Genomic DNA, 144,179 nt, shown 5'->3' on the forward strand with positions numbered 1-144,179 from the left:
TGGGCCGAGTGCTGAAAAGCTGGAGACCCCGGGGAGCGGATTAGACGGACTCCGCGGAGTGTGGAAGCTTCCTGGCCGGCGCCCTTGTGGCAAGAACCATCGCTGGACGACAGACCCCAGCCCGGCGACGGCGATCCACCCCCCTGCCTCCGGTGTCGGTGTGTGACGCTTTGCGGACCCCGAGCTTGGAAGTGAAGGACGACGGAGTCTGAGCGGGGCCCGGCCCGGGCATACTGGCCGGTGTTCATGGGAGGCATTGGTTTCGCTCCTTCCCGACCCATTGCTGTTTGAGGGTCGCCCATGGACTTGCTGGCCTAGGCTGCCCTCCCGGGTTCCGCCCTCCCGCCATCTTGTCTTTGCGGAGCTGAAACTGGTGGCCCTCGCCCGCGCCCTTATCACACGGGCGCCTTGGTTCCTCCTGGTGCCTACACGCCTGCTGTCCTCCCTGGGAGCACACAGCTGGAAGCCTCCGTTTTGAAAATTGCTGACCACCCTAACTGGCTCGATGGTCGTCTCGCTCTGACCCGGGCCGCCATTTTGTCGCCTGTGACGCACCACCCTCGTCCTCGGTGAGGCCTTCACATCTGGTGCCCTCGAGTGGTTGGGCACATTCACAGCGGCTGGCTCTGGGCCTCATCCACTGCGGAGGCCAAGATGACTGGGAGACGAGGCGCGGCACGGGGAGATCGCACTCTGCCGGAAATGCTTGGCAGGTCCCAGCAACTACGCGACAGGACGCAGCCGTCCCCGGGGTCCTCCCGGGCCTCAACGGACGCCACCGGAGGCGAACCGCCAGTCACGAGGTTCTTTATGGAGGACTTATTCAGCTCCCTCAAGGAGGAATTCCAGACTCTCAAGACCGAGGTGGCCGGAGAGGTACGTGAAGTGCGTAGGGAGGTCGAAGGCCTGGGCGAGCGGGTCGACACTGTGGAAACGGCGGCCCAGCGTCGCGACGACGAGATAGTCCACCTCCAGCAGGACGTCCTCCGCCTACGGGAGCAGTGTGTCGAGCTCCAGGCCCACTCGGAGGACCTCGAGAACAGGTCCAGGCGGAATAACATCCGGGTGCGAGGCGTTCCGTCCGCGGATGAGGGTGCGGACCTAGTGGCCTATCTGCAGGACCTGTTCCGCGACATCTTGGAAGAGGGAGCGGACTTCCAGATCCGCATCGACAGGGCGCATAGGGTGGGCCGCCAGCGCCAGTCATCGGCGCCCCCGCCTGATATCCTGGCATTCCTGCCGGATTTCCCCTTAAAGGAGCGCATCATGACGGAGGCCCGCAGGAAGCAACCGCTGTCCTTCCGAGAACGACCCGTGGTGCTCTATCAAGACTTGTCCGCCATCACACTGCAGAAGCGCAGGTCTTTCCGCATCGCCACGGACTTTCTGCGGGAGCATGAGACGGCCTATTCCTGGGGTCACCCCTTCCGTCTTATCTTTCGATGGAATGGGGTGCTACATCAGCTGCGCTCCCTACAGGATGTCTGTGGGGTGCTGGGACTTACAGCTACGGAGGAAGAAGGAGCTACGCCCGCATGGAGGCGCCCCGAGCGGCGAGGTCGACGGAGATCGAGGAGGCGCCAATCGTCGGCGACAGTGAGTCGTCCTGACTCCCCTACCATCAGGGCGGATATGGCGGAGGCCCTGAGGACTGCGGCCAGGAACTTGCCTGAATCTGACGGCGTGGCCCTGACGGCCTAACTTTACTCCGGGGGGAGAGATTCTTAGCTTCTATGATGCTGGGCTGGGGCTGGGGGTTGGGGGGGAGCGGTTGGAGGTGTGTGGCTGGACGTCCACTTGCCTTTTTTTCTGCAGACTCGCCCTCTTGGGCTGGACTGAGACAATGGGGTGTTTTTTCTTGTTTTTGGTTTTGGCTGGTTGCCACGGGTTGGTTTTGGGGGGGTTTAAGAACTGGTTTGGTGCTGGGGGGGGTCCCGTCCGATACTGTCCGAACACTTGCGAAGTCGATCCTGGCCTTCCCTGCTCCCCTGCCCCGCGTGCCCCTCCCGCTGATCCCTCGCTTGCTGCATAGCGCTTTGCTTCCCCGTGAGCGATGCCGCCCCTGAAAGTAGTGACCCTTAATGTTAAGGGTCTGAATAACCCTGTAAAGCGTAGGGCGATCCTTTCCCTGCTAGAGGGGTCGCAGGCGGATATTTGCCTCCTGCAGGAAACCCATTTACTCTCTAAGGACTGCCATAGGTTGCGCTCTGCCAAGTTCCCCACGCAACTCTTTTCCTCGGCTGCGACTAAGACTGCGGGGGTGGCCATTCTTCTAGCTAGCTCCTTCAGGGGTGAGGTGTTATATAAACATGCCGAGCAGAAGGGGAGGCTTCTAGTGTATCGCATGCGTCTGGGAGGTGTTGCCTTTACGGTTGGTTCCGTTTACAGCCCGAATGACCACCAGGATCGCTTCCTGGACTCTGTGTTAGTGGACGTTACTGCCTCGCCCGACCGCCATATTATCTTGGGGGGGGACCTGAACATGGTCTTCGACTCCACCCTGGATAGGTCTGCCCAGCGCTTTCCGCAGACGGGGGAGCTCTCTAGAGCGGTGCAAGACCAGATTGCTGAGATGGATCTACATGACCTCTGGCGAACCATGCATCCCACCGACAGGGACTACTCATATTTTTCCCACGCACACCGCACTTATTCGCGGTTAGATTATCTCCTGGTGAGCGGCCCGCTTCGCTCGGCCGCCACGGCGGCGGACATCGGGGTCTTGTCCTTGTCCGATCATGCGCCGGTTTCCGGAGTTTTTGCTTGGCCGGCGGCCCCCCCCTCCAGAGGGATGTGGCGGCTTCGGGACACGCTTCTCCATAAGAAACTAGTGGTGAAGCGAATAGAGGAGGTCATCCGAGAGTACCTGACCCACAATGACAACTCCGATACGTCCCTGGCGACGCAATGGGCGGCTTTGAAAGCTGTCATCAGGGGGGAGTTTATCTCCATTTCCTCGGCGGAGAATAAGGAGCGCCAACGCAAGAGGGAGGAACTAACGGCGCAGGTCAGGGAACTTGAACAGGTTCACCGCCGGACGGGGGCTCCTCGTGTTTGGAGGCAGCTGAAGGCGGCGCGGAAACTCCTCTCTGCGTTGGACCTAGACCGGGCGGAGTATGCGGCGTTACGCTTGAAGCATGCCTATTACACCGGCGGAGATAGGTGCGGTAAGCTCCTGGCCCATCGGCTCAGAGCTGCGCAGCAACGCAACGTGGTAAAAGAGCTAGTGGGAGTAGATGGGGTCCCGGTTTCCGGTGACGCGGAGGTGGCGGATTCCTTTCGTGCCTTTTACGAGGCGCTGTACGCTGCAGAGCCCTCCCCACCGGGAGAGGCTGAAGCCTATCTGGACTCCGTAACCCTCCCGACCCTGGATTCCGCCCAGGCGGACCACCTGGAGAGGGATATTCACGTGGAGGAAGTCATCTCCGCTATTGCTCGGCTCAAGCACGGCAAGGCTCCGGGCCCGGATGGCTATACGGCCTTGTTCTACAAGACCTTCTGTCCCACTGTCGCGCCTCTCCTGGCTCGCTTATTCAATTCCTTCTCCGACTCAGGAGCTTTTCTCGGCGACTGTGTCGGTTATCCCGAAACCGGGAAAGGATCGGACTCTGTGCGGCTCGTACCGGCCCATCTCGCTTTTGAATGTGGACCTCAAGCTTTACACGGGGATCTTGGCGGCCAGGCTGGGTCTATACCTGCCAGGTTTGGTGGAGGCGGACCAGGCCGGTTTTGTACCCGGTAGGCAGACGGTCGACAACACCAAGAGGGTGACGCGCGTGCTAGAAAAGGCCTCACGCGTCCCGGGGGAGCGGATGCTGCTATCGGTCGACGCGGAGAAGGCCTTTGATAGGGTTCATTGGCCGTACCTCGAGCTGGTCCTTGGGAAACTGGGGATCGGCGAGAAGTTCCGCACTATGGTCTTCAATTGTTATAGGGGACCGTCAGCATCTGTGCGTGTCAACGGACACAGCTCCGGCAGCTTCGCCATTGAACGCGGCACGAGACAGGGTTGCCCCCTTTCGCCGCTCCTGTTTGCCCTCTATATGGAGCCGTTTGCCCAGAGGATTCGCGATAACCCGGACGCTATTGGGTTGAAGATGGGGCAATACACGCATACTGTCAGCTTATATGCGGATGATGTCTTGCTGACCCTGGATGACCCCAAACGGTCGCTCCCTGCCTGCGTCCAGGAGCTGGACTCCTTTGCCCGCGTGGCGGGCTTTAAAATGAATATGACTAAGTCGGCTGCCCTGGACGTGTCGCTCTCTGTCGACACCAGGCGGGACCTCCAGCGTCTTTTTCCTCTGGAGTGGTCCTCCTCCACGGTGCCTTACCTGGGTATTTTGCTTGCTCCCTCCCTGCCTGCTATGGTCGCCGCTAACTATTCCTCTCTGGGCAAAAAAGTCAAAGATGAACTCGGCCGATGGAACAAAGGCCTGCTCTCGTGGCTGGGCCGTATCGCAGCGGTGAAGATGACGATACTGCCTCAGATCCTGTATCTTTTTCGCGCTCTGCCTCTCCAGCCTCCTGTAGGTTGGATACGGCAGACGCAGGCAGACATCTCCCGCTTTGTGTGGCAGGGTCGTAAGCCGCGGATGAAGCGGGTCCTCTCCATGCTTGCCCCGGAGGCGGGGGGTCTCGGGGTCCCGGACCTCCGGAAGTACTTTCAGGCGGCGCAACTTCGGTACTTGGTGGAATGGAGCCGGTGGGAATCGGACAAGCATTGGCTCTTTCAAGATCAGGCAGTTGCGGGCCGTACCCTCCAGGAAGTCCCGTTCCTGCGGCGCACTCACCGCCCGCCTAATCTCTACGCCTCTTTTATCACTCGGGTTCCGCTGAGAGTGTGGGACGCGGTGTGTGAGCTTCGTGAACTCACCACCTTTCCATCGCCATTCACTCCCATTGCTGGCAATCCAGACTTCACTCCGGGTCTGGAACCGGGAGCCTTTTCTCACTGGGTGAGTGCGGGTTGCAGGGTGCTTTTCCAGATTTACGGGCCGGAGGGTGTGCTCCCCTTCCAGCAGCTCCGACAGGAGTTTGGCCTGACGGAGGGGGACAGACTGCATTATATGCAAGTCCGCCACTGGGCTCTTCAACCCTCAGTACGCGACGTCGCTGCCCGTCCGATTACGCCCTATGAGCGATGGCTGGTAACCCGGGCTTCGGATGCCAAGCTTATCACCGACTTGTACAAGTTTCTCCAACCCCCGCCGTTTCATTACCATAACCCAGGGAGGGAGCGTTGGCACAGGGAATTGGGCAGGACCTTGAGCCACAAGGAGTGGGACAGGATTGCGTATCGGGCGAGGCACTCTGCGTACCACACTGGGCTGACGGAGACCTTTACTAAGGTGTCCACCTATTGGTATTACACCCCGGAGAGGCTTTACGAGATGCGCAAAATCGGTGATAAAGGTTGCTGGCGCGGCTGCGGACAGGAGGGCACCCTCACGCATATTCTCTGGGAGTGCCCGGTGCTGTCGGCCTATTGGAAGGAGGTCCTGGATGAGGTAGATAAACATTTTGAGATCGAGCTCCCGCGCTTCCCCGCGTATGTTTTGCTAGGCCTCCCCAATGACCTGATGTACCCGCTGAAGTCTCGTAGGGGTAGGCAGATTGCGATTGCGCTAGGTTCCGCGGTCCAAAACATCCTTGTACTCTGGCGCACCCCTACTGCCCCCTCCATCACTGGTTGGCTACATAGGCTCTGGCAGGTACTGGGCATGGAGAAGATGTCGCTCACGGTGGCTGGGAATGTTGACCAGTTTGAAGAGCTCTGGCACCCCTTTCTGGCACTGCTATCCACGGAGTTTTGCGAACTCACATGTCCACGGTACCTGCGACTCCTTAGGCTGACACCGCCGGCAGCTACAGCGGAGTGATGTGCGGGCTCGGGGGTCTGGGGCTGGGGGTGGGGCGCGGGGTCATATGCTTTTAATGCTGATTTTCGGACGGGGATGTTGGGGTATTGTTTTCTTCTTTTTCCTCCTTTGCTTCTCTTTTTTCTCCTTTTCTGGGGACGGGGGGTTGGAGGGATGGTGTGCTTTCTTTTTACTGTAATGCGGGACGTTATTCCAGCTCTGCCTTGCTTAGGGAGTGGGGGTCTCCTGGGGGGTCACTCACAATACTTTATTGCTTTATGACTTCTGCCTTGTTACCCTCTGGGGCTTCCTGCCTCCCTCCTTCTCTTCTGAATCGCTGCAACGTTCCGCTTCTTGTACTGTGTATTCGCTTGACCTCCTATTCCCTTCCCCATGCTCTTTTTGTACTTTAATAAAATACTTTAAACCTAAATACAGTAAAACAAGTAATCCGTTTAATAATCCGTATAACCATCCCCCCCACCACCACCACCCTGACCATAGGACTGATAGTCGTCGTAACTAATCCCTAGGTGTCTAAAATGTTGTTTTTCTGACACTGTTCCTAATGGATTCAGCACAACTTCATCTGCTAGGCAGCAGATGTAATGCTCACCCTCTAATGTAAATGGCCCAAAGAAACGCATGTTTATATCGATTACCCTGTCCTTTACAGCACTTCATAAAACACTCTTAACTTTGAGTCTTATCACCACGACCTCTCCCACACTTATAACCGACCACAAATACAGTATAATATACACACATGGGAGAGAAGCAAAGACACTGGCTGTGTGGGGTTGTACAAGTTCTTCCGGAAGCTGCATTCACATCCATGAAGTAAAGGTAACATGGTATTTCTCCTTACAAAAGAATCTATTCCCACCAGCCAGCAGCCTCTTCTTATCACCCTCACTCTACCACTCTACCGCCCTCACTCTACCACTCTACCGCCCTCACTCTACCGCCCTCACTCTACCGCCCTCACTCTACCGCTCTCACTCTACCGCCCTCACTCTACCACTCTATCGCCCTCACTCTACCACTCTACCGCCCTCACCCTACCGCCCTCACTCTACCACTCTACCGCCCTCACTCTACCACTCTACCGCTCTCACTCTACCGCCCTCACTCTACCACTCTACCGCCCTCACCCTACCACCCTCACTCTACCACCCTCACTCTACCACTCTACCTCCCTCACTCTACCACTCTACCACCCTCACTCTATCACTCTACCGCCCTCATTCTACCGCCCTCACTCTACCACTCTACCGCCCTCACGCCCTCATTCTACCACCCTACCACTCTACCGCCCTCACTCTACCACTCTACCGCCCTCACTCTACCACTCTACCTCCCTCACTTTACCGCCCTCACTCTACCACTCTACCGCCCTCAGTCTACCGCCCTCACGCTACCACCCTCACTCTACCACTCTGCCGCCCTCACTCTACCACTCTACCGCCCTCACTCTACCGCCCTCACTCTACCACACTACCGCCCTCACTCTACCAAACTACCGCCCTCACTCTACCACCCTCACTCTACTGCTCTACTGCCCTCACTCTACCGCTCTACCGCCCTCACTCTACCACTCTACCGCCCTCACGCTACCACCCTCACGCTACCGCCCTCACTCTACCGCCCTCACTCTACCACTCTACCGCCTTCACTCCACCACTCTACCCCCCTCACTCTACAACTCTACCACCCTCACTCTACTGCTCTACTGCCCTCACTCTACCGCCGTCATTCTACCGCCCTCACTCTACCGCTCTACCGCCCTCACTCTACCACTCTACCGCCCTCACTCTACCATCCTCACTCACTCTATCGCCCTCACTCACTCTATCGCCCTCACTCTATCTATCTATCTATCTATCTATCTATCTATCTATCTATCTATCTATCTATCTATCTATCTATCTATCTATCTATCTATCTATCTATCTATCTATCTATCTATCTATCTATCTTTCTATCGCCCTCCCTCACTCTATCTATCGCCCTCACTCACTCTATGGCCCTCCCTCACTCTATCTATCGCCCTCCCTCACTTTATCTATCGCCCTCCCTCACTCTATCGCTCTCCCTCTATCTATCTATCACCCTCACTCTATTTCCCTCCCTCACTCTATCTATCGCCCTCCCTCCCTCTATTTATCGCCCTCCCTCTATCAATCGCCCTTCCTCTATCTATCTATTGCACTCATGCTATCTATCGCATCACCACAGCATCACTCTGCACCACCACAGCATCACTCAGGGGCACAACGACATCACTATGCGCTACCACAGCATCACTGAACGCCACAGCATCACTCGTCGCCACCACAACATCACTCAGCGCCACCACAGCACCAATCTGTGCAACCATTCAACAACAACTGGTTCAAATATGTTCTCTCAAAGTTTCAAGCTTTATTACAAATGTCACAAAAAGTTGTTAATATTTCACATCTTTTCTTGGATTTTCGTCACAATAAAATACACTGAACATAATCTTCACAGAATTTATTTACTAAAGTTTAAGCTATTGCCATTATAAATTTTAATAACTTGTATTTAAGTATTAATTATTTAAAAAAATTAAAAGCCATTGTTATTTGTAATATCAATACATCTAAGTCACGTAAATACAACACATATTGCATTACAAATGCTATAGGTGTCACATTTGCGAAAGTTAAAACTATTGGAATTGTAAATGACAAAGCTATTAATGTAGCTATTTTCAAAACCAACACATAAATACAAAATTTGTCATTTACAATACCAATAGCTCAAACTTTCCTAATGCGAGACCTATTGCATTGCAAATGCTTGTCATGATTCCCAGGACATTGTGTTGCCTGCTTCCTACTCCAATCATCAGTCACCTGCAGAAATGGGCAGCAGGTGCCAAGGCCCCATGGCAACCCTACCCTCAGACCTTTCTCCCACCCACAATACCCCTTCAGATAATGGCAAGATGACAGAAAAAGGCACATTGGGTTAGGGGTCGAAAGACCTCCTGCTGTATTTATTTACACATATATACACAACAGAACTTTAAATCAGTTATTATGCACTGTAAACCACAGTTTTACATCGTTGCTTAAAGAGATCAAGTCCTAACCTTAACAAAGTTATAAAACATGGAAGTTTCCTATCCATAGCTAAGATTGTTTCTGCGTGTTCTTCAAGATCCTATTTTGACGAGTGAGATCATGACTGGTAGCAGAGTCCCTTCTCCTAGACCCATTTATCCAGTAAATCTGGACCTGAGTGGCTCCCTTCTTATGGGCAGGTCCCACCCACCGACCTTCCCTACCGGGGTGTTCCTGCGCAGGGGAGCCATCTGTCTGCTAGGATACCTACCTCGGCACTCCTTACTCCCAACTCCCCCTGAACCTCCCCGGGCCCTGTGCTAGCTTGTGCGCACTGCACCTGCGTGTCTGATTGCATGGTAAGGACCGCGTGTGAGTGACCGCCTCCAACCCCCATGCAACTGAAATCTCTGCTTTTGGAGCCAGCCCCCCCCTGAAGGACCCTTTATACAGCTGTCACTTTGGTCTAAAGTGATGCCTTGCATGTACCTAAACTATCCCACCAATCATGACCTCACCCGCCACACAACCATAAATACGACATATCAGCCAAACCCGCAAGCAAGGGTCCGAAGCGGCATCTGCCTTGCGGGGCAGCGAGCAGGCAAAGAGACCAGCTCATCACCTGGTGCTACCTTTTAAGTCCGACCTCCACCTGCCAATCCTTTGCACTGCGGGCCCAACCAGCCCCATACCTGCTGCAGTAGTAGCGGCCCCAATTCTAAAGGAATGAGACCCCTGCCCTTCGTATCGAAACCCACTGCCCTCAGGGCCAACACCCTAGAGAACCGAAACCTAGTGAGTGGTGTACCGTCTGCATGTACCAACTGAGGACACTCGAGCCCCCCGAGTATGGTGAGACAAAAAAAAACCTCTAGATTGCAAACAAGATGCAAAACAAGAAACACTATGGCACCTTAATCCTATAGTAAAATTGCTAGCAGACCATAGAAGATACCAGATGTCCAATTCCTCGGTATCGGAATGATAAAAATCACTGCTGGAAAATGCATCTCCTGAAAACAATAACAGCAATCCCCCTGACCACCGTTTGAGACCCCACTCAACTTTCCAATTCTCTTTTGTTTATAGAGCTCCCTCTGTGTATCTTGACCGTATGGTGGCCTTTCCTAAATCGGAGGACTTATTTATCATCTAGGCCTCCTCTAGCGATGAATATCACTTTGTTGCAGGCGTGTGTTGCCCAGTGTGGTTTCTTTTTTTGACCATGCGCATTAGTATTGTGATAAAACTATGACAGGTTTCTGAAAATAATTATGCTTTAGTGCATTCGAACTGTGGCAAGAAAGGTCAGGCTCGGATTAATAAAGATTATTGGTAGCAATGCAAACATTTTCTGTGATTAGTTGTTTCTCACTTCAGGCTCAGTGCAAGACTTACTTATATTTTTCTATGAATAATAACATAGCCAAGAAAAAAGGTTTTGTGAGGTAGACAGCTTTTTTCTTTAAGCCTGTCCTGTTCCTGTACATAAATGTGTAAGTCGTACCTAAAACTGGAGTAATATGCTGCTGTGCACGAAACTGCTTTGTGAAACATGCAGGGATATTCAAGTATTATTCACATCTGAGACGTGAAAAAGACACAACCACTCATGCATTGTGAATCATGTCCACTGAATGTTATATGTCAACAATCTTGCTTCATGGTTATTCCAAGTGGCTGGCAATTGGTAGCTTGTTTGAAAGGATGAAGCTATTCCCTCTTGATATTATCCCAGGCCAGTTCTATTGTAAGAACTTGTTATCTAACATAATGTCTGTTCTCCTTGTAAAACAAAAACAGGCTTCCTCTGCAGTGCATATTGAACGGGATCTTTTACATTTGAGTGTGCAGACTGACATGAGACAGTGCCTTTTTGGCAGCCTCAGTCCAACTCTGGCAGGCACAAGGGCTGGTAGGGGGCGTTATGCAGGGAGCTGACAACTCTTCCTTTGTCTGTCTTACCTTAGGTAGCTTGAGGCTCGCAGCTAGCTTTATTGAGGGTTCTGCAGTTCGTGTTTTGTCTCTCATTCCCTATGGGGGCAAGGTGTAGTAAAGAGCTTTAGTTAGGGTATCTGTGGCTCTTGCTGAGTCTGTACTTCACGTAGGAACTCTGCCTTGGAATAGTGCTTTAACCTGAGGTTTTGCTCTGCATGTTTTTATTCTAAGCAGTAAGAGGCTGGTGTTATTCAGGGGCCTAGGGCTGGCATGCCAACCCTGCCCTAAATGAGCCTTGGGAAGGTATACAATGATTTGTGGCAACAGTTGCCTTTGTTGTGTTTGCTATACCTTAATTGCTTATGGTTGTTAGAGATATTTGGTATGGTGTTAGCAAGGCTTGTGCTGTCTAGCCTAGAATAAGGGCCCTTTGGCTGGAAGAGAACTTTATAAAGGGTTCACCAGTCCTTGTCTCTTTTTCTGGGAGACAGGGACTCGTAGAGCGCATGATTTAGGGGGATCTTTTCGCTCTTTGTCTCTCCTACAGTGGGCTCAGTGGTACAGCAGTTCCCTCTTTGCCTTTCCCTTTTGAGTGACAAGGGACTGGAAGAGAGCATTATTAATGGGATTATGAGCTCAAGCTATGCCTCTCCTGCCTGCCTATGGGTTGTAGCATCAGGTAAAGTACCTCAGTTAAGTCTAGCAGCTTTTGCTGTGTCTGTTCTGTTTTAGCTAGTGGATCCACTATTTTCGATGCTGACCTACACCAGTGAAAAGAGGCTGGTAGAGAGATTTATTTAGCTTTATTTTGCATGTTAGCGTCCCTTAATGTGTCATGCTCACTAGGTGGCCTGGATCCTATGGAGCGTTTTTGGGGGTGTGCAGAATTTACTGTGTCTCACCTACCTAAAGGGGCGGAAGGTTTGCTGAAGGCATTATTGAGGGATCAGTATGTCTTCCTGTGCTTGCTGTACTCTAGGAAGCAGATAGCTGTATTCGGGGCCAACACGCTCTTGATGTGTCTGCCCTGGGTTATGGGAAGCCTGCGACTAGTATAGAGATTTATTCAGGGCCTTATCAGCTCTATCTGTGTCTGTCCTGTGCTATTGGTCCAGAAAATAACTTTATTCAGGTTCCAGTTGTTCTTTACATGGATTTCAGAAACAAGAAGCAAGCTTTAGGCAAGGTGCCACCTGCTCTTCCTCACATTATTTTGAGATGCAGCTTGTGCCCGTTTTATTTGGGGATCCAGCACCTCGTGCCATGTCTGTTTTCCCCCTATCAGTAGAGGGTGATAGAGATCCTTAATCAAGGGGCAGCAGCTGTTGCTGCATCTTTTCTGAACTTTGCGGTCTTTACAGGCCTCATTAGGAGTCAAGAGCTCTTGCTTTGACTGTAATAACGTAATGGGAAGTTCCTGATGGAGAGCCTTAGTAAGTGGCCCAGAAACTCCTGCCAATTTGGATTTACTCCAAGAGCAAAGGCTGGTTGGAAGTTTATTCATAGGTCTGTATCTCTTGCTGTGCGTGCCCTGCCCTAGGAGATAGGGACTCGCAGGGGTCTCTTTTCAGGAGGGTAGCAGCTTTTGCTATTCTCAATTGACCCACGGGACTGTGAAGTGTTCTGAATGCTTAAATCAAAAATCCACAGCACTTGCTGATTGTGCATTGACCTAGAAAGGAATAGATGGACGAAAACTTTTTCAGGGGTCTATAGCTGGAGCTTATGTGTGTTTCTCTCTAATTTTGAGGCAAGGGCCAGTAGTGAGTTATTTTCATTGGTATAGAAGCTCTTGCATAGCCTCACCTTTCTTAGGAGGTCTGGAGCTGACCAAATTTATTCAAAGAGCAGCTGGTCTTGCTGTGTCTGTAGTACCCTATGAGCCTAAGGCTGCCATTGTTTGAGCTTTATCAGGGGGTACCACAACTCTTGCTGTGTCTATTCCCACCTAAAGTGCAGAAGCCAGTACAGAGCTGCAGTCAGGGACTTTGCAGTTCTTGCTATTTTTGACTTACACTGCAGTGTCTGGGCTCAAAGAGAGCTTCATTCAGGGTCAGCAGACTTGCCCCTCTGATCTGATCAAAAGAGTAGTGACCGAAAGATAGCTTTATTCACTAGGTCATGAGTTCTCACTGTGGCTGTACTACTTTGGGAACTGAAGTGAGAAGGAGGTGAGGGTAAGAGCTGGATTCAGGGGTAACAAACCTTTCTATGTTTGTTGGGTGTAGCATGCCTGGGGATGATCTGGAGAGTTGGACTGGACTACAGGGCAATCAAACAGTGCCCGAAGGCTGGTTATTGTGCTAGTCGTTTTTTTGGTTGGTTGTTGGCCTGTTTTATGGTCTGATGGCTGGTTTTCACAGTTGATTTCCCGGATATTGAAACGAGCATTGCCTACAGCAAGCTCAAATCCATGAAGTTTTCCATAAATAGAAAAACACTTATAACACATCTTTACAAGTTCATAACTGCGCCAATTTGCAAACATAAGACACTTTTCTCATTCATTAATGGGGTCCCCTTTTATTTTGGTGCCCGGGCCTATTTTTCTATCCCAGTGTGACCCTAAATTGGTAGAGAGCCTTAGTCGGGGTGAGCAAAGGTTGCAGTATCTTCCCTAGAAATGGAGGCCTGTGGGTGGTAGGCAGCTTTAAGCTTTTACAGTCATATCCAGCCCGGGGGCGCGGAGTCTGGTAGCTTGGTTTATAAAGAGCCCAGCAGCTTGTCAAGTCCATCCGATCGCTTGATAGCATGGAACTTTATTATGAGGCCAGCAGCAGCTCATGTCGTGGGTGTTTCGATCAGCTGTAAAATCAAATATGGGATTTTCTGACAAACTATCCACGGAAAGCTTCATGTTTTATTTTTATTACTACCACTGTTAGTGATTTAATCATTATTGTTAACATTTAAAAGATTCGCGTCACATTATCGACAAATATTCCAAGTACAAATTGATGAATTATGCATAAAGAGTGTTGTGATAGGGGCTGACAACAAAGGGCAGCTATTGCGTTCCCGAAATGGTGTGATTTCCCAGCACACGCCGCGTGCCTGTCAGGCCCTGGCCTGACGCTGGTAGCTTGGGTATTAAAACAATCGAGGTTAGCTTCCCTCCGCCTCCTCAGACGGTAATGAGCGCCCTCCCCGTGGGAGCAGCAGGGTGCGGGGCCCCAGCGTCAGCACCAGGGCCTCACTCGGCTCTGTAGGCCCCGGCAGATGTTGACGTGTGTTTTGATTCTTGACTTGCATTGTGGGTTTATTAGGCTCACGAGAGCCACTCAGCGCGTGGCCACTTGGTAGAAGCACCATCTGGAGGAGCAGAAAGGAAGCCGTGTCACAGCGCCCTGCACGCGCCTCTTGCCTCTTCACAGAGCAATGTATTCTCAGGTGGAAATTTGAGTTCACCAGGTACGACGACTGGGTCCTACTCTGTCCATTATACGATGCAAAAAGTTCCAGTTTATTGCGATTGCATCTGGTACCGCCATTGGTGTTAGTTGTTGCATAAAGTTAGTATTTTTCTGAGCCAGTGGAACCTTTTTGTCTTATGCTCATCTATAGTCTAAAGACCCCTCAAAAACAAAACAACATGGCAAAGCTCATTCCAATAGTAAACAATTTGCAACTAGTCAACTGGAATTTCCCAAGGTTTATGATATATATGCTGCAGGTGAAGTGGTGTATTCTTCGGAGAACAATGGACAAGGACAGGTTTTTAACACTTTAGACTTCTAGCCATGCCTATTTCTTCATGGCTCACATCTCCTAACGGAATCTGTTGCACCTTTTAACACACCTTTGTCAACTCTTATCACATATCTTTCAAAACAAGGCGGGTTTTGAGTTAAAAGAACATTATTTTGCCTTTCTTCTTTACCAATTTCCGCAGGGAATATGTTTTCCCGGACGTAGCTGGCAACGAAACATGTGTAGGGCTCCCTGTCAAGCACTAATTGACTATAAAGCAATAGCTTAGGTACATAATACAGCACCTGCAGCAAGCTGACCATAAAAGCGCCAATAAAATGTTGAGTTATCATGGCAGTGAACATCTGGGAGCTGGGTACACGAGGCTGCTGGGTCCAATCCGAGAACAGTGACCCTCACGTGTTTGCTCTTCATGCAAACATTGACAGGGCTTTTGAAAAAACGTATCAACCTTTGGATGATTATAATTTTCAATATTTGTCTTTCTAAATGTGTAAATGAAGGGGAGTTTCTTCCCCTTTGTTTTTATTGGCACTCAGATGCTTTACCTGTTGTACCTCGGTTGTACGGCTGACGCTAGTGTGTTGGCGCAAAACACTCTGAGAGAGCATTAAAAAGCGTGCACCGTTCTGGAAATGACAGTGGCAAAAGCAAAGATGGATAATTTAGATAATGGTTATGTATAACTGCTAACAATCACCCGAATTGGCATGAGCATGACGCACCCCAAGATGATCTGGGGTGTTCTGAGGTCTGGCAGGGCCACTACAGCTTTAGCTTCATGGAGGACCTCGTGTCATCAGCTCTTCAGAAATGTACAATAAGAAGTACAGAGCGAGTGACTGAAGGTTAAGCCCCCTTTAATCAAACGCTTTCATGTGTATTTCATGGTTTACCATTGCTTGGATGGGTGATAGAGCATCACGTAGTCCTTTGTTAGACTGCAGATACGACATGGCACAATGTTGTAATTGAGACCTTTGTATGTGTTATTTGATGTATTTATTTGCTGACACCACAACATTTTAATTGTTTTTTTGTTTAGGAAGTGCATGCTGTTTGTGTGTCTTTGCATGTCTTAAAGACACAGTGTTACTCACTAATTGCCTTTGTGCATTCATTTATTTTAATTTGCCATCATGATAACATGTAACAGAGATGCCCCCCCCCCCTCCCTTGGGAGAGCCGACAATATGGCCGGGAGCCGGGGGCCATGCACGGGACTGGGGCATGTTCGGTCCCAATGGTAGGGGCAGCAGTGATTGGGCCCGGTCGGGCGCTGACCGAAAGCATTAAAGTGCTTCTGGTGTACGACAGCTCAAACCCCGCCCCTATTTAAAGGGCCACACAGCCGCAAGCAGGTCTCTTGGTTCCTGGTCGCAGCCAAGGAGGTCGCTGTCGCTTCTCTCCCCCAACACACACCCCCACAATAATCATGCTCTGCTGGTGGGCCCCTTCCCATCTTCTTGCCCTACCGGAAGCCGCATTGGCTGGAGAGTTTTCTCGCCTAACCCAAGAGCCCAGGTAATGATAGTGGACTCTCGGTGGCTGCTCCACAGGGTGCGCCAAGGATAAACAGGAGTGCGGTTTGGGGGGGCGATATGAATGCTGGTGGTGTGGTTGCTCCCCGTATGGGAAGTGTTGTTTTGGTTGCGCCGGTCATAGATTACTTCAAGTAAATGAGAACATAGAAGCACAGGAGGGCTTTTATTTGATTGATGCACATTTGCGTGCTTTGTGGGGACAAGATCAGGCCAACTTCTCACAGTGTGCTTTGTGGGGACAAGTTAATTTGGTGAGGAACAGGTCTACAGACAGAGGATCACCCTGTTCATGCTCACAGAGGCAGAGATCCTACAGAGGTACAGGCTGGACTCAGACACCATTCTAGAGCTCATCAGGGACCTCAAACCACTGTTGGACCACCCCACCCCAAGGGCACACGCCATCCCAGCGCACGTGCAGGTGCTATGCAGCCTACACCTGCTTGCGTCTGGCAGCTATCAAAGTGGAGTAGCTGCGGTAGGAGGGGTGACCCAGAGCAGCCTGTCAAGGTTTTTCCACAAATTCCTTGACGCCATGATACAGAGGATGGACCAATACATATCTTTCCCTGCAACCCATGCGGAACTGGTACAAACAAAAGCAGACTTTTACCAGATGGCACAATTTCCCTAAATCATCGGCTGTATAGATGGCACGCACATTCCGATTTCCCCCCTGCTGATACAGAATACATATACCGCAATAGGAAGTCTACGCACACCATCAATGTGCAGGTGATCTGCAATGCGAAGTGCACCATCACAGACCTGGTAGCAAAATTCCCAGGGAGTACCCACGACTCCTACATTTTTCAACACAGCGGCATCTATGCACGGCTGACGGCTGGCGAATTTGGTGAAGGATACCTCCTAGGTGAGACACATCATCAGACCCCCATAACACAAAGTAGCTAAGTAAAATACATGTATGCATGTGAGTAATGTTACCCCTTTTCCTTCTAGGCGACAGTGCATATGCCCTCCGCTCATTCATACTCACCCCCTACCTCAACCCCTCTACACCCAGCCAAAGGAGGTATAACCGGGCCCACAAAAGCACAAGGAATGTAGTTGAACGGACCTTTGGCATCTGGAAAAGCAGATTCAGATGCTTGCACAAGAGTGGAGGTGCAAGGCAGTATACCCCCATCACCTGCTGCAAGATCATAGCTGTCTGTGCAATGTTGCACTACCTTGCGGTGAAGAAGGGCACTGAGGTGGAGTTGTCAGACTACGAGGACCATGACGACGACGTTGTTGTGCCACAAGCACAACCTGCTGGGGTGTCTACGCCAAGTGATGGCAGATACAGACGTGATGAGATTACAGAAAACTATTTCTGAGTGAGTACAGATGCACAGACAGGTCAATGGATGTTAGAACAAAAAAAGATTTAATAATGTTGCAACAACGTTACTGCACTGATGTGCAACAAAAGAAAAGTTTAACAATATGTGGGTAAATGTCCATTGTCCGGGTTGCCTCACCCGCCCTGGCAGTCTTATTTCTTGCTGCGCTTAGCAGCCCTACTAGGATGTGGCTCACCCACTTCTGTATGTCCAGTAGCCTCAGATGAGCGCCTGCTGCTGCGGCGCGGCTCAGACACTGCGCTGGCCGGGCTGCTGCGGCTGCTGCTGTCCCCAGCCTCGCCCAGGTCCAGGGCTGGATTAACAACTGTGTTCGATATAATCAGTGCCTCCATGGCGGTGGTAATGCGGGCCATGCCCCTAGTCACCTCTGCCGTGTTCTGGGTGAGGCAGTCCTCCATGTTTGCCCCACGGCGGCATAGCTGGGCGGTAGCAGCAGCAAGGCAGTTGATAGCCCTATTCTGCACGCGGGCATCCCTGCGGCGAGAGTGCTCGTGTTCATCCATTTTATTACAGAGCTGGGTGATGGCAGTGGTCATTCGCCCAAGACCTGTTGCAATGTCCTTGTTGCTATCAACAAATGTCTTGAATCCCTGTGCCATCTCCCCCATCTGCAGGTTATGCACCCGCAACTGGCGCTGGCAGGCCAAGATTGATTTTGCCTGCATCCTCTGGATCTTGACCATATTGCCCTCCAGCCCCTGGAACACGCTGCCCTCCCGTGCTGGAAGAGCACTGCTGGATGTTCGTGGCCTCCGGGGATTGCTGCTGCCCTGCTGTGTGGGCTGGGGTGCCACAGGTGTTACTGGGTTGTTTGCTGGAGCCTGACCCGCTGCTCCCTCCATGAGGTTTAATGGAGCAACAATTACCCTCCTGGCAGGAGATGTGGCAGGTGCAGGGTGGCTCTGTGGTGGTGAGTTCTCCGGGGAGAACTGCATTGGGGGCGTTAGAGACAGTCGGGGGGAGTGTGGAAATGTGAGGGTATGTCCAGTGTCTTCCTCATTGCCCAGGGCACTGCTGTTGTCCTCCTCCTCCTCCTGTGCTGGTAGACTGGTGCTTGGCCCTGCCACCGCACTGGTGGATGGTGCTGGAGCTGGTGCTTGAGTAGCTGCTGCTCCCCCGCCTGATGGTGCCCCTAGGAATAAAGAAGCATTTGTGAACTGAGTGCTAATGTATTACAGTCACTACAATTAAAGCATTGCACATCTCATTTCAAAAACTTTGATTCAGTTTTACAGTTCATTTTATTATGCTTCTGCACTGCCATTTTTGGCTACTTCTGCTGACTACATTTACCATGATGCATTGCTCATGTCTGTTGCTAGCAGTACTGGGCTGGGGTTTGGCTTTGCATTGGGCCTGAAGGGGAGGTGTCTGGTAGGGTGTGTCAAGATGCGCATGCTTCTTACCTTGATCTGTAGCTCTGGATGAGCTATCCAGGTCCCCAACTCCCACCACACTCTCGCTCTCAATGGTAGTCGCCACAAGTTCCTCCAGGTCAGTGAGGGGTGGCGCCGGGTTCCTGCCTCCACCAGTTACTCCTGCCTGCTTGTGCAGCTCAGCCAGTTTCCTCTTTGTGAGGCTGCGGATGTCGTAAAACCTCTTCTTGAGGCTCCTGGGGGTGACACCAACAGCGTTCACTCTTTCCCCTATTTCACTCCACAGCTTCCTCTTAGTGTTCTCTGGGACAGTGAGGGACAGCCTCCCCAACAGCTGCCTGTGTACCCTCACTACCTCCTCCACCAGCACTTGCAGCTCCATGGTGCTGAATTTGGCCTTCCGCTTGCGCTCTGCCTTCAGGCTCTCAGAGCTGCTTGCCATGTTTCACAGAGTTCTGGATACTGCTACCACTGCTGCTCACTGTGAATGCTCAGCTCAGGCTGCCTCTCCAGAAAGTTCTAATGGGTTGCACCTGCCTGGGTAGCCACTCCCTGCTAGGGTGGGGGAGGGTGGTTCCACCTCATTGGCTGATGTCTTTGGTTTCAGTTTTACTTGCTCGCCGAATCGGCATTTACCGAATCGGTATTTACCGATTCGGCTAATACCGAATCGGCTACTACCGAATCGGTATTTACAATGCGTTCCTATGGGCCTTTTGGCCCATGGGGGTGTATTGCTATTACCGATTCGGTATTTGCCGAATCGGTAGTAGCCGATTCTGTAAATTTCGATTCGGTAAATGCCGATTCGGTACGTATCGAATCACAATACCGATTACTACCGAATCGGTATTTTTCCGATTTTTTTTTATCTACATATCATTTTCCGATTTCAAAATACCGATTCGGTACGAGTCGGTATTTTTAAATCGGTAAATACGTTTTACCTACATCGGGCCCAAAGTCCTTATAACACCTCGCATCCAGAAAGCGCTGGAGTGGTGGGCTCACCCTCCAAACATATCTATGGGCCATTCATTCCAAGACGAACTTCCGACTCTGACGCTTACAACAGACGCGTCTCTCGAGGGATGGGGAGCGCATCTCGACGGCATGTCTGTAAAAGGAAAGTGGACGGCGACTCAACGTACTTGGCATATCAATCGCCTGGAACTCTTGGTGATTTTCTTGGCCCTAAAGTCCTTCCAGAGGTTAGTGCAGAGACACACTCTGCTGGTGAGGACAGACAACACCACCAGCATACACTACCTCAACAAGCAGGGCGGCACGAGGTCTCTCCTACTTTCACAACTGGCACAAGAAATATGGGATTGGGCGATTCAACATCAAATTCATCTCACAGCCATCCATGTGAGGAGTGAGCTACAGAGTTGATGCTTCGTTTGATTCACTCGTTCTCAAACTATCTTGGATCCTGAGACTCACGCTACAGGCTCCTTCAACATAAAGAATCTTATGCTGACCTGGACTTTTGGATATAATCTAAGGGCAGACTTGAAGCTTCCCTAAGGCAATGAACTTTTAAATTCTATGCAAGTTCACCAATAGCTTGGTCTCATACACTGTATAAGGGTCCTCCTTATTGCATTATCTCCCTGTCCTGATGATGGTCTCTGGATTACACCACTGAGACCGAAACGTCGACAATTGAATCCAAGTCTCCTCTCCAACCTTTGGCTTTCTATTCATAATCTTTTAAAGAAGTCAATTTTATTTAATTTTTCCTAGACTGGATTGTTTTCTTCTGTATTTATGGCTTGTTTCATCAGCTCCATTTACATAAGAAATATATGCATTTGTCAATACCTGTACACCCTTGATTTTCTTTTGATGATTTATTTCTGGATGAATATAAATAATAATAATTTTTTCAAAGAACAAACTTTCCTCGTGTTGCTTCACCTTTATTCTTGTGTTCAATTTTTCATTTACTGTTTGACACCACAAGATTTTCACAGAATCTGTTCTGATTATTGTAGTTCTATGGGGCTAGTGTGGTAGTTACCATAGATCTGGGTTAACAGGTTCATAACAAGTTGAACAGTTGCTGTTTCATTCAGCTGTCAAGTCTAATTAATATTGACTGTACTACACTGTTAAATTCCAAGCGCCAAATAAATCCCTTGCTGGCAACCTCCTTTACAATACTTTCACTGCCCAAGCCCGCAAGGGTATACTGGGTTACCCACCGCTATTACTAACCAACAGGAAATGCCAACGCTTTGCAAGTCGGCATCCCCACAGAGAGTCGAGCGGAAATGCATTTTCGATCAATTGGTCGAACGACTTTATCTACGCTTTTCCTCCACTTCCTCTAATTCCTCGCCTGTTACACAGGATGAGGTTTCAACCTTGCCACATCATCCTGATTGCACCCAAATGGCCGAGGCGTCCATGGTTCACGGACCTGCTCCTATTTTCACAGTCCAACCCGATACCGCTTCATCCTCTACCTCACCTCCTCACGATGAAGCAGGGACAAATCTGTCACCCGGATCCGGCATACCTCCAACTCCATGCCTGGAACCTGAATACAATGAATTTGCACGTCTGAATATCGACGAGGACTGCATAGAGGTGTTAGCGCGCGCACGCGCTCCATCCACCATTAAAACCTATCAATTTAAGTGGCAGCGTTTCTGTGTCTGGTGCCGCACTAAAGATTTGGACCCCATGACGGCAAAACCTGAACAGATCTTGCCTTTCTTTTTATCCCTGGCGAGATCAGGACTTTCACACTCAACTCTTAAAGTGTTTCTGGCGACGATTTCCCGCTTCCGTCATGATGGTTCTACATCTCTATGTTCCTCAAGAATCATTAAGTAATTTTACAAGGGCCTCTTTAGGATGTTTCCACCTATCCGTCGCCCTCCACCTGCTTGGCGCTTAAATTTGGTCTTGTCTCAACTGCTTCTACCTCCATTTGAGCCTATCCACTCTGCAAGTCTAAAATTTCTCACATGGAAAGTTGCTCTCTTGCTCGCCTTGACATCCTCGAGGCGTGTCAGTGACATCCAGGCATTTACCATACAGCTTCCTTTTCTACAATCCTCCAATGAGGCTGTGACATTGTGAACTAATCCTAAATTCATCCTGAAGGTTCCCAGTGACTTTCATCTCAACGAACCTGTAATCCTGAAGACTTTCTTTCCTGCTCCGCAAACTCCAGCTGAGCGGTCATTGCACGCATTGGATGTGAAACGTTGTCTCAAATTTTACATTCAGCGAACTGCGACTGTCAGAAAGTCGGATCAATTGTTTGTGGCGTATGGCCCAATTTGCAAAGGACAACCTGTTACCAAACAGACCATAACCAGGTGGATATCCTCTACCATATCCTTTTGCCACCAACGGGCTGGGAAGCCCCTTCCTGCTCCAGTTCGTGCTCACTAAACTAGAGCGGTGTCTACTTCTGCTGCCCTTTTTGCGGGGGTACCCCTGAGGCAGATCTACAGAGCTGCTACTTGGTCGAGCAGCCATACTTTTACAAAATACTACTGCCTGCAATCAACAGACGCCGCGGATGCGGCAGTAGGTCAAGCGGTGCTGTGGAATCTTTTCCAATAAAGGTGAGCCTCTGTTGCTACCCGCCTCCAGTCATAAAGGTTTCTTTCTAATAATATTTTGGTATTTATTGCATATTGACTGATATGTTTACCTTACGTGCTTTGGTATATCACCTTTATGACTTATGTAATGATTTACTGCTTTCTACTCTTATTCAAGCATGTGAATCTATGAAAGACACCCCTAATACTGGAGAAGAACAAAAGTTACTTACCTGTAAACTGTGGTTCTCCAGTATTGGTGTCTTTCATAGATTCACATGCGACCCTCCCATCCTCCCCTCAGAGGCTCTCTTCTCCTCAGGCACTTTTACTTACTTTGTGCTACGAAAATCTGAGGACTTAGGCTTCTGAGGAGAAGGTTCTAGAGGAGGCTACAGCCTGATTGGCTGGAATGTGAAACAACACATAATGACACTAATATGCTACTAAAGTGAGTTCTCCCTTAGACTTTTCAATGGGCCTATTATGTTCTATGGTACTTTTAAAATTTACATTTTTATTACATTATATGTATGTATATTTTTATTTATGATATTTTTCATGTATACATGCATATGTTACTGCTATTTTATGTACCGTGGGACTCCCACTTCGACGACGGGGAATATTCAAGCATGTGAATCTATGAAAGACACCAATACTGGAGAACCACAGTTTACAGGTAAGTAACTTTTGTTCTTAATAGTTGTTTTGGCAGCGATGACAGGGGGGATGGGTGGTGCACGCTGCAGTGGCCTCCTGGTCAGGGCCCTGACACTTATTATTTTACAAATTAAGCACTGCTGCATTATTTTGATGACTTCTTATTTCTGGGCACACCTGGAACAGGGGAGTGTGGGAGGGCTTTGCAGTGCTTCCAGAAATTGATGGGTGTATTCGGAGCACCCCTTGTGCAAGCAAAGACCTGTGGGCCACCGACCACAAATACATTCCTGGGGATATAATTGGATTCCAGGGCAGGTGTATCCAAGCTCCCTCGGGTACCTTAGAGGGGAAGGGAGACCTGTGTCCTATGCCAAACAACATATTGTGACAATTTCATTTTTTGCAGAGATGCTGGGCTACATGGATGGGACAAAAGCATTCCTGGTGCAAAGGGCACTGAAGGGCTGGCAGCACTTAGAGGTGTAGGCAAGACTCCAAATGCCCATAGACACAGCGAAACTGTCACATATCATGGGCAGTTTTTACAGGAGATGTAGATCATCAGATGAAGTTTGCCTTTTTAGGGCAGTGTTCTCCCTGGCATTTTAAGGGGCATTGAGGGTGGGCGAACCAGTAGTGAAGAACAAAAAAGACATGTGGGCTGGTCTGCAGCGAACAGCTATTCAATGGAAAAATAGCTCCCTGGCAGTCACTATTACCTATTCTAATACCGCCCCAATGGGTAGGAGGGATCACATACTGCTGCACCGAACCGCAGGAAATGATTGCTGCCCGCTAGGAAAACTGGAAGCCTTTAAGGTCCACCAGGTACAAGGGGCGCCTTTAGGTACATGAGGTGGGGACGCCACTCACAAGGTTCCAATTTGCCAGGGTGTTCAGCAGAGCACTGGTGTCAGCAGGTTTGGATCCGGCAGGCTATATTTCCCATTCATTTCGGATTGGTGCGACAACCGATGCAGCAAGTATGGGCTTGGCTGGACGGTCAGTACAAAGGATAGGCAGATGGAAGTCTAATTGCTAGAAGCACTATGTGAGATTGAGCATGTGAATATCCATTTGCTTCTTGTGTGACTTTCCCATTCCATACCATATTTTCCTGTCAACACAGGTGGAGAAGATGTTAAAGTGATGCAGCCTCTGGATACTAAGTTGCCTCTGGTCTACACTAGAGCAAGATGTGCTGGTGTTGGGCCACTCCTATGTGAGGGGCGCAAATAATTTTTATTCTACAGGTGACTACGCATCACGAGCGAAGAAAGACGGCTCTCAGCTTCTGCGGACAAGGGGACTGCTCTTGGCCCATTGGAGAACTGCATTTGTCAGAATGTTGCCCCGGAGGCTGAAGCTTCCAGGTGTGATAATTGTGCATCTGGGAGGAAATGATTTGACAGAGCTAGATTGGAAAGACTTGTTTGAGTTGAGATGGTAAGTCAGTTAGAGCTATCAATGAGTCAGTGAAACGATTGAAGTGAGAGTTGGGTAAGTTGTTCAGGACAGCTCGTTTGTCAGCCATACCTCATGGGTGCGTCAAGGGTGAGCGTTTTTTATTACAGATGGAGTGCACCTGGCAAAAATGCAATATGTCTTGTAAATATGCTGGCCTGGCTAGGCCAACGTACACTGTGCACAGGGTGGGTGGCGGGCGGTGGGCAGATAGTCAGTAAACTATGCTGACCTGTGGCAGGTGAAGTCAAGATTGGAAGGGGACACTTTGGGTCCCTTTATAGCATCCTTTTAATACCAAATTTAACATCAGCATCCCTGGATCCTCCAAGGGGTGCTGCCACCAAAGAGCTCACAAGGGAGTGGGGTTTCTGGGCGGTCGTTGACATGCAGTCCTTACCTATCAACCACCCGCGCATTAGGGCACAACCCTTGGATTGGCCATTGGGGGACAAGGAACCTGGGTGTAGGGGGTGCCTGCTGTAGGTATCCTAATGGAAGCTGGGCCCCCTGCACAAGAACCTGTGAGGCAGGAGAGCTCCCAGTACAGGAGAGGGAAGGCGGGCCCTTCTATAAGGAGGGCTCCCATCATTTAGGATGGAGGAGTTGGAAAAGGAAGGGGCACAGAGCCAGTCTTGATCTCACTCGGAACAGTTATGGAGTTTCTTTTGGTTGCACAGGAACAGACTCATTATTGTTAGCTGATTCCCATGTACTAGAGTCTGTGTTAAGGCTAGGTCTCACTTGTAAACAAGATGTAAATAACGTGTTTATTGAGCAAATTGTTATGAAAAATGATTTTTAAGTGAAAAATCATAAACACAGCTACTGGTCTGACGACCTCTAACCCAAAGAAATAAGAAATGGGCTCATGACATTGTGTTTGACATTGATGTTGGTTAGATTAGGGTTAAGTACTGATGGGACATCGGTGGCTCCCTGGCCATAAAGTTAGGGTTTTGTTTTTTCTGTTACTAAAGGAAAGCTGCATGCGCCCCTAGACTTTCTTAAAGATAAAAGGAAAATATAGCCCCTTGTCAAAAGTATTCACTATGCACTTTGAGGTTTGCATTGTCACCACTACAATGCAGACCTCATACTCTGTCTTCTTATCATATGCTCCTTCCCTGACGATATAGCTTAACTCAGATAAATCATGCTTGTTCTTCCAAACTGCTGTAGTTCAACATATGGCTTCATTATGGAATCTTCTGTCCAGAACAGTCAAGGGCAACACTCACAAATCTGCAAAACTATTACCAAGCACTTATTCTTTACAATGCTTGTTTTGCAGAGGGCGAGCATACTATATCAAACGTTAGTATAATTTTGAAATACAATCAAGATTTGGTTCTCAAAGACCTGTTTAATAGTTTATTTAAATACACATATTTTATCTTTTCAATTGTGCTAAAGAAACTCTAATATTAGCTATACATTTTATGTATTTAAACTCAATTCCCCAAAACACATGTTTGTTGTTATCTCTAATTAGCTTTTTTAAAAATCCCAAACCCAGGCTTTCATTTTTTGTAAATACATGATTGGTCTGCAGATATCAAACTGCCTTTTGAAATCTAATACTTATATGGAAAAATTTAAAGTGTCCTTAAAACTATTGTATACACTGGTAATTTTTTGCCTTCCATGTATTGTTATATTTGTGTACATTATGTATTGATTTATGATGATGTTGCTTTTATGATTTTTAACTTTACAAAAATCGAATAAAGCTTTTTTACTACTACTTATATGTCACAAAAGTGATGTAAGTGTCCAGAGTCCTCTCAGTGCAAACTCAAACTCCGAGTAGTCGGTATCTATGGAAGTCTTAAAGATGGTTAAATAGGAGGGGAACATGCACACCAGTATGCCACCAAAGCTCAGGGACTTCCTCAGTGCTATAAAATGAACAAAGATTCCCATGTAAAGCTTAAAGTTACCCTCAAGATGATATTCCATCAGGGTGAAGACACCTTAAAAACATACAAATGAGAAATGTTCCAGTGCTCAGTCCAAGGCTACTAAATCGGTCCTTTACTGGGAAGTTGTTGAAATAAGCTTAAAAATAGAGCTCCCAACTTAAAGTGTTTGAGTGCAAATGTAACTCGAATCAGATTTCCTTAAAAAACAGAAGACAAGAGGCGTTTGGCAAAACAGGAACGGTCTGTTGAATTAAACAGTTCGGCCAGGGGAACAGTTACAGGCACTTGGTCTAAGAACTGTCTCAATTCACATCTATTTTGAGGTTTCTTCAAATACAATATTACACCAGCCATTAAATGTTCCTGGCTTACCATATATGGTGAAGAATGTTGAATGCTGCCTTTAGGGGTCATAAATTGATGGTCAGTGGTTACTACCGGTGGGTCTTGATGTACGTGGACACAGTGTGGCCAGTGGTGAATGTGTCCAGATTACTGGCATGGGGAGCATGTGATCACTATGTGTGCCTGGCCCTGATTGGCTATGTGTTCCGAACTGATGTGGCATCTGACTGTATGGTGTTTTAAGAAGCGCATACCCGCACTGGCCATGTATGTTTTATTGAGGCAATCTCCCCTGATCATTGTAAAGTTGCTGCGCCTATCTGTGGAACAGACCAAGAGTTTCCTGCCCGAGTGTTTGCCTGCCATCTATGCACCCTTCCACCTATGACCCATCAAGCAGTAATCCTGGGCCTAGGTTGTAGGGCCTGTCTGACCACGTACTTGTGTGTCAACGTAGATGTGGAGTTCAGTTGGGTGATTCTTTTAAAATGTACGATAGTTCATTTTTGTTGACAAACGCATCGATATCCATAATAACATTCTCTCCTCTAGTTGATTCTTCAACTACACTATCTAATTCATGCGTTTGTATCATTATTTTATTTGAGTCCTGTTGCTCGCTTTTGACTACAACAACCTTCCTAATGACCTGTCTTTTACCTAGTTTGAAGACTGTGTTTTTACAGCAGGTAATCCCAATTCTATAACTCCGCAAACTAATGGGAACAACCGGCAACAGTGACTTAAACAGACTGGATGTCCACTAGGGGTGGGCGGAACTGCGTAGTCGCGTTAAGCAAAGCTCAGCAAAACGGTAAAAAATCTCAGCGAGCATGCGGAATTACTCGTTCCGCCTGTTTGCGATGCTTTTTTCCTGTTCGCGAATGCTGTTTGCATGCTCGGGGAAACATATCTTGCGAACACGCATTTTGAAAGCGAAAAATTCAGCGAAGATGCGGATCGCGGAATTTTTGGCAATTCCGCGTTCTACGCAGAATGCGAAATTACCCAAATTCTGCAAATTCCGCGAGCGGAACGGAATTTACTGCCCAGACCTAATATCCACCAAGGGAGCTAAGACAAACCAATTAGAGAACCACTCGTGCTCAGGGGCACCTCCTTCACATATGCTTCTCTGGAGGTTATGAGGTGCTTGGATGGTGTTCCTTGTCCATATCTTTTCCTGGAATAAATATGCAACAGGAAGCGCCTATCTTGGCTTAGACCCTTCCCTCCATTGCAGTCATTATTTCCAGCACATATTGGTGCTGCATTGCCATGAGGCGGATGGCTCACATTTTTTCCTTGTTCGAATTAAGGCCAAGCCCAGTGGTGTTCATCATCTTGAGCATTTACCACTGGGTAATATGGAGCCTTAGGGCGTTTGCTTTTGCCTGTAGGGTGAAATAAGTATCGATCCCCACCCTCAGGTGTGCTTCCCTGAACAGTCTGAATTCTTCTGGAATGTCTTTGAACTGAGCCCAGCCAAAATAGTCTGACGCTCTCTTTTCGCAAGCTTATTGCAGCAAGGTGGTCTTTTTCTTTAACTGGCGCTGGAACAACTCTTTTAGTTCTTCTCCGTAAATGACCAGACTCGGTGTGTACAAAGTCACAGAGGATCACAGTCCTCTCCAACCGGGAACCAGTTGGATGTAGGCGTGTTCACCGCACTGCCAGTAGAATCCATCAGTGTGGCGATTCCTCATTGTAAATCTGGAATGTGCAAAATCACTCTGCCGTTGCATGTGTGCCTACTGGAAGCGTTCCTCTTCCTACTGGAAAGGTGGCTTAGCAAATATACCACAAATTGCAGGGACAGACAATGACATATACTAAAAAGTCAGTACTGCATGTAATGAATTTGGGAATTTTTTCCTATTCTTTCAAGGGTTACCTCAGTAGTGTTCTTACTGTATTTGCATGCTTTACAGTTTCTGCATTTGCGAAACCCCTCGAATTCTTTTAGCCAATTGGTTTCTTTTGCTGGAAGATGACTCTGAACTAGGAGATCCCTAAGAGAGGAATTCTACTGGTAGGTTAAAGATGGATTGGGACCCACCTTCCTTAAAGTAGGGTCTTGTTGTAAAATCCCCCATCTGTTCTTTTTTTTTTCCTGAAAATTCTTTTTTATTGATAACAAAGAAGACAACAGCACTGTTGGAAAATGAAATACAACATTGCACTTCATCAATATACACATTATGAATCAATAAGGTTAAATTTGAAGACAGTTTCCCTGCTTGAACTTAGGGAGATAGGTCCTCGTCCTCGATAGGTACCAAAGGCACTTCACAGATTTCTCCTCTGTACTTATTCCAGGCGCACCAAACTGAGGACCACTATTTTGGATATCCCCGTGCAATGTAGACTGTCTTCTCTTTAAAAATGCACCAGTCCAAATTATGTGTCCATTGTGTCAGTGTGGGTGGTGTGTCCGAGCCCCAGTGTTGCGTGATGTCCCTTTTTGCCGCTGTAAGACCCAATGTAACCCATGTTCTCTCGGGGGAGGTTAAATCAGTAGGCTCCCATATGTTGAGAAGGCAATGTTTCGCCTCAGGGTGTATGTGTTTGTTCAGGACTGCTCGGAAGGTTTGATGTATCTCTTGCCAGAACCTCTGAACACGGTCACATTCCCAAAGGATGTGTATAAATGTACCCACCTGTCCACACTCCGTCTATGGCATTCACCGCCGCCCTCCCTCCCCATATGTATCGATTGTGGTCCAGTGATGTAGGCCCTATGGAGGATCTTGAATTGGACCAGCCGCAGTCGAACAGATATACCCACCTCCCGGGGAGACGGGACTGCCTCCCTCCATTCATCGTCTTCAATTTCCAGGCCGTCGGCCACCCAGTATCTCCGCAGTTGTTCAATGGTGTCGGGGGTGTGGTGTAGGAGCTTCTTATATGTAAGGGAGATTGCCTTTTCAGGCAAGTATCCGTCTAGAAGCCTGTCCTCCAGGGAGGAGGAGTCCAGGAGTGTTGTGCCCTTTGGTGTACCCACACAGAGGGCATGGCGGATCTGCAGGCATCGGAAAAATTCAGAGTTTGCCATTTCGTATCGCTGTTGTAACATTGAAAACAGTACCACTTCTCGTGATATGCCAATTAGATCCCATCTGTCAAAACCCTTGGAGGTCCTCAGTTGTCCTAGTTGCTCAGAGTCCCATAGTGGGGTGGTAAGTGTTAGTCTACTATTCCAACCCATACTTTTTTTGATGTCTTGCCAAATCCTCAAAGCATGCCTTGTAGGGCGTGTGCGCGGTAGTTTCTTCCAAGGGGAGTACAACGCAGCACTAAAGGTTCCGCCCGGAAGGAGCCATCTATCCATTGCATATCTGGTATCATAGGGGCCACGATAGGTGGCATGGTTATCGGCTGCTACTTGTGCAGCCCAGTAATACTTTTTGATATCTGGGAGGCTTATGCCTCCATCATACCAATTGAGGACCAGTTTTCGATATGCTGTTCGGGGTCTCCCATTCCAGATCAGCTCCCTTTGAAGACTCTCAATTTCTCTAAAATAACTGGCTGGCACCGGGTTGGGGGCATTTTGTAGTGCATACAAAAAATGGGGCAGGGTCATCATTTTAAATAAGACTGCCCGTCCCAAGAGTGAAAGAGGCAGCATCTTCCAAGTGGTGATGTCACGCCGTAGTCTCTGCAGGGGTGGGCGCAGATTTCTCCCAAAATGTAATTTAGGATCAGGAGTAATAAAAATCCCCAAATAGCGAAGCCCATCTTGCGCAGTTTGTATGGGGCAATCAGCAAAGAGACGAGGAGGGATACCCTTGAGTACATACATTATGGATTTGTCCCAATTGATCGAGAAGCCGGCGTGCCGCCCAAACACCGCAAAGATGTCCAGGATACTCCTGACTGATGTACGGGGGGAAGAAAAAAAAAGGGGAATGTCATCTGCATATAGCGACATGCGATCCTCCCAGTCCGTAGACCATTTCAACCCTCGAATAACGGGATCCTGTCGGATCCATGCCGCCAGGGGCTCCACGGATAAAGCAAATAATAATGGTGACAGAGGACACCCCTGGCGGGTACCCCGGCTGAGTTCAAATGCTGCAGAGCATTTGTTGTTTACTACTACCTGTACCCGCGGTGCCGAATATAGTAGCCTGATCCAGGATATGAAAATAGTACCAAAGCCCAGCTTTGCAAGCACTGCCATGAGATATGGCCACTCTACGGTGTCAAAGGCCATTGATGCGTCTAAGGATAAGATGATGGCGTCCTCCTGTATCGTGTCAACCCTTCCCAATTTACCATGCACTCGCCGTAGGTTAAGGGCCGTATACCGCTGGGGCATAAAGCCCAACTGATCGGCGTGCACTAAACCAGGTATGCCCTTGATTAACCTAGTTGCCAAAAGCTTGGTGAGGATTTTGGGTTCTGCGTTAAGAAGGGAGATGGCCCCCATCTGTTCTTGAGTATTCGGGGGAATTGTCTAGATTGGTGGTTACATTTGGTAATAAAACGGATGGTTTCAGATTTATCTTTTGGGGGGTGGGAGGTACTGGAATTGGGTACTTAGAACAAAACATCTTCCCAACACAGTTTTTCTACTGTTTTCTGCCTGTCTCAGCGCTTTATGTGAATACCCTTTCTCCTTGAAACATTCACACATCGCTTGTTTAGTGAGTCGATGACTATCAGTGGAGCTACAATTACGTTTAGCTCTTAAAAACTCACAATGCAGTATGCCCCATCGGAAGCTCTGCGGGTGACAACTCGAAGTGTGTAAAATCAGCTCCCTGCTGTTTCCTCCCTGTATAATACTGACTGAATGGTATTGTTTTCTACCATAAGTTTAAAATCTAGAAAGTCTAAACAGTTCTTATTTTGGTTCATGGTAAATTTAAAATTCTTATCATTTTCATTCAATGTCTTTATAAACAGTTTCAGGTCTGATTCAGTACCTTGCCACACATAGAAAATGTTTGTCTATGTACCTTAGCAACATATTTACATTGTAAATTCAGTGCTCGTTTTTTAAATTCTAGTGCACCTGCTTCTCCCACTAGCCCACCACAAATTTGGCAGAGCTTTGAGCGAAGCAGGAGCCCATAGAAGTGCCCTGCAGTTGTCTAAAGTATTCGTTTTCAAACATAAAACATTCTCTTTCTGGTATATTTTGTGCATATCAATAATTATTTGTTTGTCTTCCAAGTATGGTAGACTACTAGATTTGAAGAAATATTTGCATACCATTAGACCAGCTGAATGCCTAATGCTCGTATAAAGGCTTTCAGCAGCGAGATACACTAACCAATGATTCTCGTTGACAGTTACATTCTGAATTTTTTGCACACAATCTTTGGTGTTTCTTATGCAAGACTTCAGGTCCTTTACTGAGGGGAACAAAAAGTTATCAACAAAAATCTAAGCATTTTCAAAATGCCTATTCTTAGGTGAGACGATGGGCCTGCCGGGTGGATAGATGCGCTCCTATGTATCTTGGGCAATAAATACAATGTGGGTGTTGTATTTCTCTGATATGTGAGAAATAATTTTTCATCCCAACTCTACAATTTTTTGTCTTGCCACCCTTGTACTAATGTGTGGTATCTTAGGTGTAAGCTAGCGAGATATGACCTGTCGACTTCACAGTAGCAAGCCTTGTCATTCGGTTGGCGATATACTTCCTGTACATACATCTTTCTGGTCATGAGTACCACGTTTCCCCCTAAGTCTGAGGGTTTATTAATCAGGTCAGCGTCAGCCTGTAGGCTTTTCACTACTTCCCACTATTCTCTGGTCATATTTTTATTATGTGGTGCCTTGCCAATCAGACCTTAAAGGTCTTGTACCAACACATCACAAAAAAATATCAATGTTGTCCCTAGCAGAAGAGGGTATATATTTGGAAGGAGCGCTGAGTTCTAAACCACATAACTGTGGGATCTCTACTCGGTGTGTGGGATCAAAGAGATCACCATGTTCATAACTAATGCCAGGTTGACTCTGATGACTGAGTTCTCCCATTACTCGTAAGGTAGGAATATCTGCTATTGATAGGGCAGAGTCCACAACTACAGACATTGCATGGTCTGCTGTGGTGGACATCCCTTCATCACGTAGTGTATGCATTTTAAACAATTTCAATTTATGCTTAAATTTATATAAGTCAACTCTGGTTTGTGCATAATCAAATCCTATTTCTGGTCAAAAGGATAGGTCTAGTTCTAATGTTTTCTCTCCCTCCCTGGTTACAACCCTATCAGAGATGTTAATTACCGTGGGTTTCTGTGGTGTCTGCCATTATTTTTTCTTTGTTGCCTGGCCACGTGTTCCCATAACAGTTGTCTTACGATTTCCTTCTTCTGTCTCGTCGTTTCCTGTTTTTCCTCTTCCTCACCCTCTTTCCTTGGGCCTGCCTCTCTGCGACTGTTCGTTGGTTCTCTGAAAGAGGCGCCGTTCCTCGGAAAAAGATAATTGTTTTTTTTAGAACATCTTTTTTATTTTATTATACCCGCTCAGTACATTGTTCACAAATCAGAAGTACAATGGATTCAACACATTTTTGGTAAAAGAGAAAAGTAAATGGAAAAAGAACGCAAACATAACTTTATGTTTGTATATGCACTCTCAATATCTCATGATGTTGTTACCCACTCACCGAATAACTATCTTCCCTTTATTTATACATTCAACCCCCAGGGTACTTCCTCCATACATTTATCTCTTCATTTATATTCCTCTGTATGAATTCCATTGTCCCCATATCTTTTCCCACTTCCGCGGGCAACCTCTGGCCTCGTATATTACCTTTCCTGCCCCTGAACACCAGTCTAACTCTTCCTCCCATTCCCAGAGGTCTGGCGGTCTGGCTGCTCCCCACCCCCTGGCTATATATTTTTTTGCCACTATTGCTGCGATTTTAAGCCATATCACTATATATTTGCACCACCTTATTTCACCTGTCACACATAGTATTAGCCAACGAGGTTCCAGTGGGATCTCCTCTTCAGAGACCTTCGCCATAATTTGTGTTACTTCCTTCCAGTAATTATAATTGTACCTGCACTCCCACAGAATGTGAAAGGAGCCAATTTCTCCACTCCCTCTTGCACAGAATGGAGAGACACCTGCGTACTTATGTTCTGGCAGCATAGGACCTATGGAGGATTCGCAACTGAATAAGACGGAACCTGGCTCACAGCCACTTCACGCTGACTCTGCACTGCCTCCTCCCAGTCGTCATCCTCCAACAGTCCCAAGTCTAGTTCCCAGACCTGTCTCAGCGATTCAATCTGATTTGGTGAGTTATATACAAGTTTCTTATATTTTAACGAGGTGGCTTTGGTTACCATATGGTCTACCAACAAACTGTCTTCCAGTGGGAAAAAGATAATTGTTCCGCTGCTCCTGATAAAACATTATCCACTGATTCCTGATCTGAGCTGTGGTCTGTAGTTGATCCTCTATTGTGTGTTTCGGCTACACCCAATGCCTTGTCCCTCACCAGTTCCGACCTCGCCCTGTCAAACTTCCTTGCAAATGTTATGATTTTGCCAGCAGCATAGTCTTGTTCATCTCTCAAGAATTATCGTTGCTTACATGCAGTTATTTCTTTCTCGTATACTTTAATTGTATCATCCACTTGTTTGACTATTTTCATGGATTCCGCTTGGTCTTCATCATTCTTAAATTCGTCCATCACCTGCTGTATCTGCATCATCAAATCTTTGTGCTCATGCCATGCATTTGCAATCAAGATTTCTAGCATCTTTGTTGAGCAAGAGTTTGTATTTTCCATCCAGTCCCTCAATGCCTGCGGTTTAGTGACGGCTAGTGTAGGTATTATAAAAATTCTCAACCCTCTGGGAACACGATTCACCTTTATGTAGTTTTGAAGCAAGGTGGCTTCCCACCACCTGCTGATTTCTTTCTCAGTTGTTCAAGAGTGTTGCCTCTCTGTTTGATCCCCATTACGCTTGTATTGGGCCTAATACTTGCCATTTCATTGGTGATTGTTGTTTCTTGAACACCAATTTCGCCAAGGCTTCTCTGCCCCTTAAGAACTCTTCTGCCATATTTCGTCTACGAGTAGGTTCCTTTCACTGTTCCTGATCACATGTAAATGAGCTGTCAATTGCTCACACGAACTCTAGCTGCACCCAAACCCCAGCGAGACACTGCTCTCAATGAAACTGCCACTTTGCGTATACATGGAAGCCGGTTTGATGAGTTGATCGTCTTCCCAGCGTTTAACTCCATACCTAACTACCGGGTTGGGTGATTAGCAGGCGGGCATCCTCCATTACAAGAAATCCAGACGACAGGTGGACGGTAGGACAATAGACTCCCTTCCTGGCGAGTCGGGGCTCAGAAGGTGGACGCCGCCCCAATATTCCAACGAGAGAATCCCAACAATAAACATTTCCAGAGCCACAATGATCTTTGGAGGTAGATGTTAATAAGCAGGAAAAAGACACATTTTGACCACAGCCGTGGTCTTGATCACATGACTCCCAGCCAGGGGCATAGAGTTGTTAAAGTTGCAGTAGTTGGCATCATGCACAACGCTTGTATCGGTGAAACATTTTTACAGCATACATCATAAACATCAAATGGCAATATTACATCAAGAGCCAATCTCACAAATAATTATCTTGGCAAATCTTGTGGCAGTAAATCATTGACAGAATAAATTCATTTGTGCAAACACGCGCCCCATCTCAACAAAGAATGATTCAAATTGACATAACTTCACTGTTACCAAAATGTGCAGACAGAGTGACAGTATGTTGTAAGTAACCCAGGTATAGTACCCAACATGTGCTCTCATCTCTATCTCTGTGTATATCACCTACGATGATATATATATATATATATATATATATATATATATATATATATATATATATATATATATATATATATATATATATGTATATATATATATATATATATATATATGTTTTCCTATATAAACATGCATTAATATATATATACCTCTCTGAAAAGCTCTAATGAGAGCGAAACACGTATCAGGGGTTGCTATTATTCATTTCAGGTTGGCTTGGATGGTACTTTAGCAATTCAAAGCTGTAATACTGTGCCTGGAGTGGTAAAAGGCTTTGGCCATTTTACAGCTTGGCATGGATAGCACTGTGCTAATGCTATGTTTAAAGACTTTGCTGTGGTAATGGTAAAAGACTTTGCCCCTTTATATCTCGGCGTGGATGGCACTTTGCTAATCCTATGCTTAAAGACTTTAATAGAAAAGCAGCCATTTGAGGTGAGCAAATTTAGAGTGTCGCTGGTGTTGAGAGTGCTTTATACTGGAGCTGCTTTCCACCTAAACTTAAGAAGTACCCAGAGTTCTCTACTACTTTTTTTGCATAATTTAGGCATCACTTTATGCCTGAAAGTGTATTCTGTTGACTTATACTGGGCGCTCCCTTGTGTCTGGACAAAGCTATACCTCTCTGAAGAGCTCTAATGAGAGCGAAACACATGTCAGGGGTTGCTTTTATTCATTTCAGGTTGGCTTGGATGGCACTTTACCAATTCAAAGCTGTAATACTGTGCCTGGAGTGGTAAAAGGCTTTGGCCATTTTATAGCTCGGCATGGATAGCACTGTGCTAATCCTATGCTTAAAGACTTTGCTGTGGAAATGGTAAAATACTTTGTCCCTTTCTATCTCTGCGTGGATGGCACTGTGCTAATCTTCTGCTTAAAGACTTTGATGAAAAGCAGACATTTGAGGTGAGCAAATTTAGAGTGTCGCTGGTGTTGAGAGTGCTCTATACTGGAGCTGCTTTCCACCTAAACTTGAGAACTACCCAGAGTTCTCTACTTCTTTTTTTGAATAATTTAGGCATCACTCTATGCCTGAAAGGGTATTCTGTTGACTTATACTGGGTGCTCCCTTCTGTCTAGACAAAGCTATACCTCTCTGAAGAGCTCTAATGAGAGCGAAACACATATCAGGGGTTGCTTTTATTCATTTCAGGTTGGCTTGGATGGTACTTTACCAATTCAAAGCTGTAATACTGTGCCTGGAGTGGTAAAAGGCTTTGATAACTTTACAGCTCAGAGTGGATAGTACTGTGCTAATTATATGCTTAAAGACTTTGCTGTGGAAATGGTAAAAGACTTTGTCCCTTTCTATCTCGGCGTGGATGACACTGTGCTAATCCTCTGCTTAAAGACTTTGATGAAAAGCAGACATTTGAGGTGAGCAAATTTAGAGTATCGCTGGTGTTGAGTACTTGATACTGGAGCTGCTTTCCACCTAAACTTGAGAACTACCCAGAGTTCACTGATTCTTTTTTTGTATATATATATATATATATATATATATATATATATATATATATATATATATATATATATATATCTATATATATATATATAAACACAATTCACCCCAAACAGGGTGAAAAATGGGACGAACTCTCGTGCAGAGTTGGTTTTGCTAATTTTTCTTTATTTTCCACTTTCAGATAGATGTTTGTGGCAAAGTTTCAACAACACAGATCAACGTGTTTCGGGAGCCTTCTCCCTTGCTCACGATCACCTGATCACAGGGTGAGTTCACATTTAAAGGGACCTTGTATATCTTCCCGCTCAATGTTCGTGTTGCCTCTAAGCCTTCTGGAACTTGTGGTTTTTTGTTTTTTTTCTCTCTTTTTTTATTTATTTTCAATAACTAAAATGTAATGTTCCAACAGTCTCTCGCTTTTTGCATTATGTTTTATTTTGTCTCTTAAGGAATTATATTGCTATTTTGTTGTTGTTTATTCTCTACAGTTGCTTCAACTTTTTGGTAACTATTGCTCCGCACATTTAGTGAGTAATGAAATTTCATTTCGCCATGTAGACGTGTCCATCATCTTTATTCTGATGTATATTTCAAATTTCTAATTGTTTCAGAGTGCATTTGCTTTTCCAATATTTTTCCGTCCCCCCAGTGGGTAAACCCAGTTTAAGTCTCCTTTTTCTCCTATGTTGTTTTTTTATACATTTTTCTTCTTTTGACTTCCTGACCTCCAGTGGTCATTCTTTCAGATGGTATTTCTTTTTCACTTTACTCTTCTTATTTTTTCTTTTGGACACGGATTCTGATAATTCCTAGTATTTATTTTTCTTTTTGACATTTTCTTATTCTTAATTCTTTAATTTCTTTCATTTATAATTTTGTTTTATGCTGTTACTTCCTTATATTTTCTTTTTTATTTTGAAACCCTTACTAGAGTTTATTGCTGGTACTTTCCTTCTTAAAGATGGATGTAAAGTTCTTCCGATTGGTTAAGGCCAAACGGATGCATTATTCTTAATTTCAGGATATAACGCGATTCCTTTTGTCACAATTCCTTTTCACGGTCTCCACCCCTTTCCTTTTTTGGACTGTATATATTCCATAAAATCTGAGTTGTTTCCAGTCTCCTTGATGATACTGCTCCATATGCTTTGCCACAGCATTGGCACAATCTTTATGTACTGTGGCTCTCACGTGTTCCAAGATCCATTTTTTAAGCTCACAAATAGTACTTCCCACATACTTTAATGGGCACGGACATTCGACTATGTACACTCTGTATTGTGTTTTACATGTTATCAGTTGACGAATCTCCCAGACTTTATTGTTGTTCAATTTGATCTCCTTCGTCTGTTTGGCAATCTGGCACACCTTGCACATGTGGCATTTCACGAATCCTTTCGTATTGAGCCATGTTCCATCTTTCTTTTTCGGTTTGAAGTGACTGTGTATTAGGTGATCCTTCAGATTTCTTGATCTTCTGTATGTGACGATGGGGTGTTTAACTACTACTTGTTTTACTGTATTGTGCAGTTGTAGGATTTTCCAATTCTTCCTCAATATGCCCACCACTTGCTTACTTTCCACCGAGAAGTCTGTTATGAAACGGATTGGTTCGTCCTCCGTTTTATTTTATTTTTGTTTCGGCATTAGGCATTCTTCTCTAGGTTTCAAGTTTGTTTTCTCCCAACTTTTCAGAACTATTTTCTTGTTGTATTTCCTCTTTTTGAATCGTTCTACTGTGTGGGTTCCATGTTTCTTCCACTCCTCATCTTCACTACATATTCGTCTGATTCTTAAGAATTCCCCGTAGGGGATACTTGCTTTTAGGGATTCCTGATGAAAACTGGTTGCTTGCAGTGTTGAGTTGGTGGCTGTACTCTTCCTATGTAGGGTAGTGTGGATTTGGTTGTTTCTTATGTAGATTTCTGTATCCAAAAATACCACTCGTTCTTTGCTTGTTTCGAACGTGAATTTTAGTTGGGTTGTGCTGTTGTTCAGTACCTCAAAGTATTCTCCGAACTCCTCTGCTGTTCCGTCCTATATGATCAAAAGATCATCAATGAATCTTTTCCAACCTATGATCTTGCTTGGAAATCTGTCATTTTCTGGTCTCCACGCCACCTCTTTTTCCTAGTATCCCATGGTCAAGCAGGCGTAACTTGGGCTAAAAGAAAACCCCATAGCTGTGCCATTCCGCTGTCGATATACTTCTTCACCGAAAAGAAAAATGTTTTTGTTCAGGCAAACCTCAATCATTTGTCTGAGCATGTTGTTATGATCTTGATATTCCATGTTACGCTCTTGGAGGAAAAAGGTGCATGCCTCCATGCCAAGGTATATAGGGATATGACATCCATGGTTACCAACAAGTAGGTCTCCTGCCATGGAGTATTTTGTAACATTCTCAGAATGTCCGTTCTATCTCGTATGTAGGAGCTCAATTGTGTCATGTAAGGTTGCAAAAAATAATCTATGAAGTTTGCCATAGGTTCTAGGAATGATCCCTTGGCAGAAAGGATAGGTCTCCCTGGGGGTCTTTTTTGTCTTTGTGCAGCTTAGGAAGGAAATAAATTGTTGCCATTACAAGATGAGTCACCGTTAGGTATTTCCGTTCTTCCTCATTTATTTGTCCATTTTTCGCCCATTCTTCAAGTTTTGAATCCACTGATTCTTTTATTTCCAGGGTGGGTTCTTTTTCAATCTTTCATAGTAGGCATTGTTCCACAATTGGCGATGAGCTTCCAGAACATATGCCCCCTTCTCCTGGATGACGATGTTCCCGCCCTTATCTGCGATTTTGATCTCTATTTGTCAGATTTATTAGGGCTTCTCTCTCCTATTTGGTCAAATTGTTACTACGGTCACGTCCTTTCAGTTTATAAAGGTCCTCGATGACAGCTTCCTGGAACAGGTAAATTGTATTTCCCAACAACAATTGTGGGTAAAATTTAGATTTTGGCTTTAGACCACTTAAGCTCCCACCTTTTTGTTCACATGGTACTTCTAATGGGATTTCCTCCCCTTCCAGTGTATCCAGGTTTAGTAATGTCAGAAAATTTTCAGAGTCTTTCACTGGTAAGCCCCCAATGTTTTCAATTGGTTTCATTCGTATTGTCGTATTTTGTTTCTCCCAAAAATATTTTGCCAATCTGATTTTGCGCAGATAAAGATACAGGTCTATTCTCACTTGGGCTATAACCATTGTTTTTGTTGGGCAAAATTGTATGCCCTTCTTTAGCAATGTGATTTCATTGTCTGTTATAATACAATTAGATAAGTATATATATATATATATATATATATATATATATATATATATATATCGATTCCGTCTGGCCCAGATGCGGAGGCTCTCGGGCGCTCTTGGGCGGTGCACGCGAGGCGCAGCAGGACCCGCTGCGATCAAATTATTCGGATTTTCCCGAAAGGGAAGGTTTTTTCCTCATGCACTCCCGTGTGTTGAAGTCAGGAAACCACACCGGGTTTGAAATAAATTCGCAATTTCCTTTATTATTCAAACAGCATCCAGCAAAACCTAACGCGTTTCGGTCTCTACGGAGACCTTGCTCACAGGTTAGTATCTTGTGGCAACAATTAGTGTTAAATAAACAAAAGTGAAAAGGGGTAAACACTAAGTAATTACATCACTTCCTGTTTTGAATATAGTGTTTCTGGGACATGTAGTTTTTTGTAAATAACCAAAAATTAACAAATTCAGAATTTGAACAAAAGACAGCACCGATAATTGACCTTATCAATCTTAATCAAAAATACATTTTAGTCATGTCAAGTTGTAACACGTTAACCAATAACATATTGCAGCCCTCTAGTGGGCATTACATTATTTCATGTGTGCCACCTAAGGACGATTTTAAACCAATTTTGTTTAAATGGAAATTAAATCTGCATATTCAATCAGAATTGAGCCCTCCAGTGGGCAAAGAGCTGTTATGTATATTAGTGCATGCATATACGCTAACTTAAGCATTTTCAACTACACATGTTCATGTCCAGAGTAAACCTTAGAATTAATTGTGAATTCAATAAGTTAAAAAGGTTTGAGATAGCATCACTTCCTGTCTAATAGATGAATCAAAACTGTTTTACAAGTGGCAATGCAGTTCTTCATCCTGATTGTGCCCAAACGGGCTCAGAGTCCGAAAGTTCATGATGTGTTTGGACTCTTTTTGCCTCAAAACCAGTTCACGATCTCCACCTCTCCGATTCGGTCCAACACTTTCAATTCCATAGAAAACTAGGGATTTCCAATCACCCTTGTGTTCTTTTTCCATGTGTCTGGCCATGGCATTACTGCGATCACAGTTGACAGTCGCACGGACATGTTCCAAAATTCGGAGTTTTAGTTCTTTTTTGGTGCTCCCAATATATTTTAGGGAGCATGGGCATTCCAGGGCATATATCACAAATTGAGTTTTACAGTTAATTAATTGTTCAATTTGCCATGTTTTCTTGTTGGCCATTTTTATTTCTTTGGTCGTTTTTGCGATGCAGCATACTTTGCATCCTGAACATTTAAAGAATCCTTTCGGTCTTCGCCAGGCTTCTGGTTTTTTTTGCTCTTGAAAATGGCTATGAATTAATTTGTCCTTTAGATTCTTTGCCCTTCGGTAAGTTATATTAGGATGATCACCAACAATTTGAGACACTGTGGGGTCCATGTGAAGAATATGCCAGTTTTTTTTAAGAACCTTTGTGATAGATTGGTTGGCTGTTGAATGAGTGGTGATAAATCGTATCTTTTCTGGTTCTACCTCTGTTGGTTTTTGTTTGTCCTTTAGTAGCTCAGTTCTGTTGATCATAGTGGAGCGATTAGAGGCAATTTGTATCCATGTTGGATTGTATTTTCTCTTTAAGAATCTAGTTTTTGCTGATTCTTGGTGTTTTTGGCAATCATTGTCATTTGAGCATATTCTTTTAATCCGGAGGAACTCTCCATACGGGATGTTTTGTAACAGACTTGGCTGATGAAAACTTTGCGCATGTAACACCGCGTTTGTCGCTGTACTTTTGCGGTGTAACGTAGTATGTAATGTATTGTCTTTGACAAAAATTTCTGTGTCTAAAAAGACGACCCTGGAATCACTGATCGTGTAAGTGAAATGTAAACCAAAATTAGAATTGTTCAAAATTTTAAAATAACTTTCAAATTCCTCATTTGTTCCTTCCCATATTAATAGCAAATCGTCGATATATCTCAACCATGCTATGGTCTTTTGAACAGCTTGGTCATTTTCCGATCTCCATGCCCATGTCTTTTCCCATTGTCCCATTGTTAAACAGGCATACGAAGGGCTAAAGGAAAAGCCCATCGCAGTGCCTTTTGCTTGTCGGAAGATCTCATTTCCAAATAAAAAGATATTTTGCTCCAGGCACATAGAAATCATTTCTAGCAACATATTGTTGTGATCAGCGAGTTGTATGCTTCTGTCCTTAAGGAAGGCTTTACATGCCTCCATACCGATTTTGTTTTCAATGTTTGAATATAATGATATTACATCCATTGTTATTAATTTGTACGTAGGTTGCCATGGAGTGTCCTGAAGTCTTCTGAGCATGTCGCCCGTGTCTTTTATGTATGATGTTAAACTTTTTACGTACGGTAATAGGAATACATCAATGTAGTTGGCAATGGGTTCCAATAATGCCCCTTTGGCAGAGATTATGGGTCTGCCTGGTGGTCTAGTGGCATGTTTGTGGATTTTAGGCAGAAAATAAATTGTTGCCATTGTGGGATGTTTGGTTTGTAAATATTTATGTTCATCAGGGTCTAGTAGTTTTTGTGAGAGCCATAGGTCTAGTTTAGTATCCAATTCCTGTTTCAGTTGCGGCAGAGGATTGGTTGTTAGTCGTTGATAATATTCTTTGTTTTGAAGTTGTGAGTAGGCTTCCCGCATGTAAGCCTCCTTGTCCTGAATGACGACGTTGCCACCCTTATCAGCAATTTTGATTTCAATTGTATTGTCCTGTTGTAGCGAGTTAAGGGCCTGGCGTTCTTGTCTGGTTAAGTTATCTTTTGTGAAAGGTGTGTTGAGTTGGTAAAGATCCTTAACAACACATTCGTGAAAAAAGTCAATTTTGTTACCAGGTGGTAGCTGTGGATAAAATCTGGACTTAGGTTTCATATTGGAGATTCCAGCTCCTAGTTGTACACAATATGCCTGTACGTGTCCACCTCCTTCCTGGGGTGTCTGGCTCAATTCCATGAGATTGACAAAATGTTCAGCGTCTTCAATGGGAGTTTGAAAAGTTGGTTGTATGGTTGCTCTCCTATAGGCAGCCATATTTGGTTTGTCAATGAATAGTTTGGCAAGTTTAATTTTTCTAACGAATTTGTAAAGGTCTATTCTTGTTTCAGCTAAATTCATACTGCTGGTGGGACAAAAATTCATGCCCCGTTTGAGGACTTGTAGTTCAATGTCATTTAGTTGTTTCGATGACAAATTAATTACTTGTAATTCCTGATTGTGAAGAGTGTCTTGTTCAATAGTGTCGATGTTCATTGTATTTGTATCCGTTTTCAAACATTCCATTTTTTTCTCATGTTGCGGGTCATTGTACCTACGCGGTCTGGGCCAGAAGCTTGTGCCGTATTTTCGTTTGCCTCTCCTTGTTTGCTTTGGAGTGTATTTCCTCGTCCTCTTCCCTTCCCTCTTCCTCTGGAGTTTGTATATCTGGGGGGACCCACTGATTTTTCCCAAGTCTTTTGGTTGAAGGCCAGTTTTAGATCGCCTAAAAAAGAATTCCTTGCTCTGGCTTCTCTTTGTTCTTCTTCCCCCCCACTGAGGCTTGGTTCTGTTGAAACAATGGAAGAGACAGAGGACATACTTCCGAATTCACTATTCCTGAACTTTTCATATTTTTTGGCGTAAGTGAAAATACGTCCATCCTCATAATCTTCCTTATCTCTTTGGAATTTGGTCTGTTTACGGATTCTAACACTTTCCTCGTGTTTATCAATGAATTTTTCAAGGTCCTCCTTGAATTTCTTCATTTCTGGATTTAAGTCTATTTTAGCCAAATCATTTTCCAGATCTTTTAATTGTTTGGTGATTTTTTCCAAAGCTATTTCTACATGTTTTACCAGGATCTCCATTAATCCTAGTGAAGATTTCAAAATATATTCTCCCCATTCAGTTAGTAGTTCATTGCTAGTATCTTGGTGGCTGGGCATAAGATTGATACGTAGTCCACGCGGAATGCGTTTTACATCCAAATATTTTTTCAGGGCGGCAACTTCCCACCATTTGTTAATTTCTTTTTTTTTTTTTTTTTTTTTTTTTTGCTGGATGCTGTTTGAATAATAAAGGAAATTGCGAATTTATTTCAAACCCGGTGTGGTTTCCTGACTTCAACACACGGGAGTGCATGAGGAAAAAACCTTCCCTTTCGGGAAAATCCGAATAATTTGATCGCAGCGGGTCCTGCTGCGCCTCGCGTGCACCGCCCAAGAGCGCCCGAGAGCCTCCGCATCTGGGCCAGACGGAATCGATTTGACAAGAAGGCTCGGGTGAACGCCGACGTTTGACTAACCTGGAGAAAGACGCGAAGCAACACGGAAAGGGAACCTGCTGGCGCAGGCTGGAAACGGGAGACGGCGATCTCGGAGGGGAGCGAGTCTATCCGAAGTACCCTGCTGCCGGTAAGCGACCTGGGCGTGTTTCCGCTTAAACAAATAACAATATTGCTTTGCACTACCATAGAACTGTCGGTTGGTCTCCTAAACAGTCAACCTTACTGCTTTTATGACATACGAGTGACACGAGACTCGGGGAACAAAATCCTTTGAAATCGCAGTGAAATGAAACTGACATCAGTTTTACAGTGACTGTTGGAGCCGTGTGTATATGCGCAACGTGTTTAAATTCTTCTGAAAACACTGCAGAAAAAATCAATCCCAGCAAAACATGGATAAAAGAGAGGCATCACGCACAACCCTGATACAAACCTGCTTTGAGGATGATGTAGCTACTACCAGCAATGGAGCCGGCGCACGTAAATCAGATGTAAAAAATATGCTACGTGCATGGGAAAAATTATCTAAAAAAGAAATTAACAAATGGTGGGAAGTTGCCGCCCTGAAAAAATATTTGGATGTAAAACGCATTCCGCGTGGACTACGTATCAATCTTATGCCCAGCCACCAAGATACTAGCAATGAACTACTAACTGAATGGGGAGAATATATTTTGAAATCTTCACTAGGATTAATGGAGATCCTGGTAAAACATGTAGAAATAGCTTTGGAAAAAATCACCAAACAATTAAAAGATCTGGAAAATGATTTGGCTAAAATAGACTTAAATCCAGAAATGAAGAAATTCAAGGAGGACCTTGAAAAATTCATTGATAAACACGAGGAAAGTGTTAGAATCCGTAAACAGACCAAATTCCAAAGAGATAAGGAAGATTATGAGGATGGACGTATTTTCACTTACGCCAAAAAATATGAAAAGTTCAGGAATAGTGAATTCGGAAGTATGTCCTCTGTCTCTTCCATTGTTTCAACAGAACCAAGCCTCAGTGGGGGGAAGAAGAACAAAGAGAAGCCAGAGCAAGGAATTCTTTTTTAGGCGATCTAAAACTGGCCTTCAACCAAAAGACTTGGGAAAAATCAGTGGGTCCCCCCAGATATACAAACTCCAGAGGAAGAGGGAAGGGAAGAGGACGAGGAAATACACTCCAAAGCAAACAAGGAGAGGCAAACGAAAATACGGCACAAGCTTCTGGCCCAGACCGCGTAGGTACAATGACCCGCAACATGAGAAAAAAATGGAATGTTTGAAAACGGATACAAATACAATGAACATCGACACTATTGAACAAGACACTCTTCACAATCAGGAATTACAAGTAATTAATTTGTCATCGAAACAACTAAATGACATTGAACTACAAGTCCTCAAACGGGGCATGAATTTTTGTCCCACCAGCAGTATGAATTTAGCTGAAACAAGAATAGACCTTTACAAATTCGTTAGAAAAATTAAACTTGCCAAACTATTCATTGACAAACCAAATATGGCTGCCTATAGGAGAGCAACCATACAACCAACTTTTCAAACTCCCATTGAAGACGCTGAACATTTTGTCAATCTCATGGAATTGAGCCAGACACCCCAGGAAGGAGGTGGACACGTACAGGCATATTGTGTACAACTAGGAGCTGGAATCTCCAATATGAAACCTAAGTCCAGATTTTATCCACAGCTACCACCTGGTAACAAAATTGACTTTTTTCACGAATGTGTTGTTAAGGATCTTTACCAACTCAACACACCTTTCACAAAAGATAACTTAACCAGACAAGAACGCCAGGCCCTTAACTCGCTACAACAGGACAATACAATTGAAATCAAAATTGCTGATAAGGGTGGCAACGTCGTCATTCAGGACAAGGAGGCTTACATGCGGGAAGCCTACTCACAACTTCAAAACAAAGAATATTATCAACGACTAACAACCAATCCTCTGCCGCAACTGAAACAGGAATTGGATACTAAACTAGACCTATGGCTCTCACAAAAACTACTAGACCCTGATGAACATAAATATTTACAAACCAAACATCCCACAATGGCAACAATTTATTTTCTGCCTAAAATCCACAAACATGCCACTAGACCACCAGGCAGACCCATAATCTCTGCCAAAGGGGCATTATTGGAACCCATTGCCAACTACATTGATGTATTCCTATTACCGTACGTAAAAAGTTTAACATCATACATAAAAGACACGGGCGACATGCTCAGAAGACTTCAGGACACTCCATGGCAACCTACGTACAAATTAATAACAATGGATGTAATATCATTATATTCAAACATTGAAAACAAAATCGGTATGGAGGCATGTAAAGCCTTCCTTAAGGACAGAAGCATACAACTCGCTGATCACAACAATATGTTGCTAGAAATGATTTCTATGTGCCTGGAGCAAAATATCTTTTTATTTGGAAATGAGATCTTCCGACAAGCAAAAGGCACTGCGATGGGCTTTTCCTTTAGCCCTTCGTATGCCTGTTTAACAATGGGACAATGGGAAAAGACATGGGCATGGAGATCGGAAAATGACCAAGCTGTTCAAAAGACCATAGCATGGTTGAGATATATCGACGATTTGCTATTAATATGGGAAGGAACAAATGAGGAATTTGAAAGTTATTTTAAAATTTTGAACAATTCTAATTTTGGTTTACATTTCACTTACACGATCAGTGATTCCAGGGTCGTCTTTTTAGACACAGAAATTTTTGTCAAAGACAATACATTACATACTACGTTACACCGCAAAAGTACAGCGACAAACGCGGTGTTACATGCGCAAAGTTTTCATCAGCCAAGTCTGTTACAAAACATCCCGTATGGAGAGTTCCTCCGGATTAAAAGAATATGCTCAAATGACAATGATTGCCAAAAACACCAAGAATCAGCAAAAACTAGATTCTTAAAGAGAAAATACAATCCAACATGGATACAAATTGCCTCTAATCGCTCCACTATGATCAACAGAACTGAGCTACTAAAGGACAAACAAAAACCAACAGAGGTAGAACCAGAAAAGATACGATTTATCACCACTCATTCAACGGCCAACCAATCTATCACAAAGGTTCTTAAAAAAAACTGGCATATTCTTCACATGGACCCCACAGTGTCTCAAATTGTTGGTGATCATCCTAATATAACTTACCGAAGGGCAAAGAATCTAAAGGACAAATTAATTCATAGCCATTTTCAAGAGCAAAAAAAACCAGAAGCCTGGCGAAGACCGAAAGGATTCTTTAAATGTTCAGGATGCAAAGTATGCTGCATCGCAAAAACGACCAAAGAAATAAAAATGGCGAACAAGAAAACATGGCAAATTGAACAATTAATTAACTGTAAAACTCAATTTGTGATATATGCCCTGGAATGCCCATGCTCCCTAAAATATATTGGGAGCACCAAAAAAGAACTAAAACTCCGAATTTTGGAACATGTCCGTGCGACTGTCAACTGTGATCACAGTAATGCCATGGCCAGACACATGGAAAAAGAACACAAGGGTGATTGGAAATCCCTAGTTTTCTATGGAATTGAAAGTGTTGGACCGAATCGGAGAGGTGGAGATCGTGAACTGGTTTTGAGGCAAAAAGAGTCCAAACACATCATGAACTTTCGGACTCTGAGCCCGTTTGGGCACAATCAGGATGAAGAACTGCATTGCCACTTGTAAAACAGTTTTGATTCATCTATTAGACAGGAAGTGATGCTATCTCAAACCTTTTTAACTTATTGAATTCACAATTAATTCTAAGGTTTACTCTGGACATGAACATGTGTAGTTGAAAATGCTTAAGTTAGCGTATATGCATGCACTAATATACATAACAGCTCTTTGCCCACTGGAGGGCTCAATTCTGATTGAATATGCAGATTTAATTTCCATTTAAACAAAATTGGTTTAAAATCGTCCTTAGGTGGCACACATGAAATAATGTAATGCCCACTAGAGGGCTGCAATATGTTATTGGTTAACGTGTTACAACTTGACATGACTAAAATGTATTTTTGATTAAGATTGATAAGGTCAATTATCGGTGCTGTCTTTTGTTCAAATTCTGAATTTGTTAATTTTTGGTTATTTACAAAAAACTACATGTCCCAGAAACACTATATTCAAAACAGGAAGTGATGTAATTACTTAGTGTTTACCCCTTTTCACTTTTGTTTATTTAACACTAATTGTTGCCACAAGATACTAACCTGTGAGCAAGGTCTCCGTAGAGACCGAAACGCGTTAGGTTTTGCTGGATGCTGTTTGAATAATAAAGGAAATTGCGAATTTATTTCAAACCCGGTGTGGTTTCCTGACTTCAACACACGGGAGTGCATGAGGAAAAAACCTTCCCTTTCGGGAAAATCCGAATAATATATATATATATATATATATATATATATTTTGTAAATGCTCCGGTGGGCGGGACTATTTAGTGCTTATGACTATATGACTATTGACTAGTATCCCTTTGAAGAGAACCAGATAACCCATTCAAACGTCATGCTGAACACACAGGTACTGAGCCTCCCAAAAGGTGGTAATAAAGAGTTTGGAAGCAACATTGATGTTTGTCATCAGCAAATGCTGACTGAACCAGGTACGAATAACGGGATTGTGTCTGTGCAACATGGTAGTGTTGCTCAGAGTATGCCAGAGGCCGAGACGGTTAACAAAACAGTTTTGGAGAAATAGCTTGTCATCCACAAATGTTGATTGAACCAACTATAAATAAAGGGAAACAACCTTTTACAACACAGTCATTACATTGCACTACCTTTACAAAGCAGTCATTACAATGCAACATCCTTTACATCGCATGCCATTACAACGCAGCCATTACATCACATGTGATTACAACGCATGTCATTACAACCCGTGCCATTACAAAACAATATAAGGTAAGTAATGGGGAATCATAATTTTTACCCCTCCCCTTTCTAACACTTACCCTACTGTTGCACTCACTGGAGTGGGTAATGTTTAGAAAGGGAAGCACAGCACCGGGTTTTGTGCATACATTTAAAAACTGCCCATACGTTAAACACTTCTAATCAAAACATAGAAACTTTCTATGGAAAAAATATTCTCTTTATTAATCTTTATATAGATTTGTTCTCTTATGTTCTTTTTTTCTTTTCTTTAAAAATTATTATTTTACACAGTTTATCAAAGGTTTTCAAAAATACTCACTGGAGTGGGAACAGTAATTTTGACCCCTACACTATCCAATACTTTTTTTTTTTTTTAAACTGTTTATTTGCAGGATAGTAAAATTGCACAATCGTTACAGTACATGCAGTCACTTGTCTTACATCCCATTGAAATACATCAGTTGTACCGTACTCGCTCATATTGCCTTTTCCTATTTTCAACCTGTTACACTATTCCCAACTCAACCCCCCAACCCCCCCCCCTCCCAATATCCCTCCCCAGGCACTCCTATTCAGGCATAGTATGGGTTCAGACATGACGGTACAGTATGTACCCTATTCCTTGTTAATCCACCCCTTTGTCGCTATGCCATGAAGGTCCATATAAAGGGCATCACAGCCCAATTTGAGTTCTTCCTGTGCAGTGCACCTGTGTCCTTGTGTGGGTCACTGTCACTTGACATTCGGGTACTCAGGGGAATCCAATGAAGCGGTGACCCCCAAAGCAATCAGCTCCTTTCAATCACTGAAGGACGACCCCACAGAGGTAGCATCCTCATCCAACAGTTCAAAAGATAACATAATAGTGTTCCATTCGAGGGATATAGGAATCCTTCTCAAGCCTTTACGCTCCTCGGTCTGTATTGCCATTCCCTCCGCCTTGCCCCACCTCACCACCTCCGCCTTCCACCTGCTCGACTTCCACCTCATAGTAATGGTACGTTTTGCCAGTAGCATTGCTAGGTCAACAAACCTTGTGGCCACACTTTTCTTGCGTTCTGCAGGTCCCAGTCCCAGTAAGCTAGAGGATATAGTGTTGTGTTGTCTGTTGGGGGACACCCTGTGTAAGGCGGTGTGTACCGTTGCCCAAAAATAACCTAATTTCGGGCACTCCCATAACATGTGTATTATCCTCGCATCTTCCATGCCGCACCGGGGGCATGAATCCAGTGTGTTGGGGAACATTACGTGCAATCGGTGGGGTGTGAGGTATGCGCGGTGTAGGATCATGAGTTGGATGAATTAAAATTTTGGGTTCCGCGAGACTTTCCTGGGGAATGCAAGGGCCCGCTCCCACTCTTTATCTCGAAACACTCGACCTGCATCCCTCTCCCACGCCTCGCGCAGTGGCTGCAACGACACCGCCCTCCCTTCACGTATACCACTTGTGATCCATTTTGTTAAATGGCTCCCTGTACCCATCAGGTATTGCATCGTGTGTAGTGGATTTGTATTTGGTTCTATGCCGTCCGGTGCCCAGTGCCGTGTGATGTAGTTGCGCACCCCTGCATGTAGTAAGAACATTCCCCCAGGCGTATGGTGCACCGTGCAAAAGTCCTCACAGGACATCATATGTCCCTCACTAAATAGGTCGCCCACCTGTGCTACCCCGGCATCAGTCCACGTAGCGAGTGCCCTGGTAGACAATACACTTGTCCCCAGCGGGATCCCCAGCAGTGGTATCGTTGGGGCATAGGAAGAGGCCGGGGACGAGTATCGTACGGCCCGCCTCCAGCAGGTAATGGCCAACTTGAGCAGGGGGGGAGATTGCCCAGGGATCGCAGCGTTAGGCAGCAACAGGGTGTGTATGACTCCTCTCTCCCTATCCGCTTCGGACATGCCTATTTCGTGCAGGTTGCGACCCGCTAGCCAATAGGCCAGCCATTGTAATTGGCATGCATAGTAATATGCCAGGAAGTCCGGGACTCCCATCCCGCCAGCCGTTGTAGGCAGCTGTAGTTTCGCCAGGCTTATGCGCCGTCTGCCCCGTCCCCAGACCAGCTCCGTTAGCATGGTGTTCAAGGTTCGGAATACAGCAGCTGTCGCCAAGAAGGGCAAGTTCGTAAAGTAGTAAAGAAGTCTTGGGAGCACTACCATCTTAGAGATGGCCACCCTGCCCGCAACCGATAATGGCAGCGTGGTCCAGAATTGTACCTGCGACCTCAGAGCTGCCACAGCGCGGCCCAGATTACCGTCAAGCATATCTGCCGCCGTCCTATAGATCTGTATCCCCAGGTAGCGAAAGGTTGTTTCCGCCATTTCAAAACTGTGGGGCGGAAATGGTAAGGGGGCGCTCGTGTCAAGGGCATTAAAGCAGTACCCATACGACTTAGATTCGCTTATCTTGAGGCCGGAGAGTGCACTGAAGTCTTCAAAGAGCCCAGGAATGGGGTCCAGATCACCGTGCAGGTCTCTTAAATAAAGGATGATGTCGTCGGCGTAGGCCGACACCACATGAGTTACGCCTCCCCTCGTGATGCCCCTGTGTTGCGCTCGAAGCCGAAGCTTGGACAGCAGTGGCTCTAGCGCCAGTATAAACAATTGCGGGGATAGAGGGCAACCCTGCCTCGTACCCCTCGCTATGTCCAACTGTGGCGATATGCATCTGTTCGTGCGGACCCTAGCAGTGGGATGAGTGTACAGTAATCGGATCCAATCAATAAAGCCAGCCGGGAGCCCAAACCGTGCCAGTGCTGCAAACATATAATCCCACTGGAGTGAGTCAAATGCCTCACGCAAGTCCAATGAGATACAGCCCTCAGCTGACGTAGGTAAACGCTCGTGTAACATGAGCTGACTGAGCCTCCTCAGATTCATTGCAGTGCTTCGACCGGGCACGAAACCGCACTGGTCCGGGTGGACCAGGCTCGGAATATGTTGTGCCAGTCTCAGTGCCAACACCTTGCTCAGCACCTTGTGATCGGTGTTTAATAGGGATAGCGGTCTATAATTAGCTGGCCGTAAACAGTCCCTGCCCGGCTTAGGCAGCGAGACAATCAGGGCCTGCAGCGCGGACTGCGGTAACCCTTTGGTTTTCTTTGCTTCGTTAAACACCTCATAAAGCCGCGGGGCCAACAGGTCATTAAACGCCCCGTAAAATTCTGCCGGTAGGCCATCGGTACCCGGGGTTTTGTTTCTCGGGAGTGCCCGTATTGCCTGCCTGATTTCCGCCACCGTTATGGGCCGCGCTAAGTCCTCACTCTGGGCCTGTTCCAGTCGCGGTAGTTCCAGTCCTGTCATGAACTCTTCGAATGCCTCGTCCGACATGTGTCGATGTGGACCATACAGTGACTCGTAATAGTCACGAAAGGCGGTATTTATACCGATCTGTGTCACAGCCAGCCTCCCAGTTTGGTCCAGAACCTCCAGTATTGGAGTGGGGGCAGGGCTATCCCGCAGCAATCGGGCCAGCAAGGGCCCAGATTTGTCAGCGTGGGCATGTTGCCTACATGTATATTCCTTGTAGTCCAGGACACGCTTTTCCTCCAACAGCTCGGCGTGTTGAATGTGCGCCTCCTGCAAAGGTGTAAAAGGTAAGTTTGTGCCCGCAGCCTCCCTCTCCAGCATGGCCAGGCTGCCCTCCACTTTATTAAGCTTCTCTAAGACCAGGCGTCTCATGCCCGAGCGTGTGTTCATTGCATCCCCCCTTATGGTCACCTTAAAGGCATCCCATTCGATCTGACGCGTACTAGCCGTGCCGCCATTAAAATGGAAATGTTGCGTGATTGCCTCTGCTATAGTTGCCTTAAAAACAGTGTCTTCGAGCAGTTCCGGGGACATACGCCATGTCGGTATCGGTGTGGGTATCGTGCCCCATCTCAGCGTGACTTCCACTGGGTTGTGGTCCGAAAGGGTCTTGCCCATGTGTTCTGAGGCCACTACCCCCCCAGCAATGTTGTGCTACAGAACATGTGATCTATTCTCCTGTGTAGACCATGGGGAGGGGAGAAGTAGGTGTACTCTCTATCCGTCAAGTGCGTGCATCGCCAAGTATCCGCCAGCCCCCAGCCCATTGCCCACTGCGAGAGTGCTTCAGCCTGCCTTCTACTTTCAGTAGCCTGCAGTGGTGGGTGCGATCTGTCCAGTGATACGTCTAGAACTGCATTAAAGTCCCCTCCAATAATCCACACACTCTCCGACCATTCAGTTAATACTCTGTTAAGCGCGGTCAGGAAAACCGGCTGACCCGTATTTGGCGCATACACGCTACCAAGCACAACAGGGGAACCATCCAACAACCCCCTTATAAGCACATACCTTCCCTCTGGGTCGATCCTTTCTTCCAGTATCTTAAAAGGGACAGAGTTCCTGATCCATATCGCCGCCCCCCGGGAGAACACTGAGTAAGTAGTAGCAAACAGCTGCCCCTTCCATTTCTTTAGCAGTTTCACACCTTCATCTCTATTCAAATGCGTCTCCTGTAAGTATGCCACAGCAACACGCCTCCTATTGAGCTGTGCCAGCACCCTATGCCTTTTTTGGATTGAGCCCATGCCTCTTACATTCCAGGTGCACATTTTGTATTCACTAAGGGACCCCATGACTGTTAGCGACAATTATATTCAGCGTGTCCCACCCTATTCCAATTAGTCTTGTGAAAGTTTCCATGAGTGCCCTAATTACAAACAATCCCAAAACATCAAGGTCCCCATTCAAAGAACTGTGAGGTCCAAACACTTGCACCCAACTGGGGTGCCAATTGAACAGAACCATTGCTGCGCCCTGGGGGGTGTGGGCCCGCTCTCCCTTGTCTGAGCCCCGCCGGAATCCCTGCGGCGTGCCCTGACAGGTGTTCGTACCCCCGGCCCCAGTTGACCCGCCCAGAGTCTCACATGCAGTCTGTACATTACCAGTCGGAGTCTTCCGAAGTCCCTTTAAAGATCGTTAGCTTCTTGTGCGGTTATTTTCGGAAACAGTTGCAGGCTGTCCGCAGAACCAGACACCTCTGTCCGGGAATCGGAGGCGCTATCCAGCACCGTCTCACCATCCGCGTTGTGTGCAGCCAAAGCGGCCTCTGTCAGCAGGGACCTCTCCTGTGACACCCGCATCCCTCCCAGCCAAGGGATCCGGACCACTCGTGCCCGCCTCCTTCTCGTGTGTGGCACTCGCTCCGGGCTGCCGCTCCTCGCCCTTCGAGCGTCCTTCCCTCTGTCTACCCTCCTCAAATGGATCTTGCGAGTTGGGCGGCGTCAGCGTCACTTCCATCCATTCCGCCGCCTTCTCAGCCGTGTCAAAGAAGAGTGATTTGTTGTTATGAATTATTTTCAAGCGGGCTGGAAACAGCCGGGCATATTTAAGATTCCTGTCGCGCAGGCGTCTCTTCACACCCATAAACGTTGACCTGGCCCTTTGCACCGTCGGGGTGAAGTCTGGGTAGATCGAGATAGTTTTGTCCTCAAAGCGTATCGGCGCGTTCTCTCGTGCCACTCTCAAGACTATGTCCCTGTCTTTGTAGTTAAGCAGGCGGGCTATTAAGGGGCGAGGTGGTGCTCCCGGCTTTGGTGGTCTAGACGGTATCCTATGCGCCCTCTCCACACTGTAGAGTGGCGTAAGTTCCTGTGGCCCCGCAAGTTTCTTCAGCCAATCCTCAACACACTGGGTTGGGTTCCTCCCCTCGCTGCGCTCCGGAATTCCTAGGATGCGCACGTTGTTGCGGCGAGCCCGCCCTTCCGCTTCGTCCATCCTCTCCCATACCAGCTTCATCTGCTTCTCCATGTTTTCCATTTTCGTGGATTGCTCCGTTTGCTGCGGTATCAGGTCGTCCAGAGCCAGTTTGTGTTCCGTGACCTTCTCCGCCAGCTTGTTATGGTCGGCGCGTAGTAGAGACATACCCGTCGCCATACTGTCCATGCGCATTTCAAGCGCTTCTCTTGAAGCCCTTATCTCAGACAGAATAAGGTCCAGTTTGGCCTCCTGTGAAGTCTTGCCCGTCGGAGGCACCATCTCGATGTTTGAGGAGGCCAGTGGGTCTTCCGAGCCTGTAGACTGCAGAGTCCGGTCGGCGCCCCTCTCAGGAATCTTGGTCCTGTTCCTGCCCATGTTTCTGGACGACAGTGCGGCGGTGGTTGTGTCCCCAGGGGGTCCCCTTCCCTGCGTACAGTAGGTCAGCCTCAGGTATCCAACGTGCACTGGGCTCGACTCTGCAATCACCAGTGACTCCGTGCGGAAGCGAAGTGGCGTATTCCCTCCTTGTCGCACCTGGCCCCCCGAAGGTATCGCCTATCCCTGCTCGGGGGGGGGGGGTGCACCCCAGGCCACTGTTATTCAGCTGCTCGGCGTCCAGTGAGGTATGCTAAGCAAGGTCCGTTCCCTTATCAGGGTACTGCTCAGAAGAGGGTCGGCGGGCCCAGTGTGTCCTCGTTAGCGCTTCCTCAGGCGTGTCCGTGCAGACTGACTGCACCCCTGCGGTGTCCACCCCCTGCCAGAGTCTCTCCGTTAGGCGCTCAGGGGAACTTACGCCAGTGTGTGTGGGTCCTCCGCCCGCAGATCCTGCAGCTCCCCACAGCCGTAACGAACGGCTCCCTTGTTCCAGTGACCCCTGCAATGTGCAGTACTCCCAGCGTCAGTGGTGTGAGCTGCGCTGCCGCCAGAGTCACCAGGGTAGTGCTCCAGGTGCTGCGTCGCAGTGAAGGTCCCCCGCCGGTAGGCAATATGGCCGCCTTACCGCCGGATGCCTCCGCAGTGGCTGGGCCCCCTCTCCGACAGTGTGACGTTCCCAGCAAGTTCGAGGCTCTGCTCGTCTGCGGCGGCGTCCCTATTCCTCCAGTGTGGGCCGTGCACAGCACCGGGCCGTCTCCTGCACCTCGGGGCCCACAGCGTGTGACAGCTGTACTGCAGGATGCCCCAGCCTTCTTCGTCCAGGCCGTCGCAAGTCGGGTATGGCGCGGGCCTCAGTTGGGGCCGCCGGGCCTCAGTTTGGCCGCCGGGCCTCCCCGCCTTCCCGCTGCACTTCGTCCCCGGTCAGGCCGCCTCCCTCCGCTGCGTGTCTGGCAGGTCCGCGGTTTCCCTTCCTCCAGTGGGCCCTAAGCGGCAGAGGAGCTCCCGGCGTCTCTCCGGCTAGTTGCACCAGGGGGGCTCATCAAGTGTGCCAACAGGGTCCCGGGGGGCCGGTGTTGGCACTGCTCGTCCTCCGTAGGCGGTCCCTTGCCCACTCCACTTTCCTCCAGCTCGGCGCCCCCAGGCTGGTCGCACTCCGTACGGGCACACTCACCACTGGAGGCCGCGGCTCCGGTCTTCCCAGCAGGCCTCCCCCGCGTCGGATGTGTCGGCGACGTGCGAAGTGTCACCTCGGTCACCAGACTCCGACCGGTCCGCTCAGCAGTGCCTCCGCAGTTTTTCGGACCCGGGCGGGTCATCAGGGCCGTCAGGGTATCAGGATGTTATGCTTGTTTTACCGGGCAGAGGACGGAGCTAACTCAGCAAGCGTCCGCCATGCTCGGCTCTCGGCCACGCCCCCCTACACTATCCAATACTTACCCTGCTGGTACACTCACTGGAGTGGTAATAGTAATTTTTACCCCTACACTATCCAACACTTACCCTACTGTTGCGCTCACTGGAGTGGGAATAGTAATGTTTTCCCCTATACTATCCAACACTCACCATACTGTTGCCCTAAAAGTAATATGTGTTGTAATGGTTTGCGTTGTAATGGTATGCGTTGTAATGGAATGCGTTGTGAATGTAGTTTCTAAAAATGCGTTGTGATGGCACGCAATGTAAAATACTGCGCTGTAATGGATGCTGCGATGTAAAAACTGCATTATAAAGGCATGCGTTGTAAATGTTTGCGTTGTATTGTCATACATATATGAATAATGAGGCTATGTCTGTGCCACAGTGTTGTTTGATCCAGAGAACGCCTATGCATATGTTAGCTAATGAAAATAGGTCTGGAGATACTAAGAGATCATTATCTTCAAAAGAATATCAGAATAGCTTTTTAGGCAGCGGTATTGAACCAGGTCTACTTATATCATGGCGGAAAATCAATCTCCTAATGCCTTGACACTAGTAATCCATCCCTTATATGAATCTAAGGGCATATGTGATCATTTGAATCAGAGTTCAGTTCTAAAACTCATCTCAACAATTTCTGAATTAACATTTATCAAGTCTATGGATCTTTTATCCATTCAATTTAAACAAATTCACCCAAACATACTATGTGAATCCACCATTACAACTTGGGCTCCTAATGAAATAGTAAACAAAATTATTGATTCAAGTTTATATTTGTTGAATGGGGCATTGAGATCAAGAAATGCACCCCTTCAAAATATCCCTCTATATTGGAAGTAGTCCCAATTTAAAAAAAAAAAAAGCTGATTGTAAAATGTCAATTCCATTACTTAGAGGTGCGATTGGGCCACTGAATAACCCAGTTAACAACACAGGCCTTTTAGTCAACCACTTTAAGGAGTACGTACCTGTGAATTGTTAACTAAAAATAAAATGACGTGATGATTGGGCATAGCTACCAGCGACCCTTACAAATGTGTCTTCTGCTGATGTAGACTGAACTCTGCTTGCTGCTATTGTAAATGATATGCTCTTGGAATGTCCACGGTTTAGCTCACTTGCTGTCTGACCCTGACACACTTTTGTTTTTAAATGCTTTTGAAATTTTGATGTTTCAGAAAACATGGAGAGAGCAAGATACTCCATTGCTTGGTTTTAATGAATATGCGTACCAATAATCAAGGACGAGCAAAGGGGCGGTCTTTCATTTTATATCACAACTGAGTTAAGAGTAAAAGTAGAAGCAATTGATTTGCAGTTGGCATGGATACAAGGTGTTTTATTACAGCATGATTTTTATATGATAATATTGAATGTATATTTAAGCACGAGGAAAAATAATGAGATGACTCCGTTATTTACCTTGAGGGATATTATAAGGACATTAATACTCCGGTATCCAATTGCCGGCTTGATTATTTCTGGAGATTTTTATATACATCTGGTCACATTTAACTCTTTCAATGAGCCGAGTAATGGTACTGCTAAGATGTGCCGTGACTATCTGCAGTAGCTTGGGCCAACTATTATAAATGAATCATCTTTGTGTATATCAAGGGTAGTTCCAACTTTTAAACAGTCTAAGTATGGTTCAATTATAGATTTCACTTTTGTTTCAGATAAACTGGGTTAAAAAATTGTTGAATATAAGGTGACTCCTAGAGTCGAAAGTGATCATAATCCTCAGTTATGAACTCTGCATTTGCCCATAAGCTGCAATCCTAAAACCAATGTGCTTCAAAATATTGCCCATTCTTCATATCATTTAAAAAAGGCTGGTATGGTACTTATAAAAACAAGTTGAAATAATGAAGGTTGCTAAACTTCTAATCAAAGACAGTGATCAAGGCGTAGTGGGAGTCGGATCGATGATGGATACGTGGAACTTTATCACTTCATTATTTGTTGGAAAAGTTATAGCACGAAACCCAACAAAAGCGGATCCACTACTATCAATCACTAAAAATTGTATTTATCTAAGTTACTTACATTAAAACAGTCACTTAATAGGGCTTCAAGGGACATTTTTAACCATCTATATTGGCAATTGTATCGTGTTTTTAGGGATAAACTGAGGTCATTAAGAAGGTCACATAGTCAAGACGAGTGGCTGGCGAAATCACGTTATCAAACAGGGCTATTTATTTATAAAGTTTTATATAGCGCAAACTAGATCCCGAAGGATGTCAGAGCGCTTTACAAGAGAGGCCAAGAGTGTAAAGACAACAACAAATTTGTAAAAGACAGGGATCATACAATACACAGAAGTAAGCGGGCCACAAGGGTGGCAATAATATGCATAGTAAAAAACTCAGATCATATAATAAACAGAAGTAAGTGGGCCATGAGGGGGGGCAGTAATATGCATAGTAGAAGATCCGTGGCAAATGAAGGTACCATCGTAATAATAACAAAAGTCACCGGATCCCGTGAGTCTAACGGTCTAGGGTAAGAATTTGCTAATTAGGAATCTTTTGGTTTCCAGTTTGAACGCCGTCGTCGAAGTGAGTTTACGTACTTCCGGTGATAGAGAGTTCCAAATCTTAGGAACAGCACCTGAGAATGCTCAGAGATAAGTTCTCTTATTGCTAAGGATGCAAGGTTTCAAGAGGAAAGTGGCATGGCACAGATTAATAAATGCTACTAAGCTTAATAATGAGAAATTGTTTTGGGATGTCATTAAGGAATTGGAAAGGGGAGGTAATAGGGCCATAGTGTTAATATTATGAAGCAGGAATGGGTAAGATGTATTACCAACCTGTATGGCCCTGGTGCCTCTGATTTAAATAGCCACATCTGAGTCTCTACTATGTTAAATCTAGCAAGCCATTCACAGAGAAAGGGAGTAACTCCCATTTCAGTGCCAGACTTGGCATTTATAACCAATATAGAAACAGCCAATCTTTTTCGTCGGATTAGATCAAATAGGGCCCTGGCGCAAATGGGCTCCCTAATGCTACTTCCCGTGCTAATATAGATATGTGGGCCAAAGTGTAGACTCCTGTGTTTAATGAGATATTAGCATGTCTCTAAGTCATGGCAAAGAAGCATTATACAGCCAATTGTAAAAGTGGCCCAGTGGACTGATGTAGAAGCTAAGGTCTTTGCTTTCATATTATTGATTGAGTTGGAAGATTGTGCAGCATGCCAGGGAATAATCCCAATGAACGAGACAGGATTTTGTAACGGACAATCTACAATTACTTATGTGCTGACCCTCACTTTGTTAGCCGAGCAGGCTTTAAAAGAAAAACCGAAATCTATATATTTGTTCTATAGGATTAAAAGCTGCTTTCGATTCAGTGTCACGATTACTATTATGGCAAAAACCTGCATGATAGGGTATTCCCTAAAAGTTGCTGGATGCTATAATACTCTTGTATACGAATACCTGGGTTCAGGTTAAGTTAGGTGATTGTTTTACTTTGTCTCAAAAAATCAAAACTTGTAATGGTCTTAAACAAGGTTGTGTACTTGCCCCATGTCTTTTTAATCTTTTTATGTCAGACCCGCTACAGCACTTTGAGTCTGTCACTGCCTACCCTCCGAAACTTGCTGATGTCCATCTTAATTATCTACAATATGCTGACGATACGATTTTGTTGAGTCAAACTCTGATAGGTTTACAAAAAGTAATTACTGCATTTGATGATTATATTTTAGATAATGGTCTGGAGTTGAATGTTAACAAAACTAACGTGAGTTTAAGACAAGATCGTGGTGAGCTAGAGGTGGGCCAATTGAAGTGGTGAAGACATATACATATCTGGGCATTCTATTTGATAATAAAGTCTCGTTTAAAAGCCATTTTAATTTAAGGGTAGAAACATCTTTAATTTATACTTTTAAATCTTTATGTATATCATCGAGATATCAATCGTATGAACATATTTTTAAAGTTTTGGGAGCCATGATACAGTCAACCATTGTATATAGCTTGTCTATCACCAAGGGAAAAGATTGTGAACTATTGGATCTACTAGTAATTAACAGCCTGATTCATCAAGCCGAAATCGGCTCATGCGAGTGCGATTTTTGCATTTGGGATTCATCATCCCAAATGCAAAAATCGCTATTTAGAAACTCGCAAATTTGCGAGGAATAGCATTTAAGGAATCTCTATTAGAGATTTCTTAAATGCTATTCTTGAAACATTTTAAAATTGCGAAACCGCAAATTTCGGCCGCTATTTACCGCGAGGTCAAACCTCGTGGTAAATAGCGAAAACGTAGAAAAATGCTTTTAAAAGCATTTTTCTAAGTTGCGTGTTACACACACACATGTCCTTAGGACATGTGTGTGCGCAACACCTGTTGAAATGTGCATTTAAGGGGTGCTACAGGGTGTCCTTTGGACACCCCTGGCACTCTTCAAATCGCTATCTTATTTGCGATTAGCAAATAGCTAATCGCAAATAAGGAATACTCCCCATTCATTCCTATGGGCCTTTTGGCCCATAGGAATGAATGGGGAGTTATTCCTTATTTGCGATTAGCAATTTGCTAATCGCAAATAAGGAATCTGTAGGAATCGCATTTAATTTTGCGATTCCTACATGAATCCCGTTTTGCGAGTCTGTAATAGCGATTCCTTATGAATCGCTATTTCAGACTCGCAAAACGGGTCTTTCATGAATCTGGCCGATAGGCTTGTAAATCAGTCTTTGACATTCCCAGGTTGATTGGACAAGCCAAAATTCGGTTGGAGTTTGGTCTCAAAAGACAGTCCATGGTGGTGCAAGGGTCATTTTTTAAATGTATGTATTCCTTGTTTTTATCTGATCCTGACTCTATAGCAAACAATTGCTGGTGTGAAATAAATATTCTGTTTACACAGACGCTTAGAGATCCCATATTTCAACGACTTCCAGTGTTTTGATCTGCAGTCAGGATTTCCAGAAATGACAAAGCACAGCTTTAAAAAGTTTTAATTTAAAAAGATGAAAATTAATTTACTCATTACCGATAAAGTGGCTTTATTGGCAAAAACACATGCTTGGTCAGTGATTAATTCTTATCAGACATTGCGAATTCAGCCCTATTTGGCTGCTTATTTTTCGGCCCATATCAGGAATAAATTTTTTAAATTAAGGCTTATCAGATACCCCTCTAAGGAGGGCATGCCTACATGGATACAACAGTGGCCAACCAGCGAATGTAGACTTTGTGGGTTTGCCGAGTGAAACCTTATTACACATTGTGTGTGCATGTCCAAAATTGCTTATAACACATTGGCCCACATGCATCAATGTCGTCTTTTGCGATTTCTAAATTGCGATAAATAGCGATTTGCAATTTAGAAATCGCAAAAGGCTATGCATGATTATTTTTTTAATTTTTATGCAATTCGGTAGAAATCGCTATTTTTACCGAATCGCATAAAAAATGCGATTTTCAAATTGCGAATTCGCAATTCCCATTCATTCCTATGGGCCAAAAGGCCCATAGGAATGAATGGGAATTGCGAATGCGCAATTTGAAAAGCGCAAATCCTGATTGCATTTCAAGGGTGGTGAGGGGGGTTCAAATGACCCCCCCTGCACCCATGAAATGCTGTTTTCGCATCATGTTGCACACACACATGTCCTAAGGACATGTGTGTCCTTAACATGAATGTTAAAAAAATGCATTTTCAGCGTTATTTTCACTTTTTGCAAATTTACCGAGTAGTTCAACTACTCGGTAAATTTATCCCTCAAATTGCGAATTCGCAATTTAAAAAGTATTCATGCATTGCTTTTAAGAAATCGCAAATTTGCGATTTCTTAAAAGCAATCGCATTTTTAGAAATCGCAAAAATGTTGCGATTTCTAAAAATGCTTGATGCATTCCAAAAAGCATTTTTGGAATCGCAAACGGCCGATTTTAAGGAATCGCACCGTTTGCGACTTCAAAAATGCTTGATGCATGTGGGCCATTGTGCATTAGTAAAACCTTTATTTCTTAAAACTGGGGTAAGTTCTGCTCGCCAGGCCCTTATTTTATGTTTATCAGGTATGTTGATTCCATTGATTAATCAAATGATAAAGTTTTAAACAAGTGCCACAATTACTGAAAAAGGCTGGCCTCTTTAAATTAAACTTGTTGTTTATGCTTTTTCTAAAGGGAAATTCTATAGGATTGCATAATAAAAGGTTACTGGTGTTAGGCACTTGGCACAATGAATTTCTATGCTGCTGTTTTTAGGTTGTTTAAATTCAATACACCTAATTTTTTGTTTTGTTTAACTCAGTGATTTTGTTTTCAGCAACTATTGGGATTTGACTCTAAAGATTATGTGTAAGCACAGATGCACTTTATTGCTCATTTGCACAATGGTTTATAATGTTTACATTTTTATTGAATTTTACACTATGGTTCTATGATGGTCAGTTTTTTAGCTACTTGTGAGATTAGACTCTACAGACCATGTGTAAGCATTTATGCCCTATTTTGTCCATTTGCACAATGGTACATAATGTTTACAGTTCTTATTGAATTGCTTATGGTACTGCTGGATCATTATATGTTACTTTTACTTTGACTAATAAACGACAGTGATAAAGATGTGTATATGTGGTGTCAATGTCCCAGTATGGTATGTAATCAATGAAGCATTTTTGTGTACAGTTGTATAATAATTAGCGAACTAGGGAAATGCAAATGATCCCAGCTAACATATCAAATATTTAAATGATTGATGATTTTTTTTAAATGACATTACTGTTTTAATTGTAATTCTTTTTATTAATCAAACAATAAAGAATTACTCTAGCATCAGCCTGATCACCCAGACTAGATATGTGTAGAAAGGAGGAAGCAAGGTTCGTTAAGGTTGCTTTATTGAGTTTAGAAATAACACATAGATGCCGTCAGCTTATCATCAAGGGGCTCAGCTGCTATCTCAACATTCGATAGCGAGCGCCTGAGCTGTCAGTGCGGTCCATACCAATATGGCTACAAAGGTAGGGGGGAACAAGGAGAAAAGGAGCATACCAAGTTACAACACATCATCCTCCCTAGGGAAAGAGGAAAGTGTGGGGGAAATGGAAAACAGGGGAAAACACTGGGGGAGGAGAACGGGTGAGGGTGACGTGGGGGCGAATCTCCTGCCCCACCATAGCCGTCCCACTTCTCTCGCAGCAGGCCCACAAAACATTATACTCCAGTAACATAGCTGCTCATGTTCTCATTATGTACTGTTTATGCCAGTTGGGGGGAATCCTAAGTCTATCGCTCTTCCTGTGCTGTATGTCCCCATCCTTGATGTCTCCACCCCCCACTCCTCTTGGTCCTGACCTGGCTTCAAAACCCTCTGTGGGCACCACCCGGTCATGGCTCCATAACCTTCCATCCTCCATGACCACAGTGTTCCTCTTTGGCCTACAGATAGCACTGGAGGCATAGTATTTTTCATCGCCTTTTCTTAGTCTTTCAGGTTTCCTGATGTAGACTTTTTGTCCTTGCTGAAACTCCCTCTCCTTGACTCCCCACTTCCTGTCGTACCACTCCTTGTATTTCCTTTGACTGGCTTCGATCCTCTTCTTGATCTCTTTGGGATCGGCTTCCTCCATTTGCTTCCTTCCCATCCAATTGGGAGTCAGCTTTGTTCCCGCTTTCCTCCCTCTCAGTAACTCGAAAGGAGTACATCCTGTGGTTGATTTCGGGGTGGTGTGGTATGCCCACAGCATGTCTCTTATAGCTTCTCGATGTTTTCTCCTGCCTGGTTAGCCAGCTGCATGCACTCTTTCAACATGCGGTTAACTCTTTCCACTTTGCCATTTGCCTTTGGGCAATATAGTGGTGTGCGGATGTGGGTTATGGAGCAGTCTTTCAGAAACTCCTTCATTTCTTCGGAGATAAGTTGCACCCCATTATCCGTTACCAGTGTCAACGGAATGCCTTCTCTCGAGAACACCTCCTTCATAAATTCAATGATCGTCTTTGTGTTCACGTTGTGGACCATCTTGCATGTGATCCAGCTGGAATAGTAATCCACCAGGACTAGTAGGTACCAATCCTGAGGCCCTTTGCCATGAACAGGTCTGGCTATGTCGAAGCCTAGCTTGTCCCAGGGAATCTCTGGAACTTCCACGGGCGACAGCGGTGCCCATCTAGTGACTTTAGACTTGTCGCTCAGGCTGCATGCGTAGCAGTCCCGTACCTTGTCCTCCATTTCGCTGTCCATGGCAGGAAACCAGTAATCCATCCGTAATCTAGCTTTGCTCAGACTGCGGCCCAGATGACCTTCATGCGCCAGCTCCACGATCTGGTTCCTTAAAGCCTCCGGCGGAACAAGCTTCCCAGACTTGAGTATAAAGTTTCCTTCAATGGAAAGATCATCCCGCACATTCCAATATGGCTGGATGTCGCTCTCCATGTCTTTACACTTCTTTGGCCATCCCGTGAGGATAAGTTTTTTCACTTTTTTCATAACTTCATCCTGCTCCATCTGGGTTACCCAAGCATTCTTCTCCACTGCTGCTAGGCTTACTTCCAGAATGGATTCACCACTCTGCTCTTCCTCCTCCTCTTCATCGGTTGGTGCTCTCTATAAAAAATCTGCAACCCTGTTCTGTTGCCCCGGAATATATGTCACCCTGAAATTATATGCTTGTAGGCCTACAGCCCATTTGGCTATACGGGGTGTCATGCTTCCCATGTCTTTCTTGGTGAAGAGTGAGACCAGGGGTTTGTGGTCCGTCTGTACTTCAAACGCAATACCCCATATGAAGAATTTGTAATGACGGATCGCCCAATATACCGCCAGTGCCTCCTTCTCAATGGTCGAGTAATTAGCTTCTGATGAAGTGAGGGTCCTTGATGCAAAGGCCACAACTTTGATATTGCTTCCCTCTCTTTGCGCTAATGTCGCCCCAATGCCTCTGTTGCTTGCATCTGTCGATATGATAGTGACTTCATTTGGATCGAATTTTCCAATGTACGGGGCTTCAATGATTGCCCTCTTTATGCTCATCATGGCCGTCTCTTGTTCCTTCCCCCACACAAAACACTATCCTTCTTAATCAAGTCTCTTAGAGGCTGCGACACCATGGCAAAGTCCTTGATAAATTTAGCCATGTACTCAGCGAGCCCTAAGAACGATAGTATATCCTCCTTGCCTTTGGGTGTGGGAGCGTCTCTCACCGCCTTGACTAAATCGTACTTAGGTTTTATGCCTTCCTCTGATAAGGTGTGTCCCAGGTAATCCACCGAGCTTACACCTAGCTTGCACTTGCTTGGTTTGGTGGTGAATCCTACTTCTTTTAGCTTCTCCAACACCTTCTTTGCCATCTCTTTATGTTCTACCTCGCTACCTCCATAGATCAAAATGTCATCTTGGAAACAGATGGTCTTCTTGCAGTCCTTCAGCACATGTTGCATGACTCTTTGGAAGGCCGCAGACGCAGACGCCAAACCGAAAGGCATGCGCTGAAACTTGAAGTTTCCGAAAGGAGTGGTGAAGGCTGTTAAAATTTGCGATTCAGGATGTAGTTTGATTTGGTAGTAAGCTGAGGAAAGGTCTAAGACGCTGAAAAATGTTGCCCCCCTGATAGTGCTCAACATTTCACTGATTCGAGGAAGTGGAAACCTATCCACCAGGATGTTCGCATTTAGATCTCTCAGGTCCACACAGAGCCTTATGCTGTTCCCTCCATCCTTTGCCGTGATCACAATAGGAGCTAACCATGCTGAGCTCTCTATTTCGGTGATAACTCCTTGGCTGACTAACCTTTGAAGTTCTTGCTGCAGTGGTTCTCTCATTCGCAACGGTATCGATCTTGTCTTGTGCACTACTGGTACTGCCTCCTTCTTGAGAATAATCTTGTGCATGTAGTTTTTGAATACTCCTAACCTTTCGCTGAATACCTCCTTGAACTCTTCAGTAAGGTTCCCTGATATGCCTTCTGGGTTGATAAGTAACACCTGCTCCTTGTTATTTGGGTCTAGTTTCATGCCCAACTCCTTCTGGTGTTTCCAGCCCAATAAGGTCGAACCACTAGTGGACACATACACCTTCCCCACAGTGTGCCTGTCTTTAAATGCAATTCTCATTATTACCATTCCCTCTAAGGGGATTTTTCCCTTGTTATACCCCTTGGGACTGATATCCGCTTGCAACAATTTTACGGGATGACTGGCAAATTTTTTTTCAAATAAATTTTTGTCAACCAAGGTTTAGGGAGAACAGGAATCAGCATACATACTGAACTTTATACCATCAAGTAGAACATCACATTTGGGATAAATGTCATCATTATTTCCCTCTTCTTCTTCTACCTGAAAGATATAGGATTTCTCCCCCTCCTCATCCTGAGGATACTCCTCAATGGCATGTACCGTCTTGCTGGGTGCCCTACACACTTTAGAAAAATGCCCCCATCTGTTACACTTCCTGCATTGTACATTTCTCGCTGGACATTTCCAGTTGTTGGCTAAGTGATTAGAACTACCACACTTGTAACACAACATATTTCCTGTCTTACTACGAACCATCTCTTTACTCTTGTCCCCCACTTTACAAACAGTTTCTCCCTCCTGGTGTCCCTTGATCTCTGCCCTCTCTTTGTTTGTCCCCTCCTGTGGCTTCATTTCTCTCATACACCTCGCCATGTGTTCTAGACCCTTAGCTATGTTGATGGCTTCCTCTAAATTAGGGTTCTTAGTGAGTAATTCCTCTTGTGTTTTAGTATCATTTGTACATCTCACCAGTTGATCTCTTATCAACGAGTCAGTTAGTTGCCCAAATTCACATGTGGCTGATAATCCTCTCAACACTGCTATGTATGCACTCACTCTCTCCTCCTTCTTCTGTGCCCTCTTAAAAAACTTATGTCTTTCCATTACCACATTTATTTTCTCTTTAAAGTGTGCTTCTAGCTCCCTCAATGTGCTCTCATAGACATTTACACCCTCTTCTACTTCTTCTTGTTCATCCTCCACCATTCTTCCAGTAATATCCTGATATATTTTCCTACCATGTGTGCCTAAATTGTGGAGAAGTATGTGCTGCTTCCTTATGTTATTATAATTACTTCCTCCAATGGCTATAAGATAGGATTTGAATATGCCTTCCCACCTCCTCCAGGGAATGACTGGTTCCCCCAATTCATTCAGGAAAGGCGGTGGCTGGCTCATTCCTGCCCCCGCCATTGCATATACAACTGTGATCCTGTCCCAATGCTTCTTGAAAATGAACTGGACAGCAATGGTAGGTAAATCTGTAGGTGAACTCCTGACAGCTGTGATTCAACCCAAAAACTCCTTGAAAATGAGCTGGACCGAAATGGTATCTAAAACTGTGGGGAAATCCTCAGGGAACTACTTTCTTTGCAGACAATCTGGTTAAAAATACATGTTTTTACCACCAACACAAACACAGTTCCCCACACCAAAATAGGATTCTCCCACCATAGCAGGTATATATTTCCTCTACAAGTCCCCTTTCTTTTACTACAGTTATAGTCTTTAATAACCAATAGAGCAAGTCTCCTCCCCGTTTGGCGGGAACTTCCTGTGTGGGGCGTCTGACTGAACAGTTCCTGTCGGACTCGAGCTGACTGAGAAGGGGTAAGCCTACTCCTTTTACTTTGTTCCGTTAGTCGTGCTGCTCATAACTCCCCCAAATCAACAGTTTTCTCTTCTATGCTCCTGACCAATTTCAATAAATCGGCTAAAGATCCGTGTTGCGCCGGATGATTGTCTCTCGTATTTCTCCTCACACGCGCCTGCCCTGCGCTGCCGTTAGGATAGGACTGGCGCGTCTTCCTCACGAACGCCGGCTCATGCTCTACGCATAACTTAATGATAAACACCACCCAGGTGTAAGACGATAACTGCCTGTTCCTTTCTTCGACACTCGCCTCCTTCCCACTCCGTCATGCGCCACCGATAGTGAAGTCCCTCTCAACTCGCTGCGCTTGTTACCATGCGCCCCCCTTGTGCCCGATAAGACACTCGAGAAAACACTTTCCTTCCGTTTTTCTTTACGCTGCAAGCCCCCACTGACACGCTGATGCTAACTTCAAATTTCAATTTCAAAGTCCATACACTTTTCTTCATGCGCCAATAACATGCCGCCAGCGCTAAAAACACTGCATAAGTAACACTTAGCTCCCTTCAGTAGCTAGCGGTTCACGCCGATGATTCTTCACTTCAGATAAGCTTTTAAAAGTCACTCCAGGGGGACGGCATCCTCTGTCCCTGGCACAGTCTCCTCACCTCGTCGCCAACAGGAGAAAGGAGGAAGCAAGGTTCGTTAAGGTTGCTTTATTGAGTTTAGAAATAACACATAGATGCCGTCAGCTTATCATCAAGGGGCTCAGCTGCTATCTCAACATTCGATAGCGAGCGCCTGAGCTGTCAGTGCGGTCCATACCAATATGGTTACAAAGGTAGGGGGGAACAAGGAGAAAAGGAGCATACCAAGTTACAACAATATGTTATGGGCCCAATAGACCACCCAAGTGGAAGCAGGAGTGGGGGGCTCAATGGCTTATAAAAAATATAAAAAAGATCGATCTAGAGGATAAAAATAACCGTCACTCTCAGACCACTAAAAGATGTTTTAATAGGGGTTGCCTTTCGATGCCTCACTAGATTGTGACCAGTAGGCTGATGGGACCACACCCCCATGGCAACATACAGGGTCTCTGAAAACTATCAATAACGGAGCACGTTTGACTAGCTGAATTCTAGCTTAATTACCAAACAACAAGGTTCTTACAAAACAGGTAACAACCAAAACAGCAAGTGCACCAATGTTCTTTGTCAGCCTTCATGACCCAGAAGGAAAAAGGACGTTTTCAAACTTGTGTCAATGTAAGGAAAGAAAACCCATGGGCCCTCAGCGAGGGGTCTGCCTAATACCTGCATGGGTGCACCGTCCTAACATAAAACAGACCCTTCCATTATGGGGCAGAATTCCAATTCGGCAGAAGAAACACAGTCACTGGAGTAACACAGATGGCTCCAAAGGCAATCACAACTGAACTGCGATATTACGACAGAAGTTATGTATACTTGGATGTTTGAGTACGATCTACCTATTATGGGTATTCCCACACCTACTTACCATTGAGGAGCTGCTGGGGTAAACGAGATTCACAAATGGGAAACTGCAGCGCCTGCATAGACCTCTTGTAGAAAAATAGACATATTGATGTACATAAGCAACGTTCATTTCCCTTTTCCCACTCCTCTTCCTGCGCATATCCTAAATACCGTAAAGCATTTAACTACATCCTACTGCCGGCAAAGGCCTGTACCCGTGTATACATGACAGCCATTTTAGGCACCCTGGCCCTTTTTGCCCGCCTAAGATTAGAATCACTGGCTCCCCTTCCGCGTGTATTCAAAATCTCTCTCTCCCTCACATGCATAAACCATGAAGCCCTCTCCCTCTGCACGACCCCGCTGTGAAAGGCAACTCTCCCCCTTGACTCGCACAAAACCCCCTATTCCATCTTGGAGAGGCATCCTTTGCCTTAGCAGACATAGCCCTCCCCCAGCTGCACCTGACTGCCCCCGCTCTCATGTACGGGTCATAAGATCTCTCTCGCTCTCTGTGTGACTCTGTCCTTGTGTCCACCCTGGCTACCCCTCCCTTCTCCTCACGTAAACAAGTCATAAACCCTCTTCTTACGCAGAGCCCTGTCCTTGAGGGTCACGGCCGCGCCTGACCAGCACCTCCTTCCCTTCCATGAATGCCCCTCTGTTGACAAGCCTTCCCTCCGCACTCAATTGTCCACGCGGCATTAATACCACTCCTTTGATGACCCTTTTTCCCCCGAGTCCGGCTGACCACATATGTCCGAGGCCATCGCCTGAGCCAGGAGATACCATTTACTGCCCTTATTGTATGAAGTCACTCCTCTTCAAAGGATCCTCTATTGGTCTTAGCCACCCCCACCCCTTGGGCTATGATCAGGCGTACACATCCTGCAAAACACTCAGTTGCGTGATTGACCTCCCCTCTTATCAGCAGGTCAAGGGCCCCCATTGTGAATGTATATGGGTAGGATCACCACGAGGATTATGGGGATGTCTTTCCTTTTGCGTCACACCGTCCTGATTGTGTTATCATGTGTTCTGTAGAGTATAAAAAGCCAGAGTCTCAGCTCACTTGTTAGAGCACCTCCCGAAAGACACTGTGTTTCGTGTCCGAAATGACTGGCTCTCCTCATGAGTAATAAACTCTGCTCTTGATTCCTGCTTCCAGCGCCCGTCTCTTTATTTTGGTAATTACTCAACATGGGAACTAAGGCGGTTTGCGCCAGCAGCCTGGGCATCGATAGGAAGATGGTTTTCATTTTCCACAATTGGCGCCCAACGCGGGGCCCATCAGTGACATAGGGTTCGGTAAGAGAGATCCAGACGAAGAAGTGAACGTCTAAATGATCGGGGCATGCCTGCCTTGAGAGGGCCCTCGCCCGGCGGCCGATCGACAGAACTTCACCAATTCTGAACGGACCTCTCTTCAAGTGACCTATTGTCCTGACTGGAATCCCACAGGAATGCTACATGGAGTAAGAGAACGATCGGGCGCTGGAGGAGGAAGTCGAAGAACTATCCGTATGGTCCGGTCCGGGTAAGATTAAGTAGGGTGTTTTTACGCCTGATTGGTAGGGTGGCTCTGTCCACCTGATTGATTGATTGTTTGTATTGAAAACCGGTATTTGTATACTGGCATTGTTGGTATTGGTTCATTTAGCTCTGAGGGCTACTTGACATATTGGTTCTCTTTTGAGAACGAGACATTCTCTGTTTGCAAACAGCGGCGAATAGGAACGTCGTCCCTCTTTGCAGATAGAGAAGGGTAGGTAATGTAGACTTTTGTCCCCGGTATTAAGCCGTCATGCCTACCTTTCTCCCCACTGGATTGTTTGAAGTCGATTAATAATCGATTGTTGTTCTTTTGAGATCTTCCCTGTCTACAAACTGAGACGAGTAGAAATATTCTGTCTTCCTTTTTGGATAGCGAAGGGCAGGTAATGCAGACTTTTGTCCCCGTTGTAATCCGTCATGCCTGTTTTTCTCCCCACTGATTGATTGAAAACCTGGACATTGTTGTTCCAGGCATTGTTTCGTTTGAGGTATTTTCCGCCTGCAAACAACGTGGAATAGAGATATTCTATCTAGTCTTTGCAAGCAGAAAAGGGTAGGTTATGCCCCTTTGTGAATTCGTCAGTCCTACCCACTCCCCACTGGTTGGTTATTGTGGGGTAGCTCGCATGGTCCGCCCAGGAGACTACTCTTATGGAGGACATATGCTCTCTACTCATGGGCCATTTAGTAGAAATAGACCGACTGGTCCGTCCAGGAGGCTACCCTGGTAAATGGAAGTACATCGCTCGGTCCGTCCAGGATGATACCCTAATGAAGGAATATATGTTCCCCTTTTGATCGATAATCTCGTTCCACCCCGGACCATTTATTGGAGGGGACTCGTCTGGTCCGTCCAGATGTACCACCCCACCCCCCCAGTGAAAAGGACACATAAAAATATGAAGTGATCACCGTTCCCTACTAACAGAAAGCTTTAGCTCGAAACACGCTAAGGAAGAGAAAGAAAAATAAAAAGGAAATCAGGCTAAGTCAGTAACCCCCTGATGAGCTTTTGACTTCACTAAAAATAAGAAACATTAGAAATAGTTCGTAACAAGAAATATAAAATGGCGAAAAGTTTGACAGCAAAAATAGCCACGAGGCAGCTAGGCTTCACTGCCTGTTCCTGCTCCCAACATGCCTGCCTCATTGCCCGCCACGCCCAAATAACGGTCACATGAAATAGAAACAATCAAATAGGTACCTACCCCCATTCCGGAAAACTCCCGAAGTGCAACAGGTCCGCAGTTACGCCCATCCGGAAGGCGAGGCCTCGAGGTACGAGGGTCCCGCCTGACCACGATCGGGAGGAGATGATGTTGGGCAGGCGGTCCAAAGAATGGCAGAGTCCTCTCCTTCTCTCCTCTTCCGCTGCCCTGCAGGCCACGGGGGGGGGGGGCTGTCTTGCCTCAGCCACCGACCACCCCCCCCCTTCTGTCTCTCGCCTGGTCTGACCCACGAAGAAGGCAGAAGCCGAAGGCGAGAACGGCGGCGAATCAAGTAGTCCCGCCACATTTCGAATTCGCCGCATGCCATCGCCTGTTTGTCAAAGGCCGAAGCCAAGGCGAAAACGGCGGCAAATCAAGTAGTCCTGCCACATGCCAAATTCACCGCATGCCGCCGCCTGCATAGGCACAGGTAGTCCCGCCACATGTCAAGGAAAAGGGGGGGGCTGTCTTGCCTCAGCCGCCGACCACCCCCCCCCCCCATCATCAATGGCTGGCATGGCCGATATCGAAGACGACGGAGCCGAGGAACGGCGCGGGGTCGCTGGAAGGGGGAGGCGGCGCGAACGACCCTCCCCCACCTCCCTCCAGGTGGAGGCTTCCAGCGACACCCCAATGCTCTTACTTAAAGAGGGTCAACATCATAAAGCGGTCTTCTGCCCAGGACGGTCACTCGCTCCATATCGCCTCTCCTCGACCTTGAAGATTCTATAAGAGCTGGGGGGCCCCCGACCCCCTGCATGGGTGCCCCCGCCCCCTTCACCGGGAACCACGACATCGGTGCAACTCCTGCCGGCGCCAGCCTCGGATTAGAACTGGCTAAAATGCAGCCACGGCACAGACTTGTTCAGTTCCGGAGGAACACCAGGATGACCCGGTAGGAAAATTGTTGCCGCCCTTCCCACTCTTTGACTCATGGTCCATATTGTTAGACTGTTAACCTTATAGCACGAAACTTTTTGAATTCCCAACGGAAGGCTCTGGGCCAACCATGCAAGACTAGAGACATCCTGACTGTGCTGGAACTCGCCTGACCCCACCCAAAATGGCGCCGACACAAAATGAGAGTTTTTGAATGAACTTTATTGTACCATGACCTTGCAACTTTTTAACCCCGAGATATATATATATATAACGTTTTGGATAATGAAAGTAGATATGAAGGATATTGAGCATGTGCTTGGACAATGAATTGACTTAGGGTGGGTACTGATTATGAGTTGGAAAATGAATTGGTGTAATTTAGATAAAGAATGAGTATTGGATAATGAATTATGAATTGATTAATAATGAATTTTTGACATGCATCATGTCTGCTCTGTAAGGTAATTTCAATACGATTTTATTTGCACTGCTGCACTTTATGAAATGAACTGCTACCAATTCCGTTTATTAAAAGTATTTTGAAGGAGAAAGCATGGTCGTTGCAGTTGCATTAATAAGTTTTGTAATGCCTTACTACTGCGAGCGAAGATTAAGTATGATGATGGATGTAGATCAGAAGGGATCAGATATTTGGCAGCTACCTTATGTGCCACAAGCAACCGGAAAAGTGTTTTCAGATACCCTTAAAAATGACACCACAGAAAATGCCTTCTGACCGTCACCCTTGCACCCGATAAAGACGGTTACGACCAGGTAGCTCATGTAGATACTCAGATCGTCAATGATTATCTATATGACACCACTGGTCCCTCTGGGCTGAAATGCCGAAGGGGCAAGGGAATGCGGTACGAGGAGATAGGGCGAGTATATGGTAGGTAAAACATTTTCGAACTACTGCATGATGATGTGCTTTGAATGCTGCCCCCCCCCTACCCCTTCTTTTCCTCCCTTCTGCAGGTCACGTCAGAACGTCGACTGAAGTATGAAAGAGCGACGGTCGGACCACCGACGAAAAAGGGAAAAGGGGAAATCTGTGTTTAGTCGTTATAACAGATAAACTTTTTAAAGACGTAGGCTTAACATGACTGTTCCTCCTTAGGACATAGCGACTGAGAGGATGGACTGACATAGAAACTGGACAAGTACTGAATGACGAAAAATTGACTAGAAAAGACGTGCTAAATAATGTAACTGGACGTTTGACTAGGTAGGGAAAGGACAAAGAAAAATTATACAGGTAAGGGTTGCCACGGCACCACCCGTCTAGGAAGTTAGAAATATTGCTGATGTTCAAGATGCACTACCCCCTTTCTCACACTCTTATAGATATAGCCAAGCTGCCCGACTGTTCTCCCGATCAATGCTTGCCGTTGCCTCAGCCTGGAGAACTTCCCACCACAGGAGGGAACAGAAAAATGGCTTAAGATCCAACCATGGGTAACTAGCACGACCAGGTTAATCACTGATCGACCAGCCGAGGTGTGAGTATTGGTAATTGGGAACGCTCGCAGGCGTGACAAGCGAGAAGGGAAAGGGGGGAAGGGTAGAAAGAGCAAGCACATAGATAAAACAGGATAGTAAAGATACGTAGGATATACGGATAAAAACAGATGTTGTAGGCTAACAATTGTTTCCTGTCTTGTCGTGAATGTCTTATATATGTGTAATACATGTGCCGTCCTCCCTGTCTGAGTTTGTGTATAATGTACGGATTTATGTCTTCCCTCTGTCTGTATCTGCATGTTACCTAACCTTTGCTGTTCCGTGTTGTGAGCGCACTAAATGACCTATTTTTGTACACGTCTCTCTCTCTCTCTCTCTCTCTCTCTCTCTCTCTCTCTCCCTACATGTCATACGTGTACCGAATGGCTCGTTTAGATTGCTGGCGACTCTCACTCTCTATGAGAGTCTGCCTATTCTCTCTCTTTCATTTGTAAAATTGTGCCCCACCGGCATCAGTCTGATTTGATATATATTAAACGCAAAGGTGTTCAGCGAAAATTGGCCGAAACTTAAAATAAATTGTATCTCGCCATATTACTGCCTCTCCTTTCTGCAAAAATGAATGAACTTGAATTGGCTGAGAAGGAAAGGACAGGTAAGACGACTAAAGTCCCCCAAATCTGGCCACTTATAGGGGAACTGTATGTCAATGGCACCTTATGTCTGTTCTTCAGAGGCGAACGCCAACGACCAGATTGAACTCCCAACGCCCGGATTGCCCCACCCCTTTTTTTTTTTTTGCACCCAAGCGCAAGCGCCCGAAGCATCCCCGCCCCATTTTTCGGTAAACCCCAATTGCTGTCCCGAATATAAACTTGATACACATGAGTAGTTGTTGACCCTCGAGAAGACCCTGTTTTGCCTGACTCTCGATAATAGCACCCCCGCCCTGTTCAAAAAGGATAGCCAGTCCTGATGGGAAATGTTCTGTAAAATGCTATATATGATGTAATGCACAGTTGATGGGAACCTCACTTGATTTATAAATAAGACGATGAATAGACCTGCCATGAGCCCAGTAGGAATACTGACACGTGCACTGCTTGGTAATGGACCTCTGACTACTGTGACCAATGAGCGTATAATTGAGGGAGGAATTCAGCATGCATAGATATCTTCTTTTGCCATTTCACTGAAACATTGTCTTGTACCTATTCAAAGATTCACGATCACCGAAGGAGATGGGTCGGAAGTGACGTACAGCCTGGCTGCGGATCTTGGGACTCGTGTGACCTCGACCAAAGGTGGAGCCGTAGAAAAACAGGATACAGGACGAGACCGCAATTTCAACGTGGAAAATGAAAAACGGTGGGCCGCCTTGAAGCCCTCCGTCTGCTGAACCCACGCGTGCCTGGAGTCTCCGTCCCCCTTCTTTGGGCCCGATTGACGGGCCTGCCTGCTTGTTATCCTTTGCTCCCTTGGTCCCTTTTGCGTGTCCCAGGAACTCTGACCCAGCTCCACCCTCTCCCCTATCGACTATTTGAACCACACTCACCCTCTTCTCCACGTGACTTTTTGCCAAAGGAACGAACTGCATTCCACTGGGAATAGGGTGCTGCCATAGAACTGTGGGCGCCGAGCATAAGGCGCCGCCAACCGGATTGTTTAGGGAACAGGACTGTGGTCTAACAGCAGAAGACTGACCGCACCCTGCAACGCGAAAGGATAAGAACAGAGCTGGACCCATAGCTCCACCGCCGGTGCTCAACAGCGCCAACGAAAGTACTTGGACTAGAGCCTACCAGTGATGGCTCACTGACAAAAAGACACTGGGACGAAGAAATATTGTATTTGAGCTGAATTCCGCTCTCATCAACCTGGTCAAAACTGTTCATTGGTTACATTTTTAGTCAGAGACATTTATGCTATGTAGTGCTTTGAAATGATAGGAACTCGACAAATGCAATCTCCTATGTGCCGTGTTCTGCCAAACACATCAACTGTCCATGATTATATACCATATGCTAATATTGACAAATGCTAATTCTGCGACCGTCCCTGTTTATATGTACCATCATCGATCACGAAAATGAACTTTTGCTATGTAAAAAGGGGCGACTGTAGAAAAATAGACATATTGATGTACATAAGCAACGTTCATTTCCCTTTTCCCACTCCTCTTCCTGCGCATATCCTAAATACCGTAAAGCATTTAACTACATCCTACTGCCGGCAAAGGCCTGTACCCGTGTATACATGACAGCCATTTTAGGCACCCTGGCCCTTTTTGCCCGCCTAAGATTAGAATCACTGGCTCCCCTTCCGCGTGTATTCAAAATCTCTCTCTCCCTCACATGCATAAACCATGAAGCCCTCTCCCTCTGCACGACCCCGCTGTGAAAGGCAACTCTCCCCCTTGACTCGCACAAAACCCCCTATTCCATCTTGGAGAGGCATCCTTTGCCTTAGCAGACATAGCCCTCCCCCAGCTGCACCTGACTGCCCCCGCTCTCATGTACGGGTCATAAGATCTCTCTCGCTCTCTGTGTGACTCTGTCCTTGTGTCCACCCTGGCTACCCCTCCCTTCTCCTCACGTAAACAAGTCATAAACCCTCTTCTTACGCAGAGCCCTGTCCTTGAGGGTCACGGCCGCGCCTGACCAGCACCTCCTTCCCTTCCATGAATGCCCCTCTGTTGACAAGCCTTCCCTCCGCACTCAATTGTCCACGCGGCATTAATACCACTCCTTTGATGACCCTTTTTCCCCCGAGTCCGGCTGACCACATATGTCCGAGGCCATCGCCTGAGCCAGGAGATACCATTTACTGCCCTTATTGTATGAAGTCACTCCTCTTCAAAGGATCCTCTATTGGTCTTAGCCACCCCCACCCCTTGGGCTATGATCAGGCGTACACATCCTGCAAAACACTCAGTTGCGTGATTGACCTCCCCTCTTATCAGCAGGTCAAGGGCCCCCATTGTGAATGTATATGGGTAGGATCACCACGAGGATTATGGGGATGTCTTTCCTTTTGCGTCACACCGTCCTGATTGTGTTATCATGTGTTCTGTAGAGTATAAAAAGCCAGAGTCTCAGCTCACTTGTTAGAGCACCTCCCGAAAGACACTGTGTTTCGTGTCCGAAATGACTGGCTCTCCTCATGAGTAATAAACTCTGCTCTTGATTCCTGCTTCCAGCGCCCGTCTCTTTATTTTGGTAATTACTCAACATGGGAACTAAGGCGGTTTGCGCCAGCAGCCTGGGCATCGATAGGAAGATGGTTTTCATTTTCCACACTCTAGTATGTCACCTACAATTACACTGAACCAAACATTAGCATCCTGCATTCACTACATAGCAACCTCCTACATAACACTTGGTATATGCCCGCAGTTGGCAGCCAAGCATCAGCTAGGTCATGTTATGTATGTTAGCTAATCGCACATACAGTAGGCGCAGATAGGCTTTACCTGTCTCAAGAGGTAGCCCCCGAAAAAGCAAAGTGCCTCGTTCACCTTTACTTATGTAGGATAAGAGCCAAGATACAGCCTAACAAGTTAGAGCCACATGGAGTATGTGTGAACCTGACCCAATACGACACCAACCCAACAGTGTTATACCTTTTTACTGAACCAATGATATCCAAACTGAGCTGGACAGGATGCGTAGTATGGGCACCATAAGGGAAGATACTGTTTGGCCCCAAGATTTCTCAGAGAAGAGATTCTTGGAAGAAGCATAATCCTCAACTCCATGCACAACCACATCCACTCCAGCATCCATCTGTGGACCGAGTGGCCCTTAGCGTATCTAGGAGGTGTTCTTTAACAAGTGGTCTCCCAACAAGAAATTCCTGTGTAGGGCCGTCCAGCCCGGGGATAAAAAGGAGAATGGGTCGCTTGAGGGAGGGTTCAATGAAAGTATGGCTAACCCCTGTCAGGAAATCTGGGACACCGTGGTGGGTAGATACACTCGGCTAGAAGGGAAGGATCAACCGCGGATTGCACAGAACCTTACACTGTTGTTTACTGGAACATTAGAGAGCCATTACCAACAGGGATTTTAGTTACAGCACAGCGAAACACTTTTCTGAAAAACATGCAGGAGATAGGACGCAGGCCAAGTACTTGGCCCTGGACACAGTCATTACTCACTACTCACTAAAGAGGTGGGAATCGACTTGTGTCATCATGCAGACTCGAATCCTGATTCATTTTACAGTGTGGTACCAAATTTCACAATCGCCTCAATGTTGAGGAAATTCACTCTCATTTGTTAGTCATTTGTATCAAAGGATCATTCCTTACATATTATTCTTGTTGCACCTCTAGTTTGCTTTTTCTGATTAACCTTTTAGGAATTTTATTTTTTGTAAAACAGCTAGATCTGTATGTTTGGGCATTATACTCAATGATTGTTTTTTATCCTCACTATTAGCATCTTGATGGTGCATTATCGAATTCAATGTTTCTACGAAATATGGGTCATATTATGGTTCTAATTTTATATCTGATTTTATCTTCTATAGGAAGTGAGTGACATAGGATCAAGGATCCCCCTGACCCACCAATGTTAAAGTTATGTGCACAGGGATGGAGAGATGTTCCAGTGAACACCTGCTGCTCCTAGTTTTCATAGTCAATTTTTAAAGCGAGCTAAAAGAATCGAATGCGGCTATAATAAAGTACTACACCTTTATTCAAGAGGCATTTCATCCTAGGTGATTTACACAGAGATAGAGATGAGAGCACTTAACATGTTGGGTACTATACCCGGGTTACTTACGACATATTGTCAATCTGCCTGGAAATTTTGGTACCAGTAAAGTTATGGCAATTTGAAACATTCTTTATTGAGATGGATCGCGTGTTCACACAAATGAATTTATTTTGTCAATGATTTACTGCCACAAGATTTGCCAAGATAATTATTTGTAAGATTGTCTCTTGATGTAAAATTACCATTTGATGTTGATGATGCATGCTGTAAAAATGTTTTACCGATACAAGCGTTGTGCGTGATGCAAACTACTGCACCTTTAAGAACTCCATGAACCCAGCTGGGAGTCATGTGATCAAGACCACAGCAACATTTCCATGATATAGAGAAATGTAATCTTAATTTATTTGAAAACACCCTTTATTTTCAAGGAACAAGGCAAGGTAATATTAGGCCGATTAGCTCATAAGGCTGCATATAGACAACTCCTCAAAAAACTAGTGCCATGCCTTTAAGATCTCCAGGCTCCCATCATGCCCCCACAGGAGACAGGTCAGTTCTTTTTTCTGGCTCCTTCTCTGAGGATCCTGGAGCATTGAGCTTGTTGGTTAGTGGATTTCTGTCATTAATTGGTTTCGAGAAGTTGCATTTTCTTTACTTAATTCGATGTCTTATCGTACAAGCTGTACTTTTCTACCATTTTTTCTGACTTCCCTGTTATTTTCTGGTTAGATATGTTAGCACTGTCTAATAAGTGTCCTTCATGTGGGAAGAAAATGGCTAAATGTGACCCACACTCGGTCTGTATTGTGTGCTTACGATCCTCACAAAGACCTGACAAGTTTTACTACTGCCAGCAGTTCTCCAGAAGGACGCTTTGTGACAGGGAAAGGATCAAACTGTATACCATGTAGGAGAGAGTAAAAAGGTCTACAAGTGGCCGGGAAAGACATCCTTCTAAAGAGCCCACCTCTCAAGTAAGGTCTGAGCATAAGAAAAGGGTGAAAAAAGAAGATATCAGTCAGGTTCGCCTTTGAAAGAGAAAAGATCGATGTCAAAGATTCCCCTATGCTCACCATTGGCTTTCAAGTCGACAGGAAGAACTTTACAGCTGTTGATGCCAAAAGATGAATCACCGTTGAAGTGCCCGGCGCCAGGCATGTCGAAGCCAAGTAAGTCTAAGTCTAGACAAGCATCAGCTACTCACCGTCTGACGTTGACTGTTCCTCGTCGATGGTCCAGGTCAGCTTCACCTCCGACGACAGAACACAGACGCTCGACGTCGAAGTCACACCGAAATGGGTGGTCGCCATCGAGGTCCCTTGTGCCGACGTCAAAGACACCACCTAAGTTGAGGACACCGCAGAGGTCTAATACGCCACCGACATCAACACCACCTCCAACGTCGAAGACTCCACCGATGGCAGGTCATGGTCAAAGACGCTCCGCTTCACCATCGCCGACGTCAGGGCGAGTTCGATCGATGCCCAGAAGATTACCGTAGAGAAAATTGCTGTAGAGAAGATCGCCATTGAGAATGTCGACGTCGAGACCTCTCTCCTCTCACTCGCCTCTGCCAGCAAAGAGGCAGAGATTGACTCGTTCACCTGTACCAACGTCGAGAAACCCTTCGACATCGAGGGATATTCAAGAGGTGGAACCTCAGGAACCGACATCGAGGAGTGCATCATCCTCTCCGGGCCTGAGAATTGTTCAAATTACGCTGGGGGGTTCCCCGGTTCGAGAACAACATACACCTCCGATTAACCTAACCTCAAGATGGCTGAAGAGTGTAAAGGAGTGGAGAGTACCAAGACATAGTCCAGGGTCTGACTACTCTTAAATATATTCCCCCTCTTGTACACTTGATAGAGAGGTTTGTCCACCGACGCCAGCCGCAAGATCTCCTCAGAGATCTCCACGACAACAATCTCCAGCTACAAGGAGACGTCAATCTTGGTCGCCTCTTAGGCGCTCCCAGTCTAGATCATGACAATCCCATTCCTCAAGGCCTCAGGAGCATAGACACAGGTCTCCATCATGGTCTACTAACACTTCCAGATCCTTAGTGGCAGACTATTCTCCTACCTTGTCTGCCACTCCTCCCCCCAGAGTGTCACCAGTGGAGGTCCTTTGTAGGGGGGCTGCGAAAGTCAACATCGAGATGGCATCCACGACCCTGTCGGCATCTGTCATCTTTGAAACCCTCCATCACAGGTTGTCCACTAGGCCTCTGCTTCCTTTGGTTCCTGGGCTACTAGAACCGGCACCTCATACCTTTCTCACTCCTGCATCAATAGGAGCAGCGCCACCGTGCTTAATCAAAAAGTACAGAGCCCCAGAAGAGGAGCCACTGGTCCTGAGGTCCGACCTTCCACCAGTCTCTGTCATAGTGTCAGCAGAAAGGAAAGCACACACAGGGGTGTCCTCCTCTGCAGTCCATCCTGATGAAGACAGCAAATCTATTAACTCTACCGGGAAGTGGATGTGTAGCACCTCAGCCTCTTATAAGAAGGTTGCTAGAGCCTCTGCACTCTTAGGACTATATGACCGTTCACTATGGGACTCACTCTCATGGTTCGTTGACAAACTACCAAAAGAAGACCAGCAGGATTTTCAAGAGAGCCTACAAGAAGAAGGACTCATAGAGAACCAGGTCATAAGCGCAGCAGCCGATGCATCAGATCTAGTGGCTCTTGGCTATCCACATGGCATCTGCGCTAGATGCTCCTCCTGGCTGGGACTCAGAGGCCTAAAACCTGAGACCCAACACAGGATTCTAAATCTGCCTTTCAACGGAATTCACTTTATGGCTCTCATGCAGACGGCGAGATGTTCAGAATGAAGTCCGAACTTGACACTCTGAAGACAGTAGGCCTGGAGAAACGTAAGGACTTCAGATACAGATACCGTTCTTATGGCCGCTGCAATACCAATAGAGGGTTCAAACCCCTCACTGGTCATCGCAGCAACATCATGCCAGATCACACTATCACCAGCGCCGCCCTGGATGAGGGGCCTCAAGGCAAACAACCCCCTCTGCTAAACAGCAGCCGAAACAGTGAGATCTTGCTTCCCCCAACTCTGTTATCCACTCTGGTGGGGGAAGTATAATGTTTCATTTGGACGAGTGGCACCCAATCACAAAGGACAGTTGGGTGCTCAATATTGTGCGGAATGGGTACTCCATCAGATTCAAATCCCCACCATCTACCATGCCTCCTCAGAGATCTTCAGTACACCAGCTAAAGCTACTTTGAGTGGATGTCTCCATCTTGTTACAAAAATTACAACATCAACAAGGGATTTATTCCTGTTACTTCTTGGTTCCAAATAAAGGGTGAACCAAGGAGTGCAGGCCTATACTCGACCTCAGACTTTTAAACAAATCAGCCCCTGCACTTTTTAAAATGCATTGCAGTTGTAGCGGCTTTCCTGCAAAAGCAGAAGATGTTCGTCTATCCATATCTAGACGAGTGGGTGCTCTAGAGTGCTTCTCCCAGTCTTCTGCAAGAACACCTGCAATACTGCATTCAAGTTCTAAATCAGTTGGGTCTGCGCGTCAACTACAAGAAGTCAATTCTCAGTCCAACTCAGAGAATCCACTACCTGGGCGCAGCTCTAGACTCCGCAAACGCAAGCGTGTGTCCTTCAGAGGAGATGCTATCCTCAATACTCCACAAATGTTGCGCTCTCCTCCACACGCTTTAGCCCAAGGCCAGACAGGTATCCTCTCTGCTGGGCTCGATGGCATCTTGCATATTCATTGTCCCCAATGTCAGACTACAGATGAGACTGTTACAGCAAGTCTCCAACTGCTGGGAGGACACTATAACTCTTCCCCACACAGTCAAAGTCTCCCTAAGATGGTGAATGCAGAGTCATCATTTGTTGAAAGAAGTTCCATTCCACCAGGAACTCCCCAAACAAACACTCTTCATAGACGTGTCCCTCCCAGGCTGAGGAGCTCACATTGGACCACTTCAGATTCAAGGGACGTGGTCAAAGTAGGAGAAAACCTACCACATCAATATGTTGGAACTAAGAGCTGTACATCTGCCACTCAAAGCGTTCTTTCTCTCCATAAAAACACGTTCCCTGTTAGTTCTCATGGACCACAACTATGTATTACCTGAACAAACAGGGAGGGACCAGATCCAGACCTCTATCTCTGGAGACTCAAACAATTTGGAGGTGGCTACTGGCGAGGAACCTGCTCATATTGGCAATTGTCCTCCCAGGGACTCTCAACATGCATGCGGATGCACGCTATCTTATTTGCGATTAGCAAATAGCTAATCGCAAATAAGGAATTACTCCCCATTCATTCCTATGGGCCTATGGCCCATAGGAATGAATGGGGAGTTATTCCTTATTTGCGATTAGCAATTTGCTAATCGCTAATAAGGAATCTGTAGGAATCGCATTTAATTTTGCGATTCCTACATGAATCCCGTTTTGCGAGTCTGTAATAGCGATTCCTTATGAATCGCTATTTCAGACTCGCAAAACGGGTCTTTCATGAATCTGGCCGATAGGCTTGTAAATCAGTCTTTGACATTCCCAGGTTGATTGGACAAGCCAAAATTCGGTTGGAGTTTGGTCTCAAAAGACAGTCCATGGTGGTGCAAGGGTCATTTTTTAAATGTATGTATTCCTTGTTTTTATCTGATCCTGACTCTATAGCAAACAATTGCTGGTGTGAAATAAATATTCTGTTTACACAGACGCTTAGAGATCCCATATTTCAACGACTTCCAGTGTTTTGATCTGCAGTCAGGATTTCCAGAAATGACAAAGCACAGCTTTAAAAAGTTTTAATTTAAAAAGATGAAAATTAATTTACTCATTACCGATAAAGTGGCTTTATTGGCAAAAACACATGCTTGGTCAGTGATTAATTCTTATCAGACTTTGCGAATTCAGCCCTATTTGGCTGCTTATTTTTCGGCCCATATCAGGAATACATTTTTTAAATTAAGGCTTATCAGATACCCCTCTAAGGAGGGCATGCCTACATGGATACAACAGTGGCCAACCAGCGAATGTAGACTTTGTGGGTTTGCCGAGTGAAACCTTATTACACATTGTGTGTGCATGTCCAAAATTGCTTATAACACATTGGCCCACATGCATCAATGTCGTCTTTTGCGATTTCTAAATTGCGATAAATAGCGATTTGCAATTTAGAAATCGCAAAAGGCTATGCATGATTATTTTTTTAATTTTTATGCAATTCGGTAGAAATCGCTATTTTTACCGAATCGCATAAAAAATGCGATTTTCAAATTGCGAATTCGCAATTCCCATTCATTCCTATGGGCCAAAAGGCCCATAGGAATGAATGGGAATTGCGAATGCGCAATTTGAAAAGCGCAAATCCTGATTGCATTTCAAGGGTGGAGAGGGGGGTTCAAATGAACCCCCCCTGCACCCATGAAATGCTGTTTTCGCATCATGTTGCACACACACATGTCCTAAGGACATGTGTGTCCTTAACATGAATGTTAAAAAAATGCATTTTCAGCGTTATTTTCACTTTTTGCAAATTTACCGAGTAGTTCAACTACTCGGTAAATTTAACCCTCAAATTGCGAATTCGCAATTTAAAAAGTATTCATGCATTGCTTTTAAGAAATCGCAAATTTGCGATTTCTTAAAAGCAATCGCATTTTTAGAAATCGCAAAAATGTTGCGATTTCTAAAAATGCTTGATGCATTCCAAAAAGCATTTTGGAATCGCAAACGGCCGATTTTAAGGAATCGCACCGTTTGCGACTCCAAAAATGCTTGATGCATGTGGGCCATTGTGCATTAGTAAAACCTTTATTTCTTAAAACTGGGGTAAGATCTGCTCGCCAGGCCCTTATTTTATGTTTATCAGGTATGTTGATTCCATTGATTAATCAAATGATAAAGTTTTAAACAATTGCCACAATTACTGAAAAATGCTGGCCTCTTTAAATTAAACTTGTTGTTTATGCTTTTTCTAAAGGGAAATTCTATAGGATTGCATAATAAAAGGTTACTGGTGTTAGGCACTTGGCACAATGAATTTCTATGCTGCTGTTTTTAGGTTGTTTAAATTCAATACACCTAATTTTTTGTTTTGTTTAACTCAGTGATTTTGTTTTCAGCAACTATTGGGATTTGACTCTAAAGATTATGTGTAAGCACAGATGCACTTTATTGCTCATTTGCACAATGGTTTATAATGTTTACATTTTTATTGAATTTTACACTATGGTTCTATGATGGTCAGTTTTTTAGCTACTTGTGAGATTAGACTCTACAGACCATGTGTACGCATTTATGCCCTATTTTGTCCATTTGCACAATGGTACATAATGTTTACAGTTCTTATTGAATTGCTTATGGTACTGCTGGATCATTATATGTTACTTTTACTTTGACTAATAAACGACAGTGATAAAGATGTGTATATGTGGTGTCAATGTCCCAGTATGGTATGTAATCAATGAAGCATTTTTGTGTACAGGTGTATAATAATTAGCGAACTAGGAAAATGCAAATGATCCCAGCTAACATATCACATTTTTAAATGATTGGTGATTTTTTTTAAATGACATTACTGTTTTAATTGTAATTCTTTTTATTAATCAAACAATAAAGAATTACTCTAGCATCAGCCTGATCACCCAGACTAGATATGTTATGGGCCCAATAGACCACCCAGGTGGAAGCAGGAGTGGGGGGCTCAATGGCTTATAAAAAATATAAAAAAGATCGATCTAGAGGATAACAATAACCGTCACTCTCAGAACCACTAAAAGATGTTTTAATAGGGGTTGCCTTTCGATGCCTCACTAGATTGTGACCAGTAGGCTGATGGGACCACACTCCCATGGCAAAATACAGGGTCTCTGAAAACTATCACTAACGGAGCACGTTTGACTAGCTGAATTCTAGCTTAATTACCAAACAACAAGGTTCTTACAAAACAGGTAACAACCAAAACAGCAAGTGCACCAATGTTCTTTGTCAGCCTTCGTGACCCAGAAGGAAAAAGGACGTTTTCAAACTTGTGTCAATGTAAGGAAAGAAAACCCATGGGCCCTCAGCGAGGGGTCTGCCTAATACCTGCATGGGTGAACCGTCCTAACATAAAACAGACCCTTCCATAATGGGGCAGAATTCCAATTCGGCAGAAGAAACACAGTCACTGGAGTAACACAGATGGCTCCAAAGGCAATCAAAACAGAACTGCGATATTACGACAGAAGTTATGTATACTTGGATGTTTGAGTACGATCTACCTATTATGGGTATTCCCACACCTACTTACCATTGAGGAGCTGCTGGGGTAAACGAGATTCACAAATGGGAAACTGCAGCGCCTGCAAAAAGACCTCTAGTATGTCACCTACAATTACACTAAACCAAACATTAGCATCCTGCATGCACTACATAGCAACCTCCTACATAACACTTGATACATGCCCTCAGTTGGCTGCCAAGCATCAGCTAGGTCATGTTATGTCTGTTAGCTAATCGCACATACAGTAGGCGCAGATAGGCTTTACCTGTCTCAAGAGGTAGCCCCCGAAAAAGCAAAGTGCCTCGTTCACCTTTACTTATGTAGGATAAGAGCCAAGATTGCAAAAAACACAGTTGATGGACAGAATGTAGAACAATGTCATACATTCACCACAGTACAAGGATCTGGGCCTAAATCCATCGTTTTTTTGCACTCCACACCACCCTGGGTTAGACACTGGACTGTTCCCATGAGGCACAGGGTCAGACTGATTTGCATATAGCCATGTCTGAACTGGGGTGGCAGAGTGGGCTAAAGAACGGTGATGGATTAAACCCAGATCTTTTGACTGGGTGTGAGTGTTTGATTGATTCAGATGCTCCGTCCATGACCACCCCCTTTTGTACCGCTTTTGGCCGCCATAAGTGTGGCAGGGTATGCTCAGACGTGAGTCCCTTGCTCACTTTGCCACTGGATTCAAGCAAGCCTGGCTGAAGACGGCTGGAATGCCAGAAACCGGTCCTCGGAAGCTTGTTTCCGGTCCAGGGAAGACATGGCTTGGCAGTTCGGGCTGGACTGTTCCCATGAGGCACAGGGTCAGACTGATTTGCATATAGCCATGTCTGAACTGGGGTGGCAGAGTCGGCTAAAGAACGGTGATGGATTAAACCCAGATCTTTTGACTGGGTGTGAGTGTTTGATTGATTCAGATGCTCCGTCCATGACCACCCCCTTTTGTACCGCTTTTGGCCGCCATAAGTGTGGCAGGGTATGCTCAGACGTGAGTCCCTTGCTCACTTTGCCACTGGATTCAAGCAAGCCTGGCTGAAGACGGCTGGAATGCCAGAAACCGGTCCTCAGAAGCTTGTTTCCGGTCCAGGGAAGACATGGCTTGGTAGTTCGGGCTGGACTGTTCCCATGAGGCACAGGGTCAGACTGATTTGCATATAGCCATGTCTGAACTGGGGTGGCAGAGTGGGCTAAAGAACGGTGATGGATTAAACCCAGATCTTTTGACTGGGTGTGAGTGTTTGATTGATTCAGATGCTCCGTCCATGACCACCCCCTTTTGTACCGCTTTTGGCCGCCATAAGTGTGGCAGGGTATGCTCAGACGTGAGTCCCTTGCTCACTTTGCCACTGGATTCAAGCAAGCCTGGTTGAAGACGGCTGGAATGCCAGAAACCGGTCCTCGGAAGCTTGTTTCCGGTCCAGGGAAGACATGGCTTGGCAGTTCGGGCTGGACTGTTCCCTTGAGGCACAGGGTCAGACTGATTTGCATATAGCCATGTCTGAACTGGGGTGGCAGAGTGGGCTAAAGAACGGTGATGGATTAAACCCAGATCTTTTGACTGGGTGTGAGTGTTTGATTGATTCAGATGCTCCGTCCATCACCACCCCCTTTTGTACCGCTTTTGGCCGCCATAAGTGTGGCAGGGTATGCTCAGACGTGAGTCCCTTGCTCACTTTGCCACTGGATTCAAGCAAGCCTGGCTGAAGACGGCTGGAATGCCAGAAACAGGTCCTCGGAAGCTTGTTTCCGGTCCAGGGAAGACATGGCTTGGCAGTTCGGGCTGGACTGTTCCCATGAGGCACAGGGTCAGACTGATTTGCACATAGCCATGTCTGAACTGGGGTGGCAGAGTGGGCTAAAGAACGGTGATGGATTAAACCCAGATCTTTTGACTGGGTGTGAGTGTTTGATTGATTCAGATGCTCCGTCCATCACTACCCCCTTTTGTACCGGATAAGAGCCAAGATACAGCCTAACAAGTTAGAACCACATGGAGTATTTGTGAACCTGACCCAATACGACACCAACCCAACAGTGTTATACCTTTTTACTGAACCAATGATATCCAAACTGAGCTGGACAGGATGCGTAGTATGGGCACCATAAGGGAAGATGCTGTTTGGCCCCAAGATTTCCCAGAGAAGAGATTCTTGGAAGAAGCAAACCCTCAACTCCGTGCACAACCACATCCACTCCAGCATCCATCTGTGGACCGAGTGGCCCTTAGCGTATCTGGGAGGTGTTCTTTAACAAGTGGTCTCCCAACAAGAAATTCCCGTGTAGGGCCGTCCAGCCCGGGGATAAAAAGGAGAATGGGTCGCTTGAGGGAGGGTTCAATGAAAGTCTGGCTAACCCTTGTCAGGAAATCTGGGACACTGTGGTGGGTAGATACACTCGGCTAGAAGGGAAGGGTCAACCGCTGATTGCACGGAACCTTATACTGTTGTTTACTGGAACATCAGAGAGCCATTACCAACAGGGATTTTAGTTACAGCACAGAAAAACACTTTTCTGAAAAACATGCAGGAGATTGGACGCAGGCCAAGTACTTGGGCCTGGACACAGTCATTACTCACTACTCACTAAAGAGGTGGGAATCGACTTGTGTCATCATGCAGACTCGAATCCTGATTCATTTTACAGTGTGGTGCCAAATTTCACAATCGCCTCAATGTTGATGAGGAAATTTACTCTCATTTATTAGTCATTTGTATCAAAGAATCATTCCTTTCATATTATTCTTGTTGCACCTCTAGTTTGCTTTTTCTGATTAACCTTTTAGGAATTTTATTTTTTGTAAAACAGCTAGATCTGTATGTTTGGGCATTATACTCAATGATTGTTTTTTTATCCTCACTATTAGCATCTTGATAGCTCATTATCGAATTCAATGTATCTACGAAATATGGGTCATATTATGGTTCTAATTTTATATCTGATTTTATCTTCTATAGGAAGTGAGTGACATAGGATCAAGGATCCCCCTGATCCACCAATGTTAACGTTATGTGCACAGGGATGGAGAGATGTTCCAGTGAACAGCTGCTGCTCCTAGTTTTCATAGTCAATTTTTATAGCGAGCTAAAAGAATCCAATGCGGCCATAATAAGGTACTACACCTTTATTCAAGAGGCATTTCATCCTAGGTGATTTACACAGAGATAGAGATGAGAGCACTTAACATGTTGGGTACTATACCCGGGTTACTTACGACATATTGTCACTCTGCCTGGAAATTTTGGTATCAGTAAAGTTATGGCAATTTGAAACATTCTTTATTGAGATGGATCGCGTGTTCACACAAATTAATTTATTTTGTCAATGATTTACTGCCACATGATTTGCCAAGATAATTATTTGTAAGATTGTCTCTTGATGTAAAATTACCATTTGATGTTTATGATGTATGCTGTAAAAATGTTTCAGCGATACAAGAGTTGTGCATGACGCAAACTACTGCACCTTTAAGAACTCCATGAACCCAGCTGGGAGTCATGTGATCAAGACCACAGCAACATTTCCATGATATAGAGAAATGTACTCTTAATTTATTTAAAAAAAACCTTTATTTTCAAGGAAAAAGGCAAGGTAATATCAGGCAGATTAGCCCATAAGGCTGCATGTAGACAACTCCCCAAAAAACTAGTGCCGTGCCTTTAAGATCTCCAGGCTCCCATCATGCCCCCACAGGTGACAGGTCAGTTCCTTTTTCTGGCTCCTTCTTTGAGGATCCTGGAGCATTGAGCTTGTCGGTTAGTGGATTTCTGTCATTATTTGGTTTCGAGAAGTTGCATTTGTTTTTACTTCATTCGATGTCTTGTCGTACAAGCTGTACTTTTCTACCATTTTTTCTGACTTTCCTGTTATTTTCTAGTTAGATATGTTAGCACTGTCTAATAAGTGTCCTTCATGTGGGAAGAAAATGGCAAAATGTGATCCGCACTCGGTCTGTATTGTGTGCTTATGATCCTCACACAGACCTGACAAGTTTTACTACTGCCAGCAGTTCTCCAGAAGGACCCTTTGTGACAGGGATAGGATCAAACTGTATACCATGTAGAGAGAGTAAAAGGGTCTACAATTGGCCAGGAAAGACATCCTTCTAAAGAGCCCACCTCTCAAGTAAGGTCTGAGCATAAGAAAAGGGTGAATAAAGAAGATATCGGTCAGGTTCGCCTTTGAAAGAGAAAAGATCGATGTCAAAGATTCCCCTATGCTCACCATTGGCTTTCAAGTCGACAGGAAGAACTTTACCGCTGTTGATGCCAAAAGATCAATCGCCGTTGAAGTGGCCGGCGCCAGGCATGTCGAAGCCAAGTAAATCTAAGTCTAGACAAGCATCAGCTACTCACCGCCTGACGTCGACTGTTCCTCGTCGACGGTCCAGGTCCGCTTCACCTCCGATGGCAGAACACAGATGCTCGACGTCAAAGTCACACCCGAATGGGCGGTCGCCGTCGAGGTCCCTTCTGCCGACGTTAAAGACACCACTTACGTTGAGGACACCCCAGAGGTCTAATACGCCACCAACATCAAAACCACCTCCAACGTCGAAGACTCCACCGACGGCAGGTCATGGTCAAAGACGCTCTGCTTCACAATCGCCGACGTCAGGGTGAGTTTGATCGACGCCCAGAAGATTGCCGTAGAGAAAATTGCTGACAGAAGATAGCCATTGAGAAGGTCTACGTCGAGACCTCTGTCCTTTCACTCGTCTTTGCCAGCAAAGAGGCAGAGATTGACTCGTTCACCTGTACCAACGTCGAGAGACCCTTCGACATCAAGGGATATTGAGGAGGTGGAACCTCAGGAACCGACTTCGAGGAGTGCATCATCCTCTCCGGGCCTGAGAATTGTTCAAATTACGCTGGGGGGTTCCCCGGTTCGAGAACAACATACACCTCCAATCAACCTAACCTCAAGATGGCTGAAGAGTGTAAAGGAGTGGAGAGTACCAAGACATAGCCCAGGGTCTGACTATTCTCAAATATATTCCCCCTCTTGTACACTTGATAGCGAGGTTCGTCCACCGACGCCAGCCACAAGATCTCCTCGGAGATCTCCACAACAACAATCTCCAGCTACAAGGAGACGTCAATCTTGGTCGCCTCTTAGGCGCTCCCAGTCTAGATCATGACAATCCCATTCCTCAAGGCCTCAGGAGCATAGACACAGGTCTCCATCATGGTCTACTAACACTTCCAGATCCTTAGTGGCAGACTATTCTCCTACCTTGTCTGCCACTCCTCCCATCAGAGTGTCACCAGTGGAGGTCCTTTGTAGGGGGGCTGCAAAAATCAACATTGAGATGGCATCCACGACCCTGTCGGCATCTGTCATCTTTGAAAACCTCCATCACAGGTTGTCCACTAGGCCTCTGCTTCCTTTGGTTCCTGGGCTACTAGAACTGGCGCCTCATACCTTTCTCACTCCTGCATCAATAGGAGCAGCGCCACCGCGCTTAATCAAAAAGTACAGCGCCCCAGAAGAGGAGCCACTGTTCCTGAGGTCCGCCCTTCCACCAGACTCTGTCATAGTGCCAGCAGCAAGGAAAGCACACACAGGGGTGTCCTCCTCTGCAGTCCATCCTGATGAAGACAGCAAATCTATGAACTCTACCGGGAAGTGGATGTGTAGCACCTCAGCCTCATATAAGAAGGTTGCTAGAGCCTCTGCACTCTTAGGACAATATGACCGTTCACTATGGGACTCACTCTCATGGTTCGTTGACAAACTACCAAAAGAAGACCAGCTGGATTTTTAAGAGAGCTTACAAGAAGAAGGACTCATAGAGAACCAGATCATAAGCGCAGCAGCCGATGCATCAGATCTGGTGGCTCATGGCTATCCACATGGCATCTGCGCTAGATGCTCCTCCTGGCTGAGACTCAGAGGCCTAAAACCTGAGGCCCAACACAGGATTCTAAATCTGCCTTTCAACGGAATTCACTTTATGGCTCTCATGCAGACAACGAGATGTTCAGAATGAAGTCCGAACTTGACACCCTGAAGACAGTAGGCCTGGAGAAACGTAAGGACTTCAGATGCAGATACCGTTCTTATGGCCGCTGCAATACCAACAGAGGGTTCAAACCCCTCACTGGCCATTGCAGCAACATCGTGCCAGATCACACTATCACCAGCGCGGCCCTGGACGAGGGTCCTCAAGGCAAACAAACAACCCCCTCTGCTAAACAGCAGCCGAAACAGTGAGATCTTGCTTCCCCCAACTCTGTTATCCACTCTGGTGGGGGGGAGTATAATGTTTCATTTGGACGAGTGGCACCCAATCACAAAGGACAGTTGGGTGCTCAATATTGTGCGGAATGGGTTCTCAATCAGATTCAAATCCCCGCCACCTACTATACCTCCTCAGAGATCTTCAGTACACCAGCTAAAGCTACTTTGAGTGGAGGTCTCCATCTTGTTACAAAAACTACAACATCAACAGGGGATTTATTCCCGTTACTTCTTGGTTCCAAATAAAGGGCCAACCAAGGAGTGCAGGCCTATACTCGACCTCAGACTTTTAAACAAATCAGTCCCTGCACTTTTTAAAATGCATTGCAGTTGTAGCGGCTTTCCTGTGAAAGCAGAAGATTTTCGTCTATCCATATCTAGACGAGTGGGTGCTCTAGAGTGCTTCTCTCAGTCTTCTGCAAGAACACCTGCAATACTGGGTTCAAGTTCTAAATCAGTTGGGTCTGCGCGTCAACTACAAGAAGTCAATTCTCAGTCCAACTCAGAGAATCCACTACCTGGGCGTGGCTCTAGACTCCGCAAACGCAAGCGTCTGTCCTTCAGAAGAGATGCTATCCTCAATACTCTACAAATGTTGCGCTCTCCTCCACACGCTTTAGCCATGGCCAAACAGGTATCCTCTCTGCTGGGCTCGATGGCATCTTGCATATTCATTGTCCCCAATGCCAGACTACAGATGACACCGTTACAGCAAGTCTCCAACTTCTGGGAGGACACTATAACTCTTCCCCACACAGTCAAAGTCTCCCTAAGATGGTGGATGCAGAGTCATCATTTGTTGAAAGAAGTTCCATTCCACCAGGAACTCCCCAAACAAACACTCTTCATGGACGTGTCCCTTCCAGGCTGAGGAGCTCACATGGGACCACTTCAGATTCAAGGGATGTGGTTAAAGTAGTAGAAAACCTACCACATCAATATGTTGGAACTAAGTGCTGTACATCTGCTACTCAAAGCGTTCTTTCTCTCCATAAAGACATGTTCCCTGTTAGTTCAGATGGACCACAACTATGTACTACCTGAACAAACAGGGAGGGACCAGATCCAGACCTCTATCTCTGGAGGCTCAAACAATTTGGAGGTGGCTACTGGCGAGGAACCTGTCCATATTGGCAATTGTCCTCCCAGGGACTCTCAACATGCATGCGGATGCTCGAAGTTGTAACTTCGTCAAAGCACACGACTGTGTGCTAAAAGACGAGGTAGAACACAACAGTTTTCAACAAGCATTTACAATGCAATGGTCTCAGCATTATTAAAGGTAGAGCTATTGGCATTGTCATGACATTTTTTTAAAAAAAACAATAATAAATGGTATTGTCATTTACAATGGCAATAGGTAAGCATTAGAGAGTAGTAGAGAGTATTCGCGGACACAAAGCCACATACACAGACACAGACAGAGCCGCGCATACACACAGACAGAGCCGCGCACACACAGACAGAGCAGCGCACACACAGACAGAGCCACGCACACACACACAGACAGAGCCACGCACACACACACACAGACCCACGCACGCACACACACACGCAGACAGAGCCACGCACACACACAGACAGAGCCACGCACACACACACAAACACACAGACAGAGCCACGCACACACACAGACAGAGCCACGCACACACACAGACAGAGCCACGCACACACACAGACAGAGCCACGCGCACACACAGATAGATCCACGCACACACACAAACAGAGCCATGCACACACAGACAGAGCCACGCACACAGAGGCACAAAATAACCGAGATGACAAGCAGGGAACAGAGGCACAGAAAATCCGGGGGAACGGAGGCATAGAAAAACCGGGGGAACAGAGGCAGAGAAAAACCGGGATGAAAAGCAGGGAACAGGAGTAAGAAGCAGACTAGAGAGCTACATGGAAGGAGTAAGACAAAGGCAGTGGGCACACCAGGAGTAAGATGCAGACTAGAGAGCTTTGTGGAGGGAGTAAGACTTGGATTAAAACCTGGGATGACGAGGCAAAGTATGGGCTCATAACAGTAGTATCTGAGTGGAACAGTGGTGTCACAGCAGGAGCATGCACACTGGCAGGCAGAATCTATCCATGTTGAGGCAGAAGAAAACAAAAGCACACATTCGAAAGGACAATCTGAAATTCTGGAGGAAAGGTTATTATTTGATGAGGAATAAGGTGTTTGTCAGAAAACACCTCTCAGGATAGCAACGGGTAGGTGTGAGAGAGACCAAAGAGCAGTTAAAGGACGTAAGCGGTCTAAACCATGGACACTCCAAGATGCGAAGAAACATACAAAGGGTCCAAACCACAGAGAGATTCTGAGGAAGAGAGAAGCAAAAGGGACCCAGGGAGGGCACAGTGAGAGACTACGGGACAGGGAGAGACATGCACGAGATCAAACCACATAAAGGCTCCAGGATAGAGAGAGAGACGCAGTGAGTGGCTCAAACCACAGAGAAAGAAGCAGAAAAGACAAAGCAAAGAGAGAACATCAAGTAAACTGAGAGGTACGAGACGAGCACACACAGACAGACACCATGACCGGGGGAGGCTCAGGAGGGGTCCAAGCCACAGAGACGTTGAGGCAAAGACAGCAGCGTACGAGATACAAGACATAGAGCTGACCAACCCACTGAAGTGCCAGGGACACCAAGAGGGAAGACACAAGCACACACCGCCCCCGCAGGCACTGACTTGTAACGGTGATGCTGACCCTGCGCCCCCTGGCCCCCAGTACTCACGATGGTGACGCTGGCCTTGCGCAGGTCGCGGTTCTCTTCCTGCAGGGCTTTGCACTTGAACTTGTAGGTTTCTAGCTCGATCTTGAGGACTTTGTTCTCCTGCTGCAGAGACGCCAGCCGGTTGCTGAGCTCCTCCAGGTGGAAGGGCGAGATGACGATTTCGGACTTGCTAGAGGAGGAGGAGGATGAGCTCTGCATAGTGGTGGAGCCCACACCGCCTGTGTCGCTCTCGCTGGCGCTGTCTGCCATGGTTGACCCGGGCACCGGGGCAACGAGGAGCATAGACGGCGGCAGAGCGTGTGCACGAGTGCTTACACTGCGCATGTGCACCTACCCTCGGTCGTTGGGACAGAGCGTCTCCCAATCTGCGTTCTGCAGTGGTTGAGCACAGCGCCATCGCCGGGTCTGCGAAGCGCACCCGAGGCGCCGATCAGGGTCTGCCAAGCCAGTCTGCAAACCTTTATCAGAGTACATCGGAACTGACAGAGCAAAGGATGCGAAAGGAAAACAATACTCGTGCAAACTCCAGTTTGAAAGGGGATACGTAGACGACTTTGATGTGGCACAAGCTCTAGGTTTCTGTGGGAACTGAGGTGAACTGCGCAGTCGAGCGATGCAACTGGGGCTCAGGCTTTTCTATCCCGAGCAGGTAGCACCTTTTAAAGAGTGGGAAGAGCATCTGTGGATTGGATTTGGATAACAGTGCTCACCCACAATAAGCCACTCTTTAACAAAAATAAACTTTAAATATATTAAATATGCCTATTAAATACTCTTCTGTCTAAAAGAAACAATTATTGCCTCGATCATTGCCGGAGATCCCGGACTGCGGCAGGCCCCAACGAGGGGAGGGGGAGGGAGGAACGAAGGGGAAGGCACCAGAGGGAAAGAGAAGAGGTGGGAAGAGACGGGGCAGGAGGAGGACACCAGGGGAGGGATCGTGAAAGAGCCCCGTCCTTTTCAGACTGGGGGGATTGTTTTTTCATGATGACGTCACAGAGAGAAAGAAACGAAAAAACATGCCCCCCAATTTGAAAAAGACGGGGCTTAAACGGAGTGACGCCCTTCTCCTCCATTGGCTGGCCAGCATTTATGAGGCCAGCCAACGGAGAAGAGGGGCGGGTTCAAGCCCCCTAAATAAAAAACATTAATTCTTCTGACCGAACTGCGCAAGCGCAGCCTACGGTCCTCGACCTAAAAATGGGGTTACCGAGACATCGATCTGTTTGCGGATGCGGAAACGCAAAATGCTGCATCTTTCCATCCAGGTACCCTCAACCAAGCTCCAGAGGGAATGCATTTTTTTTTGGTTGCAGATTTATATAGCGCAAACTCGACCTGAAGGTTTTGGAGCGATTTACATGAGCACCGGTTACATTACACAAGAATGCATTCATTTTTTTTTTAAGTAGGCCCGGGAAGATTTAGTGATTTGCCCAGAATCACAGGATGTGGAGAAGACCCCGAGGCTCGAACCTTGGTTTCCAGCACCAAAGTCGGCAGCGCTAGCCGTCAAACCACATCCTCTGATCCATCGTCTGATCGATGGGTCAGGGAAATTACACTGGTGATCAACAGACTGTAAAGATCCAGGACCAAGATGATCCTGATCGTGCCAGTGGTGGTATCCGGACCTTCTACATCTTTCCAAGATGCCACACAGGAGATTACCATGCCAACCGGATCAGTTAACCAAGTTCGGCAGGAAGGTTTTTATCCCAACCTTCCATCACTGAGATTGACAGCATGGCGCCTGAGTTCCTCCAATATGGTCATCTAGGCCTCTTGTGGGACAGTATGCAGATTTTGAAAGAAGCGAGAAGGCCTTCTATGAGGAAATCATGTGCTTTCAAATGGAAGTTTTTTCTATCTATGGTGTACAGCCAACTGACATAATCTAATTCTTGCCCAGGAACAGGTTATTCTCTGATACCTTTTGTACTTGGCTAAATCAGGCTTACAGTATACTTCTATTAAAGTACACCTGGCAGCGATTACAGCTTATAGAAACTCCCTATCAGACTTCTTTCTTTCAGATGCCAGTTGTTAAGGACTTCCTGGAAGGGCTAAAAAAGGTCTACCCAACAATTAGATCTCCTTCCCCTCCCTGGGAACTTAATGTAGTCCTCTCTAAATTAAGGCAGTGAAATTTAAAACTTGACTTCTCTCTGTGTTAACATTCTCTGCTACGGTAGGACTTTCATCTGTTTCACTTTCTGGACCCAAACCTCCTTCCAACTTCCTAGTATGCCCAGCTAAACTATTAGTAATGTGTGCAGGGACGTCATATTGAACATTTTAAAGCTTCGTACTCTCACTAGTGGCCCCTGCCCCTAAACCAGTATGGGGTGGTAGAAGTAGTTCAGCCTTTGGTTGTATGGCCAATTTCTTTACTTCGTCAATAAGAGACCCTACTATATTTGGAAGTTCTGACACATTATCTAAGATATGTGAGCACTTACATTTGATTAGTTGTTTATTAACATTGGACTGAGCTCTTAACATTAAGGTAGTTAAGTTATGCAACTTTGGGGCATATGTATCAAAGGATACATTTGCGATTCACAAATAGCGATTTTTAGAGAGTCTCTATTTGAGAATCACAAAACGCTATGTATGTAGGATTTGCAAATAATTTTTCGAATCCTACATATTCCTTAACTGTAAATCGCAAATTGTGATTCACAATTAGGGAATACCTCCCCATTCATTCCTATGGGCCTAGAGGCCCATAAGAATGAATGGGAAGACATTCTCAATTTGCGATTCTGAATTAGAGAATCGCAAATTGAGAATGCAATTTCAAGGGTGCCAGGGTGTCAAAAGGACACCTTGTTGCACACCTGAAATGTATATGTGTGCACATGAGGCACACATACATGCCCAAAGGGCATGTATGTGCGCCACATGGCACTTTGAAAAATGCAAAAAAGTGCATTTTTCAAAGAAATCGCAAATTACCACCAACTTCAAGTTGGCGGTAATTTGCAATTTCTTAAGGCCAAATTGCACTTTTTCTGTGCTTCATACATTGCATTTAAGGAATCGCAATTTGGGATTCCTTAAATGCAATTGCAAAATAGAGAATCGAAAATTTTGCAATTCTCTAATTTGCAATGCCTTTTGGGATGATACATCCCAAACGGCCTTTTCCCGTTCGCAAACAGGCTGATTCTGGGAATCGGCCCGTGTGCAAACGGGAAAAGGGCTTGATACATATGCCCCTTAGTGTCTATCCCAGCCACATACATAGCTAAGGTATTTAATAACTCCACCTGAATATCGAGTTTATTGAAATAAAAATGTAACTCTGTTGTTATTGCATCCATTGAATCTAACAAATTTTGCCACACTCCGTTATCTGATGAAATTTGATGTTTGGGAGAACTTACTTCCACTAACGTGGGCACATCATATTTATCCAAGAACAGAAGATATGCAGAATTCAATGATTCATCTATTTGATCAGCCATCTTAAGCCCCTGATCGGACCCTCTCGTGTTAACTTTTTGAGAAGTTAGAGTTGTTTGTGATTAGAACATTGACCACACTCCCGAATTACTGGGCTAAATGGATTCATACTGATTTTTTTTATTCAGTGGCTGGTTTATAGACTCTCCTAAACTCTTGCAGACCTTTAAGTACTTAGTAAGAATTGGTGATTTAGAGAAACTTTTGTTAAATTGGATATCATCCAAACATATGACAGAGATATCACAGTCACTAAGCGCACTGTATCGATCTACCCCAACCTGAGCTATACCTTCCGACTTTAAAAGATTGATTTGTTGAACAGGCAACATTATTTGATCTGACGTTGCAATCAATGAAAAAGTAAGTGAGACACCAAGTTCAGGGTCCAAATGAACTTGGGCCTTCACTACTGTTACACAAGACTTCCCTCCTTTACATAAGACATCTTTTGTTGCAGTCGTTTTTAAACAGAAATCATCATTATCAGCAGGCTGTAACAAACAATCACCCTTTGAGGCTCCTTGAGGTAACACCATCACACAATGCCAGAACTATCGCTGGTGAGCATAGACCTGCTGGAGCTGATATGGGTAATGACAACCCACGTAACAATGAATTTTATCTGACCATTTGAAATAGTCCATAGTATAGGACTGGGAGAGCTGAGTTCGATTGTTGTTAGCAGTCTTAATTGCTTGATCAGTGATCATCTTATCATGTTCCATACTTGGTGACTCCTCAATATGGACCTGCAATTCCTCCAGATGCATCCCATTGACGGGTGATGCAGCCTTGTGGGCTTTCTTAAAGAAGGTCCTCCTTTTTTGTGACGTTAAAGACCAACGCAGGCATCCCAACCTCATAATATAATCAACCAATTGTCCTCCAAGGTACAGAAATTCAAGAGTTCAAGGTTGGCAGCGAAAAATAAGAAGTAAAGTCCTCCTCTCCTACCACACAGAGCAAAACACCAGCACTTCCAAGAAGACACAATACGTCACTGAGATAATATCAATGGAGAGAAGTGGAGGGAATCCTCAGTCCATACACCTTGTGCACTAGACCCACCTATCTGTCCATTTCAAACAACATGAGGCACTTTACAGTGGGGCAAGAACACACTAGACAAGCAAGTAGGCACAAAATCTAGATGCAAGATAAAATTCCAGTTATAAAAGATTAGAAATTAAAAAGCATATATATTTGGATTTCCAAATTTTTCTGGAACTATCCAAGGATGTACCAGCCCCCTCAGCCGCGGAGCAAGCCTCACCGGCCTATCGCCAGCCGCCTCCGCGCCACCAACAGGGGTGCCAGTCACATACGATACCAGTTCAGATCTTCAAAGAAATCCTCAAAATTCAGTGCCTTAATACATATGTGCCTCCATTTCCTGAAGGAGCTTTTACGAGGGAGTTCACCTGCAAGCCCTGCTATGTTCTTGCTGTGTCTTTGAGTAGTACAGCCCAAGAGGTTTGCATGGGATTGCCAGCTTAAAATACTGCTGCCTGGCTACGCCAGGTGTGATCTGTAGCAGTTGCAGCAGTGTGTCAACTGAAAACTGGATCCCCCTGTGTCCCCCTATTTTTGCACTATCCAAGGATTTACTGGTTCGTATGCGTGGAGCCTGGCTGACTCCGGGCGGGATCTGTAGCAGCGTAGTTGCTTGTGCACTCAGGGTGTGGCTGGGAACAGCGAAGAACACGCAAGCAGTTGTTTATGGTGCAGAGCAAAAACAGGGCACTACCAAGAACAAAAAAGCAAAGCTCCCTAGAACAGGTGACGTTCGGAGCGGTTCAAGGGGCCGGGAGCCGATTGCAGTCTCAACGTTGTCAAAGAACAACTGCCCGCCGACACATCGTAGATCCCACAGCCCTGCCCGCCTCCGCCCTGCTTGCTACTGTCGGTGAGGCGGTTGAAAACGGCACCGATAACCGGGACCAGCACCGGTGCCGGCTCACGGCAGCGATAGAGTAGGAGCGGCCAAACTCCCCTGCGCTGCTCCCGCTCCTTGAAATCTACTGTATCCGCTGCATCACATTCTCGTCTGTGTTAATGCTAGGTATGTCTGTGAGGTGGTTCTCATGAGGATAGGGATTGATGGGACAGTGGCTCTTAGTAGGAGTCTTATGGGTGAGGCTCGGTATTGCTATAGGTGCAAAGAAGTGTAGGAGGTCGGGGCGTGTTGTCACTTGGTGTTGCTGGTGTCTGCCATGTGCCCCGTGAACACATTTTTATGCCTGCATAGCTCTCTATTCCCGGCACGTGTTGCGTAACATAACCTTTCCTCCTGGCCTGAGATAGCTAGTTTTGCTGAACTCAACACTGTTTTTTTACTTTTGGGCATTTTACATGAACCGCACCATGACAGCTCCTGAGGCGGAAAGCCGGGAGCACTGAATAATTCTAAAAACTGCTTTTAAACTTGTGTTACTCTCACCTCTCTTGAGCACTTGTCCCCCCTCCTTCACCACCAAAGCCTCTCCGCGCAGCAAACTGAACGCTGCTGCGGCGCTTTGGGGAATCACATTGCCGCCATTACAGGGCAGCGAGGCCATGCCCACCTACAGAGGCCACGCCCACCTCCCCTCATAATGTGCCTCAACCGGACGCGCAGCGGACGCGCACAGCGGGCCCGCCGTCAGCGCGCCAAAGGTAGGCCCAGTCTCTATGCCCAAATCCATCAAGAATCATCTCACCTACACCCAAGGAAACCTCCTCTCACTCAACCCCATGAAAAACGAAAACTGCAACTATACCTATAGAGGTGGGAAACCCTTTACCAACTGCGATCTCTGCAATTCAGCCCACACCACGGTAGGACGCCACGGCCTGCAGCTCGGCCTCCTCAACTGTAGGTCCCTTCCGAAACACTCCCTAGTGTTAAACCTCCTCATGCAAGATCTCACAATCGACATTCTGTTCCTTACGGAAACTTGGCTCACCCCAATGCAGAATCTGATATCGTTAATGCCCTGCCTCAAGGCTATCAAATCCACTCTCAGAACAGACCCCTCGACAGAGGAGGTGGCCTGGCAATAATACATAGGGAGCACTTCGCTTGCAGAGCAAACAACGGCACTATCGAAGACTGCGAAAGCTGCCATTTCGCCTTACAAATCTCACCCACAGTCTGCCTCCCCGGGCTACTCATATATCGCCCACCGGGAGCCCCTACCAAGTTCTCTAGCGCCCTTGTGGAAACTGTCACCTCAATGGCTACGTCATCCCCCAACTTCATAATCCTGGGAGACCTCAATCTCCACTTTCTAGACCCCAAGGACCTGACAGCCTCCGACCTCCTTCTCGACCTCACCTCTTACGACCTAAGACTAGTGAGCTCAGAGGCTACTAATGACAAAGGTCACCTACTTGACCCCATTTTTACCAATATCAACGACCTCAAAACCGCTCTCCCCCTCCCACTGCCGTGGACAGACCACTTCTTGGTCCCCATCGATTGGCACCCCAACGTCCCGCCACCTCAACCCCCTCAAATCCGGGTCACTGATAGACCCTGGTCCAAACTCTCGTCTGAAGAATGGGCCACCAGACTCACGGAGTCTCTTCCCCCCCCCAGCTCTAGACCCAGCTACCGCAGATGTGCAATTCAATTCCTGGCTCATCCACTCACTTGACTCTTTTCTCCCCAAAATAAGTACCCTGAAACGAGCCAAAAGAGTCAACCCCGCCCCATGGTACACCCCTGAGCTTAAACTGCTACGAAAAGAATGTAAAAAGATAGAGCGCGCCTGGAGGAAAGACGGATCCATATCCAGAAAAGACACTTTCCGCTCCTCCATGAGAACTTATAAAACCGCCCTACGCAACACCAAAAGCCAATTCTTTGATGATAGAATAAAAAAGTCCTCCAGCTCTGCTAGAGAAACTTTTATCATCATGAAAGAACTACTCAAAGTCCCTGACCCTCCCCCAGTTCCTAACACCTCCGAGGACAAATGCCACAAGCTGGCAAAATACTTTGACGAAAAAATTCACAAGATCCTCGCCACACTGCCCCAAGTCAACCCCAGAGGAGACGAAAACAGTCTCCCCAAACCTATTCCAGACTCTAACCCGCAGCCGGAAAACCTAGACACCTTCCTAGACACACTCGGCCCGGTATTGGAAGAAGAGGTCCTTACAACGCTTGCCACAATCAAAAGTGGCTCTCCCAGCGACCCGGTGCCCATTCGCATCCTCAAAAAAGTGGCATCCAAAATCGCCCTCCCTCTAGCTGACCTCATCAACTCTTCGCTGTGTCAGGGAACGGTCCCTCCCAGCTGGAAGGCCGCCGTCGTCAAAGCCCTCCTCAAAAAACCACTCCTGGACCCGTCGGACCTGGCCAACTACAGGCCAATCTCCCTCCTCCCCGGAATTAAAAAAATTACGGAAAAAATAGTGAATAAAAAACTTTCTCATTTCCTGGAGTCCAACAACCTCCTCAGGAACTCTCAGACTGGATTCCCCCCTGGTCAGGGCATGGACACCGCCCTCCTGGCAGTGGTGGAGGAGACCAGATGCATTTTGGATGCAGGAGGATCAGTGGCAGTGATCCTCCTGGACCTCAGCGCGGCCTTCGATACTGTCAACCACCAGGTCCTCATCCAACGACTCGAAGACATCAGGGTAGAAGGAACCGCTCTGGCATGGCTCACGTCATTCCTAAACAACCGCTCCTTCCAGGTCTGGGAGATTAACACCCGCTCCACACCGATCCCCCTCCAGTGCGGAGTACCGCAAGGCTCTTCCCTTAGCCCTACATTATTTAATGTCTACATGTCCCCACTGGAGGAAGTGGTCACCCCGTTTGGAGTAAAAATCATTAGCTACGCCGATGACACCCAACTGGTAGTATCACTATCCCATCCCAACCAAGAACCGTCCAACCTCCACACCTGCCTCTCGGAAATCTTTATGTGGATGAACGAATCAGCCCTTAAACTCAACGGGTCCAAAACTGAAATCATGCTTCTCGGACAGAAAGGGCCCACCCTTCCCCCAAACCTCTGGCCCACCTGCCTGGGAGAGCCCCCCGCTCCCAAAGAGGAGATTAAGAGCCTAGGGATCTGGATAGAGAAGGACCTGTCCTTCAAAACCCAAGCAAAAAAAACTGCTGGGATCTGCTTCGGTCTTCTCAGATCAGTCAGAAAAATTCTACCCCTGCTCCCACAAACCTCCCGGAAACTGCTCATCCAAGGCCTGATCCTTTCCAGGTTGGATTATAGCAACGCCATCTACCTGGGAGCACCCGAGGCCACCCTCAACAAATTACAACGAATTCAGAACGCCGCTGCCCGGCTTCTCACGAACACCCCGGCCAGAACCTCGGCCAAGCCAGCTCTGAAACTCCTGCACTGGCTCCCAATAAGAGAAAGAGTAAAATTCAAGGCCCTCTGTCTAGCGCATAAACTTCTACAGGACAAGGGCCTCCCCATCCTCAAAAACCTTATCACGCCCTACAAAGCCACAAGGCCCAACCGTTCGGATCACGAACAGCTTATCACAGTCCACAGAGTAAAAAAGACACGCACAGGAGGCCGGCGATTCTCGGTGAACACGGCTAAACTGTGGAACACCCTACCTCTCAAACTCAGAGGTGAATCCAGTCATCTCCGCTTCAGAAAACTATTGAAAACGCACCTCTTCCCCTGATCCACTTCTTCTCTTCTCTCCTTGGTCACCCCACCAAATCTGCTGTCTTGGTTTTTTAGCGCTGGGATGCTCCCGGGTTACCATGCGCTCTATAAAACCCACATTCATTCATTCATTCATTCATTGTTTTCCCTTGCCCTGCGGGGAGAGTGTCAGAGGCTGCTCTGTGGTCCTTCCCCCCTCCCCTATACTGCCCCCGTGGGGTTGGCAGGTAGGGATGACTGTTTCCTGGATGGTGCTTGCAGGGTTGGAACAATGTGCGCGGACTACGCACTGTAAGGGTATTGAGTCTGACCTGGGGTGCGCCCGAGGCCCTGCGATCCCACTGGAGTGGGGGTAGAGACTTTTAGGCCTCCAACCCTCACATCCACTCCTCCCTTGGGCCGTACTCTGCCTTGGAAGGTTCAGTGAGCCCCTGACTGGAGTCCCGAGCTCATCATTATGCTGAGGAAGGGTGACCAGTCAAAAATGTGACCATTTTCCACAAAAGTTAGAGTAGGAATAATATTTTGTATCAAAGAGGGGCGCAGAACGCCTGTCAGGCGGTGCTCATCAATGGAGCCAACACTGAACCCTGGGTGCCACAGGACATAGACTAAATAGGGGCTGAAAAGGCCAGTCTGGTGGGGGTCCTGTCACCCCAGAAAGATGTCAGGTCAAATGGCCCAAAAAAAAGAAAAAAATGAATTCTCTGAGCAAATTTGAGATGTCTGGTCACCCTACACTGAGGTTCTAGGTTTATTGACTCCTGCGTGTGGCGGGTTGGGGGGTGACTATGGAGTTTTAAGATCTTGTCATCCCAGGTGTGGGACGAGTATTGGTTCCCGTTACCGAGGATGGCTTCATTCTTAGGTGAGAGGGAGGCCTCCAGTGCATCAGAGGCTTTTGGTGCAAGTTGGGAGTGCTGTTGGAACAGCACGCCATGAAGGATCTGTTAAGCTTTAGACTGCCCTATCCTGAGGGGGGAAGCGCCAACCCCTCCCTGGAGAGTCAGTCAGCAGAGTTGTGTTTTCTGTGGGTGCTCTGGGCAAGCCGGGGTATTCTGCATTCCCACGGATTCATCATTGATACCTAGACTTGGTGTGGACATCTGATCGACACGGCCCATAATAACCCTGAGTTTCTGGTTATAAGAAAAACTTTTGGACCCCTGAATTTTGGCTATAGTTTTTTCTGTTCTGGAAAGGGGTGTAAGGGGATTGCTATTTGTCTGTGCTATCGGGGCTAAACTACTGATTTTGGCTGCTGATATATTTTATATCCTGTCTTAGTCTACTGAGGAGGTGTCTACTTTACTGTTGATTTTGGTTTTGTGATTGCGGGAAGGCCCTACCTCCCCACACTGTCAATACTCACTGATGGGGTTGTGTCCCCGGTACCTGTTGCACTGGGTTCCCTGTCTGTAGCTGCTGCTGCCAAGAGTTTCCTCGATTGCTGGACCCCTGCTGCTGTTGTGAGTCGACCAGTGAAACTAACTGCCGATGAGTGTTGGGAATGTTCTGATTACCCTGTGCTAGGTACTGAGGAAGGGCATTTGTGGCGGGTTGTGGAGGCTGCCTGGTTCACTGACCTCCGCTGTTTCTGACTATGTAGAAAAGTAGGGCTTTCTGGCATAGTTACCCCCACTTTTGGCTGGTGTCAGTGTGTTTTGACTGTAGTTCACCGGGATCCTACTAACCAGGACCCCCAGTGTCAGTGCCCTCGCTTTCAAATTGACTGGTAAGTCCTTTGTACACCCCCAGTTGGTATAATGGTGTGCCCCTGTAAGTCCCTGATATATGGTACTGAGGTACCCTGGGCATTGGTACACAAAGGTCTCCCATGGGCTGCAGCATGTATTATGCCACCCATGGGAGCCCATGCAAACTGTGTCTGCAGAGCGGTTATCACAGTCTGCGTGAAATAGTGCATGCACCTTTTGCTTTAGATATAAGGTTTTCCTTATATCCTGATCACTGCACTTAAGACCTATAAGTCACACCTAAGGTAGGCCTTATAGCCCACAGGCAGCATGCATGGTTCTAAGTTTGTGGGTACACCTGCACTAGCAGAGGTACCCCTACAAACCCAAGACTTCATTCTCTGGGCTTTGTAAGTGCAGGGAAGCCATTTTAAAGTATGTCGTGAACACTGGCAACTCAAGATGTCCAGTACATGATGGCTTCTCTGAACCAGGTCATGTTTGATATCAAACACGTTGGAATCATGCAACGACACCGATTCCAGGGCTAGTTGCATAATACCATGTACTTGGGGGTCCCTTAGAGAACTCCCCATACCTACCTGAGTAGCCTTGCAGGTCTGCTTGCTAGCTTGTGCTGCTGTTGACCCCAGTAACAGTTCTGCCCCTCTGCTGATGAGCTTAACTCGTGCAGAGGAAGGCAGAACAAAGGTTTTCCAGTAGAGGAGAGTTGTGATCACCTCTCCTTTAGAATTAGGTATGGGTGGGAGTGCTTGCAAGTGCCTCCAAGCTGCATTAAAGGGGACGTTTGTTGTCCTCCTTGCATAAACTAGTTTCCACTAGTACAGGATCCCTTGGCTCCTGCTCTGGCACAAAACTACACAAACTACAGGGGATTTACCACCCTCCTGTCCAGCTCCCCCCACCCTGGAGTGCCCAGAGCTTCTCCAGGCAGCCACTTGATTCTGCCATCTTGAAACTTGGCCCCTGGGAGCTTATAACTGGTAAGGTCCTCAGAGTATTGTCTCTGCCCCCTGATAGGTGAGTCACTGCAGAAGATGTCCTTCCCACTTTTAGGGTTACTAAAGGGATCCCCTGAGGGTGGGTCCTTAGATCTATCCGGACTACATCTTGAAGAACAGACTGGCTGTCGGCTTACGATCGTCTAAAGACTGTTCTGCTCACAGACACTGGAACTCTGCTGCTGGATTGAGCCAGGAACTGAGACAAGAGTGCTCCACTTCCTCGCTGTACTCTTCCAAGTTTCTACAACTCTGTGCATCTTCTGAGTCTTCCACAACTTTGAAGGCATGTAAGCAAGAAGGAATCTCCCTTGGAGTGAAGGAGTCACTTCCCTGCACCTGCAGGCCCCTTAATGTCGATGACCGGTTTGCTAATCCTGCTGTCCCACGGGCACCTCTGAGCTCTGCAACACAGGTCATGGTTTGTTGACTCCCCAGAGGCATGACCAGGCTTCCCTGCAGTTTGGAAGACTGTAATCCCTCTCCAGGCAACTGTAAACACATTCCTGTGCACCGCATCTGTTTTCCATTGCCAAGACTTGTCGACTCTTGACTGAAGATCTTTGAACTTCAAGAACCCCTACCCTCAAGCATCACACAGCTCCAAAAGTGTCATCCTCCATTTATCCCCTGCGATGTGGGCATCCATCTTCTATGTGCTGCTGAGGTATCCTTGTGACTCACTGTGTCTGCTGCCAGAGGGTCCTCCTGGGGTGTCTATTGATTCCTGATGGCTGTCCTGCGTGCTGAGGGCCGGCCCGTACTCACCATTGTTGGGTTAGTCCCAGAGGCCTTGCTGGTCTGCAACCAGGCATTGTTTCCTCCAACCCGATTGTTGTGCTTGACAAGGCTTGTTGGTGGTCCTGCCAGCCACTGACCCTCCTGCATTGTGCGACTGCTCGTGCACAGCTCCTATGTTCCTGCATTGTCACCTGGGCACCAGAGCTGCCTAATCAAGACCTTGGTGCTACAGCAAGTGCCTCCGTCAAGGGGTGGCATCATGCTCCTGCTCCTTCTGGACACCTCCGGGTGGTTTATAATCTATCCACTCTGCATTCATGTACTCCTCGTCCAGAATCCACGCTTGGGTTCCACTGACCTGGTCCACAAGACGCTGTAGCCGCCGGACTTTCAAGATCGGCCACTGACATCAACGGGCGGTTCTGGCACTGTTGCACCTAGACTTGCTGGTGTAGGTATCCTGGTTCCCAGGGAATCAATAGGTGGGGTAGCTCTCCAACCTTCCTTGATCCAATTGGTTTCCTCTGAATCCTTTGGAAAGGGTCCTGAAACAGTAAAATACCAACTGCGACTTTCCTCATGTTATCTAATGGACATTTGCTTTTGTTTAACATGTCTGCACCCGGGTGCCTTGGGGACCCTAGTTCCTTACATTTGGTGGTTCCATGCTTCCTCAGGCTTCTTCATCCTTGGGTATTAGCCTTGTTTGGTTCCTCACCTTACAGCTCATTTTTATAGTCTTCGGTTTGCCCCCCCACCTTAGGGGCTCATGTGTTTTCCTATGCAATATCTTGCTATAATAATCATTGACATTTTAAAAAATGTATTTGTTAACTCTTTGGAATCAGTTCTTATTGTATGACCTGGTTTATGTTTTGTATTATGGTATATTATGAATGCATTGGTCCCAATTATTAATAATATTTGATGTGATGATTGTGAAGTGTTTTGAATGCAATGATATCTATTAATCACACAATAAAGAGTGTAACAACTATGCTTACTTACCTGTTTTAATGTATTTCTTTGTGTGTATTGATATCTCCGGGTAGTGAATATAATAAAAGTAGTTCTTGGTGTTGTGTTTAATAATCAGGTGTGGTTCTTTCTTGTGTGTAAGCTTGCTGAATAACTAGTGTGGTAGTTGCACTCGCTCTACACCCTCCTGGATAAACCTTAGCTGCTCTCCACAGCTTCCCCTTGAGAGCTTTGGTTACCAGATATGTGATGATACAATGCGATCATTTAGACTGCAGTAAGTTACATCGCGGCAATTACAACGCAAGTCGTTACAATGACTCGCGCTAGAGGCACTGGATTTCGGAATAGTATGATTTACTATTCCAACTCCAGTGTCTGTAACAGTAGGGAAGGTGTTGGCATAGTATATCACACTTGTTAGATTTAGGGATCTCTAGTTGGCAGCGGTAGGTACCTTTGACCAAATAGGGACCCTTGCTTCTAGTCAGGGTAAGGGGCTACACTCCTAAAATAACCCCTGCTCACCCCCTTGGTAGCTTGGCACGAGCAGGCAGGCTTATCACAGATGCAGTGTGTAAAGCATTTGTGAACACATACAGTAATACAGTGACAACACTACAGATGGACACCACACAGGTTGTATTATAAAAATAAGTATTTTTATATAGACTTAACACAAGATCAAACAACAAAAATCCAAAATACAGTACTCAAGATATGCTTACAAATAGGTTATTCACTTAAAATCTGTCTTTATCAACAGATAACTCCGACATGAGTTATCACAACGTTGTGACAGGAGAAATCCAAAAGTACGGCGCCAACCGCGAGCTGACCAGCGTCGGGCCCGGAGTCAAACAGACCCCCCAAAGAATAGTACCTTTGAAAGCGATGAACAACAAAGACAGCTTAAGGCATCGGGGAGGTGCGGCTTCGTTGGCGCTGCTCGGTGTCGGTTTCTTACGACCCCAGGGGAGGTGTAGACTCGGTTCCTTACTGCAGCGCAGGAGAGGTGAAACGACAGTTCCTTACTACGTCGGGGACGTGACGTCACGATGGTGCCGAAACCACGGTTCCTTACGATGTCTTGCTGTTGATGGATTCTCAGTCACCCACGTCAAGGATCGGCTCCGCGATGTCAATGTCAGCTTTGGAGTAGATGCGGTCCTTCAACAGGCTTGAGGACCTTGGCACAAGTCGGAGCAGCGCTCACTGCTTCGGGCAGGTTACGGCGTCGCTCGCTGGCGTCGATGTGGCACAGCGGCCGGCGTTGGGTCTATGGTGCAAGTCAGAGCAGGGCTCGCAGCTTCAGTGCTGAAGACGACGTCGCTTGCCGTTATCGTTGTTGCAATTTCCTTCTGCAGCAGCTAATACCGCAGTTCTAGATGCATGCAAGCAGAAGGGGTGAAGTCTTGTTTCCCTGAGACTTCAGGCAGGAGGCAAGCTCAAGTTCAAGCCCTTGGAGATCTTCCTCAAGATGATGAAAGCACACTCAGTCCTTTAGGTCTCGCCTAGCGAACGCAGCTCATGCGTTGCTTCGGCTTGGCGGGACTATTGTTGTCGGTTTGGTGCGCGAAGGGAGGCAAACCATGTGCATGCCTGGACAGGCGATGTGCATGCCCATGGCTTCTCCTCTCCTCACTTCTTACTGGTGCGCCTGCCAAATTCGTGGTTTCTATTGGTTTCTATTGGGAGGGAAGCATGTTTGGTTCCCACCCTGTCTTCCTTCAGTGTGCCTGCTTGAACACAGCATGCGCACGCACCTGGACATGACTTTAGCACGTGCAGCTTTGCTTTCCCCGGGTGTTTCCTGTAATAGCAGCGAGCGCCTTCACTTTCCTTACTCATTGCAATCCCACAGTTTCCCATCTCTGCACGCGCTCTGTTTACTTATTTATTTATTTATTACTTCGGAACGTGGCGCCCTGCTTAAGGGACACCGTGCTCTGTTTGTTTGAAATCAGTGATTTTTAGATGAAAGGTGCAGTACTGGAAAAAATGCCCGTAACGATGTGAGTGAGTGCTTACTCGAGCTGAGCGCGGTTCTGTTTTATTGTGAAGGGAGGTCATTGTAACGCATTCTCTGTGTAGATCTGAAGTGATACCACGCTTTGTACACTTAATTAGATGTATGCCATAACTACCTAACATATACACAGATCTTTGATCTGATTATGAAGCATTTACCATTTGAATTGGGGTACCCAGTTTAAAAAAACTCACCCATGGACAGGCAAGAGGCTGGGGCAACCCTGCTGGATTTGAGCTGGCGGTTGCACACAGATCTCAGCAGCAAGTGTCTACTTCATTGTCCACCAACCTGTGTGATCTTGGGCAAATCCATCTTTCACCCGTGCCACCAGGGTTTACTGATTTGCAACAGACAGATAGGCTTCAAAACTCGTTAGCCCCATGTTTAGGGGACAGAAGATGATGCCTGCTTCCTACAGGAGTGCAGTGAACTTGGCAGGCAGGCAGCAGGTGCACGCATTCACTGCAGAGGAAGGACAGACACGTGTCCCTTGCTGCATACTGCCTTCCCTGCTCAGTCTGTGTGTGCTAACGTGCGTGAAGCAACATGTGATCGTGTGCACAGATCCCTGGTGCAGTGTCTGTCCTATGAGGGCTGCCTTCAAGAGCACAAGGCAGCCTCTTGTTTAACACCCGGTAGGCATTGAAATTACAATGGTGCTCAGTGCCTGTGTGCTTGAGTGCATGAAGTGCTTGTGATCATGTGCATGGATGTCCTTGGAGTACTGCCTTTACGAGCTCCTTTCAGTGTCCGTTGTGCAAGCTGGTGGGCATTGAAATTACAGTGGTGCTCAGCCCGTGTGTGCATGAGTGAAGCGGCCTGTGATCGTGTGCACGGATCCCTGGTGTGGTGTCTGTCCTGGGAGGGCTGCCTTCGCGAGCATGTGGCAGCGTCCAGTGTGCCAGCAGCTGGGCTCTATCACCCACATCTGTCTAACCCTCCTCCTTTTCTCCTGCAGGACAGGGTATCTAAGCGTGTTGTGCAAGGAACTGATAATAAATGTGTGTCCAGCTGGAAAATTAGAAAGGCGGGGCCGGAATCGGCCACGCCAAAGGTATGGCAGTCGTGCCAGCCCCCGATGACCATACTGATGATGCGACAGGCGCGCCTCGCCACTAATTGGTCATAGTCGTGGGCGTGACCTGGAAGTGATTGAAAACAAAACAGGTGATGGACAGAATGTGGATCAATGTCACACATTCACCCCAGTCCAAAGTGGTGTCCAGTCCAGTGGTGTGGAGTGCCTGGGACCCACGTCTGAGCATCCCCAGCGCACTTATGGCGGTATTGCAAACAAAACAGGTGAGAGGTGTTACCTCGAAACCGGTCCGAGCTGATTTGCATATCGCCATTGTCTAACCCAGGGTGGTGTGGAGTGCAAAAAAACGATGGATTTGGGCCCAGATCTTTGGACTGGGGTGAGTGTGTGACATTGATCCACATTCGGTCCATCACCTGTTTTGTTTGCATATTCCACCCTAAGTGCGCTGGGGATGCCCAGACGTGGGTCCCAGGCACTCCACACCACTGGAGTCAAGCTAGCCGGGCTGATGAGAGGTGTTACCTCGAAACCGGTCCGGTCCTCGGATGCTTGATTCCGTTCTGGGAAGGACATGGCTTTTGTAGTTCGGACTGGACTGTTCCCATGGGGCACAGGGTCAGAGCTGATTTGCATATCGCCATTGTCTAACCCAGGGTGATGTGGAGTGCAAAAAAATGATGGATTTGGGCCCAGATCAGGGTGAGTGTGTGACATTGATCCACATTCGGTCCATCACCTGTTTTGTCTGGAAGTGATTGAAAGCACTTCCGGGTCGCACGTTTTGAGCTAATATCAGGCCGGTTAGAACTGGCCTGGCTGTGATCTTGGCAATAAAAGGCTGGGGAGCGGCGGAGTGTGCCTCTTGGCTCGCTGCTCCCTCAGCCTGCCATTAGTTACGCTAGCCTCACTAGGAGGCTGTATTTTAATTTCTTGTTTTATTTACAGGTGTGTCTGCAGGACGGCCAGTGCGAGCACTCTTCACTGAGCTTGAGGTCCCGGGTGAAATCGACATCGTGTGGGCAAGATGTGGACACAAAGTGAACAAATCACAGGGATTAGCGGGCTGAAGGCACAAGGAATTTCGTCGCAAGGCGGGGCGGCTTTGGAGCACCAGTGAAACAGTGCGCTTGGTAATTCTAGGTGCGTTTGAGTAGTGCTAGTGGTGGCGGTCTCCTTTGCAACACCGCCGTTAAACAAAATTGTGCGATCGATGATTTATGTTGTGCTGCTCTTTGAAGCGATCAGCGTTTTAAAAATGGGAAGCAGCTGAGGGATGTGCGTATTTTTAGCAAGCGCAGTTGGGGGCGGGCTCCTTCTGTCATGCACTCACCTCAGGGATTGTGATGTCCCATTTGTAATATACTTTTCCGTAATATTGCGGGTGGCTGTGGGGCTGGGTTCCGCGTGCGGAGGACAGCGTGTCCTAAGTCCGCGACTGCTGTACATTGGATCAGGAGATATGTCCGTGAGGCTGAAGGGGCTCTGACCACCGTCATTGTCAGCGCTGCTATCCTGTTGAGTTCTTTTCAGAAAGCACAGCTTTTCGTGAATATTCCAAATAAAACACTAACAGAATCTTGAATTGTGAATCCTCGCCGAGCCAATTTCCGAAATTATATAGGGCGCTTATGTTACATCCCAAACTCGTGCTGAATAGCAGATTTCTGTGAAGAGCTCCCGGCTCTGAATCCTTTCTTTGCCAGTCTGCGCTTCTGTCTGAAGTGGCCGAGCTCTCCGATGACAAGAGCCTACATTGAGCTGGGGTAGACGGTTCGAGTCCCTCTAGGCGACAATGGAGTCATGATAGAAAAAGTCTCCAAAAGCGCTACGAAGCCATATAAATAGCAAGAGTGCGTTATACAAATGTTGATAGTATAGCAACTTATAGGATGCTGTGTGAGCAAATGGTACAGCATATATATGTCACGGGCGATAGTAAAAAATGCTTTGGGATTTCCATTCTTAGGGCGTGCAGCAACAAGTTTCCAGAAGGCGTACTCACGGAATTATTTGAGGCTTCATGAGTCTTTCAATCTTCTTCCTCCTTCCTCGAACTGTGGGGCCGATTCACAGAACTAACTTAAGACAAAATCCTAAACTTACTACTTTTGGTATTCACAAAAGTTAGGATTTTGTCTTAAATTTGTCTTAAGACAAACTTAAGACAGACTTAAGACAGACTTAAGACAGACTTAGGACAGACTTAGGACAGACTTAAGACAGACTTAAGACAAACTTGAGACAGACTTAAGACAGACTTAAGATAAACTCTTAGCTTAAGTCTGTCTTAAGTCTGTCTTAAGTTTGTCTTAAGACAAACTTAAGACAAAATCCTAACTTCTGTGAATACCAAAAGTATTAAGTTTAGTATTTTGTCTTAAGTTAGTTCTGTGCAAAAAGAAACGTCCCACTCCCTCAGCACCTTGGATCAACAAATAGCACCATAGCGCCATGGAACCGTTTTGGTGAACGCGCGCTTTATAAATAATTTAAAACTCAAACTCAAACAAATCCCTCTATGAAGAAAGGAAGCACCTTAGATTCCTGGAGAAACAATGGAGGCATGCTCCCTCCATTGATAACTTGGCCAGGCTTCGCTCAGCAAGATCCAAGTACCACAAGCACATCTTCCTTGGGAAAGCGTCGCACTTCAAAACCCTCCTTGACTCAGCCAAAAATAAACCTAAAAAGCTATGCAATCTCATCAAGAATCCCAAGTGCTCTCCCCCAACCTCCAAGCTGGGGGATTCTACAAAGAAAGCAGCGGATTTCGCTATAATCTTTGACGAAAAAGTGAAATCACGGGCGGACCAGGTCGCTCATCCTACCCCTCTAGAGGAGCACAAATCCTTAGCCATGTGGCAGAACTTTGACCCCATCTCTGAAGATGCCCTACTCAACTGCATCTGCGAAACAAAGCCCTCCAACCATTCCCTGGACCCCATCCTTAGTGCCATTGCCTTTGACTTTTATACCCCTTCTCTTTTCTATTGGACCACTCTGGTCAACCTCTCCCTCTGCCAAGGCTCCCTTCCAGTCTCCTTCAAAACTGGGCAGGTCACCCCTCTGCTTAAAAAACCCACTGCAGATGCGAATAACCTCAACAACTACCACCCCATCACTAACCTACCCTTTCTTGCGAAGATCACAAACAACTCTCTCATCATATCAAGGACAATGATCTTGATAATTTTCAGTCTGGCTTCATCCAAACTGGCATTGAAAAAGCCCTGCTGCAAGTGATTGATGACGCGCTGCGGATACTCGACTTGGGGGGGTCTTGTCTTCTAATTCTCCTTGACCTTTCTGCAGCCTTTGACACTGTCAATCACAACACCCTCCTCAACACTCTCCAACAGAGAATGGGCATGGAGGGCACTGTGCTTAAATGGTTTGCTTCCTTACTCTCCAATAGATCCCAAATGAACAAAATAGCGAACAGTCTTTCATCTCCTTTGGCAGTAGGTCAAGGTGTTCCTCAAGGCTCTATACTTGAACCCACATTGTTCAATCTCTATTTAGAACCACTGGGAAATCTCCTTAGTAAATCCGGGATCCACTATCATCGCTATGCAGATGACACTCAAATCTACTTCAAGGTTGCCTCTACTCACAATCTCTCCATCCTAAGCTCTACTCTCGACTCCATTCAAAACTGGATGTCAACTCATCAACTGATTCTGAATCCCTCCAAAACGGAATTCCTCCTCCTCTCCTCCTCACTTTCTCCTCCCCCGGCTCAATCATTGATAGATCAGATGAATCTACTTAACAGTAAACCCATCATTGTTGACAGCGCAAAATCCCTTGGTGTCATACTCAACAAAAAACTCAATCTAATCTCCCACATCAATTCCATTGCAAAGTCTGCTCGATACCAACTGCACCTTCTTTGGGGAATTCTTCGCTTCTTCCCGGAGCAAGACCTTAAAACACTGGTCCAATCGCTGGTCCTCTCCAGACTTGACTACTGCAACTCTCTTTTTACTGGCCTCCCCAAATCCCATCTGTCCCCCCTTAAATCTGTTCTCCATTCAGCAGCTTGTTTCATTTTTGGAGCCAAAAGAAGCGACCACATCACACCCATGTTTTCCACCCTTCGCTGGCTTCCCATCGAGGCAAGATCTATCTTCAAGACTGCCTGTATCACCCACAAAGCCTTGCATTCCTTCTCTCCTTGCTACCTGACGAATAAACTAAAACTCTCTGGAGGCTCTAGACCATCCCGTAATGCGGAAAATTTACTGCTCGAACCTCCCACTTTCAAGAAGGAAAGATCGATGGCCCAATCCTTTTCAGGCAATGCGGTGAGAATGTGGAACTCACTTCCGCCTCAGCTCCGGACCACCACCTCCTCCCAGGCCTTCAAAACCGACCTCATGGTTCTCCTCCTTCAAAGACACTTCCAAATTTTATTTACGCCCTCTCTATTACCTGAAGGAAGACCTTCCATTACAGAAAATACTATTCTCCATGACTATGGAAGTGCCTTCCCAGTGTGTTCTTGTGGTCTGAGTGTCTGCCAAGTATTGCAGCATTATCCTTCTTCCTGTATTTGATACTCTTTTGTAACATGCACACATCACTTTTCTCTTGTAACACACTGTTTGCTACCTCTCACATTTTGTTTGCTTTAGATACCTGCACAAGTGCCACCATTGCCTACGGAACGATTGTTCTTGTGTTTGAGTGTCCTCCATTTATTGCAGTATTATACCGCTACTTGTACTTCTTTGTATACCTTTATAACCTGCACACATGTCACTTTTTCCTCCTATAATGTACCGTTTGCTACCTCTTGTATATTGTTTGCTCACATTTGTCACTTTGCCTCATGTAACTTAATGTTTGCTGTTGTAATTTGTTCACTTGTAAGTTTCTCCTCATGTACCATTACTGTTCCTTTTGTGAAGTGCTCCGACACCTTCGGGTAAAGTCTGCGCTATATAAAAACGCATAAAGAAATAAATAATAAATAAATAAATACAAGAGAGTTTAATGGAAAGGGTTGATCTCAATATGCTCACCTGTCCGAGCAGGATATGCACAGGCATGGTAGTGGGAGTGCTTTATTGGGAGAGCCGCCAGCCTTTGCCAGGCGTCCCTGAAAGCAATTAACGTGCCACAGGAAATTACTACAGCGGGCAATACCATCTGTAATCAGGTGAACAATGCAAATGTCAGACCTGATCATACAATCGCAGGTTCCTAGGTCGCAAGAACCGCACGTGGGTGAGGCTGCTGGACTTGAACCGTATTTCCAGAGGCAGCGTTTGATTGCTGCATTCAACTGTCTGTAATGTATAGTGAAAAAGTAACAAAATATTACAAAAAAAGCCCAATGTTAATAATTTAACACAAGTTGAAAGAGCTGCAACTGGTAGGGTAAGAGAAACGTAGAGTCTTATATAGGTATTTACCTACACCTCATTCCTACGTGGGTAAACTGTCCTTGAATAAAGTTATCACACTCAAGGGAAGGATTTTCTCCTGGTTTTCCACAAGTGTTTTCTCTAGGGCCCAAGGGCCTTAGTAACACAGAACCCAATTCTTCCCGGTGGTCTTTCCTCTAAACACCTGAGCAGTCAGTCTGACTACCGACAGCCTTGGTTAAACAGAGGCAAAGGGGCAAAGATAATTGCTAGTTAAGGGGGCACAGAGCAGAAAATTCATGAGTGTTGCATGAACAGTTCATTCCCAAATGGCCTCATTTTACACATGCATGAGGTAATCCGTCATGTGTGTTCTTAATCCTTGAATTTGACCAAGCGCTTTAGGAAATACTATGTGTGTAAACTCATCGGCGCTTAAAACAGGAATTGGCAATGCCAATAGCAGTCTTAACAAGAAATGTGCCTGTTGTGCCATTAACTGGGCTTCAGCATTCCTTGAGTAACCATGTATGCGTTACTGTTTAATTAGTTGGGCGCCCAAACTTGGTGTACACCTTCTGGGGAGAAGGGTACATGGTATGCTGGTAAATATAAGCCTGTTCTATAACGGAATTAGAAGGTTGCATTCCCGTCTCGTCGGACACTGTGGGTTAGGCATGGGCATTTCACTTTGTTTGCAGCTCTCATAGGGATCCAAGAGGGGAGATGTCACCTGTCCTTCCCCTTCAAAGGTTTCATTTATCGGGTCATGAAGTTGGCGAACGGAATATCTCGGCAATGACATTGAACACAGGCGATGCTGGGCAGATCATTTAATCCTAATCTCCTGCGTAGAAAATATGAAGGGTCACCATGTAATGCAACCGGTACTATGCCAGGCGCTCTCATTGAAGGTCAACTTTCAATGTTCCTTTTTTAATGCGACTGAGGTGCTGGCCTTGGGGGATGTCACTCAAGTGCATCATCAGCACTTATGATTTCACATCAGTACGTCCCAGGCCTTGTTGTCACACCTTCAAAAGTACTTAAACACATGTGTGCAGTTACACATGTGAATTAGGGATCTGTGCCAAAATGCAACTAGGCACCCATTGCAGGTACACAGGTGCGTTAAAAGCGTGTTATGTCACAGGGGGGTACGGCAATATGGGAAACAACCGTTACAACGCAACTATTACAACGCACACCGTTACAACGCACACCATTACAACGCAGGATCCTTTACAACGCATGCCTTTACAACGCATGACATTACATATCAGATGCTATTACAACGCATGCCATTACAAGTCAAGTCAAGTCAAGTCAAATAATTTGTATAGCGCGCTACATACCCAGAGGGTCTCAAGGCGCTTGGAGAAAGGTGGGGAATTACTTGTCGAATATCCAGGTTTTAAGTTGCTTTCTGAATGCTAGGTGGTTCTGAGTGAGGCGAAGGTGAGTGGGAAGTGTGTTCCAGGTTTTATAGTCAAGCAAGGAAGTCCCACAGTTGGCCCGGATTGGGTGGTATGACCTTATAAATGCCCAAACTTATATTTTTACAAATACCAATCACACATTATCATATGCAAAATCTAATCAAGGTTATATTAGCTAATGGAGCGGCCAGCATTTAGACACAAGAAAATCAGAATGTTTTTAGTGCTCTTACAGTCTTTCAGTATTAATCAAATTCTAAGAAGGACAGGACGTGTAGGTTTAGAAAAATATAGCAATGTATATTTATTTCAAAAGTCATTCGTAAAACACAAATGGATAAAAACAGTTTATACAATAGCTAGATTAAAAACAGAATAAAAATACAATAGTATGTACTTCAAGGCGAAAAATCCATTCATATGAAATATAAACACAACATTTTATTACAAGAACAGGGGTCGACGCGGCGTTTCGGTTTTTGGAGAGACGATTAAAAACCTTCTTCAGGACCAAGTTCTAGAAAGAAACATATAATTACTTTTTTTGCGTGTGACAGGTATCCAGTATATATACAAAGCATTTTCTCTACTTTTTTGTCCTAAAACAACTCCTGACTGTTATAGAGACAGAGCACTTCGTTTCTATTCACAGTTGGCCCTGACCTGTTTTACAAAACTAAGCAATCATATTGGTATTTGTAAAAAACTGGTTGATTCCAGGACGGGGCATGTCACTAGTGGGTATAAGAGATAGGGATAATAATATCTCTCCAGCAAAATTAACAATGGTTACATGAAGAAATTCAAATGATTCCGATGAGTCATAATGCTCTCAACTCTCATTGTTGATTGTTCACCTGGTTATGGGGGGCTCATGTCTCTTACCCAAGATAAATATTTGGTGAGGTTGGATTACCTTAATCATATGAAGCTCTCGTCCCGATTGATCCGGGGAGACTGTCTTCCCAAGTGTATTCTATTGGGTTTCACCAGGACTGTATGCTGCTAGGTCTGCACATAATTATGAATTGCCGAAACGTCTAAATGCTGGCCGCTCCATTAGCTAATATAACCTTGATTAGATTTTGCATATGATAATGTGTGATTGGTATTTGTAAAAATATAAGTTTGGGCATTTATAAGGTCATACCACCCAATCCGGGCCAACTGTGGGACTTCCTTGCTTGACTACATATCCTCCCCTGTCCCAGAACTGACAGTTAAGGGGGCCTCCTTCATTTGTTACTTGTTCCAGGTTTTAGCCGCTAGGTAGGAGAAGGATCTTCCCCCCAGGGTGGTTTTGTTGTTGCGAGGTACAGCAGCAAGGGCTTAGTTGGAAGAGCGAAGTTGGCGGGAGGGGGTGTAGAAGGAGATTCGTGTGTTGAGGCATTCTGGTCCAAGTTCGTAAAGTGCTTTGTGTGCGTGGGTAAGGAGGCGGAATGTTATCCTCTTATTGACGGGGAGCCAGTGGAGGTCTTTCAGTTGACCAGAGATGTGGTCTTTACGCGGGATGTCTAGTATGAGTCTAGCTGATGCATTCTGGATGCGTTGGGAGTTTTTTCTGAAGTTTTGCGGTGGTATCGGCGTATAGGGTGTTTCCAAAATCCAGGCGGCTTGTAACCAGTGCGTGGGTGACCGTTTTTCTAGTTTCGGTGGGGATCCAGCAAAATGTTTTTTTGAGCATGCGAAGAATGTTGAAGCAAGATGATGAAACGGCGTTGACTTGTCTGGTCATCGAGAGTGAGGAGTCCAGGATGACGCCCAGGTTCCGTGCGTGGTTCGTCGGGATGGGTGCTTTCCCAAGTGCCTCTGGCCACCAGGAGTCGTCCCAGGCAGAGGGGGAGGAACCTAAGATAAGGACTTCTGTTTTGTCTGAATTCAGTTTCAGACGGCTGTGCTTCATCCACTCGGCTACTTCTTTCATTCCTTCATGTAGATTGGTTTTGGCGGTGTTAGGGTCTTTGGTGAGTGAGAGGATCAGTTGGGTGTCATCAGCGTAGGAGATGATGTTGAGGTTGTGTTGGCGAGCGATGGCCGCAAGGGGGCTCATGTATACGTTGAAGAGGGTGGGGCTGAGTGAAGATCCTTGTGGTAAGCCGCAGATGACTTCAGTGGCCTCTGACTTGAATGGTGGGAGGCGGACTCTCTGGGTTCTTCCGGTGAGGAACGAGGTGATCCATTCCAGTGCTTTTCCTTGGATTCCGATGTTTCTGAGACGTTGTAACAGGGTGCTATGACAGACTGTGTCGAAGGCTGCGGAGAGGTCGAGGAGGATGAGGGCGACTGTGTCTCCATTGTCCAGTAGAGTTCGAATGTCGTCTGTTGCAGCGATGAGTGCGGTCTCAGTGCTGTGTTTGGCTCGGAAGCCGGACTGTGAGGAGTCGAGGGATTTGTTGGTTTCGAGGAAGGCGGCGAGCTGGTTGTTGACAGCTTTCTCGATGACTTTGGCAGGGAATGGTAGGAGCGAGATGGGGCGGTAGTTTTTGAGTTCGGTGGGGTCTGCTGTGGGTTTTTTCAGAAGGGCGCTGAGTTCGGCGTGTTTCCAGCTTTCCGGGAAGGTGGCGGAGTTGAGAGAGCAGTTGATGACGTCTCGGAGGTGTGGTGCTATGATGGAATCTGCTTTGTTGAAGATGTGGTGAGGGCATGGGTCTGTGGGGGATCCTGAATGGATGGAATTCATCAGGCGGATGGTGTCCTCAGTGGAGATTGGGTTCCAGTCGTTAGGGATGTTCAAGGGGGGTGGAGGTACGGCAGAAGGTTGGGTGGGTTGGTCTCCGGATTGGTTGTCAAAGCTGTTGTGGATGTCAGCGATTTTGTCGTGGAAGAACGAAGCTAGGGAGTCGCAAAGTGTTTGAGAGGGAGTGATGTCGTTGGAGTTGGCAGTGGGGTTGGTAAACTCTTTGATGATGTTGAATAATTCCTTGCTGTTGTGGGCGTTGTTGTCTAGTCGGTCTTTAAATGAGGCTTTCTTGGCGGTCCGGATCAGTTGGTGGTGTATGCGGGTGGCGTTTTTGAAGGCGTCCCTGGTGGTGGTGTTTGGGTCTTTTTTCCAGGCCTTCTCAAGGGAGCGACAGAGTTTCTTGGATTTCTTAAGATCATCGTTGAACCAGGGGGCCTTTTTGCTGCCTAGTTTGATTTGATGTTTTTTCAAAGGTGCTAGGTTGTCGGCGCTGTTGGTTAGCCATTGAGTGAGGTTGATGGCTGCTTGGTTGGCGTTCGAAGAGTGGGCAGGGGGGTTTTGAAGAAGCGATGAGGAGATCTGGTCGATGGTGATTTTGTTCCAGTTTCTTCGCAAAGTGGGTTGAGGATGGTTGTGGGTTGTGGTCTTTTTGTAGGTAAAGTGAACGCAGCTGTGGTCGGTCCAATGGAGAACTGTGGTGTGACTGAAGGAGATATGTTTGCTGGAGGTGAAGATAGGGTCGAGTGTGTGACCTGCGTAGTGAGTGGGGGTATTAACAAGTTGTGTGAGTCCGAGGTTGGTGAGATTGTCCAGGAGGTGGTGGCGTTGCTGTCGTTGCTATTATCTAGGTGAAAATTACAACGTAAGTATAGGTAAGTATTTCATTTTATTTAACCTTTTTTTTAATTACAAAAATATTATAAATAAATAAAATAAATTAATTAAAGTAATTTTATATATATAGTTTGGGCTATGGGGTACAGGGGTATTTTTAGGGTTCAGGGTTGGGTTTGGATTTTGGGGTCACACGGTACCGGTGCACCCGTGTGCTCTACACATATGCATACTACTAATGTATTGTCTCACACAGTACCTCTGCACCAAGGTGCCTGAGCACTGGTGCATTGGATGTCTGTGTTGTGTCACACGGTACCAGTGCACCCTATGTGCTTGATCAATCAAGCATTATATGCCTATGGTTTGTCACGTGGTATCTCTGCACTCTATTCCCCGTGGGCTTGTGCACATTTAGTGTTTTGGATGCCTATGTTGTCATACATCTGTGTTGTTTCACCCAGTACCTATGCATCTTGGGCTGGGGGTGTGGGTAACAAGGTGGCTACAGTCTCATGATTTAAATGTCGTTAAATGTCGTATACTTGTTAAGCGCACAGCTGCCCCAGCAAAGGGGCGTCCCGGTGCTGTATACCGCTGGGGAACCCATCCTGGCTTTCCCTGTGAGATGATCACTCCTGGGCATCTCCAAGGTGAAGACAAGCATCCCCGGCGCTGATGGGGCCGTTAGTAGAGATTAAGCAAGCTATTGCCCAGAGTTGCTGAGTGGGATCCATGGTTGGAGTAGGCACCGAAGCGAGAATTATCGAGTCCGCTGACCATGGCCCAAGACCCTGCCGCGTCGGGAATCGAACCCTGGTCCCAGGCTGACCTCTGCTTCCGGGTCTGCCGCCTCTAACCAGTGAGCCACACCACTCTATAGGGCTGGCATGTAAACTGTATCTTTTATCCAAAGACTAAAAGCACTAATCATCTGTGTTTGATTTTCATTTATGTATGGCTGGATCCATGACTGTGATACATGGGAGGTGCTCCACACCATAATGACTGCAAGATGTGGACAGGCAATGGGACCGGAAGATCCGGAACGTGAGTGGCAGACGACGGCATCAAGTGTGATGGGCGATCAATAGAAAGGCTTAAGAGATGCCAACATGCATGGGTGAGATGGTTCGGCCCACGCACTATATTGGTTGAGTATAGGTGTGTCCACCATTTGTTGTTGCCAGTCGTGGAATTTTAGCAGTACGCTGCTTTACAGGTGTATGCCTTGCCAGCTTGACCAAACCCAGGTGTAACGTGCGGATGCAACACCTCAACACCCCTTGTCATGAAACAGTATTCTGCCATTACGGCACCTGTGCTCGCAGGTGCCATCGTAGCGGACACTGCGTAGTGTTGGGATGCTCCGTAGTAGGGGGAGAAGCTTACACAGAGCCTATCCCAAAACATAGTTGTCAGATGTAGTTTGGTCACAGATTCCATGATATGCCTATGGGAGATCTCGGCGCCTGTGGCGCATTCCCTGGGTAGCCTTCCAATGGTGCAGTTGCACCAGCGATGAGTATCATTGTCTGGGGAAACAGGTCTATCGGGCGCATCGTGCTGCTATCAATTGAGACCATTTAGTGGCTCCAAGACAGTATCTCAGTTTCCTCTGAGCCAGCCTCTACATTTTATCCTGCACCTGGTGGGGTATGACTGGGTAGAAGGGGGGCTAGTCGAAACACTAATCACTGAAGTGGGTTGGTCGACACATATATACACAGGGTAGACCCCGGCACAGAGACTGCAGAGATTCCAATGGGGGGGAAGTGAGTCTGTGAGGGCATTGAGCCACTCGGTAAAAGACTTATTAACAAACTGGTGAGGCTAGCTAGGGCGGCTCTACACCTGCAGACTATAGCTCATGGGTACATCTGGGGGGGAGTCTTGCTTCTTAAAAAGACGGCATCCAGTTGTCCAAATTAGGGAAGGAAATCTGCATGGAGACTGTTCTGGTCTAGTTAGTGGTGTATAGGGACAAGGGCATGACCTTTCAGTGAGCTTTTGGGGGGGCCTGATAGTCTGTCTACTATGCAGGCCTGTGGCGGTAAGGTCATGATTGGTGAGCAGTAAATTTAAGGTTCTTAGAAGGCGGCGACATTCTTGAATTGGGTCGTCGAAGGGGGAGGGACTAGTGGTCTCTCATAGAACTCCAGGGGCAGCTACAGCGGGTTGGCTGGATGGGTGCGGGGGAGTGGGAGTTACGCTTTCCAGCAGGCTGCTTGGCCACCCCACACATGCACAATGGCACAAGTAAGCAGCTCATAACTGCAAGGGCCCCACTATGGAGATAATCTACAGGGCGTACGGGGGTGACCTTGGAGGGGAGTACCCTCACGGGGAAGGGGCCCTCTGCGCATGCGCACTTCGGTTGGAGTGTGGGCATAATTATATAAGGATCTGTCACCACTTATTGACTTTGCCGTAGGCTCAAAATAGCGATACGCAGAAAAATGAAATGTTATTATTGTGATTATTGATTATGATATGTTTAGATTTGGATAGGAATACCTTTGTATTAGAGATGTTTTAAGGTTAGCCATCTGACATCTGTACCTATCAATGAAGCAATGTAATGTAATTGTTTTCTGCGTATTGTGTAAATATTGTATATTAATTTTGTTTGAAATATTTTTATGTAAATAAATACGGCCGGGGGTTTACGACCCCCTAATCCAAAATCATCTCATGTTATTATCTTGTTATTGATAAGGGAGAAGGGCGTATAGGTAGTACCAGGCCATAGATGCACTGTGCCTAGCTCTGTCTTTTCTCGCTCCAGCATCGCAAGGCGCTCTAAGGTGTCTGAAATGTGACATGCTGGTGCTATGTAATGGACTAATAAATAATAAATGACTCTTCAGCCAAAAACAATGCACTATGCACAAATGTGTCTTCTCCAAGAAAATGAGGCTCCCTGAAGTATCTTAATGGCAAAATGCAGGCACTACACATATCCCAAAAGTCAGCCCTGCTGAAATGTAAAATGCGTATATCTTTTTTTATGCAAATGATAGAGTGCGCCCAGATCTAACTACTCGCTGTCTCCAGAGTCCCTAAGTGGTGTAAATGAGCTACATTAAGCTCCAATAAATAAAAATAAATAAACCTGTCTCTTTACGTTTAACAATTAGCACGAGCCTGGCGCTGTCTTCCTCCAATCAGGGATTCAAAACGCTATAAAGCATATGAACGCATTGACTCAACATGTTGGCACTACACAAAATACAAATGAATAAATAAGTACACAGATAATGAAATAAATGTCTCTTTGCTTTGCAAGTAAGATCGCGTTACGTACCTAGCTTTTTTCGTCAATGTTGCAGGCTTCTAAGCGCACAGAAGTGCCTAGAAGGTAGCGTGTTGGTGCTACGCAAAACACCAATAAATGCATTAATGTGTCTTTTGCTTGGTACGAATACAGCATGGCATGTCTAGCTCCTTCTATCACTCTATATTCTCAAAATATTCTGATGTGCCTTGAAGGCACCATGTTGACGCTCTCTACAAAGAAGCTTTTGCAAAGCAATAGGTCTCGCATTTATGTGAATTTGAGCTATTTACATTGTAAATGACGCCTTTCTTATGTTTTGGGTTTTAAAACATGGTCATTTACAATACTAACAGCTTAAACTCTCGTAAATGCGAGACCTATTGCATTGCAAATGCTTGTTTCTCCTTTCTTTGGTAATGAAGCAACCACTGTCGGCCAACCTCAACAACATGCAGCATAGGGGTAGTCTCCTCCTTTGCTTTCTCGGTTCTTCTCCTCAGCAAAGGTTCATCTTGATTCCCAGAAGTGATCTAAAGTTCTGGGGTCTGGGTCCCCTCTTTTATACACCAAAAAGATGTATTTTATCATTCTGAGTTCAGGCATACTAAACTTGAATTTTTGCCTAGTTCCCTGAGTCAGTTAGGAATATAAGATGTTATAATCAAACTGCTCATTCTGGCCTATGGGGAACAGGTAGCCTTGCAATAGTGAAAAATGAAAATGTCTGTAATTCACTATCAGTACATGCCACACACATCAGGGCATGTCCTACCTTTACACCCACAGGCTCTGCAATGGCAGGCCTGAGACACACTTTACAAGCTGCTCCGGTGGGTGGCACTATCAGTGCTGCAAGCCCACCAGCAGCATTTGATTCATGAGCCCTGGGCACACGCAGTGCACTGTACTAGGGTCTGACAAGTAAGCCAATCATGGAGTCACTAATCCATACATCAATTTCCCGTAGGGAGCACTTGCACTGTGGCACTGAATAGCAGTGGCACAGTGCTCAAAATCATCTAAAACCAGCAAAAACATAAGAGGCAACTGCAAAAAAAATGGAAGGGAGATTCACGCCAATGGTGCTAGGTCTAACAAGTGTCCCCTCCAGCTGAAATGTGGGAAGAACTACCCTACCTCTTGGGAGTTCTCATCACTAAGGCGGAAAAATCTGGACAGCCCATCAGCATTGGCGTGTTCTGTACCAGGGCGGTTTGCAACTGTGAAGTCAATCCCCTGTAGGGAAATGGACCACCTGTACAGTTTTGGATTTTCACCCCTCATCTGCATCAACCATCTCAGGGGCCTTTGGTCTATCTGAACCCGGAAGTGAGTCCCAAACAAGTATGGTCTCAACTTCTTCAGTACCCAAACCACAGCAAATCCCTCACGCTCAATTGCACTCCACCTCTGTTCCCATGGAAGTAACCTCCTACTGATAAAGGCTACAGTTTGGTCTAGGCCCTCCTCATGAATCTGTGACAGAACAGCCCCCACACCATGCTCTGAAGTGTCTGTTTGAACAATAACCTCTTTTGAGAAGTTGGGTGCCATGCACATGGCAGTCTTCAGGGCATCAAAAACTCTCTGACAGGTGTCAGTCCAAATCACTCTCTTGGGCTGTTTCCGGGAAGTCACCTCTGTCAAGGGTGCAACAATGCTGCCATACCCCTTGACAAATCTCCTATAATACCCGGTGGGTCCTAAAAAGGCTCTCACCTCTGTCTGGGTCTTGGGGGATTCCTAAGCCATGATGATCTCAATCTCGGGCTGTAGGGGCCCAACCTGGCCGCTCCCAACCTGGTGTCCCAAGTACACCACAGAACCCTGCCCGATCTGGCACATACTCACCTTGATCGTGAGGCCTGCTCTCCGCAGTGCCATCAAGACTTCCCAGAGGTGGCGCAGATGTTCTTCACAACTGGTGCTAAACACTGCAATTTCATTCAGGTAAGCAGCACTGAACTCTTCCAGTCCAGCCAACACCTGGTTGACCAACCTCTGAAAGGTGGCAGGGGCTTTCTTCATCCCAAAGGGCATAACCCAGAATTAGTAGTGCCCATCTGGTGTGGAGAATGCTGACCTCTCTCTTGCCCCATCAGTCACGGCGATCTGCCACTACCCAGACGTTAAGTCAAACGTGCTAAGGTACCGGGCAGCCCCTAACCGATCAATGAGCTCATCTGCTCTGGGGATGGGGTGCGCTCCAGTCCTGGTGACTGAATTGAGCCCTCGGTAGTCCACACATAACCGTAGTTCGGGTGATACACCGGTGCAGTAGCCTTTAAGACCAAGACCAACGGCTGGCCCAAGGACTGTTAGAGGACTCAATCACCCCCAACGCAAGCATCTTGGAGCCCTCCTCCCTGTCAGTCACTCTGTAAGTTTTGTGCTTAACAGGAGGAAAATCCCCAGTTTCCACATCATGGACGCACCAATCAGTTACATTGGAAATCAGGTAGAACAGGTCAGAAAACTGCCCCAGCAACTGGTGACAGTCATTATTTTTCTCATGGGTCAGAGTGGAAGAGAGGTTCACACCACCCACCGACCCATCTCGCTCTGTTGCAGACAGGAGGTCAGGAAGTGTCTCAGTCTCCTCCTCCATTCCAGCATCTGTTGCTAGGAGCATGCCCACTTCGGGCCTCTCTAAGTGGGGCTTCAGGCAGTTGACATGCAGGACCCGTAAGGGGATCCTGAGAGATCGCAAGTCCACCAAGTAGGTAATCAAACATTTGTACTCCACCACCTCAAATGGTCCGGTCCACTTATTCTGGAGTGCATAGAGCTCCACTGGGGCCATGACCCGCACTCTCTGACCAGGCTGAAGCTCAACCAGAGTGGCATTCTGGTTGTACCACCGCTTCATCTCCTCCTAGCTGGCTTACAGATTCGCCCCAGCGAGTTGACTAAATCGCCTAGTCAGGTTCCTGAAGGCCAGCATGTAGCTATATACATCCTGCGTAGGTTTCCTGGGAGATGCTCCCAGCCTTCCTTGACCAAACTCAAAGGTCCTCTCACTGGGTGACTATAGAGAAGTTCAAAGGAGCTGAACCCTAGAGACTTCTGTGGCACCTCACGATAAGCAAAGAGCAGGTATGGTAAGAGGACATCCCACTTACACCTCATGGGTTCCTCAAGACCCATAATCATGCCTTTGAGGGTCCGGTTGAATCTCTCAACCAGCCCATTACCTTGGGGATGGTAAGGAGTGGTGAACTTGTATGTTACACCGCACTCCTGCCAAAGGGACTTCATATACTTAGAAATGAAGTTGGTACCTCGGTCTGACACCACCTCTCTGGGGAACCCCACGCCGGAGAAAATCCCCATCAGTGCATGTCCCGCCACAAGGGTTGTCACTGTCTTGAGAGGGATGGCTTCCGGGTACCGGGTGGCATGGTCCACCAAGACCAGGATGAATCTGTTGCCCATGGCGGTCTTGGGATCCATAGGCCCCACAATGTCAATGCCCACCCTTTCAAAGGAGGCGCTGACCACAGGGAATGGCTGGAGAGGAGACTTGTGCTTCCTCCCACTCTTTCCATCTGCCTGACAAGTCTGACAGGTCCTGCAATGAGTGTCTGAACTCTTGTGCATTTGGGGCCAATAACAGCGGGTGACAAGCCTTTGAAAGGCCTTGTCTTGCCCCAAATGTCCTGCTAAAGGCACATCATGAGCCAGCCCCAGTAGGAAGGCTCAGAAACGCTGGGGTACCACCAGCACACGGGCTGACCCAGGCTCAGCAACCTTAGGCTCACTATACAGGAGACCATTCTCCCAGTAGATCCAATGTGATCCAGACTAATCACCTGCTGCCTGGTTTGCAACCTGCTGCCACAAACCCACAAGAGAAGGGCAATTGTTCTGCTCCTCACAGAACTCTTCCCTGGAGGGAACTTCTTCTTGCTGCCAATGGGTCAGCTCAGGCAGGTCTCCCAGTTCAGCAATCTCTTCCCCTGTACGTTCCAGGGCATCCCCCTCAGGGTCTGCCCCCTCCTGGACCGTGGGAATCTCAGGGGTCGGTTTCCCGTGCCCTCTACCTCTTCTCTTTAAGGCAGGAACCTGGGCCATTTTCTCAGGCTCCAGGTCCTCTTGAACACCCTTGCTGGCTGCCATAGACCGAGTGGTCACACAGGCCCACTCAGACAAACCCAGCATCTCTAAATGAGCTCTTCGCTCCACCTTAGCCCACAGGGAGCTCTCCAAATCATTACCCAACAGACAATCAACAGGCATGGCTGGCCTCACAGTTACTTGAAGAGTCCCTGTGACCCCCCCACTCAAAGGGAACCTGTGCCATCTTGCAGTGGCTCTCTGTGATGTCAGCGGCAACAACTGGGTAAAATGCATTGGGGACTACCTGCTCTTCAGACACCAGCCAAATACTGACAGCTGTCACACTGGCTCCGGTGTCTCTAAGAGCTGCCACCCTCTTGCCATTTATGGTCATCCACTGCCTGTACTTGTTAGTGTTATCAGGCAGCTGGGTCCTGGGGACCACCTCACAGTCTCCTAAAGAGACAAGGGACATCTCTGCGGGACCCCACCCACCTTGGGCACCCATCTACCCCCCCCCCGCCCCCCAGAGCTGCACTAGCCAACTGCCGGGGTGGTGCACCGGTGGGTACGGTCTTCCCATACAAGGGAAATCTATAATCATAAGAACAGTTGCCTACTAGACCACACTTAAAACAGGTCTTAAACTTTCCCTTGGTTTCCTTGGGGATTACTTTGGGGCCCTTTCTGGAACCCCCTTTGTTTACCGTTGTCCCCCCCACTCTTCTGCTGGGGACCTTGCCCACTTTTGGCAAAGTCTCCCACAGGGTTAGTCAGCTTGCTATCAATAAGGTGCTGGCGTAGCTCTGGAAAACAATTATTTGACAAGTGCTCCCATGCAAACAAATCATAGAGAGCCTCAAAATTATCCACTTTGCTACCCTTCACCCAACCATCCAATGCTCTGCAAAAGAAAGACAAATTTTCCACTGATGTAGTAAACTCCAGTTTTCTGCAATTCCTATACCTTTGCCTGTATACCTCAAACCCAATCTGGGCATTAGGGCGCCCTTCATGTGGGTATAGTACATGTGCTCCTCTGTAGGGTAATATAACAAAGTGTCCCGTCCATCACTAACAAAGCAGCCCCACAGCCCCGCTCCCCAATCCTTCTCAGGGACCCGGTGGGCCAACTTTGCAGCTTCATAAGCCCTAAACCATCGATCAATATCCTCATTTTTGTGGAAATCTTTAACTACTTCTTTGGGATGTAGGCTCTTGCTTCAACAGGCACTGGCGGTGTGCTGCCACCAGAGGGAGGAACCTCTAAACTTTTGACCTTGAGTTCCAATTCCCTCAATCCTCTCTCATGCTCAAAACGCATTCTCTTTTCCTCTAAGGCTAACTTCTTCATTTCTAATTCCACCCCAAGCTCTATTTTCTTACTCTCTATGTCTTTCTGAGCATCCATTTTGAGCCTAGCTAGCTCCAGCTTGTGCATACTATCCCTCGCTCTGTCCTCCAGCTCCCCTGGGGTCAAACCCTTGTGTTAGACCTGGCACTGTTGGCTTGGGTCTCCCTTCCATTTTGTGTTTTTGCTGGTTATAGATGCTTTGGGCACAGTGCCACTGCTATTCAGTGCCACAGTGCAAGTTCTCCCTATGGTAAATTGATGTATGGATTAGTGACTCCATGATCGGCTAGTTTGATTTACTTGTCAGACCCTAGTACAGTGCACTGAGTGTGCCCAGGGCTTGTAAATCAAATGCTGCTGGTGGGCTTGCAACACTGGCTGTGCCACCCACAGAAACAGCCTGTAAAGGTGTGTCTCAGGTCTGCCATTGCAGAGCCTGTGTGCAGTCTGGTACTGCCATGTTGACGTGGCAAGTGCACCCACTTGCCAGTACCTAAATCTTCCCTTTTCTGCATATTAGTCACCCCTATGGTAGGCCCAATGGCTGGGTGCATTTTAGGTTAAAGGTAGAACATGCCCTGATGTGTGTAGCATGTCCTAATAGTGAATTACGTTTTTCACTATTGCAAGGCTACCTATTCCCCATAGGCCAGAATGGGCAGTTTGATTATTACATCTTATAATCCTAACTGACTCAGGGAACTAGCGAGAAATTCGAGTTTAATATTCCTGAACTCAGAATGATAAAATACATCTTGTAGAGAAGCTGGTTTTAACATTCTGTGTTTGAAAATACCACTTTTAGAAAGTAGGTATTTTCTTACCTAACTATCCAAGCCTGCCTCTGCTAGGTTGTGTATTCCTTTTCTGGAGTTTGAGTGACAGGGGCTGGTGGATTCCAGGAGGCAGGGTGAGTCAGCACATGGCTGAATAGAGAGATCTGAATGTAGATGGGAGGGAGGAGTTGCACCTGGGACCTGAATAGGGCTCTACCTTCCCTCCACAATGCTGGCTCCACCTGCTGTGGTTTGTCTGATGTCCGTAGCCCACACTGTGAAAGGAAAGAAGGAGTCTTGTCAACAAAGTGCTCCAGGACTGACCAGAACTGGTTTGGACTAGGCAAAGGCCTCTCTGACTTCAGAGAACAAAGGGAAAATGAGTATAAAAGAGGGGACCCAAATGCCAGAACTTTAGATCACTTTTGAGAAACAGGAAGAACCTTTGCTGAAGAGAGAAACCGGAGAAGCTGAGGAAGAGACTGTCCCAGAGCTGAGTGCTGTTGGGGGATTGGCCTGCAGTGGTTGCCTGACTGCCAAAGAAAGGAGAAAGGACTTTGTGCTACTTTCAATTCAACTTGTAAAGGATCTCCAAGGGCTAGAGATAGAGCTTGCCTCCTGCTGAAGTCTCAGGGACAACAGACTTCACCAACCAGCCCCCCAAGAGTTCTTTTGAAGTGCCTGCTGTTGTGTTGGGCCTTCTAAGGGACTGCATGTCTCAAGGACCTGGAAGCACGACTCACGAAGAAGAAGCGTGTCGCCACCGCAGCCGCTGTTGTTGCATCACTGAAGAAGGGTGTCCCCGCTGCCGCTTTGCCTCGCAGAGCCGCCACGCATCGCCGGAGAAGAGTGCCGCCATTGCAACAGATGCCGTCGCATCATCGGAGAAGTGTGTCGCTGGCGCAGCCACTGTTGTCGCATCACTGAAGGAGGGTGTTGCTGCAGTCGCATCGCATCGCCGAAGCCCCTCGCATCACCGGAGGAGAGTGTCGCCATTGCATCAGACGCCGGCTACAGATACTGGCATGCTTTCTCCCCCAAACGTGGCTATGGAGGAGGGAGGGAGATAGGGAATCCAAGAAGCTGGCTATTTGGGGTACAAATATTTTTTTTTCCGCCAGCCTTCCATGGCGGTCGGTGAACATTGCATGCTTATTGGGTAGTCATTCCCACACTTTGTGGCAAACTGTTGCACAAGTACTGCCGATGGTCCTGGAGGGTGTCCAGGCCATCGTCTCCCAAGCAGTGTCAGATGGGACAGATGCAGAAAAGTTTGCCATCCGGTGTGATCTAGACACAACCAACTTGCTGAGCAGAGCGATTTCATCAACGGTGGTTGATAGACACCATGTATGACTGAGAGCATCTGTTTTTTCGCGGTATGTCCAGTCCTCTCTCACTGACATGCCCTTTGATGGCACTCGTCTTTGCTGAGACAAGGCAGACAGTGCTCTGGAGAGCTTTAAGGATTCACATGATACAGCCAATTCCTTGGACCTCTCAGTGGTAGCACGTCCCTAGCCTGCCTTTTGGCCTTTTCATAGCTACAGAAGGGGTTGTCAGGCACGCCACCCATATCCCAGCAGCCGAGCTGTGTAAATTGGTGGTCAGCTTTTTAATTTTGTCAATGTGTGACTTGCTTTGGCATGGTTTTTATAAAACCTTATTGATGTAGGAGCTGCCGGGCCCTCACCATTATAACAAACATTGGCAAAAACAAAAGTAGTTTTTGGTCTCAAAAAAATACAGACTGCCACAGTAGTTACTGGCACTGAACAAAACTACTTTGTGTGCCGATATGCTCTTTGTGAAAGAGCTGAATGCTGTCACAGTGAAGCCAGCTGATACAGAGAGAGAGACTAAACGACTTTCGTCAATTCCCAAGAATTTACAGAAGTAGGACAAGAAATAGCACTCCTAGAAAATATTTGTGAACTGAATTTTAGCATGAGCATGTGTAGATTTACTCATGCGAAAATCTGAGTGTTTGCAAGTTCACTCTCCCTTCAACCACTTTTTTCCCAACTCAAATTTCCAACATTGCTCTGTATGGGAAAAGATTAGAGAAGAGATGTTGAAAACCCTTAAAACATGCAAGTTAGTAGGTTTGCAGAGACACAAATGAGCATTCTAACCCTGGAACTATTGCTTACCACTACCTTCAGGCACCAGTATGTAGATCTGCGGAAACGCGGCAACATAAGGGGTTGCAAGTATTCAGACACTACTATGCTAAGAGCCCTGGCATAATCAAAGAGGCTATATCAGAGCTCTTATATAATGAGATTGCTGCCATAATTTGTCACTGCACTACATGGCACTTTAGGGACAAGTGGATTGATTTATGAAGCAACCTGCCCCATGGACAAGTAGATATTTTATTAAATTCCACATCCCTGCCTTACCAGCACCCCTCAGGTGTTCATCAAGGTGATGGCAGTGGGCGCTTCTCATCTGCCCACCTCCAGACTCAGGCGGACTCATCCCAGGCTGTCATCTTGCACCTCCAGACTCTGGTGTGCCTTCGGCATTTGCTGGGGTTCACTATCAAAGTGCCAAAGTCACACCTGACTTCCTCTCAGACGCTCCCCTTCATCGTAGATGTTCTGGATACAGAGCAGTTTTGGGCTTTTCCTCCCGAATAGCAAGTCCAGGATATTCAGACTATGATTTTTTTGTTTGAATATCTTTTATTGCTTTTATCATTATTTCTGTAGGCACAATGTACATCATAGTAATAGTCTTGAAAATGCAACATTACATCTAATAGCCAATCAATAATTTTCAATAGAAACAACAGGTTGCCATAGTACCACGCATATTTCATGATGTACAAATCAAAGATGTGCTCGAGGGTGTGTCACAGGAGATACCTACATCCATTTAGCGGTCGAAGCCATGTAGGAATGGAGAATGTGGCGGGGGTCAGTACACTACAACAACGCCCAAGGGGCAGGAGAAACAAAATAATTTGTAATCCAAAGTGAATTGCAGAGAGTACATAGTCTCTAGATCATAGTAACCATGCGTTACAATCTTTGGTAATGCAATACCAAGGATTCGATCGATTACCCGTGTCTCCAATGCTCTGCAATCTTAAACAGTCTTATAGCAGAAAGTCCGAATCATTACTATTGGCACGTGTGAATAGGTATGGAGCAATTCGTATATAGTCCGATATTCACAACATTATAAAAACTGCTAGGAACTAAAATCAAAGTGAGACACAAAATAAGAAAATCAAGAAAAAGAAGCGATAACAAAGGGAGACTAGACTGATAACAAATCATAAGTGTGTGTCTGCTGGTTCATGAGCGTGTGCATTGGGGAAAGCTTGTGTGGGGGTCTGGAAACATGCCACTGCTGTATATTGGGTTTGTCGAGGAGGTGAGGGACAGAAGCACATGCAGCATTTGCACCAGGCTATGGGTGCTTCGAGGGTGTGAGTGTCGGTGTCTAGGTCAACTATCAAGTTCAAGTTCAAGGATTTATATAGCGCACTACTCACCCGGAGGGTTCAAGGCGCTTGGGGAGGGGGTTCATTATTTCTCGAATAGCCAGGTTTTAAGTTCTTTTCTGAAGGAGATGTGGTTCTGTGTAAGGCGGAGGTGAGTGGGGAGTGAGTTCCAGGTTTTGGCCGCCAAGTAGGAGAAGGATCTACCTTCCATGGTGGATCTTTGGATACACGGAACTGCGGCTAGGCCTTGATTGGAGGATCTTAGTTGGCGGGAAGGTGTGTAGAAGGAAAGTCTAGTGTTGAGGCATTCGGGCCCTAGTTCGTAGAGGGCCTTGTGCGCGTGGGTGAGGAGACGGAATGTTATTCTCTTGTCGACGGGAAGCGAGTGGAGGTCTTTCAGGTGGCTGGTAATGTGATCTTGGCGAGGGACGTCCAGGATGAGTCTCGCTGATGCGCTTTGGATGCGTTGGAGTTTTTTCTGTAATTTGGCTGTGATTCCGGCATAGAGGGTGTTTCCGTGTCCAGTCGGCTCGTAACCAGTGCGTGGGTGACGGTCTTTCTTGTCTCGGTGGGGATCCAATGGAAAAAAAATTTGAGCATACGAAGTATGTTGAAGCAGGAGGATGAGACGGCGTTGACTTGTCTAGTCATCGAGAGGGAGGAGTCTAGGATGAAGCCTAGGTTACGTGCGTGGTCTGTGGGTATGGGTGCAGAACTCAGATCCGATGGCCACCATGAGTCGTCCCAGGCAGAGGGGGAAGTTCCTAGGATGAGCACTTCCGTTTTGTCAGAGTTAAGTTTTAGGCGGCTGTTTTTCATGCATGTGGCTACTTCTTTCATGCCTTTGTGGAGGTTGGTTTTGGCGGGGTTGGGGTCTTTGGTGAGGGAAAGGATCAGCTGGGTGTCGTCAGCGTAGGAGATGATGTTAAGGTTGTGTTGACGCGCGATGGAAGCGAGTGGACTCATGTAAACGTTGAAGAGGGTGGGACTGAGTGATGATCCTTGTGGTACTCCGCAGATGACTTCGGTGGCCTCTGATTTGAATGGGGGAAGTCGGACTCTCTGGGTTCTCCCAGCAAGGAACGAGATGATCCAGTCTAAGGCTTTTCCTTTTATGCTGATGTTGTTGAGGTGTTGTATGAGGGTGCTGTGACAGACCGTGTCGAAGGCGGCGGAGAGCTCGAGTAGTATGAGGGCCACTGTTACTATACTTAACTGGCAACTATACTGCAATGCAGCGTGTCAGGTGTGTCCCGTGGGGGGACAGAAGGGATTAAAAGACAACATTGGCCCCAGGTCCCGGCGCTGGTATCCCCCCTAACAAGGCCAGGAAAGGTGCATCTACGGGGTCCCTATTCGAAGGCATGCCTGATGAAAAGTCTTTAAGGTGGCATCCCAGGCCTGCGCTATTGGGTGTTTGCGCAGCCCCGCCGGTTCCTCCCTATGCAGGGTTGTACTTTCCGCTCGAGCCCAGTTGTCAAGTGAGTCGCGCCAGTGTGTCACCTAGGGGGGTTTGCTGCTTTTCCAGCGTTTAGTGATGAGCCTTTTTGTCGTAATGAGCCCTAGGTCCCAAAACCTAGAGAGGATTTTAGTGTGTTTTGTTTGTTTACATATGCCTAGTATGCATGTCTCCCATGTATGTGGCAAAAAATGCATCTCTTTTTAACTCTGGAGGAAGTCATAGAGGCAATCAAAAATAGTAAGGGCGGCAAAGCACCTAGGCCGGATGGGGTACCCATGGATTTCTACAAACATGAAATAATCCTATGGGCCCCAATTTTAACACGTTACTTTAATGCTGCGGTGGAAGATACTTTGCCACTGACATGGGGTCAGTCAATCATTGTTCCCCTCCACGAAAAAGGATCTAGGTCCGAGGCCCGAAATTATCAGCCCATCTCACTCTTGGACTCAACAGTTAAAATCCTTAGTCGAGTCCTATTAGTGAGATTGGAAGCCTGGGCTGAGGAAAAGAACATCCTATCCCCAGTCCAGTATGGGTTCCGTAGGGGGTTGGGTACAATGGAGCAGTGCGTGAACCTGCAGCTCATAGTCGGCAAGTACACTAAGGCTAAAGCTGGCAATCTTTACCTGTGCTTTGCCGACTTGAGCTCAGCATTTGATCTGGTGGAACACGCGCTGCTCTGGCCTACCTTGTTGGAGATGGGCGCCCCCACTGAAATTATCCATCTGCTTGCCCGACTGTATAACAATCTGTCTAGCAAAGTGAGATTCGGAAGAGATGGTGAATGTACCCCTTTTTTTTTAAATTAGAAGAGGTATCCGGCAAGGATGCATACTTGCCCCTCTATTATTTTCGCTTTTTATTAACCAGGTAGATAAAATTTTAAGACAGACTAATGCAGATGCACCCACCATTAATGGTAACCCAATCCCAATTCTTTTATATGCGGATGACGCAGTCCTCCTTTCTAGGACACATAATGGACTGCAACATCTAATTAATCAATTTCATTTTTTTATTGAAAATAGGAAGTTGAAAGTTAAGAAGGGAAAGACGGTTACAATGGTTTGTGGTAAGAAACAGAGAAAATGTAAACCCTTCTTTTTAGAAGGGGAAAAACTAGAATCTGTCAATAGTTTCTGTTATCTAGGTATCACCTTTTCAGGAGATGGTAGATGGGTTAATTAACAAAAAAGTGTCCTTTTTAAAATGGTTAGGAATACAAGTTGTATTTTTAGATTTGCTGCAAAATGAGGGGGTCGTAGAATTCATTAAATGATATCTATATTTAACGCAAGATGTATATCCTCAGCCATATATGGAGCTGGAGTATGGGGATATGATGCACAGAGTGCCAAACTAATTCAACGTGAGGAAAATGTGTTTTTAAAACGTTTAATTAGTGTGCCGGCCACGGCTTCAACTGAATTAACACACAGGGAACTTAATATAAATCATGTTAATGATTTAATTGTTTTACGTCCTCTGTCCCTTTGGCGCTAAATTTGGGCAAAAGAGGAGACAAAGTTTACACAGGATGTAATTAATGACTGTATTAAACTTGATCGTCGATCAACTATTCCTTGGTTAAATCATATACAACGTTGGTACAAGTCACTTTACGGCCTAAACATCTTTAAAGACCCTGTAACTAATTTTGTACCATCAAAGCAGGAGCTTAAAAATGGATTCCTTAAACATACGGCTGGGATTAGAGCGGAAAAATATGCAAAACAAAGTACGTTCAATCTCTATTTGGAATACAATATTAATGAAGGCTTCCAACATTATCTTAGCATTGTTAGTACTAACTCACACCGTTTTGTATTGACCCGTCTCCGTTTGGGAATTGTGCACCACCTAGTAGCCTTTCCCGTGGTTAAGAAACCTACCACCTGCCTGTGTCCATGTGACAGTAAATCCAAGCAGAGCATTTGCCACTTTATGTTATCCTGTAACTTTTACACTTTTTACAGAAAATTTTATTTGAAACCCATCTTTTTAAAATATAACACGCGTAATATACAAAAAGCAATGCAACTGATGTTCAATCTAGAGACCCCAGATGTATGTTTCCATGTGGCCACTTATATTTTAAAATGTATTTCTGTAAGAAAGTCAATTATTATATGAACTCATCCAATAATGCTTTATCATTCCTAAGTACTTGAAATTTGGGCTGTTGAACGTATTGTGTATTTTTGGTATGATGCTATTGACACCTTGCACTTTATCATGCTAATTTGCACATATATTACTATTGTATAATTGCTGCTATCGTTTCTCTGAGCACTGAAAGTAGGCCATAGCATTTGCACTTTATTACCATTCTTAAGTACTTGAAATTTGTGCTGTTAACCATATTGTGTATTGTTGGTATGATGTTACTGACACCTTGCACTTTATCATGCAAATTTGCACATATATGAATATTGTATACTTGCTGCTATCGTTTCTCTGAGCACTGAAAATAGGCCATAGCACTTGCACTTTATTATGAGGTAGCTTAGCTTAGATACTTTTAAGTATTTGATTCTCTGCTGCTAAATGTACATTGCACTTTAGTAACAACGGAATTAATATTTGCACTTTATTTGGCTACTTTGCACATATATCAATATCAGATGAATGCCACTATATTGTATTGCACGTAGAAATATTTCTATAACCATTTGTGCTTTACCTTTGATAAAATTTTGTAAATATTTTAGCAGAAATGTATTTTTAAAAAATCTGATATATATGTATGTTGTTTGTTACTATGTCTGTTGCTATATGGTTGTATTTTTACATACCGAATACAGCATTTTTTAATTGAATTGAATTGAATTGCATCTCCTTGCCTACCCCTTCCGCAAGGGAAGCTGTCACAAATTGCCAATATGTCTGCAATGCGGGGCACGACCATAGCATGTGTAAGAGATCTGCATGTACTAGTGCGCACCTCGGGCATGCAGATGTTGTAGTTTGGAAGTAATGATTGAGCTTGTCAGGCGACAGGTATGCACAGTGAATAATATAAAGCTGCATGACCTTGAAGCGGGAATTGCGCTGGATATTCGTGGTGCTAGCAAGCACCACCACCCACTCTTTATCTGTCCATTCTTGTCCCCTGTCCACCGCCCACCTGTCTGGCAGGCCCTGGGTAGAGCTCTGCGTGTGGGCAAGCAGCGCCTGTGCTAGCCAGTGAACTACATGAGAGCCATTCCCCATTACATGCAAGTACTGCACCAGCAAATGCGTTGGCAATTCCCTAGAAAGGTTGCCCCAGGCCCGTGTCAACGTGCGTACTAATGTTGCATGCATAAGGAACTGCCCTGCCGGGAGCCCCGTGTCCGCAACCAGGGTCTCAAAAGGAACCAGCACTCCCTGTACAGGTCTCCCACACTGTCCAAACCAGTCTGTACCCAGCGCTCCAGCACCGTCTCTGTAAGGACATTTCCGTCCCTGGGCATTCCCAACAGTGGGAGCACTGGGGCATATGGTACCGCTGCGCCAGTGAGTTTCAAACTTCGCAAATAGCATTTGCGAGCGACTGCTAAATGTATCTGTGGCGGATAGGAAGCCCTGGTCAATGGATGGAACAGCACATGAATCTGCGTACGTGTTCAAACCGTGGAGGCTGATGCAGTATCCCTCAAGTTCTTCCCGCTCAGCCAGCCGGCCACCCACTGCAGCTGCGCTGCTAGATAGTGAAGTTCCTGATTAGGAACCGCCAGGCCTCCAGCATCAGGAGGCACGTAGTTTATTCAACACTACTCAGTGACTCCTTGTGTTCCATATGAGACGTCTAATTGAGACTTCTAGCTCGCGGAATATGCATGTCGGGACATATGCCGGGAGGTTGGCGTAGTAGTACAGCAGCCTGGGCAATATTATCATCTTCGTCAGCGTGACACGGCTGGGCACATTTAGGGGGAGGGTCTTCCAAAAGGTCATTTGCGCTTGCAAGGAGGAGATAGCTTGCACCAAATTATCCTCCAACACGTCAATCGGGGTTCTATATATATGTATACCGAGATAGCGAAACGTAGTAGGATACCAGGCGAGCCGCCCCCCATTGATAGTGACCTCACACTCCTGCGTGTCCGCACTAAGAGAGTACACCCCAGATTTGGCCCAGTTGACCTTAAGTACCGACATAGCCTCGAAGTTGCGAAAAATGTCAGATAGGGCCGGTGGCAAACAGGTCAGGTCTCTGACATATAAAAGCAAGTTGTCGGCGTATAGGGACACTATATGTAGTCCGTTCGCCAGGGGAATACCCCAATCCACACCTTGCATTCTCAATTGTTCCGCTAGTGGCTCCATGACTAATGAAAAGAGCAGCGGGGACAAGGGGCATCCCTGCCTGGTCCCCTTTTGACGCGAATGGCCTCAGACAGCAACCCACCGATGCGAACTCGTACCGTGGGCGTTTGGTACCAGAGGCCCACCATCTGAATATAGTCGTCTCCAAGGTCATATTTCCTCAGTTCCGCCACAAGGTAGGGCCACTCCACCGAGTCGAACGCCTTTTTGAGATCCAGTACCAGGCACCCTGATCGAGGCCACTGTACTGTGGCATAGCTTTGTCCTCGAAACAAGCGTTGGATATTAAGTGAGGTGCTACGGGTGGGCACAAAGCCATTCTGGTCGCTATGCACAAGTGTGGGCACCAGCAGGGCTAGGCGTTGAGCCAATGCGGAAGCTAGAATTTTGTAGTTGGTATTCAGGAGGGCTAGTGGACGATAAGAGCCCAGAAGTGCCCTGTCCCTGCCCCGTGTTGGGAGGGAGATTAGATTAGCTTCATTCAATGTGGGCGGAAGGGAGGAGTCAGAAATGGCCGCCGCGTATATTCTAAGAAGTCCAAGATTAAAATGTCAGAGTAGGCTTTATAAAACTCAGCAGGGATCCCATCTGGGCCCGGGGATTTGCCATTAGATAGGGAAAAAATGACAGTGCGCAATTCATCAGGCGTAAGGGGGGCTTCCAGTTCGTCGCATTGCACGTCTTCCAGGCTAGGCAGCGTTAAGCCTGAAAGGAAGTCGGTTATGGCAGCTGCAGAAACCCGCAATCTGGAGCGGTACAATTCTGCATAGTGGTCCACAAAGGCCGCATGTATGGCACTCTGCGTGTACACCACCCTATCCCGATCGACTCGCACCGCCGTCACCGGTGTAGTCATTGCATCTTGCTTGATCAGCCAGGCCAATAGCTTGCCCGGTTTGTCCCCAAGGTGGTGGGTGCGTGCCGAATGGGCTGCATAATTTAAATTTCGCAGTCTGTCTAGTAGTCTCGCATGCTCCTCCCGAGCCCCTGCCAGCAACTCTCCATCGCCCTCTGCAGCGTCTTGCTCCTTCTCGAGCAGATCAGCTTCAATGCGTGTCAGCTCCCTGTCCAGGCGCTTCCGCATACTGGCCTGCGTGCCCAAGCAGTGGCCTCTGATGACAACCTTAAACGCGTCCCACTCAATTTGGGGGGGTGGATGCAGTATGATTATTCTCCTCAAAATATCGCACAATATGTGCGGACATAGAGGTACGAAAGGGTGCGTCGAGCAGTAAGTCGGGCTGGAACCTCCAGGTGGGTAAAGGCGGGTGTGGGCGTACCCACGCCAGTTCTAGAACATGAGGATTGTGGTCTGAGTGGGTGCGACCCATATAGTAAGTGTCAGTAACCTGGGGGAGCAAGTCTCTCGACAGCATGTTTCTATCTAGTCGAACATGCAACGTGTGTGCGCCTGAATAATATGAGTATACCTGGGTTTGTGGATTACGGGTCCGCCAAGCATCGTGCAGGTCCCATTGCGAGGCCCAAGCCATTAGTGCCTTCATAGCCCCATGCATAGGTGCGCTAGAGATGGGCGGAAAGGAACGGTCCAAGGCAACATCTAAAATGCAATTATAATCGCCCCCTAACACCCAGGGGATTCCATGCCAAGGCGCCAGTACCTTGGACAATTTTGTAAAGAAACCTCCCTGGTCTGTGTTGGGAGCATATAATGAGGCCAAGACGATCTGCTGCCCATCCAGCCTACCTTGCACAACTACATACCGCCCCTCTGGGTCCACCCGGGAGTGCAAAATAGCAAAAGGGGTCCCAGGCCTTACCCAAAGCAGCGACCCACGGGCATAAGCCGAGAACCCTGTTGCAGACAGTTGCCCTCGCCACCTTTGGTGTAGCTTCTGCATTTCTGTGCCGTGTAAATGTGTCTCCTGCAAGAGAGCTATGTGGATGTGGTGTCTTTTAAGGTAAGAGTAAATTTGGTATCTGCGCAACGGTGTATGCATTCCACGCACATTCCACGTACATATCTTAATCACTGACATGGCTATCCTCGGCATCCTCCCCAATCTCCCCCCGCCGCATGGTTGCTACCTGCGGGCCGCCCCCCCCCCCCCACCTCCATAACCCTCACATCCCAAGCTGCAGAGCATAGGTTAGCAAGCAATTGTAAATCACGCTCTAAATAAAAATACATTTCAAACATGGCATGAGAGAAATAAAACCAATAACCAATGCCAAAAGGTCGACAGCGGAACAT

The sequence above is a fragment of the Lissotriton vulgaris genome, chromosome 9 (assembly GCF_964263255.1).
Source record: "Lissotriton vulgaris chromosome 9, aLisVul1.2, whole genome shotgun sequence".
NCBI classification, from domain to species: Eukaryota; Metazoa; Chordata; class Amphibia; order Caudata; family Salamandridae; genus Lissotriton; species Lissotriton vulgaris.